The sequence below is a fragment of the Gossypium arboreum genome, chromosome 1 (genome assembly GCF_025698485.1).
Source record: "Gossypium arboreum isolate Shixiya-1 chromosome 1, ASM2569848v2, whole genome shotgun sequence".
NCBI classification, from domain to species: domain Eukaryota; kingdom Viridiplantae; phylum Streptophyta; class Magnoliopsida; order Malvales; family Malvaceae; genus Gossypium; species Gossypium arboreum.
The window spans coordinates 93,008,018-93,152,196 of record NC_069070.1 but is presented as its reverse complement, the minus strand read 5'-3'; the positions used below and the strand labels follow the sequence as shown (position 1 = coordinate 93,152,196).

General features: G+C 34.3%; 3 protein-coding genes and 1 long non-coding RNA gene across 7 annotated transcripts; 2 read left to right on the top strand and 2 right to left on the bottom strand.

Annotated features, from left to right (window-relative positions):
• The first annotated feature begins 54,927 nt into the window (after positions 1-54,927).
• Positions 54,928-57,028, top strand: LOC108481858 (uncharacterized). The gene is made up of 4 exons (XM_017784931.1): positions 54,928-55,236; positions 55,359-56,309; positions 56,683-56,736; positions 56,891-57,028. Exons 1-4 carry the CDS (start codon positions 54,928-54,930, stop codon positions 57,026-57,028), a joined length of 1,452 nt encoding a protein of 483 aa, XP_017640420.1.
• An 11,992-nt stretch (positions 57,029-69,020) lies between these two features.
• On the bottom strand, positions 69,021-78,264 carry LOC108482365 (villin-2-like). Its single transcript, XM_053020884.1, has 23 exons — positions 77,890-78,264; positions 77,005-77,135; positions 76,675-76,774; positions 76,511-76,579; positions 76,175-76,411; positions 75,850-76,027; positions 75,571-75,703; positions 75,281-75,440; positions 75,052-75,202; positions 74,871-74,968; positions 74,626-74,784; positions 74,026-74,094; positions 73,887-73,955; positions 73,634-73,771; positions 73,089-73,220; positions 72,638-72,788; positions 72,515-72,525; positions 72,292-72,432; positions 72,088-72,213; positions 71,321-71,380; positions 69,831-70,074; positions 69,503-69,687; positions 69,021-69,418 (listed from the first exon to the last, which is right to left on the bottom strand). Exons 2-23 carry the CDS (start codon positions 77,055-77,057, stop codon positions 69,305-69,307), a joined length of 2,778 nt encoding a protein of 925 aa, XP_052876844.1. The 5' UTR covers positions 77,058-77,135; positions 77,890-78,264; the 3' UTR covers positions 69,021-69,304.
• Positions 78,265-103,980: 25,716 nt separating this feature from the next.
• LOC108480372 (uncharacterized) lies at positions 103,981-106,132 on the top strand. 2 transcript variants are annotated; one of them, XR_008283960.1, is made up of 3 exons: positions 104,015-104,906; positions 105,021-105,350; positions 105,550-106,132. It is a non-coding gene; the product is annotated as an uncharacterized LOC108480372 (long non-coding RNA). The 2 variants fall into 2 exon arrangements; XR_008283961.1 differs by having other exon boundaries at positions 103,981-105,350.
• A 3,615-nt stretch (positions 106,133-109,747) lies between these two features.
• On the bottom strand, positions 109,748-130,330 carry LOC108481936 (insulin-degrading enzyme-like 1, peroxisomal). 3 transcript variants are annotated; one of them, XM_017785028.2, is made up of 26 exons: positions 129,944-130,330; positions 129,754-129,829; positions 129,238-129,305; positions 128,420-128,511; positions 128,248-128,321; positions 128,116-128,159; positions 127,101-127,152; positions 126,164-126,286; positions 125,943-126,055; positions 125,623-125,791; positions 124,807-124,899; positions 124,554-124,639; positions 123,222-123,308; positions 116,894-116,997; positions 116,303-116,405; positions 116,078-116,173; positions 115,803-115,992; positions 115,532-115,593; positions 114,597-114,701; positions 112,917-113,118; positions 112,596-112,804; positions 111,405-111,529; positions 111,273-111,324; positions 111,109-111,195; positions 110,489-110,611; positions 109,748-110,353 (listed from the first exon to the last, which is right to left on the bottom strand). In XM_017785028.2, exons 1-26 carry the CDS (start codon positions 130,064-130,066, stop codon positions 110,102-110,104), a joined length of 2,910 nt encoding a protein of 969 aa, XP_017640517.1. In that variant the 5' UTR covers positions 130,067-130,330; the 3' UTR covers positions 109,748-110,101. The 3 variants fall into 3 exon arrangements, with proteins under 3 accessions (XP_017640517.1, XP_017640518.1, XP_052885340.1); XM_017785029.2 differs by having other exon boundaries at positions 125,623-125,785; XM_053029380.1 differs by lacking the exons at positions 127,101-127,152; positions 129,238-129,305; positions 129,754-129,829; positions 129,944-130,330 and having other exon boundaries at positions 128,420-128,487.
• Positions 130,331-144,179: the final 13,849 nt, after the last annotated feature.

Here is a 144,179-nt window from a genome sequence, read left to right as displayed (position 1 = left end):
CTCGAATTATCTTCACCTTATATTCGGTTTCCCGAATCAAGTCAACTCTGTGTATCTTTTTCTCACTTAACTCTATCCAATGCAATGGAGTTTTACATTTACGACCATATAGAGCCTTATACGGTGCCATTCTAATACTGGATTGATAACTGTTATTGTAAGCAAATTCAATCAAAGGCAAGTATCTTTCCCAGTTACCTCCAAATTCAAGTATATAACATCGAAGCATGTCTTCTAAAATCTGTATCACACATTCAAATTGTCCATCTATTTAAGGATGGAATACAATACTAAAGTGTAAACGAGTGCCCAAAGTTTCTTGCAACTTACTCCAAAATCGGGATGTAAACTGAGGATTTTTATCTGAAATAATGGAGATTGGCACTCCGTGTAGTCATACAATCTCCGTGACATATAATTTAGCCAATCTATCAAATGAAAAATCCATACATACTGGGATAAAGTGCGCAGACTTCATTAAATGATCGACAATTACCTAGACGACATCTTTCTTTTTCGGTAGTAAAGGTAATCTCGTTACGAGGTCTATAGTAACTCTTCCCCATTTCCATTCGGGTATTGTAATTGTCTGCAATAATCCCGAAGGTACTTGGTGTTTAGCCTTCACTTGCTGACATATCAAACACTTTGATACAAATTAAAAAATATTATGTTTCATTCCCGGCCACCAGTACATTTTTTTCAAGTCACTATACATCTTATTACTACAATGATGTATAGACATATTACCATTATGAGCTTCATTCAAAATCTTCTGTACTAGTTTTGATCTTTTCAGTACACATAGTTTTGATCTTTTCAGTACACATACTCTACCTCTGAATAACAAATAAGCATCAGTCCCGATCTGAAATTCTGAGTCAGGAGTCGATTCACTTTGTATCCGTTTTGCTTGCAACTTACTATCATTTTTCTGAGCTTCAAAGATCTGTTGCAAAAATGCCAGTCTAAATTTTAACTCAGCTATGATTGAATCATCATCAGATAAAGACAATTGGGTGTTCAATACCCATAAGGCACATAAGGATTTTCGGCTCAAGGCATCCGCCACTACATTAGCTTTCCCTTGATGGTAATCAATATAATATCTCGAATTAGGGCCTAATCAGAATAGTGATTTCGTGACCACAAATCTGAGATAAAAATAATTATTTTATGATTATTTTGAGGTCTATGATATGATTGCATGATTGTGTGAAAATTTCGTGAAGAAATTCTATGCATAAAGTGCTTAATTTGAAGTTAGGGACTAAATTGAATAAGTTGCAAAACTTGCATTCTAGAAGTTTCTAGTATGAAATTGCTTTGAAATATTAATTAGGAGGTCTTAAATAGAAATTTGACCAATTTCTAAGTTTATGGACAAAAATTGGACATGGATGGAATTTTTGGAAAGTTTAGTAAAAAGGGCATTTTGGTCATTTATGAGTAAAATGAATTAAAATACAAAATTAAAAGCCAATTTTGTTCATCTTCTTCACCATGGACGTGTATACCAAGTTAGACTCCATGGATAGGGTTTCCAAGCTTCCAATCTCGATTGTAAGTCCGTTCTAGCCTCGTTTTAATGATTTTTATATTTTTGGAGTCTTGGTAACTTGATTTAGCTTATGCTAGCAATAATTCAACCTAGGGTTCTTAATTGGAAAAATACCCATAGGTGAAATTTTTGTATTTTGGTGTTTTATGATAGAATATGAGGTTTTTAAATTACGTTAGACAACTTGTGCTACTCGGTTTTAAGTGAAAACGAGTAAAAGGGCTTAATCGGAAAAAATACCTAATAGTCATATGTACATGTTAGAGTGAGAATTTGATGTTTCCATAGAAGGGAAAAATGATCGGCATGTCATAAAACATAAGAAAATAGGATGAAGTTTAATTTTCGAACCTTGGGGCAAAAGTGCAAATATGCAAAAGTTTAGGGGTCAAAATGAAAATTTGTAAAAATATGATTTTTGGACTCGTATGAATATTTTGACTAATTATTAGGCTAAATGTGATATTATAGATGAAGGAAATCGAGATTCGGGCTTAAATCGGGAAAATACAAGGTTATGGACTAAAATGGTAAATTGTTGTTTCTGGATCGAGGTAAGTTCGTATGATAATAATAATGCAATTTTATGTTTGAATTATATTTCTTACTATTATTGCATATATTGTATGATTTAATATATTGGAAAAGTTGATGGAATGGTGTTTATGATGTGGAAATATGACATGAAAGAATGTTACATGAAATGTAAGAAAATGATGATACATGACAAGTGATATATGAAATATGTGATATATGTTATGTAAATTCTTAAAAGCTTATTTGATATTTGAGTTGTGTCTTATTATACTATGAATGGACAATTGGTACTATGGATAGTGAGATCGACACTTCGAGTAAGTTCGTACATAAATAATCTATCAATTCTTTTTATGTTATTATATTTTGATATCATATGAAATGTGGCTGCCTATCAAATGGTTATTTGATGTAAGTTATGAATTTAAATTGATTACGAACAATTTAGTAAAATGTTGAAAAGTGAGGGTTCCCGGTTGAACCTTCAGAATAGAAACGATACAAATGAACTATTGTGAGGTCACGTGTATAGTACTAAGTGCAGGCTACTACGTGTACCGAATAATTGGCCGCATGTGTAGTACTAAGTGCAGGCTACTATGCGTTCAAAAGCTGTGATCACGTGTGTAGTACTAAGTGCGAGCTACTATGCGTGCAGATAGCCGGCTACAAGTGTGGAAATGGGAAAATGTGCAGCAATTGTGTATCATTATTATTCGATGAGTTCAACAGAAATCGATTAAATGAAAATACATGTGAAAGTGATTATGTGATGAACAAGTGCAAGTATATGTTTATTTGAATTTATGAGCAATATGCTCGATATTTGAGCGAACCTCGAAAAAATGGAATGGATTAAGTGAATTGTGTAAAAGTAAACTTTAGTAGTAAAACAGTGTTGAATAGCAGCAGTGCATGACTTTGAAAATTTACCAAAAATTGTGTAAGTTGAATTAAATTTCAAAAAAAATTATGGAATTAAAGATTAATGAGTCTATTTTCATATAAAAGAAACAAGGGGAGGAAAAGAGTTATATATTATGTGATATTATAATTTTTGTGAGACAGTGTCAGAATAAATTCTAGATCCCCTATTCTGACTTTAGAAATTCACCATAAATTGTAAAAAAATTATTAAGAGTCATAACTTACATTCATGGATTTCTTATTGAGTCTATTTTTAAGGGAAATAAACGTCATGGTCGTTGAAATTCTGTACGGGGAGAAATTTGGTTTGTAGTGCACAGGGATCAGAGTAGTCGTACCCTGAAACAGGGGAAACTTTAATGAATAAACTGTACTAATTAGATAAACCAAAAATTCTGAAAATTTTATGGGAGAAAGATATATAAATATGGTTTCAAGTAAAATTAACAAAACTAAATTTTGAGTTTTGTATCTTCAGATATTAATGATTTAGTAACTGTAACTCGATAACACAACTTAACCTGAACATGTATAATTGTACAATTATAGTGTTTTATCTTGAAAAGCGTGGTAGTAATTGCTTATTATTTTCATATGAACTTACTAAGCATAAAGCTTACCCATCCTCTCCATTTCTTTAGTATTGGTAGATTGGCTCAGGGTTGGATATCGTCAGAAGCAAAATCACACTATCAAACTATCATTTTGGGAGAATTAATTCAAATATTAGAAATATCAAGTGAGTGGCATATATAGGAAGTTGGTTTATGATATGTATTTTTATTATGATTTTGACCATACGTATCAGTCTGCATTGAGTTATCGTATATGATCATGAGATGTAGTCCTTATCCATTATGGTTTATAAGTTTAATTAATCGTGCCATGTCCTATGTTTTGATGTGATGATATAGTTAGCTTTGTTTGTTATGCATGTGTTCGAAAAGTTTTGAATTAAATGAAATTTTATGACCTGATTTTTGTCTATGTGTATTGTTAAGTCTGGTAATGCCTCGTACTCTGTTCCAGCCTTGGATACGGGTAAAGGGTGTTACAATCAATGATGAGATCATAATCTTTCAATAATTCCAACCACCTACCTTGTCTCAAATTCAGTTCTTTCTGTGTCATTAAATACTTTAGACTTTTGTGATCCGTAAAGATGTGACATTTTTCACCAAAGAGATAGTGCCGCCATATTTTCAATGCAAAAACAATAGCTGGTAATTCAAGATCATGTACCAAGTAATTTCTTTCATGCGGTTTTAGCTGCCTAGATGCATAAGCCACTACTTTACCATCTTGCATCAATACACATCCTAAACCATTTAATGAGGCATCGCTATAAACTATAAATTCCTTACCCGATTCAGGTTGGACTAATATAGGTGCTTTCGTCAATAAAGCTTTTAATCTATCAAAACTTTGCTGGCACTTGTCAGTCCACTCGAATTTCACTACTTTTTGCAATAATTGAGTCATCAGAGAAGTTATCATTGAGAACCCTTTAACAAATATCCTATAATATCCTGCTAGTCCCAGAAAACTTCTAACTTCTGAAACATTCTTCAGTGGCTTCCAACTTACAATAGCTGAAATTTTGTTCGGATCCACCCAAATACCCTCTGCAGATGCAACATGTCCAAGGAAACTAACTTCCCATAGCTAGAATTCACATTTACTGAATTTAACATACAATTATTTCTCATGCAGAGTTTGCAAAACAATTCTCAGGATGCTCATTCACATCCCGAAAGTAAACCAAAATATCATCAATAAAAACAACCATGAACCTGTCCAGGTATGGTCTGAAAATTCTATTCATTAAATCCATAATACTACTGGGGCATTTATTAGTCCGAATGGCATCACCAAAAACTCATAATGCCCATATTCGGTTCTGAAAGCTGTCTTCGGCACATCTGAATCTTTTACTCGTAGCTGATAGTAACCAGATCGTAGATCAATTTTCAAAAATATAATAGCACCTCTTAATTGATCAAACAAGTCATTTATACGAGGCAACGGGTACTTATACTTTACTGTGACTTTATTAAGCTGTCTATAATCGATGCATAATCTCAATGATCCATATTTTTTCTTTACAAACAATACCAGTGCACCCCATGGTGAAAAGCTGGGTCGGGAAAATCCTCTATCAATCAACTCTTGCAACTGTACCTTCAGCACTTTCAATTTAGCAAGAGCCATTCTATATGGTGTTATAGATATCAGCGTTGTCCCTGGCACAAGGTCTATGGAAAATTTCACCTCTCTAACTAGAGGTAAACCAGGTAGTTCTTCTGGAAATACCTCAGGAAACTCACAAACAATCGACACAGACTGGATTTTCAACTCTGATACCTTAGTATCCAGTACAATAGCGAGATAAGCCTCATACCCCTTTTTAATATATCTTTGTGCTGATATTGCTGAAATCACATTAGACAACCCATCCAATTTCTTAGATTCAACCTAGAGTAACTCACCATTCTGACACTTCAATACAATGTTTTTATGTTTACAATTTACCACTGTATCATGTTGGGTTAACCAATACATTCCTAATATTACATCAAATTCATCAAAGGGTAACAACATCAAATTAGCCGAAAAACAATAACCCCTTATCGTCAATGGGCAATTTTTACAAATTTTATCTACCATAACATGCTGACCCAAGGGGTTTGAAACTTTAACCACAAATTCAGTGAATTCAACGATCATATTTTTAATAGACACAAATTTTGTGCATATATATGTATATGTGGAACCAGGATCAATCAAAGCAATAATATCAGTTTCAAGTAGAGAGAATGTACCAGTGATAACATCTGAGACATCTTCTCTTGCACGTATTGCATCTGTTCTTGCTGGAGCCCTAACATCAGATTTAGATGTTGAATCCTTTGCAACACTACAACTACCACTGACATTTTCAGAATACCGTGGTGGTCTACCCCTCGAGACAAGATTACTTGACTTCGGGTTCTGTTCAATGTCTTACTCAACCCTTTTCGGGCAATCCTTAAGAAAATGGTCAAGAGAACCACACTTAAAGCAAGCCCCACTTCTCATCCGACACTCTCCGAAATGCAATTTATTGCAGACATTGCATCGTGGTTTGGGATTTCCAACACTTCCAACACTGGTTGTTAAGGGAGACGAAGACCTCGGGTTGGTGTGTTTAGAACTTCGTTCCTTTCCCAAATACTCACTTGATGTAGCAAAATGCTCGTGATAATTCTTTGATTTCTTTGAAGCAGATGATTGCGTCTTGTTCATAAATCTTTTGTCTGGAACCCGAGCTTCCCTTTCTGCTTGCCTCTTTTCTTTGCTTAATTCCTCGGCCTTGTGTGCTCATTCAGCCAACACCACGAATTCTCTTAATTCCAAAATTCCAATCAATAGCTTGATATCTTCGTTTAGCCCTTCTTCAAATCGTTTTCACATTTCAGCCTCAGTCTGAACCCATTCACTAGCATACTTGCTCAATCTAACAAATTCTCATTCATACTCAGGCACTATTATATTTCCCTGTTTGAGCTTTAAAAATTCCTTCTTTTTCTGGTCTAGGAATCTCTGACTAATATTCTTCTTTTTAAACTCTGTTTGGAAAAATTCCCATGTAATATTTTCCCTTGGTGCCACAGAAGATATGGTTTTTCACCAATGGTAGGCTGTGTCTTTCAACAAAGATACCGCATATTTCAGGCATTCGGCTGGTGTACATGATAACTTATCTAAAACTCGATAGTATTTTCCAGCCAAAACTCTACCCTCCCTAGATCGTCATCGACCGTAGCCCTAAATTCTTCAGCCCCATGCTTTCTGATTTTATCTACTAGTGCCTTACCAATTCTAACATGTCAGCATCCTGTGGCGTTTCATCATGTTGTGAAGCAGGAGGGGGAGGTCGTTGAACAGCAGGGTTTCATCATGCTTTTGCCACCTCACTTCGACCCTCAGATTCGAGCCTTCTACTGCCACTAGATGCAGCTCGTTGCAAGGAAGCTTGAACAATGCTCTTAGCTTCCTCAGTCTCGGCTCTAGCTTGATTGGAAGACATTACTATATGAAAATACATTTGAAAGTGGTCAGGAGGTATCACACTATCATAATTTATATAATGGCATGTATAGCTAGACTCGTACTTGCTACGTTAGTTCGAGACTCAGCTAAACCATGACTCTGATACCACTAAATGTAACACTCTTAACCCGCATCCGTCGTCAAAATAGGGTTTTAGAGCATTACCGAAACATTCAGAACACTATACAATGTATTTACATAAATTACTATTCAATTATCGAGATCATTTAAAACATCCCTTAATTGGACCCTCTGTAACACCTCTCACCCATATTTGACGCGGGAACAGGGTTACGAGGCGTTACTGGACTTACATCGCAAACAATCATACAGTTTCGAGTCATAAATTTCAATCAAATTAAAACCATTTGCTTTCAGTCATAAAGTCCCTAATACGAGCCTACGAGGCCCAAAATATTCATTGGAAGTGGACCGGGATTAAGCCAAGAACTTAGGAAATTTTTACAAAACATAGAATATTTTCATCATGTACAGGGGTCACACGCCCGTGTGGTTTGGGACATGCCCATGTGGTCACACACGTCTATCTCCCTATCCCGTGTAACTCTCTGTTTTGCAAGGTATGAACAAAGTGAAGTCACACGGCAAGGCCACATGCCCGTGTGCTAGGCTGTGTGATTAACTAATTTTCATAAAATAGGTGCAGACTTCACACGGCCAGGATACACGCCCATGTCCGGGACCGTGTCCCTCACACGACTGAGACACACGCCTGTGTCTCTGCCCGTGTGCTCAATTCTGAGCATTCTATTTCTCAAAATTAAGATACAGGGGACACATAGTCGAAACACATGTCGATGTGACACACGGCCTAGTCATACGCTCGTGTGTCTATCCGTGTGGGCAAAAATAAAGGCTATCGACCAAGCCAATTTTCCACCCTCATTTGCACATACATACACAACATAAAATGGCACAAATCATAGCATACTTAGACAACCAAAACATCCACAGTCAAGGCTAAAACATGTCATTTCAATACCTAAGATACTTACAACATCATATTTTACCACACCAAATCATACCACTCACATTCTACAAGCTTCAATAAGGCTACCATTAATATGCTTTGTATCATATAGATCTTCTAGCATACCAATGAACCAAACTCAATCATTTAACAATAAATCTATATAGCCATAAATAAACATATAGCGAACCCTTACAAAACACATAAACAAAAGGCATTGGCACGTATACTTACATAAATAGGCCTACAACCATTTTAGTCAAAATAAGCCAATTACATGGCTAAATACCAATTCACCTTAAAAAAATATAAGCCAACACATTTGGCCAAATTCATAATGACACATGTACCAAAATGGCCAAGTCCCTATACATGCCATATACTCAAAATGTTTAAAATCATCGATACCCAAAATGACAGTTTGATAGTGTGAGGTGATCTCCGACGATCTCCAATTCGAGCTAGCTTGGTAAAACTATAAAACATGGAAAAATAAAACGGATTAAGCTATATAGCTTAGTAAGCTCTTATGAAAGAGATAAGCAATTCCTACCAGACATTTAACATTCAAGTAATATAATATAAGATGATGTAATTCACCATAATCTCATGACCATAATTCCTTCCATCACAAACTTACCATAATTCATTCCATCACAAACTTACCTTGAAATCATCATTTCACGAATTTAGTAATCACAAGCATTATGTACATACCTGTACTATCTTGTAATAATTTCATACTTATTCTCATCTTTGACTTTCCCAATAAACCACACGGAATAATAATATCGAATAATCGAGAAATCTTGCACACAAGGTGCCACATATGTAGCCATTGCTACCTCTATCTCATAACACATATATGGTCACTCTCGAGCCATCAACGGGCCTGCTCACACAAGCTGTCAGTCAAGACGTAACTATATGGTGCTGCTCATACAAGCTGTCAAGTAACCGTAACATAAGCTATACTCTGCCACAGGTAGGACGTATAAGACCAGCACCCGGGTCACATAACATAATACACTTCTAACATGTCACTTGTGTCCTAATCTATTCCTAGGTTTGATTGGGATTTCTCGCTTGCTAGAACGTCATCGAATGTGTCCGTAGAGTCATTTACACAATTCATACAAAATTAAAGAATTTAAGATACAATAATAATAAAGCTTATTTACATACGAACTTACCTCAAATGCAAAAACGACAAAAGGAATCTATTCGTCAATTATTTTGTTTTTCCCCCGATCTAGATCCGAACTTTGTTTTTCTTGATCTATAATGTCAAATTTAAATTATTTAATCATCACATTATTCAATACAGTCCAAAAGCACATTATGACAAAAATAACATTTTTGCCCCTAACATTTTATTATTTTACAATTTAGCCCCTAGTCTCGTAAAATGAATTTCTGTCAATTTTTTCTCAACGCAAGCCTAGTCGAACCTTACCCTTACTCATAACAGCCCATATTTTTCATTTATTCATATTTTTCAAACATTATATAACCTTTTACAAATAAGTCCCTATTTGACGTTTTTACCGAAAATCACTTTACAAATGTTGTTTAACTAACAAATAACATGCATTTTATACCATCAAACATCAAAATACAAACATATTCATCATGGGTAAAATTTTAGACTTTAACTTTCTTTCAAATTAGTCCTTGGAATAGCTAGATCAAGTTACAACATTCATAAAAACATAGAAATCATTAAAAACGGGAAAAGAATGGACTTACAATCGAGTTTGAAAGTTGGCCAAACCCTAGCTATGGCTTCTTTTCAAAAGTTCTGCTAGGGGGACTAAATTGAAGAAGATGGACATCTTTTATTAGGTTAATTTGTCTTTATTAACCAAATTACTAATTTACCCTTCACTTAAACTTTATAAATTCACTTACTCCATGCCCATTTTTGTCCACCCTAAAGTATAAATGTATAATTTTCATTTAAGGACCTCTAATTAAAAATTCATAACAATTTACTACTTTTAGCTTATAGAACTCCAGTTTTGTACCTATTGCAATTTAGTCCTTCTACTCAAATCGAGCACTCAAACAATAAAATTTCTTAACTAAATTTTCACACAACAATTCTATCATGCTGTAGATATTAAAATAGTAATAAAATGAAAATAGTAATAAAATGAATATTTCTACTTTAGATTTGTGGTCCCAAAACCACTGTTTTGATTTGACCTAAAAACGGGTTGTTACACCCTCAAGGACCAAAACGAGCATTAGAATTAAGTTAGGACTTAATCGAAAACTCATAAATTTTTGCTACATTTCAAAACTTTTCCAAGGTTGCAGGGCTCACACGCCTGTGTGGTATAGGGACATGCCCGTGTGGTCAAGCCGTGTACTACACACGCTCATGTCCCTAACTCGTGTAACTCTCTGATTTTTAAGTCATGAAGAAATTGAAGTCACGCAGCCAAGTCACACGCCTGTGTGCTAGGCAGTGTGGCAAATTTTATTTTTGAATTTTAGGTGTAGTTTTCATACGGCCATGTAACACGCCGGTGTTCAAGGCCATGTCAACCACACGACTAAGACACACGCCCGTGTTTCTACCCATGTGCCCAATTCTGAGCATTCTGTTTCTTATTTTTAAGATGCAGAGAACACATGGCCGGACCACATGCCCATAGGACAAGTCGTGTGTCACACACGGCCAAGAAACACGCCCATGTGGACAAAATAAGGCCATTTTCTAACCTCATTTGTCACCCAAGACTTACCATTTTCCTGCACCAAAACTCATAAGCAATTATCCAGCAATCTAACATCATATTCACATAAAATTTTCCATCAATCATGTGGTATTATCTCATGCATCAAAGGATATAAACTTACTATTAACATAAACTTATATGCTAACATAATCCCAACAAACTAACACATAATAAGCACTTATTTGATTACCAAAATATTACTTCAAAAATAGCCAAACTTAGACCATCACTAACCACTCTAATGGCTCGATTACAAAACCAAAATTACAAGCCATCATTGGCCAAATAAGCTTATACATGCCATTATACCAAAATGAGATAGTGGATAGTATGATGACTGCGCCGACCGACTACCAACCTTCACGAGGTTTGAGCACTATAAAACAGCGAAATTTAAATGGAGTAAGCATTTTATGCTTAGTAAGTTCATATAACGGAAACTAAACTTACCAGTCATATTTACTAATGCAAGCATACATAAATTTACATTCCATCGATTTTGGATAAGATACCTAAATACATACACTTATTCAACAAGTTAGTCACATAATCTCATATAAATATCAAGTATACATAGATGAGCTCATCACATTACAAGCTTCCATTAGTTTCACCTTTCCACACTTCAAGGGTCTTTTCCGTTGAACTATTGAAATCTCGATGGATGTTCGGGTAATATACACATGTGCAAAAGTGCCCATTATGGTACATAATAAAAAGGCACACTCTTGAGCCGTACATTTTACAGTAAGATTACCAGTCCAGGCTAAATCCTATCCATAGCATATGCTCTAAAGAGCTTAATATGGATTACCCGTCCGGGTTAAATTCTATATGCAACATATGCACTATTATTCTTAACCCATCAAAATTCAACATTCGACCAGAACATGATAATTTGTCCATATTACACAACTTAAGACTATTTCATTATGTATATATCATCTCACACATATCAACACAATCATACAATTCAATTCAAGCATATTAACTTACATTTTTAAGTTACACGAACTTACCATTAAAATGGTTCGAATTTGAATTTCAACTAATCCAAAACCTTTTGCTTTCCTCAAGCTAGTTCCGTAGCTGGTCTTTTCGGATCTATATGGATAAATTTAACTATTAATCTATCACATTTCATTTACATTCGCATTCTATTACATAATAGGAAAAATTACCAACTCGCCCCTATTCTTTTCAAAATTTTCGATTTTGTCCCTAGGCCCGAAAAAGGAAATTCATGCAATTTACTCCCTATTCCAAACCTAACTGAAAGTTCAACTTAAAATTTACAGCACTTATTTTCTATAAATTTCATGATTTTTCATGGGTTTTAAGCACTTTTTCGTTTTAGTCCCTAAATCAAGTTTTCATAAAAAATTACTTTGTAAAAGTTGTTTATCTATGAATAACTTTTCATTTTCTACCATAATTTTCTAGTTTTCAGCATATTCATCCATGATCCAAATTTCATAGCTTGATAACTTTTCAAATAAATCCCCTGAATAGAAAGATTAGACTATCCTGATTCCAAAAATATAGAAATTACTAAAAACGGGACTTGATTTCATACCTTATTAAGCTTGAAAAGTTTTCTTCCTCTCTCCTAGGGTTTACATAGAAAAATTGGGGAAGATGATATTAAATTAGATGATTTTTTTTCTTTTTAATTAACTATCATCTAATAATTTTATTGATTTCCAATTTAGTCCCTACCCCTTTCTAAGTTTTCCATAGATGAGTCATTAAAATATCTACTAACTACTCTTCAAAGGTCTAATTAGCATATAAGGACCTTAAGTTTGAATTCCATAGCTATTTGATACCTATAATTACTAGAACGCAACTTTTGCATTTTATGCAATTTTGTCATTTCCTTAATTAAACACACAATCAGTAAAATTTTCGTACTAAAATTTTCATGTGACCTTCTTTTCATGATGCCAACCATAAAATAAAATAAAATAAATTTTTAATGTTAGGTCGGATTTGTGGTCCCGAAACCACTATTCCAATCTCACTGAAAAATAGGCTATTATAATCCAGGAAAGGCTAATGTGGTTATGGATGCACTTAGTTGAAAGTCATCATTGTTTACATTTCGAGCATTGAATGCTCATTTAGCTCTCAAAGAAGATGGTTTTATATTGGCAAAGTTGAGAACTAAACCCCTGTTTCTACAATAGATTCGAGAATTACAAAACAAAGATTCAAGATTGATGTTGAAACGACAGTGGGTTCAGAATAATATGAGCACTGAGTACAGTGTTGATGATAATGGTACATTGTGTTATCCTGATAGAATTTGCGTTCCGAATGATCTAGAATCGAAACGTGATATTTTGTCTGAAGCTCATAGTAGTACGTATTCTATTCATCATGGTCGCTTGAAAACTTGTTGTGATCTGAAACAAATGTATTGGTGGGTGGGTATAAAACGAGAATTTTTTAAATTTTTAGCTAAATGTTAAATATGTCTGTAGGTAAAAGTAGAGCATTTAAATTTTTAGCTAAATATTAAATATGTCTGTAGGTAAAAGTAGAGCATCAGGTATCGTCGGGTTTACTACAACCTATTATGATTTCTGAGTGGAAGTGGGAGCGAGTCACAATGGATTTTGTATCTGGTTTACCTGTAACTCCGAAAAAGAAAGATTTGATCTGGGTGATTGTTGACAGATTAACTAAATCAACATAATTTATTCCAATCAGAACAGATTTCTCACTTGAAAGATTAGCGGAATTGTATGTATCTAAGATTGTGAGATTACACGGATTTCTGAATCTACTATTTTTGACCGCGATTCGACTTACATTAAGATTTTGGAACAAACTTCACGAGGCTTTGGGCACTAAACTTAATTTTAGCACAGCATTTCATCCTCAGACATATGGCCAATCAAAATGAGTGATTTAGATTCTGGAAGACTTGCTGAGATGTTATATACTCGAGTTTAAAGGTACTTGGGAAAAGTATTTACCGTTAGGTGAAGTATCTTATAATAACAGTTATCGATCCAGTATAAAAATGGCACCGTTTGAAGCTCTTTACGAGAGAAAGTGTAAAACACCATTGTATTGGTCTAAATTGAGTGAATCCAAGGCAATTCAAGATCGTTTGAAAGCTGCATATGATCGTCAAAAATCGTATGCGGATCTGAAAAAAAAAGATATAGAATTTGCTGTTGGCAATCGAGTATTCCTAAAAGTCTATCCGTGGAAGAAAATGTTATGTTTTGACAAGAAAGGAAAGTTATGTCCGAGCTTTATCAGACCGTATGAAATTGTTGAAAGAATTGTCCATGCAGATTAGCTTTGCCCTCTGAACTCGAGAAAATCCATAATCTGTTCCACGTTTCGATGCTGAGGCAGTATAGATTTCATCCTTCGCATGTGATTCCTCCTAGTGAGATTGAGCTACAACCAGATTTAACGTATCCGGAGGAACCAGTGAGAATTTTAGCTTGGGAAGACAAAGAACTGCGGAATAAACAAGTCCCGTTAGTAAAAGTCTTGTGGTATTGTCATGGTTAAAAAGAATATACTTGGGAAACTGAGTAATCAATGAAACTACATTATCTGAATCTATTTTCAGGTAATAATTTTGAGGATGAAATTTCCTAAAAGGGAGACTTGTAATAACCTGATTTTTAGTGGTGATGGAATAATGGTTCGAAACCATAAAATTCCACCATGTCGACTCATAAATATTATTTTTAGAATATTTATAGATTCGTTAAAGCCGTATTAAAATTTGGTAAAGAAATATTAACGTTTAGATAGTTAATTAAGAGAAAATGACTAAATTGAAAAAGATGCAAAACTTGTTAATTAACGCCTTTAGGTGATTAAATGGTTTAATTAATAATTGAGGAAGGACTTAAGTGATAATTAAGCCCTAATTAATATAGTGGTACAGCAAATCAATGGAAAATGACAAAATAATATGTTTTAATGGCAATTTTGTAATTTTAATAAAATGAAAACAAAATTAATTAAAAGAAATAAGTTTTCTTCTTAATTTTACCTTCCATAGCCGAAAGTTTAAGGTTGTTTAAGTTAGAGAGTTGGCCAAGCTACTTGTTTTGCATGTGTGTGAATTTTTTCCTCTTTTCTTGTAATTTTTTATGTTTTTTAGATCGTTGCAACTAGGTCTAACTAGTCTGTACCTTCGTTTTTTATTCTGTTAAATTTTTTTGAAGTTTCCATTGATGAATTTTTAATTTTTATGATGAATACCATGTATTTGGAGCTTGGATTGTGTTGTTTGATGATTTTGTAAATTGATTTTTGTTAGATTTTGATTTTAGAATTAAATGGTGAAAGTATCAAAATTTTAGGGTTTGATAGTGAATTTAATGTTCATTAGAGATTTTTTAAGGGGCTAGTATATTTAAATGGAATATTTAATTTAGAAAAATGGTTAATTTGATGAATTTCGAGTTAAGGGACTAAATTGTAAAATTGTAAAAGTTTGGGAAAATTGTGTAAATTTAAAATATAAAAGGGTAATAATTGAAAAAAGGATTGGAATGTGAAATGTAAGCTGATAATTGAGAAATTTTATATTTTAGATCAGGATCCCATAAATACTCGTGGAAAAGGAAAAATTATGGAATAGTCCCTAAACTTCTACAACCACTGGAATTCAGTCCAGGTAAGTTTGTACGGTTTAAAATTTAACATCTATATGAATTTTTTAATAGTATAACATGGTACAATATATATTTAATTGTTGATAATGAATGATTATTTGAGATATGTTATTGAATTTTATGTTCGGATTGAATTGAACGCAGGATGTCTATACTTATTACTCGAGTAAATCAAGGTTCAGAATTTGTTGCAAACTCTCATGTTATACTCTCTGTTTGGTTTGTTTCGGTAGGAATAGCTCTTATGAGCATTGGTGTGATTGGATGGATTGGCTCGTGTGAGCATCTGGTGTGTTTTAGCTGAACTGGCGATGTACTCCTATCCGTAAGTCGTTCTTCGAATTGAAAATCTTGGTAAGGTAATTTGTTTAATGAATTTGATAGATTTGCTATATATTTGAGTATTGAATTGAACGTATGTAATTTACCGGTTGAGATTGTGGATGGCAGGGAAACTTTATAGTTGAATTGTTTTAGTTTGAATTGTTGTATTTATTTCATTAAGATTTTTGGTTTTATTTCAGTAAGATTTTTTGTTTTAATACGTCAAACTTACTAAGCTTCATTGAGCTTACTTGTGTTACTTAATGTTCTTGTAGATACTAGGAAGGTTGGGCGACTGGATCGGCACTCAAGTCACACTATCTAGCATAATTTAATAGTTTTCGGAACGTTTATTTCAAATTGCATGGCATGTAATAGGCTTGAATGTGGATATTAATGTTTTGGATATGTAAATAGTTAAGTATGATTTTGAATGTGTTTGTTGTTTTGGTTGATACTTCCTTTTTGGTACTTTTAGTGTCATATTAGTATGTGCCAATGTGGCTATGTTATAATGTTTGTTTGAATGGCCATAATGGTATGTGATGAATTGGTTTCAATATGACCAAGAAATGGTATGTTTTTGAAATAATATTGAACTACATGTGTATGATTGAAATGTGGTAACGTATACATGTTTACGTATGTTTGGATGTTTGCAATTGAGGTTCCTTGTATTGCATATTGGTTGAATGATCTTAGACTATTGAATTGATCATTTCATGTAGGTTTTGATCATGTTTTGATACCTGGATGATATGTATAAAAGGTCTTTAGGTGGTTGCATGATTTGGCATTGAGAATGGCTTGATTTTGGGCAAATTTATGTCCACACAGCCTGAGACACGGGTGTATGACTCAGTCGGGTGTGACACACGGCCTGGCAACATGACCGTGTGTCCCCTGTAAGTTCCATTGCATGCAAGTCAGGCTATTACACGGCCTAGCACATAGCTTAGCACACGGGCGTGTGAGGCTATTTCGAGAGTTACACGGCTTGGCACATAGGTGTGTGGCTTGTCCATGTGACCTAACACAGAGAGTTACACGGGCAAGGACACGGGCTGGGACACGGTCGTGTGTCATTATTTCGATTGTTACACGGCTTAAGACACGGGAGTTTGTTTCAGCCATGTGAGTCACACGGCCTGGCCACAAGCCACACAGCCGTGTGACCGCTGCAATCCAAATTTTCTAATTTTTCTTGAACTTTCTAAATATTTCTGATTTAGTCTTAGATTGTTTCTAAAGTATTTTAGGGCATTGAGGGCTCAATTAAGAGATGTTATGAATATAATTGAATATAATTAGATTATGTTTGCATTGATGTATGAATTGAATGATTTACTGTTCTGTTTGTATGGTAATGCTCCGTAACCCTATTTCGGCAACGAATACGGGTTAGGGTGATACAATGCTGCTGACATGAGCTGTGGAGAATCCGTAACAAATGCAAACCTTAACCACCGGTAGGACATTAAGACCAGCATCCAAAACATGAAATCCCTAATGACATGTCTTTTGCATCCTAAGAATTCTTATGGTTCAACCGAGACTCAATTTCCGTCAATTCATCATAGCATTGATACATTTGTATATTGATTCATTTACATCAAAACAACATAATAAATATTCAATTTAAACAACATTTAAGCATGTAACACCTTTTGCCCGTATTCGACGCCGGGACAAGGTGTGACAGCCCTAATTTGACCCTAGTCGGAATGTGGTTTCGGGACCACAAAACCGAGTCATAAAATTTAGTTAAAATTTTATTTGCATACCTTATATGTGTGGTAGTACTTGTATAAAAATTTGATGTTTTAATTTTTATCTTAGGAATGTGAATCTTGCTTGAAAGGATTTAGTTGAGAGACTTAGAAAATTTTGATAGGTAAATAAGTAAGGACCAAATAGTATTGAAATATGAAAATTTGGGTTTGCATGTCAAAATGCCCAAATTATGTTGAGTGGCCGGCCAAGCATGGCTACATTCTTCCAAGAATATGTTGTTTATTATTTAATATTGGTAAGTAATTAAAATAGAGGAGAAATAAAGATTAATAATAAGAAAATGAACAAAAAAAAGGGGTGTGTTCATCCTTGCTATCCTTTAGCCGAAAAAAACCAAGTAAAAGAAAGAGAGAAAAGCTTTGGAGAAGTCGGCCATACTTGTATCTAGGTTGAGGTATGTTGAAGTTATTCCTTTAAATTCATGTATATTTTTGGTTGTTAGTTTGAATTCTATCTATCCCATGGTTGGATTTGGGGTTGTTGGAGAGTTGGGATTTGACAAAGAAGCTTAAAAATTTTAGTTGACACCTTGATGCTATTAACATGTTAGTTATATGGATGTGTTAAGTTGCTTGTTATGTTAGCATGAAAGTTGAAGTTGTTAAGTCATTTTGTTGGAGGTGCCGAATTTAGGACTAAGAAGAGAATGAGTATTCGGCTAACATAGTTGAAAGGGGATGTTGCCGATTTTTAGATTTAGATTATGGGAGTGGCTATAATGGGCATTAAGATGTTGAACTTAAGAAATATAGTCACATGTGGATTTATATGATATTACGAATAGAGGTGAAGCTATGCTAGATTGGGGAAAAAGTCGATCAAGTGTGCATGAGAAGAATTTAGGTGTTTAGATGATGTTATAGATGACATTGTACATGTATATATATATTCGGCCATCAAAGTGAGTATGTAGGTGATGTTGAATCAAAGTTTTGGTGCACATTCGGTTATGTATATATATATATATATATACATAAGTATGCCCATTCGTGATGTTACCTTTAATTATGTGTATAATCGACTTAATGGGTAATTAGTAAGAGTGGTTGCCGAATATACAAACATACATATGCATGTGTAATTGAATTATAAATGTTTAGCAAGATGATTAAACTAGTTAATTTATTTATTAAGCCCGAGAAGTTAAAGAAGGGGAATCAAGCAAGGGCAAAGCCAAGGACATCGAGTAGCCGGGTCGGAACCGTCATACCCAACACAAGGTAAGTCCTTAAGCACTTTTTGTGAGAACTCCTTGGATAGATATTTTTTAGAGTGATTGTCCTACTTATTAATATGACCATATGTACAATTTGAGTTAAGTAAATTGCTTTACCATGATGAAACAACATAGGGCACTATGTGTGCAAAATTATGTGGCACTATGTGTGCCGATTGGGAGGTTGAAGCATGAGGGAATCTCAAATGCACTATGTGTGCGATTTACTATGGCACTATGTGTGCGATTTACTATGGCACTATGTGTGCGATTTACTATGGCACTATGTGTGCGAACATAATAAGCACTATGTGTGCAACATTCGGTTGTTGATATAAATTGTGCATGAACGAGGTAAGTGATTGAGCTACTAACTAAATATCGAAATTGAGGTTGTGCGGTGTATGCATAAATTTATCTAGTGCATCGTTGTTCCAAACTTGAGGAAATGGATCTAAATCGATTGGGCTGACTTGGCATTTGATTTGATTGAAGGACTTGGCATGAGATCGAACCAAAAATTTAAGAAATTGTAACATAGTTGTTATGGTTGAAAAAAATTGACTTTGTATTATTTGTTTTTCACTTATGATTATTATTTGGACGGTAGAGTAGTGCTTATGACTTACTGAGTTATATACTCACTCGGTGTTTGCTTGTCACCTACTTTAGGTTTCTTGGACTCGTCTTTTTTGCGTGCTCGGACTCATCATCAAGTCATCACACCGGCTAGCAACTTTTGGTATCTTCTTTTTAGTCGGTCTAGGAGAACATTTCGGCATGTATAGACTAATATGTTTTGTTGAAATTTGGTATGTAAACTTTTAGCCATGCGAAAATGGCATAAATGTTCGGTTGGATTTGGTTCTATAAGGTTAGGTCGCAAGTCTTGGTAATTCGATTTTTATGCCATATGTCATGGGTGATTATTTTTGGTGTTAAATTCATGATATGGCAATAGTGTAGTAGGGAGATGTTTGACAATGATTAGCCTTTGGCATGGCCAGTCATGATCATAATTTGTGATATGTATGATGAATTACTAGTTAGATCAAGGAGAAATCACGAAATAGGCATAGTTGCTTTAGTAACAGATGCTGGCAGCAGCAGTGACGTGAGATTGAAAAATCATTAAAAATAGTAGGAATGGAATTAAATAATGAATAAATTATGTAATCGAAGCTCGATGAGTCTATTTTCATATAGAAGAAACGAAACGACCACATGAGCAGTATGTTAGGAGATAATTAAACTCTTGTGAAACAGGGCCAGAGCGATTTCTGGATCCCCTGTCCCGACTTTAGAAATTCACCCTAAATTAATCAGAGACAATTAGAAGTCAAGATTTATATGTATAGATTCCCTTTTGAGTCTAATTTCATTAGAAACCAACGGCATAAGTATTGGAGCTCTGTAAAGGGAGATATCTAAGTCGTAATGCACAAGGGTCAGAGTAGTCGAACCCAGGAACAGGGACAACTTTAACCAATAAACTGTACTAATTGGCCCAGCCAAAAATTCTACAAAAATTCTACCATATAGATATATGAGTCTAGTTCAGGGGAAAATTTACGGAACTAGATTTCGAGTTTCATAACTCAAGATATAATTTTTAATGCGACTCGTATGCAGATTGGCAGCTTGTCTGGGAAATTTTTAATAAGTGGCTTGAAGTCTGTTAACACCTCGTGTTCGACTCCGGCGACGGTCTCGGGTTTAGGGTGTTACACAGGGTTCGAGGCGTTACTAGATTTAAACATAAACATTCACACAAAACCGAGCCATAAAATTTCATCCAATTTAAAACCATTCATACATATGCATATCGTCCCTATTATGGGCCTCCGAGGCCCAAAACATACATTGGGAGTGGTTCAGGACTAAACCGAGAACTTTTAGAAATTTTACAACACTTAGGAAACTTTCTTGTTTTGGAGGGTCACACGCCCGTGTGAGTAGGCCGTGTGGTCTCACACACCCGTGTAGATTGCGACACGCCTGTATCCTCAGCCCGTGTAACTATCTGTTTATGACGTCATCAACTTGACTGGGTCACACGGCCAAGTCACACGCTCGTGTGCTTAGGCCGTGTGGCAAATTAAATTTCAAAAATCAAGTGCAGACTTCACACGGTCTGACACGGATGAGACACACAACCGTGTCTCGTGCCCGTGTGTTTACTACTAACCATTCTGTTTCTCAAAACTAAGGTGTAAAGGACACACGACTGGATCATACGCCCATGGGGCAAACCGTGTGTCACACACGACCTAGACACATGCCCGTGTGTCTACCCGTGTGGACAAAAATAAGGCTATTTACCAAGCCTTTTTGCCACTCTCCTATGCACCAACCTACACCACAAAACATAGCACTAATCTAATCATATTTAATCAACCAAATCAGAAACAAACATGTCAACAACACAACATTCCCATGTCACCATTTATCACATACAAACATCACATACTTAGCATCTCAAACCAAGCAATTTCCACATCTATGAAAGACATCATCATATGTTTATAAACTTAAACCAAAGTTAGTCAATTTCAATGGCCATTTACAAAATGTATCATCAACCATACTTGACACATAAGAATTTGGACATATATTAACATCATACATGTACCAATTGAACATATTTAGCCATTCCAATGGCTAAGTCACAAAATATCACTTACAAGCCTTAATCTATGCCAAATAGCTTATACATACCATTATACCAAAATGAATCATTTAGCTATACCAAAAGGAGATTTGTGGATAGTGTGATCTTGCTTCGACCGAACCCTCCAACCTTCACGAGCCTTACGAGCACTATAAGACAAGGAAAAGTAAAACGGGGTAAGCATTTTCATGCTTAGTAAGTTCGTGTAATAGACAGAAAACTTACCAGTCATAATTATTCAAATAAGCAAATATACGCATTCATTCCGTCAATAGTTTTGACAAGTTACCTAAATACATTCACTCATTAAACAAGTTAGTTATACACATCATGAAGTTATCAAATCAACATAGATGAGCTCACCATAAAATAAACTTTCATATTATTTCACTTCTCCATTTTTTTTAGGATTTCTTTTCGTTGAACTATTGTAATTTCGATGGATACTCGAGTAAGATACTTGAGGTATACACGTCTATCGCTTGTCAATTCACATCCAGAGTGCTCCTTAGGCATATATTCATAGAGCACACTCTCGAGCCACATTCATATAATAGGATGACCAGTCCAGGCTAAATCCTGTCTTTAACATTCGCGCCTAAGAGCTTATTCCGGATTACCAGTCCAGGCTAAATCCTTTTACTAACATTAGCTCTGATGAGCCTACTATAAATTATCCGTCCGAGCTAAATCCATTTCATAATATTTGCTCAAGAGAGTGTAGCTCAGGATTACCTATTCGGGCTAAATCGTTTCTATATTATTTTTGTTCGGTTCAAGAAAATTATTATAATCCATTGAAACACAATATTCAACCGGGACAATGACATTTTAATCATGTTTTTCATCTTGTGATTATTTCATACTGTATATCATCGTGTATATCATCATCTATATCTATCTCATTCACACAATTCAATCAAAACATAATAACATACCAAATTGAATCACATGAACTTACCTTGAGAATGGTTTGGATTTGAAACTCATCTAATCCGAGACTTTTCATTTTCCTCGATCTAGTTTCGTAATCGGTTTTTTTGGGTCTAGATAAGCAATTTCAACCATCAATTCATCATTTTACACATACATTTTCACTAATTTGCATCCTAGGCAAAGTTACCATTTTGCCCCTAAAGTTTCACATTTTTTACAAATTGGTCCCTAGGCTCGTAAAATGAAATGCATTCAATTTATTTGTTACCCAAGCCTAACCGAACCATATACATGCTCATATCAGCCCACATTTTTCATCAAATCAGATTTTTACTACCCATTTTACAAATTTTTACAAAAAGGTCATTTTTAGGTGTTTTCATGGAAAATCACTTAGTAAAAGTTGTTTATTACACATCAAACTTTCATTTTCTACCATTAAACATCAAAACACATGCATGTCATACATGGGTAAATTTTTAAACATGAACCCTACTTCAAAATAGTGGTAGAAATGGAGAGATCAGGTGAATACGACTTAAAAAATGTAAGGAGCATTAAAACGGGGAAAGGATGCACTTACTATCAAGCTTGAAAGTTGAAGAAACCCTAGTTCTGGAGAGCTTTAGATTTTTGGCCCTAGCTTGAAGAAGATGAGCAAATTTTGCTTCATTTCCCCCTTTTTAATCTTTTAATTACTAAATGTCCAAAATGCTTTTAAAGCCTTTGTTTAAAATTTTATCTCTCCATATCCATTTTTGTCCACTAACTTAACAAATGGTATAATTATCATATAAGGACCTCTAATTTAAAATCTCATAAAAATTGGGCACTTCTAACATGTAGAACTCAACTTTTTCACTTTTTACAATTTAGTCCTTTTGACTAAATTGAGTGCCCAAACGTCAAAATTTTCGAACGAAATTTTCATGAAATCATTCCGTGAAACTGTAGACCATAAAAATATAATAAAAATAAATTTTACTACGTCAAATTTGTGGTATCAAAACCACTATTTTGACTAGCCCTAAAATCGAGCTGTTACAAAGTAATTATAGTTCATAGGAACCTACATCGATAGTTAAGGGCGTGGTAGTTTAATCGAACTAGACTGAAACTTTAGCTTTTCCTTTATCTAATTCTGAACGTGGTTTATTTAGATCTAAATAGATAATTTCATTCAATTAAGTATTCCTAGAATTTAATTTAATCCATAGTTCCTATTTATACAAAATGATCAATTTGCCTTAACACTTTAACTTTTTCACAATTTAGTCCCTAAGCTCATAATTACAAATTTAACCATTTTAATCATCCTCATAGGCTGACCGAATTTCTTAAGGACTCATATCAACCCACTATAACTATTATTTCATAAATTTAACATAAAATTTTACTATTTTCACAAATAAATCCCTAAATGCAATTTCATCAAAAATCACTTAACGAAACATATTTATTTTTCAAAAAAGATTCATAATTCATCAAATAACATCAAAACCTAACCAAAAACATTCATGGAAAGCCCTTAAACCTTTAACAAATTTGCAAATTAACCCTCGGACTAGCTAGATTAAGCTAAAACGGACTCAAACATAAAAAAATCATTAAAAACGGGGTTGAAATCACATACCATGCAAGCAACAAGCTTAATTGAATGTTCCAAACCTTCTGTAATGGTGTTTTAGGTTAGAAAAGATAAAAATGAGAAAGATGATAGTTTGTCATCTTTTAATTTCTTAACATTTTCATTTAATTATCAAATTACTTAATTAACCTTCAAAAACTATCAAAATTTCATTAAAACCTATCCATGCATTTCCAACAATTCACTAAATGGTTTATTTACCATTCAAGTCCTTAAGTTTAAGGTTTCATAGCCATTTGACTCCTTTAACTAATAGAACTCAACTTTTTCATCTTTTACAGTTTAGTCCTTTTCACTTAATTAACTATATAAACCTCAAAATTTTTTAACGAAACTTTTATACAAATTTATATAATCCTATAAACATTAAATAAATAATAAAATAATAACTCTCTCATCGAAATTGTGGCCCTGAAACCACTGTGTCCGACATCACTGAAAACAAACTGTTACAACTCTACTCCCTAAAATAATTTTTGTCCCCGAAAACCTTACTAGAAAATAGGTTATGGTATTGCAATTTCATAGCTTCTTCTGGTTCCCAGGTAGCTTATTCAATCTGTGACATTTCCAAAGAACTTTAACTAAAGCTATACATTTGTTTCGTAATTCTTTAACTTCTTGAGCTAAAATTCTGATAGGTTCTTCACTGTACGACATATCTAGCTGAATCTCAACATCAATAGGTGAAATCACATGTTAAGGGTCTAATCGGTATCATCATACCATCGACACATGAAACAAGTTATTAATTTTCTTTAACTCTGACAGTAATGCCAATTGACAAGCCACTGGTCCAATTCTCTAGATGATCTCATACGGCCCGGAATCGCAGATTAAGCTTCCCTTTTTGACCAAAACGGAGAACTTTTCTCTAAGGTGATACTTTTAGAAATACTTTGTTGCCAACTTGAAATTATATATCTTTTCTTTTCAAATTTGCATAGGATTTCTAACAACCAGAAGAAGCTTTCAAACTATCACGTATTACTTTGACTTTTCTTCAATTTCTCGAATCAAATCAACACTGAATAACTTTTTCTCGCTCAACTCAGTCTAGTATAATGGAGTTTAACATTTCTAACCATACAAATCTTTGCACGGAGCCATTTTAATACTCATTTGATAATTATTATTATAAGAAAATTCAACCAACGGAAGATATTTCTCCCAGTTACCTTCAAACTCTAAAACACAACATCGAAGCATATTCTCGAGTACCTGAATTACTCGCTCAAACTGACCATTGGTCTGTGGATGAAACGCTGTGCTGAAATACAATCGAGTACCCAGAGCTTCTTGTAATTGTGCTAAAATGAAATCGAGTACCCAGAGCTTCTTGTAATTGTGCTAAAATGAAATCGAGTACCCAGAGCTTCTTTTAATTTACTACAGTATCAAGAAGTAAACCGTGGATCCCTATCAGATATAATAGATACCGGGACACCATGTAGTCTAACAATATCAGAAACGTACAATTCAGCCAACTTTTCAAGTGAATAGCTCGTACATACTGGAATATAATGCGTGAATTTATTCAAACGATGCACAATAACCCATACAACATCTTTCTTTCTCAGTAATAGAGGCAATCACGATACAAAATCCATCATAACACATTCCCATTTCCATTCTGGAATCATCATAGTTGTTATAAACTAGAAGGTACCTGATGCTCAGCTTTAATTTGCTGACAGATCAAACATTTTGATATGAACTTTGAAATCTCTTATTTCATACCTAGCCACTAGTACATCTGTTTCAAATCACCGTACATTTTATTGCTACCAAGATGCATCAATAAGCTACTTCTGTGAGATTTCTGCAAAATCTTCTGAATAACATTAGAATTTCTTGGAACACAAATTTTGTTTCTGAAATACAAAATACCATCTGAACTAACATGAGAGTCTGAATAAGGTGTTGATTCAATCTATTCTCGTTTAGCAATTAACTCTGAGTCACTTTTTTATGCTTCGCAAATCTATTGTAGGAATGTCAGTCTAACTTTTAATTTAACTAATATAGAACCATCATCAGTCAACGTCAACCATGTGTTCAAAGATCATAAAGTAAGGAAAGATGTTCTACTTAGAGTATCAGCAACGACATTAGATTTTCATGGCTGATAGTCAATGATCAAATCGTAATCTTTTAGCAATTCAAGCATTGGCGCTGTCTCAAATTCATTTCTTTCTATGACTTTTTTCTCTGTACAAATGGTGTCACCAAATCTTTAAAGCAAACACAATAGCTACAAGCTCTAAATCGTGAGTCAGGTAAATCTTCTTGTGCTATTTCAATCGTCGGGACACATAAGCTACCACTTTGCCTTCTTGCATCAAAACACGGCCTAAACCATTCAAAGAAGAACCGATATAAATCACAAATTCTTTACTGGACTCTGGCTGAACTAACAAAAGAGCTTCTGTCAATAACGTTTTCAGTTGATCAAAATTTTGCTGACACTTTTCAAACCATTCGAACTTGACATCTTTCTAAAGCAGTTTCATCAATGGTGTAGCAATCATCAGAAATTCTTTTAACAAATCTCTAATAATATCCCGCTAAATCCAGAAAACTTTTGATTTCTGAACATTTCTCAGAGGTTTCTAGTTGACTATGGCTGATACTTTACTCTAGTCAACCCTAATATCGTCTGTCGATACCACGTATCCCAGAAATCCAACTTCTCAGAGCCATAACTCACATTTGCTAAACTTAGCAAACAACTGTTTTTAGCATAAAGTCTACAAAACTATTCTCAAATGTCGGGCATGTTCTATTTCATCTCGAGAATAACTCAGTATGTCATCAATGAACACAATCACAAATTTATCTAAATACGGGCTGAATATTCTGTCCATCAAATCCATAAACACAACAAGTGCATTGGTCAAACCAAAAGGCATAACAAGAAATTCATAATGTCTGTACCTGGTGCTGGAAATAGTATTCGGTGCATTTGAGTCTTTACCCCGTAACTAATAATATCCTGAATGGAGATCAATATTTGAAAATGTTATTGCACCTTTCAGCTGATCAAATGAATCATCAATACGCCGCATAGATCGTCCTATTTCTTGACAAACAATATAGGAGCACCCCAAGGAGAAAAAAATAGGCCTAACAAAACTTCTGGCAGTCAACTCTTGCAACTGTGTTTTCAACTCTTTTACTTTTGTAGGTGTCATTCTATACGTAGTTATCGATATCGAAAAAGTTCCCTGTACTAACTCAATAGCAAATTCAACCTCTCTGACCGGCAGTAACCCTAGTAAGTCTTCTAAAAACACATCTGTGAACTCACAAACAGTCAAAACTGACTCTAATTTCATTTCTAAAACTCTGGAATCAAATATGTAAGCTAGATATGCTTCACAATCCTTTCTAACATATTTTCGTGCCGTCATAGCTGAGATAACATTAGATGTACTATCCAATCTATCTGATTTAATTCGAATCCTTTCACTATTCTGATATTTTGACATAATATGTTTTGTCTACAGTTCACAACAGCATCATGCAGAGTTAACCAGTCCATGCATAGAATCACATTAAACTCGTCAAATGGAAACAACATCAAATTAGCCAAAAAGTTGCAATTTTGAATCACCAAAGGACAATTTTTACAGACTTTATCAACTAACACATACTGGCCTAAAGGATTTGTTACTTTAACTACAAATTCAGTATACTCAAAAGGTATTTTCTTATCTGACACTAAAGTTGTGCATACATATGAGTGTGTTGACCCTAAGTCAATCAAAGCATTAACATTAGTATTAAAGATAAAAAATATACCAGTGATCACATCAAGTGCTGAAGCTTCCTCTCGAGCATGAATCACTAAGACCTAACTGGTGCCCGTGCCTCAGATCTAATAGCAGAATCTTTTGTTCCACTCAATTGTTACCCGCATTACCACTATTTCTAGGTAGTCTCCCTCTCGCAGCCATTTCACTTAAACGAGTGATCTGGGGTTTCTCTTTATTTGATCTTTCAGGGAAATCTCTAAGAAAGTGATCATAAGAACCACATTTGAAGCATGATCCTTCTTTCAATCTACACTCTCTGAAGTGTCTTTAATTGCATTGATGGCATTCAGGTTTGTTGTTTCTAACATTACCTACACTCGCTACAGATGTAGCCTGATGTCTCGAACTCAAATGTTACTTCCCTTTATCTCTCCTTGAGAAATCTACTGAAGTTGATGAACAATTGTGGAATTCCTTTTATTTCTTCGATGAAGATGAGAATGATTTTCTCATAGGTCATTTACCTGTGTCATGAGTCTTATAATCTACTTTTCTTTTCGCTTTGCTGAGTTATTCAGCCTTGTGTGCTCTATCAACCAAAGCTACGAATTCTTTCAGCTCTAAATTCCCAACTAACAACTTGATATCTTCATTTAAACCATCTTCAAATTGGGTACACATAATAGCCTCTGATGAGATACACTATTGAGCATATCTACTAAGTCGCACAAATTCTCTTTCGTACTCGGCTATATTCATACAACCCTATTTTAATTCAAGAAACTCTTTCCATTTCTTGCCAAGATAACATTGGCTAATGTACTTCTTTCTGAATTCTATTTGGAAGAAAGCTCAGTTCATACGATCTTTCGGTACCACTGCAATTAATGTATTCCACTATTGATATGCTGAATCTTTCAACAAAGACACTAAACACTTTAAGCATTTAACCGGTGTATAAGATAATTTATCAAAAACTCTCACTATGTTTTTCAACAAGAACTCAACTTTTTTTAGATCATCTTCGGATGTGCCACGAAACTCTTCAGCTTCATATTTTTGAATTTTTTCAACTGGAGGTTTACTTGCACGTACATATTCTAAACCTTAAGGAACAACAGGGACAGGTTGGGGTACGGGAGTGGGTGGAGGTCATTGAGCCATCGAGCTCATTCTTACGAACTCTGAAAACCATTCTGACATCATATGGAAGAAGGCTTCTTTAACTTTACCTCTCTGGCTCTCAGCTACTAGCCCACTACTAGAATTAGCTGCTCTATGAAAGGAGGCTTGCACATTACTTTCTACCTCATCGGAATCAGCTCAGTTGGATGACATCTTATCTCTATAAAAACATAGTTCAATTTAGGCTAGCAGCTATCACATTATCACATGTTATATAATGACATGTATTATTAGACTCCATACATGCTACGTTGAATCCAAGAACTGACTAAATCATAGCTCTAATACCACTAAATGTAACACCCCTAACTAGTATCTGTAGCCAAATTAGGGTTACAAAGTATTACCGATCAACCAAAAATTATGCAACATAACATTTAATAACTTAAATATATCATAAATCACTCAATCACATAAATTTTGTCCCTAAATCGAGCCTTCGAGGCCTTAGAAATATATTGGAAGCAATTCGGGACTAAGTTGAAACAAAACAAAAAGTCTAAGAAAAATATACAAAAATTAAAAAAAAAAAGGGTCACACAACCGTGTGGCTAGGCTGTGTGGAATCACCCTAGGCTATGTAACACTTTAACAAGGGGCATATGGCCATGTCCCAGCCGTGTCCTCACCCGTGTAACTCACTGAGTAGGGTCACATGGCCGTGTTAGAAGCTCATCTACCAGGTCATGTAACTCTCTGAGTTGCCCTACATGCCAATGTGACAGCCTTGTAACTCACTAATTTATACACTAAGAAAATCTCAGATGACACACGGCCGTATCGCCAGGCTGTATTCCTCACATGGCTATGTCACAAGTTTGTGTCTCAAGCCGTATGAACCTAAAATTTACCTAAAATCAAACCATTTCATGCATAACTTCTCAAACCACTTAAGCACACATTCAATGGGTTCAAACACCATTCAATATTGCATAAACATACCATTTCTAGGATCCTAAATCACCTAACCAATGTGCCATTCAAAGGCACTACAAACATACCAAAACATCATATAACAGCTCATTTTTTTTAAAATCAGAACAGTGGTTTTGGGACCACAAATTTAAATTCAAAATTATTATTTTATTATTATTTTAATGTCTATAGCATGATAATATGTTTGTGTGAAAATTTCGTTAAGAAATTTTATCGTTTGATAAGTTAATTTGATAAAAGGACTAAATCGCGTAAAGAGCAAAAATGTTGTTCTATTAGCTAAATGTGTTCAATAGCTATAGAACCATAAAGTTAAGTTAAATTTATGGGCATTTAATGTATGATTTAAATGGTTTATCATTAAGGCTATATTTGTAAATTGGTAATAATCTTAAAATAAATAAAACAAAAATCAAATTTGGTGCCCATCTTCTTCATTGCCGTGAATTGAAGAGAAGAAAGGAAAAAAATTAGTGTTTCATTCGACATTTTTGTTTCTATCAATTAATAAGGTATGATTTTTCTCCCATTTTTCTAATGATTTCTATGTTTTTGATATCGTTGCAACTAGGTCTAACTAGCCTAGGGACTATTTTGCAAAACTATTAAAGATTTTGAATGTTGTCATTGATGAATACATGTGTATTTTGATGTTTAATGATGGATTATGAATGTTGGTTGTGAATTATACAAGTTTTGTTAAATGGTTTTTAGTGAAAATGCAAATTAGGGATTAAATTGTGAAATGTGGAAAATTTATGGTTATAATGTGAAATAAATGATAAAAATGAACTGCTATGGACTAATTTGTAATTTGGCTAGCATGGGTTAGTATTTAATTTCATGAATTTGTGATTTTATGAAATAAGGACTAAATTGCAATAGTTGTAAAATATTAGGGGCAATTGTGTAAAAATGCCTTAAATTGAATTTTGGACTAAATTTAATAGAGTGATGATTAAATAAGTTAATTTTGATTATATATATATATATATATATCAAGAAAATGAAACTCGGATCTAGATCGAGGGAAAAACAAAGTTCTCGACTAATCGACCAATTTAGTCATTTTTACATCCTAGGTAAGTTCATATGTAATAAGCTTTATTGTAATTGTATTTTAAATGCTTTGATATTGCATAAACTGTGAATATGAGACTACAGATAAGTTCGACAATGATGTGACGACAATTCAACATTAGAAATCTCGGTTGAACCTTAGGAATAGATTTGGATACTAGTGACATATCATTAGGGGATTATTGTGATTATATGATCCGGGTGCTCGTCCTGTACGTCCTACCAATGTTTGAGTACACCTGCATGTGTTGCGGATACTTGACAGCTTGTGTGAGTAGGCCTATTGATAGCTCTAGTGTGAGTAGTATATGTGATATGAGATGGAGATAGCTTGGGCAATATATGTGGCACTTCGGGTGCGAGTTTCCCATGTATCTGATATTATTCAGAATGGTTTAATGGGTAAATGAAAGACGTGCTTGTGTATGAGATTTATACGAAATGGTACAGGTATGTTCATGAACCGTATAAGCTTTAAATCGAAGAAACGGTGAAGAATACCTATAGTTTTGTGAATGAGTATTTGCAAAGTTTGTTAGTTAATATGAATTATATGTGTTTATATTCAATTGATGAATTATATGTTTATGGTTATATTAAGTTCATTTCATACAAGCTTACTATGCTATAAAGCTTACTTTGTTTATTTTCTCATGTTTTATAGTGAATTCAAAGCTAACTCAGACTCAGGGATCATTAGAGACATCGTCACACTATCCAACTATCAATTGGTACTTTTGAGCTTTTGTTTATATGGCATGTACAGGGACTTTGGTCATTTTGGTTATGTGTTGGTAATGAATTTAGCCTTTTGAAATGGCTTGTAAATGTATATTTTTTGTTTTGTTTATATAGTCATGAGTGATGGCTCATTTTGGGTTATTTTGGTATGTTTGAATCATGTATATATATGTGTCTATGTCTTGTGAAATGTGTTGAATGATAGTTGTGTGATGCTTAATGGTAATAGGCATTATGAGTATCAAATGGTTGATTTGTGGATATTGGTTTGCTTGTAAAATTAGATTAAATGGTGCATATTTGGAAGTGTATATTTAATTGAATTGTATATGTTATTTTGGTCTAAATGGTATGGTATATTTTGTGTTTTCCGTGTATTGATAAAGTTGGTATAGATTATGCTTGAATTAAGGATGAATTGGTTGGTTAAAATGTCATATTATGCTATATTTTGGTGCCAATTGGGTTGATGTAGGTGTGCATAAGATAGGGTGGAAAAATGGCTTGGTAAATAGCCTATTTTTGTCCACACGGGTAGAGATACGGGCATGTGTCTCAGCCGTGTGTGATACACGGTCATGTACACTGTCATGTATCCCTTGGTGTTGAGATTGAAATCAAGTCAATATGCTCCACACGGTTTCATACACGGGTGTGTGATATGGCCATGTGGCATAAGTCAGTATGCCTTATAGGTTTGGCACGGCCTAGGACACGGCCTGGCACACAGGTATGTATGACCATTTTTAGGGCACACGGCCTAGCCACACGAGCTTGTGTGTTAGCCGTGTGACCCAAGTCAGAGAGTTACACGAGGTCAGACATGGGCTGGGACACGGCCATGTGCTCCAATTTCGAATGTCCACACAGCCTGTGACACGGGAGTATCTGTTGGCTGTGTGATACACATGGTTGGGCCATACGGGCATGTGTCCCCTGTTTTGAGAAAAATTTTCTAAGTGTTCTATGAGTTTTCAAAGTTGTTAGTTTAGTCCCAAACCACTTCTAAAGCATGTTTTTGGCCTTGTACGCTTGTATTAGGGACATATTGATTGAGATTGAAAGATAATTGCATGAAATGTGAAAATGTATGCAAAGTGAATGTTTAATTTTTTTATAAGTCTAGTAATGCTCCGTAACTCTATTCCGGCATTGAATGCGGGTGAGGGTGTTACATATCAACTATCAAAACATGTCATTTTGTTCAAACATAATAACCTAATTCAAACACCTACCAAAACACATCACAATTACCACTTTCAAGCTGTACAAGCATAACAAAATGTCATACCTTTCGATTACTTTAAAGTAGTCAAAAAGACCTTACTCAACAAGCATTATATGTTCATCTACTAAATATATACTTCAAAGGCTTACACATACTAAATCAACTATTTTGTATGTCCATAACCATAAATACAAAAGACCTATACATGCCATTATAAACCTTGGACAAAATGCTAAAAAAACTACCAAAAAGATTGTTGGATAGTGTGATAGGTCTCCAACAAGCTTTCAACCAAATCGAGCTTCCGATGACTTATAAAATAAAGAATGTAACAGCCCATTTCTCTATAGTGTCGGAACAGTGGTTACGGTGCCACAAATCTAACATGTGAGCCGTAAATATTTACTATTTGATATTTATGAGTCAAATATGGTATTAAAATAAATTTTGAATTGGCAATTTATGCTATTAGAAAGAATAATTATGTTCAAGTGGTATGACCTTAAAGTCAAGTGGTTTTAGAAAATGAGGTATAGAGACCTAATTTCTATAAACTGAGCCGTAAATATTTTATTAAATATTTACAGAGTGTTATTAAGGTCATATTAAAATTTGGTTTAGAAATTTTATTGTTTAGATAGGTAATTAAGCAAAAAAGATTAAATCGTAATAGTTGAAAAAGTCAATCGCTATTAGTTTAAAGGTGTTAATTTATTAAAGAAACATGATTGGATGGCCTTAATTGGTAAATTAATCATTCTTAAGATAGTGGGATGGTTTGAGCTTTAATTACTTTTAATTTTATATGTTTTATATGTTATTTTTTATTATTAAAGTAAAATAATAACGTTAAAATATGAAACATGAAAGCCATCTTTTTATTTTCTTATTTCTTGGACCGAACCACCATTGTTAAAGAGCTTGGAGCTTTGGTCTTTTGCTTCCCTTGCATGTGTATGCTCTCAAGGTCTATTTTTAGTTATTTTTACGTTTTTTAAATCGTTACAGCTTAATCTAGCTAACCCGGGAATCAATTTGATAAATTTTTAAATGTTTATAATTTTATCATTGATGAATTTGAGATGTTCTTGAAAGTTTATGGTAGAATCTTAAGCTTGGTTGCTAGATAAATCTATTTTGTAAAGTAGTTTTTGGTAATTTTAATGTTTAAGGACTAAAATGTGAAATTAGTAAAAGTACAATGACTTGCTGTGAAATAACAACAAATATGGGGTGTAATAGGGTTCCAAAAAATTTGGCTAAACTTTAAATTTAATAAAAAATGGTTAACTTGCATGTTTTGGATTTAGGGACTAAATTGTATAATAGTAAAATGTTGGGAGCAATTTTGTAAAAATCTCAAAAAAGACTTAAATGAATTGATTTTTCTGTTAGAATTAGTGAATTGAATGGCATTATTATTTTAGATCAAGAACGAGTGAAAAAATCGAGGAGCAAAGGAAATTATCAAATAGCCCATTGTACTTAATTATTGCTACAATTTAGTCTGATAAGTTTGTATGAACTGTAATCACTTAAATGTTGTTTAAATTGAATGTTTATTATGTTATTTGATGTAAATGAATCGAAATATAAATGTATCAAAGCTATGATGAATTGAAGAATATTGAATCCCGGTTGAACCTTAGGAATTCTTAAGATACAAATGACATTTCATTAGGGATTTCATGTTTCGCGTGTTGGTCTTGAATGTCCTACTGATGGCTAAGGTCCTGTATTTGTTGTGGATTCAGCTCATGTGAGTATTATCGTGTAGCTTACATTCTGACCCACATTCGTGTGAGTAGGCCCATTTCACAGCTCATGTGGGCACTGATGTAAAGGAAAGGTTACAGTTATATATAAAGGCACACTTTGTGTGAGCTTTCCTGAGTATCCGATGTAATTCTAGATGGTTCATCGAGTAAGAAAAGGAATGGAACAGTAACTATCTCAATGGATAGGTTCATGACTTTATGAAAGGTTTGACATGTATGTAAGGTATCTTATAAAATCTATTCATGTTATAAATGAGTTTATATGATTTGTCAATGAATCTACTAATATGTAAGTTGAATGATGTTTGAATAGGCTTATAACAAACTCATGGCTTTGGAAATAGTAAGTAAACAAATGGAATGAATCATGATCGTATGATAACGTTGATGAATTAAAATGTTATGTTTATACATGGTTGATTTCTTATGCATCATGAACAAGTATACTAACTTGTGAGTTTGATGTGTTATATAGCCTTTTATTAAGCTTATGACATTGGTAAAGGTTTATACTTATTCTGTAAGTTTCATTACTGAAATGGTATGTTGTGTTTAAATATTATACAAGCTTACTAAGCACCCATTGCTTATGTTGTTATTTTCCTTTGTTTTATATATTTTTCGGAAGCTCTGTGATAGCCCTAAATTGACCCTAGTCGGAAAGTGGTTTCGAGACCACAAGACCGAGTCATAAAAATAATTAACCATTATATTTGATGCTTATTATATGTATATAGGCATGTGTGAAAATTTCATGTTTGAATTTTGTTAATTGTAAGTGAATTTTGCTAAATAGGACTTGTGTGAGAAAATTTAGAAATGTGCTAGGCAAATGTTAAAGTGGCCTATTGATGCATGCTAGAAAATGTTGTCCTTTGCATGTCAAAATACCCAAAACTTGGGATGGTGGCCGGCCATGCTATGGGTAAAAAGGTATTATAAACATGCTATGTTAGTGTTTCATGGGAGGAATGATAAAATAAGGAGCATGGTAATAAAATAATGAAAAGGAAAATGATGAAGAAAAAAAAAAAGAAAAAGTTCTCATGTTGTTCAACTTGGCCGAATAGAAGAAAGAAAAAGAAGGGAAAGAGCTTGGAGAAAATCGACTATGGTGGTTCACTAGACTAAGGTATGTTGATGTTGTTCCATGAGATTCATGCATATTTTTAGTTGTTAGCTTGAGTTCTACCTAGCCCATGGTTTAAATCTTTGCTATGAGATGGAGATGATATTCAGCCATGGGTGTTGTCTTCTTGGTTGGTGTTTGATGTTGTGGTGATGAGGCATGAAGATGAGTTAAGTTTTGCTAAGGTGGACTTGTGTTGATGTCATTTGCATGCTAAGTGTGAAGCTTTGTAATGATACATGTGATGGTGATTGATGACTCTTGGATTTTCTTTTTAGCATTTTGAGTTAGACATTAAGTTCTTTGTTTAACCCATGACCAAAATTGAAATGGTATGGTGTCTTAATGCATTCGGCCATGGTAGGAAGTAGATGAGAATTGGTAGTAAGGTGAAGTGCAAATGTTAGTATTTGATTACTAGTGTATATATGTGTATTAGCCGAGTTTTGAAGTTGAAACAAAATGGTATGTAGTCAATACAAGTAACCATATTTGTAGGAAGTATTAAGCATATAATCGGCCTCAACATAGACATGCATATTCGCCACATGAGGTAGATTGGTGTTGCATGTATTCGGTTAGAGGCAAGCATATTGATGCTTTTATCTTGGCTTAGATAATCGGCTAAAAGAGAGTGTGGGCTAATATGTTGAGTTGATTCATGATTTCATATATATGTGACTCTAATGTCTAATGTATATATGGGTTAAGTACCTTGAGTTTCTCTTTTTGATGTTCAAATGATTAAATCAATTTATTGTTAAATTCAGCTCAAGAGCAAAGGGGAACTAAATCTGATAAAGGGAAGGAAAAAGTGATCGAATAGCCATCGAAATCGTTCGACAACATCCGAGGTAAGTTTTCGAGTAATGAAACTTAGTTTACTATTTGATTAAGTCATGACGTATAATCATAACAAATATACGGTGATATAATGATTCTACTTGAATTATATGTTGAGTTAATTAGTCTATACGTATGATGGGTAGCCGTAGGTGCATAGAGATCATGTCATAAAGCAAACCAAATCATCTTTGTTTGTATGTGGCTATTGAGTAGAAAATGGGAATGCTTAATAATTGACTTGTGTTTGAATTCTAGTTATGAAAAAGAAATAAAGATGTGTCATGATTTACTGATATGTGCATGAATATTCGGATGCTAACGGGGCTAAGTCCCAAAGGCATTTGTGCTAGTGACTAATTCCGGGCTAAATCCCGAAGGCATTTGTGCTAGTGACTAATTCTGGGCTAAGTCCCGAAGGCATTTGTGCGAACTACTATATCCGGGCTAAGTTCCGAAGGCATTTGAGCGAGTAGCTACATCCGGTTAAATCCTGAAGGTACTTGGTTTGGGAATGAGCGATCTTGCTGTAATAATTTCAATTAATATGCTCATAAAATCCCAACGATGAGGTATGTTTCGTATATGCATTGGATTAGTTGATTCCTTTTAAATAGTATTCACTCAGTCAATTAATGAGCTTCCGGCTTTTGGTTAAGTTGATCTCTTATGTATGAGTATAAGGGTTGGTAATGTGAAGTAGGTATGATTTTGAGAATGTGTGTATATGAAATTATCCGTTTAGTCATATGAATGCTATACTTCAATTGTGCCTAATTTCATTGCTCAAAACTTACTAAGCATTAAATGCTTATTCCGTTTCTTTGATTCTCTGCTTTATAGAGTTTGGTTCGTCACCTATCGACTCGGGATTGTCAAAGTCAAGTCGTCCACACTATCAAAGCCCTTGTGGTACTCTTTTAGTTGAACTCGCTAATGGCATGTATGGACGCCCTTGTGTTGTTAGTCAAGTACTTTGGTGTTGTATATATTTGGATAGCCATGCGAAAATGGCTTATATATTTTGAGCATAGTGTTATAATCATTTTGTATGTATATGGTTATTGAGAGGTGTGGATATGCTTGGCAATGATTGGCCATTGGAATGGTTAATCATGATCATATTTTGTGCTATATATGCTAAAGGGCTAGTTGAATCATGGAAACTATGAAATAGGTAAAGTCTACCTTAAAGGCGATCTTGACAAGAAGTGATGTAAATTTGAAAAATCACTAAAAATAGTAGGAATGTAATTAAATAGTTAATAAATTATATAATCGAACCTTGATGAATCTACTTTCATATGGAAGAAACGAAACGATCATATGAGTCGTATTTTAAGATATGTTTAAGTTTTCGTGAAACAGGGCCAGAGCGATTTCTGGATCCCCTGATCTGATTTTGGAAATTCACTATAAATTAACCAGAGATAATTAGAAGCCATGCCCTATATGTACAGATTCCACTTCGAGTCTAGTTTCATTAGAATCAAACGGCATAAGTATTGAAGCCCTGTACAAGGAGATATCTAAGTCGTAATGCATGAAGGTCAGAGTAGTCGAACCCTGTAACAGGGGAGACTTTAACTAATAAACTGTACTAATTGGCCCAACCAAAAATTCTAGAAAAAAACTTGTAGATGGATATATCAGTTTTTGAGTTTTGTAACTCGAGATATGATTTTTATGGTAACAGTGACGCAGTTAGCCAGCTTGCCTGGAAATGGTAAAATGAACTGTATAAATAAGTGAATTAAGTCCGTTACCACCTCGTGTCCGACTTCGGGAATGGTCTCGGGTACGGGGTGTTACAAGCTCGGTCAGTTGGAAGCTCGTTGGAAACCTATCACACTATCTAGCAATCAGTTTGGTAGTTTTTGAGTGATTTGGCTAAGGTTTATAATAGCATGTATAGGGTGTTTGTAAAGGTATTATGGTATATGTGTTAATGGAGTTATGGCATGTTTAATCTTTCGATAACTATGTTGGTTTAGTACACTTTGATTCTTTATCAAGTTATGTTGTTTGGTTGCTTTAAAGTGCTTATTTATAAGGTTATCTTGGCATGTTGGTGATGGTTTGAAAATGGGTACTTTTGACATGTTTTAGTTCATATTTGAACTAGGTTATTATGGATAAAAATGGCATTATTAACATGTATGGGTGATGGAATTGTAATGCTTGTTAAGTCCATTTGATCACTTTTAGGTAATTGTTATGCATGGCCTTTTGCCATTTTGAAGTTGGCTTGAAAAGGGTCGTTTATGATGTGTTTTAGGCACATAGTGGAATTAGGCCCTTATTCATGGAATGGAGTAATGTTAACATGTTTTGGTAAATGGTTTTTAGATGTATTTTTGGTGCCTTTGAATGACATATTGGTTTATGATGCTTGAAATGGCATGTTTATGCAAATTTTGAATGGTGTTTGAGCCCTTAAATGTGTGGTTAAGTTGTTTGACAAGTTATGTATGAAATGGAATGGAAATGGCTTGATTTTAGGTTAATTTTGGGTTCACACAGTCTGAGACATGGGCGTGTGACTCAGCCGTGTGAGTCATACGGCCTGTCAACATAGTTGTGTATCATCTGAGAGTTCTGTAGTATGCAAATTTGTGAGTTACACGGACTGGTACATGGGTGTATGGGGCAACTTAGAGAGTTACACGACCTGACACACGGGCGTGTGACACGGTCGTGTGGCCCTGCTCAGTGAGTTACATACGTGGGGACACGGTCGTGTGTCCTTTATTCGAAAGTTACATTGCTGTGTGACACCTATGTTCTAATTTTTGCAACTTTTTCTAAAAACTTCTATTTTGTTTCAAATTAGTCATGAATTGTTTCTAAGCTATATATAGAGCCTCGAAAGCTTGATTTAGGGACAAAGTGTGTAACATCTCGAATTAGGGTCTAGTCAGAATAGTGGTTTTGGGACCACAAATCTGAAGTAAAAATAATTATTTTATAATTATTTGATGATCCATGATATGATTGCATGTTTGTGTGAAATTATCATGAAGAAATTATATGCCTAAAGTGTCCAATTTGACTTTTAGGGACTAAATTGAATAAGTTGTAAAACTTGTGTTCTAGAAGCTTCAAGCATGACATTGCATTAGATTATTATTTAGAGGTCCTTAAATAGCAATTTGACCAAGTTTTAAAATTTTGGACAAAAATGGGCATGAATAGAAAAATTTTGAAAGAATAAAAAGAATAAAAGAATAAAAGAATAGGAAAACTCTTTCAAACTTAAGGGTATTTTTGTCATTTGGTAAATAAAAGAATAAAAAGGCAAAAATGAAGCAAAATTTGCTCATCTTCTCCATGTGTGTGCTGAAATTCCAAGAGACACCATAATTAGGGTTTCTGCACTTTTCAAGCTCAAAAGTAAGTGCATCCTAGTCTCGTTTTTAAAGTTTTTTACATTTTTGAAGTTTTCATCAACCGATCTAGCTATTTCTACCATTATTTTGAGCTAGGGTTCATGTATGAAATTTGACCCATGTGTGACATGGTTGTACTTTGATGTTTAATGGAGGAATATGAATGTTTGATGTGTGATAAACATCTTTTGCTAAGTGATTTTTAGTAAAAACACCTTAAAAAGGACTTGTTTGTAAAATGTGTAAAAATGAGTAGTAGAAATGTGAAATAAAGGAAAATGTGGGCTGATATGAGTTAGAATATGAAACAGCTAGGCTTAAATAACCAAGAAATTTCATGCATTTTATTTTACGAGGCTGGGGACTAAAGTGTAAATAAGTGAAAAGCTAAGGGTAAAAAGGTAATTTTACCAAAGTATGTGTTATGGGTCGATATGAGTAATGTATGTATTGAACTAGTTGAATTTGGAATTATAGATCAAGAAAAACGTGATTCGGATCTTGATCGGCGGAAAAACAAAGTTTACGAAGATTAGGCTCGTTTCTATCATTCTATACCGAGACAAGTTCATTTGCAAATAATGCAACACATACCATACTCTAAATGCTTTAATATTGCATGTATGGTAAGTTCATATGTGATGTGATGTCTTATCTCTATTACTTTGAAATCAAGTGAATTTTAATGCTTTATTACTATTATGAGTATGCTTTGATTATTCCATGAGAATGTGATTGGTGCTATGGATATTGAAATCGATGTTACGACCCAGTTCGACCGAAATATGGTATCGAAGAATTCCGTTTGAACCTTAGGAATAGTTTAAGATACAAGTTACATGTCACTAGGAACTATGTGAGCTGAACTCATTGAGTTGTGGTCTGAGTTCATGATATATGTGGCATCTGAACTCATTGAGTTATGGTCTGAGTTCATGATGTATGTGACACAAGTTTTGGAATCCGGATACTGGTCTCTATATTCTATCGGTGGCTAGGTAGTTCGACATGTGTTGCATATACCACAGCCTGTATGAGCGAACTCATTAGTAGCTCAAAAACGAGCAACATATGATTTGTGATATGAGGTAGCGTTTGCTACATATAAGGCACTTAGGTGTGAGATTCCGATGTATCCGATAGTGTTTCAAATGTTCAACGGGTAGTTCTAAAGGAAGTTCAGTGAGTAATCTTGATGAACACTTAAGGACGAAATGACATGAGATATGATGAACCTGTGGCAAGAACATATATATATATGAAGAATGAGTTTAAGAGATTTGATAATATACAAGATTATGTTAATTATGTTAAATATATGATTAATACTTGTTTAAGTTGCATTTTATTTGCATGTGAACTTACTAAGCTTTAATGCTTACCCCCTTCCTTTCCTTTTCTTATAGTGTCGCCAAGCTAGCTCAGGGATTGGAAGACATCGGAGACTCAATCACGTTATCAATTGAATATTTGGGTATAGTTAGTCTCATCATTTTGAGTATGGCATGTATAGGGACTTGGTCTTTTTGTTATGTGTCATATTGATTAGCCAAATGAGTTGGCTCATGAAAGTATTATGATTATTTTGTATATGGTCATGAAAGGTGGCTCATATTGATTACTTGGGTTGTAACCTTAATTATTGGTGCATGTATGTAAATGTGCTTATGCTTTAATGTGGTTATGGTTGCTTATGGTTAATGAGTGTGATGGATGGCATGTATGTTTGGTGTATGAAATATGATTAATGTGTATGTCAATAAATGTGGTGCAAATGTGTAACTTGAAAGTAGGTTAGCAAAGATGATAGACAAATTTGAAATTGGTGTGGAATGCCATATGAAAGCATGATGTTTGAATAGGTGATATGTTGACATTACCAAGTCATAATTTTAAGTAGCCAAAGGTGTCATGTTGCATGCCATGAAGCAATTGTAGGTATGTAAGTGTTTAAGGTGGCAAATGGCTTGGAAAAAAGCCTAGAAATTGTCCACACGATTAGACACACGGGCATGTGTCTTGGTCATGTGTGACACACGGTCTGCCCCATCGGTGTGTGATCCGGCCATGTGTCCCCTGCACCCTAATATTGCAAAACAGATTGCCCAGTACTAAACACACGGGCAGAGACACAGGGTGTGTCTCAGCCGTGTAAAGGACAGGGCCTTAGGACATGGGCGTGTGCCTAGGCCGTGTGAAGTCTGCACTTAACTTTTGGAATTTAATTCGCCACACGGCTTAAGCACACGGCCGTGTGACTTGTTCGTGTGACCTTATTTAGTTGATGACGTCATAGTCAGAGAGTTACACGGGCTGAGGACACGGGCATGTCTCAAGCCATACGGGCATGTGACTCTTCAAACCAAGGAAAATTTTCTACATCTCCCTATTATTTCTAAAGTTCTCAATTTAGTCCCGAACCACCTTCGATGTATGTTTTGGGCCTCATAGGCCCATATAAGGTAAAATTTGCATATGTATGAATGAAATTGATTTGAACGAAAATTTTATGGCCCGATTTTGTATATGTGCTTATGTTAAAGTCCGGTAACGCCTCGAACCTTGTCTTGGCTTTGGATACGGGTAAAGGGTGTTGCAAAGTGCATGTGTATGGCTAGTTTATTATATGTTTCATTTATTTAAATATTATGATGAAAAATGTTTTCAATTGTATGGTAATGCTTCGTAACCCTAATCCGGCGATGGAGACGGGTTAAGGGTGTTATAAAGAAAAAAAAAACTACGTAAATAATGAAGGCTTAGTAAGCTTGTATAAAATTTAAACATAACTTACCATTTCAATGTTACAAAACATAAATTATACATAATTCAACACCAACGCCATAACCTTAACAAAGCCTAATCAACATCACCAACTCACAAGTTAGTATATTAATCCAAAACATAATTGAAATCAACCATAAGATATGTAAATTTCCATCTGTACAACATTATCTAGTTCATAAATCCTTTCACTAAGTCATGATTCAATCCATTTGCATACTTACCATTTCGTTCCATTTTCTTGCCTGTCGAACCATCTAGAATTACATTGGATACTTTTGAAAGCTCACAGAAAGTGTGCCTTTACATATAAATGTAACATTTCCTTTACATAAATACTCACACAAGTCGTGTATCAGGCTGTGTGGTTGGTCGTGTAACTCACTGTTCATCGATTTGGGGCCACATAGGCAAGGCACACGGGTGCGTGTCCAGGCCATGTGTGGCCATATTATGTGTAGGGTTCACACGGACAACAGACACGGGCGTGTGTCTAGACCGTGTAACTTACTGTTTATGACATAGGACTACAAGACCAGGGAAATGGGTGTGTGCCCAGGCCTTGTGAGTCACACGGGCAAGGACACAAGCGTGTGCCCAAGTCATGTAACTCACTATTTACATTTTGGAACCACACGGGTAGAGGAAATGAGTGTGTGTCCAGGCCATGTGAGCTATACGGGCAAGGACATGGGCGTGTGTCCAGGCTGTGTGGCATATAAATAGGGTTCGAATCTTGTTTTTGAGGCCGTGAGTGTCGTCCAACTCTAAAACGGACCTCTACAATGTATGAATGATCTGAATTTGATTGTGTGAGAACTATTTGATGCTCTATAACTGACATATGGATAACATAACTGTTTGTATATTTTAGTGACTATTTCCGACACTGAACTATGTTACATATGTTGTGGATACTTTTACTCTGCATGTAACAGCCCATTTTGCAGTGAAACCGGAACAATGGTTTTAGGACTACAAATCTAACCCAAGAATGTGATTTATTTTTATTTTATTATATGTATCGTAATACGGTAGATATGTCGTATAAAAATTTTGATACGAAAATTTTACCGATTTAGTGCTTAATTACGAGAAGGACTAAATCGCATAAAATGCGAAAGTTGAATTCTAGTAGCTATAGGGATCAAATAGCTATGGAATTCAAAACTAGAGGTCCTTATATGGTAATTAGACCATTAAGAATAGCATGTTGATTTTTCTTGGTGACTGATCCATGGAATTATAGAAAAAGGGCATTGACTAAATTAGAAATACCAAAATACTTAATTATTTAAAAAGATGATAAAAGAAATCATCTTATTTTATGTCATCTTCAATCTAAAACACATGGAAACCCTAGGAGAGAGAAAAAAACTTTCAAGGCCTAATTGGATCCGAACAACACTAATTCTAGGTTAGATCGAGAAAAAAAAAAGATTTCGGATTAGTAGACTTTTACGCGAACAAGTGTCGAGGTAAGTTCATGTAACTTAATCGGGCATGTAATTATGTTAATTGAATGTTGTGCTTGTATGTAATGTGGTCTATGCTGATGTGCCTTACTTGTATGCTATGATGGAAAATTGATACATGCTTGAAATGGTGATAAAGGGTTAAGTCCCAATTGAATGTAGATTTCAAGGATTATATGTGCTTTCTTGAAACTAATAAGGTCCTAAATTTGTTGCAGACAGGATTTAGTTCGAACGAGTAATCTTATTGACCTTGTTATAAAAAGGATTTAGCCCGGATTGGTAATCCCGACATAATTCCTCTTGAGCATACGTTATGATTAGGGTTTAGCCTAGACTGGTAATTCTAATTGAGCTCTTCTAAGCATATGTTATATAAAGGATTTAGCCTGGACTGGTAATCCTGTTATACGATAAGTGGCTTGAGAGAGTGTTTCTTGGTTAACTGCCTTAAGGGGTACCATTGAATAAGGAATTGACGGATTATTGAATCGTACACTTTGAATGTACTACTTAAGCATCTATCGGAATTCAATGATTCAACGGACAAAAAATTTTTGACATGGCATGAGAACTTTGAGATGAATTGATAACTTCTTGAAAGAGTATTGCATCATGAGCTCATATATGTTACTTGACTAATATGAAGATTTTGGTGACTAACATGTTTGATTGAATGAATGTGATTAGGCAATTTAGCTAAATGGATCGAAACATAACATTGTATGCCTAAATTTAATAAGCAAGATTGGTAAGTTTAGTTTCCATTATACAAACTTACTAAACATATAATGCTTACTCTGTTTTATTTTCCCTTGTTTTATAATGCTCGGAAGCTCGTGAAGGTTGGAAGATCATTAGAGCATCGTCACACTATAAACTAGCATTTTTGGTATATTTAGTGAAATCATTTTGGGTATAATGGCATGTATAGGACAACTTGGCCAATAGTGCCTTGAAATGTTATTTTGTAACCTAGCCATTGGAATGGCTAGTATTGATTCATTTTGGTATGACTAAGTAGATTATTATGATATACATATATACACATGTGTTATGTTAAAAATATGTGATCAGTGTTATGAATGCCTAAGTTAAACTAAGGTAAGGTTGTGATCATGCATGCTGGTAGTGATATGCCTTGTGCATGATAGAAATTGCCCAATTTGGATGCTTGAATTGGTTGGTATTGGATGAGTGTTTCAAGTGCAAGTCTTGGGTGAAATTTTGGGTTAGAAATGAAGCTAGAAATAGCTTCATTTTGTCCTTACGGGTAGACACACGGGCGTGCGTCTAAACCATGTATGACACACGGCCTAGTAACACGGGTATGTGGTTAGGCTGTGTGTCACCTGTACCTTAATTTTGAGAAACAGAATCCTCAAAATTGGGTAAAAGGATAGAGACACGGGCGTGTGTCTCAACCGTATGTGCCACACTACCTAGAACACGGGCGTGTGTGTCTTGGCCGTGTGAAACCTGTACCTAATTTCAAATTAGCCACAGGACCTAGCACACAGGCGTGTGGCATACCATGTGTGCAAGTCAGAGTGTTACACGGGGTCAAACACAGCCTCTGACACGGGCGTGTTCCTTGGACCACACGAGTGTGTGAGTCCTGTGCATTGGAAAAATTTTGTAATTCCGCAAAAAATTTTTAGAGATCCCCATTAAGTCCCAACTGGATTTTAATGCTCATATTGGACCTCGAAGGTCTAATCAAGGAACGTCATGAATGATCTCAGTAAATGAATAGTAATTCACTTAAGTTATTTGTAAATGTTTCTGAATGTTTTGGTAATGCTTTGAGACCCTATTCTGGCGACAGATACGGGTTAGGGGTGTTACATTTAGTGGTATTAGAGCTACGGTTTAGTCGAATCTGGGATTTGACGTAGCAAACACGAGTTTAGCTATACATGCCATTATATAAATTGTGATAGTGTGATAACTCCTGATCATTTTAAATGTGTTTTTCATATAGTAATGTCATTCAACTGAGTTAGAGCAGAATCTGAGGAAGTTGAGAGTAATGCTTCAGCTTCAGTACAAAGAGTTGCGCCTTCTCCTGGTAGTGAAAGGCCCGTGTCTGAGGGCCGAAGTAAGGAGGCAAAATAAGCCTTCTTTCAAATGATGAATGAATAGTTTATCCAGTACTTGAGAACAAACCTTGTTGTACAACGACCTCCCTCCCCAACCGATTCTTGAGGCACCACAAGGTATCAAACCTATTAGAATTGGTAAGTCTCGGATAGATAAAATCCACAAGCATGGGGTAGAAGAATTTAGAGCTACTGCAGATGATGATCCAGAAAGGGTTGAGTTTTGGTTGAAAAATACTATTCGGGTTTTTGATAAACTATCCTGCACACCTACAGAATGTTTGAAATTTACAGTATCCCTACTAAAAGATACAACTTATCATTTGTGGACTACCATAACTTTAGTTGTACCGAGAGAAATGTTACATGGGAATTCTTCCAGGCTGAATTCAGGAAGAAGTATGTTAGTCAGAGATTTATGGATCAGAAAAAGAAAGAATTTCTAGAGCTCAAAAAGGAAACATGACCGTATCCGAAAATGAACGAGAATTTTTTCGACTCAGTAAGTATGCCAGAGAATGGGTTTTAATCGAGGCTAAAATGTATAAAAGCTTTGAAGAGGGCCTAAATAAAGATATCAAGTTATTGATTGGGATTGTCGAAATAAGGAAATTTAAGGCGCTAGCCAGCTGAACACACAAAGATGAGGAACTAAGTAAAGAAAAGAAACAAACCGAAAGAGAGGCTCGGGTTTCTAGAAAAAGAACTATAAGTAAGTCACAATCATTTACTTCTAAGAAATTAAAGAAGTATTATGATCGTGTGACCACCTCTACGAGATACTCTGTAAGAAAACAGGGCTCTCAACATTCTAACCCGAGGTCTTCATCTTCATCTGTGACCAGTGTGGGTAGTGTTGGTAATCCCAAACCAAAATGTAAACATTGTAAGAAATTCCATCATGGCGAATTTTGGTGTAGAAGTGGAGCTTGTTTTGGATGTGGTTCACTTGACCATTTTTTCAGGGATTGTCCCGAAAAAGTTGAAAATGAGATAGAACCAGCTCTAAAGCCTAGTAATCCTATCTCGAGGGGCAGACCACCCCGCCATTCCGATAATGTTGGTGGCAGTTGAGGTACTACCAAGGATAGAATAGTTAGATCAGAGGCAAGAGCACCTATAAGGACATATACTATTCATTTTAGAAAAGAAGCCTCTGCATTAGACATCAGTACAGGTACATTTTCTCTAATTGATACTGATATTACTGCTTTGATTGATCTTGGTTCCACACATTCATACATATGCATAAACTTTGTAACTGTTAAAAATTTACCTGTTGAATTTACTGAATTTGTGGTTAAAGTTTCAAGCCCCCTGGGCCAGTGTGTTATGGTGGATAAAGTTTGTAAGAACTATCCATTGATGGTAAAAGGTTATTGCTTTTCAGCTGACTTGATGTTATTTCCATTTGATGAATTTGATGTGATCTTGGGAATGGATTGGTTAACCTGATATAATGCAGTGGTAAACTAAAAATAGAAATATATTGTATCAAAATGCGAGAATGGTGAATTACTTCATGTTGAATTTGATAAACTGGATGGATTACCTAATGTGATTTCTGCAATATCAGCACAGAAATATGTTAGAAAGGGGTATGATGCCTATCTTGCATATGTAATGGATACCAAAGTATCTGATTCAAAGATTCAGTCAGTGCCGGTTGCATGTGAATTTCCTGATGTATTCTCAGAGGAATTACCTGGTTTACCACCGGATAGAGAAGTGGAATTCTCTATAGATCTTGTTCCGGGTACAACACTTATATCTACAGCACCTTACAAAATGACTCCTACTGAATTGAAAGAGCTGAAAGTACAGTTGCAAGAGTTGATTAACAGAGGTTTTGCTCGACCTAGTTTCTCACCCTGGGGTGCGCTGATTCTATTTGTAAAGAAGAAGGATGGATCGTTGAGGCTGTGCATTGATTACAGACAGCTCAACAAAGTTACAATAAAAACAAGTATCCATTACCACAGATCGATGACTTGTTTGACCAATTAAAGTGTGCTACTGTATTTTCGAAGATTGATCTCTGTTCTGGTTACTATCAACTACAGGTAAAAGAATTGGATGTACCAAAGACAGTTTTTAGAACTAAGTATGAACACTATGAGTTTCTTGTAATGCCATTCGGCTTGACAAATGCACCTGTAGTGTTTATAGATTTGATGAACATAATTTTCTGCCCGTATTTAGAAAGGTTTTTAGTGGTATTTATAGATGATATTTTGGTTTACTCTCGAGATGAAAATGAACATGCTGAACATTTGAGAATAGTGTTGCAAACCCTGCGAGAGAAACAATTGTACGCCAAATTCAGTAAATGTGTATTTTCGCTACAGGAAGTTAGTTTCCTTAGGCATATTGAGTCTGCTGAAGGTGTTGGGGTAAACCGAATAAAATTTTAGCCATTGTTAATTGGAAGTCGCTGAAGAATGTGTCTGAAGTCCGAAGTTTTCTAGGACTAGCTAGTTATTATCAGAGATTTGTAAAAAAAAAATTCAATGACAGCTTCTTTGATGACTCGTTTGTTACAGAAAGATATGAAATTTGAATGGACTGATAAAGACCAGTAGAGTTTTGATAGATTAAAAGCTTTATTGACAGAAGCTCCAGTGTCAGTCCACCCTGAATCGCGTAAGGAATTTGTAGTTTACAATGATGCGCCATTGAATGGTTTAGGTTGTGTTTTGATTTCGGATGGTAAGGTAGTAGCCTATGCTTTACAACAGCTAAAGCCACATAAAAAGAACTACCCGACACACGATCTTGAATTGGCGGCCATAATGTTTACATTGAAAATCTGGCGGCATTACTTATTTGGTAAAACATGTCACATATTCACTGATCATAGAAGTCTAAAATATTTGATGTCACAAAAAGATTTGAATTTTAGATAGCGTAGATGGCTTGAGTTATTGAAAGATTATGATCTTGTTATTGACTACCATCTAGGGAAATCTAATGTAGTGGCAGATGCTTTGAGCAGAAAATCCTTGTATACTCTGCGAGCAATGAATACCCGATTATTGTTGTCTGATGATGGTTCAATCATAGCCGAGTTAAAAGCTAGATCAATGTTTTTGCAACAGATCTCTGAAGCTTAGAAAAATGATAGTAAGTTGCAAGCAAGATGGGTACAAAGTGAACCGACTCTTGACTCAAAATTTCAGATCAGGGCTAATGGTTGTTTGTTATTCAGAGGAAGAGCATGTGTACCGAAAGATTCAGAACTAGTGCAAAAGATCTTAAACGAAGCTCACAATGGTAACATGTCTGTACATCCCGGTAGTAATAAAATGTATAATGATTTGAAAAAGATGTACTAGTGGCTGGGAATGAAACGAGATATTTCTGAGTTCATATCTAAGTGTTTGATATGTTAGCAAGTAAAAGCTGAACATCAATTGCCTTCTAGACTATTGCATCCAGTTACGATACCTGAATGGAAATGGAAAGAATTACTATGGACTTTGTAACGAGGTTACCCCTTTCTCCAAAGAAGAAATATGCCATTTGGGTAATTGTTGATCGGTTGACAAAGTCTACACACTTTATTCCGATACGTATGGATTATTCCTTGGATAGATTGGCTAAATTATATGTTTCTGAGATTGTCAGATTGCATGGAGTGCCTGTCTCCATTACTTCAGATAGAGATCCTCGGTTTACATCTTGATTCTAGAGCAAATTGCAAAAAGCTCTGGGAACTCAGTTACACTTTAGTACTGCATTTCACCCCCAGACAGATGGTCAATCTGAACAGGTAATACAAATCTTGGAAGATATGCTTCGGTGTTGTGTACTTGAGTTTGAAGCTAACTGGGAAAGGTACTTGCCTTTGGTTGAATTTGCTTATAATAACAGTTATCAGTCTAGTATTAAAATGGTACCGTATGAAGCCTTCTATTGACACAAATGTAGAACTCCATTATATTGTACAAAACTCAGTAAGAAAAAGTTACACGGATTTGACTTGATCTGAGAGACCGAGGAAAAAGTGAAAGTAATTCGGGACAGTTTGAAAGCAGCCTCTGTTCAACAAATTCCTCCTCTGATTTGAAACGAAAAGAAATAGAATTTCAAGTTGGTGACAAAATATTCTTGAAAGTGTCACCTTAGAAGAAAGTTCTCTGGTTTGGGCGCAAAGGAAAACTGAGTCCACGATTTATTGGACCATATGAGATTATAGAAAGAATTGGACCGGTTGCATATTGGTTAGCTTTACCACTAGAGCTTGATCGGATTCATAATGTTTTTCATGTGTCTATGCTACGACGATATCGATCCGATCCTTCACATGTTATCTCTCTGATAGAGGTAGAAATCTAGCCTGATATGACATATGGTGAAGAACCAATCAAAATCTTAGCTCGGGAAACAAAAGAGTTAAGAAATAAAAAAGTAGCTTTAGTAAAAGTTCTTTGGAAATGACACTGTATAGAAGAGGCTACCTGGGAGCCAGAAGATAATATGAGGAAGCAATATCGGAATCTTTTTACTAGTAAAATTTTCGAGGATGAAAATCCTTAAAGGCGGAGAGTTGTAACAGACCATTTTTCAGTGAAATAGAAACAGTGGTTTCAGGACCACAAATTTGACCCAAAAATATGATTTATTTTTATTTTATATGGACCGTAATATGGTAGATATGTCGAGTGAAAATTTTGATACAAAAATTTTATCGATTTAGTGCTTAATTACGAGGACTAAATCGCATAAAATGCGAAAATTAAATTCTAGTAGCTATAAGGATAAAATAGAAATGGAATTCAAAACTAGAGGTCCTTATATGGTAATTAGACCATTAAGAATAGTATGTAGATTTTTCTTGGTGACTCATCCATAAAATTATAGAAAAAGGGTAAAGACTAAATTGAAAATACTAAAATATTTAATTAATTAAAAAGATGATAAAAGAAATCATCTTATTTTATGTCATCTTTAACCTAAAACACATGGAAACCCTAGGAGAGAGAAAATAAACTTTCAAGACCTAACTGGATCCGAACAACACTAATTCGAGGTTAGGTCGAGGAAAAAAAAATTCAGATTAGTAGACTTTTACGTGAACAAGTGTCGAGGTAAGTTCGTGTAACTTAATCGGGCATGTAACTATGTTAATTGAATATTATAGTTGTATGTAATATGGTTTATGTTGATGTGCCTTACTTGTACGCTATGATGGAAAATTGATACATGCTTGAAATGGTGATAAAGGGTTAAGTCCCAATTGAATGTGGATTTTGATGATTATATGCGCTTTCCTGAAACTAAAAAGATCCTAAATTTGTTGCGGACGGGATTTAGCTCAGACGAGTAATCCCATTGACCTTGTTATAGAAAGGATTTAGCTCGGTTGGGTAATCCCGACATAAAACCTCTCGAGCATACTTTATGATTAGGGTTTAGCTTGGACTGGTAATCCTAATCAAGCTCCTCTGAGCATATGTTATATAAAGGATTTAGCTTGGACTGGTAAGCCTGTTATATGATAAGTGGCTCGAGAGAGTGTTTCTTGGTTAAGTGCCCTAAGGGTACCCTTGAATAAGGAATTGACAGATTATTGAATCGTACACTTCGAGTGTACTACTTAAGCATCCATTGGAATTCAATGATTCAACGGATATAAAACTCTTGACATGGCATGAGAACTTTGAGATGAATTGATAATGTCTTGAAAGAGTATTGCATCATGAACTCAACTATGTTACTTGACTAATATGAAGATTTTGGTGACTAACATGTTTGATTGAATGAATGTGATTAGGCAATTTACCTAAATGGATCGAAACATAACATTGTATGCCTAAATTTAAAAAGCAAGATTGGTAAGTTTATTTTCCATTATACGAACTTACTAAGCATGCAATGCTTACTCCTTTTTATTTTCCCTCGTTTTATAGTGCTTAGAAGCTTGTGAAGGTTGGAAGATCATTGGAGCATTGTCACATTATCAACTAGCATTTTGGGTATATTTAGTGAAATCATTTTGGGTATAATGACATGTATCGGACAACTTTGCCAATAGTGCCTTGAAATGTTATTTTGTAACCTAGCCATTGGAATGGCTAGTATTAATTCATTTTGGTATGACTAAGTAAATTATTATGATATACATATATACACATGTGTTATGTTAAAAATATGTGATCAATGTTGTGAATGCCTAAGTTAAACTAAGGTAAGGTTGTGATCATGTATGCTTGAATTGGTTGGTATTGGATGTACGTTTCAAGTGCAGGTCTTGGGTGAAATTTTGGGTGAGAAATGAAGCTAGAAATGGCTTTATTTTGTCCACAAGGGTGACACACAAGCGTGTGTCTAGACCGTGGGTAACACACGGCCTAGTAACATGGGCATGTGGTTAGGTCGTGTGTCACCTGTACCTTAATTTTGAGAAACAGAATGCTCATAATTGGTCACACGGGCAGAGACATGGGTATGTGGTTAGGCCATGTGTCCCCTGCACCTTAAATTTGAGAAACAGAATGCTCAGAATTGGGTACATGAGCAGAGACACAGGCATATGTCTCGACCGTGTGTGCTACACAGCCTAGAACACGGGCGTGTGTCTTGGCCATCTGAAACTTGCACCTAATTTCGAATTGATTTAATTAATCACAGGATCTAGCACACGGGCGTGTGGCATGGCCATAGGTGTAAGTCAGAGTGTTACATAGGGTAGAACACGGCCTCCAACACGAGCGTGTCCCTTGGACCACAGGGGCATGTGAGCCCTGCACATTAGAAAAATTTTGAAATTTCGTAAAAAATTCTTAGAGATCCCGATTATGTCTCGACTCAATTTTAATACTCGTATTAGACCTCAAGGGTCCAATCAAGGGACGTTATGAATGATATTGGTAAATGAATAGTAATACACATAAGTTATTTGTAAATGTTTCTGAATGTCCCGGTAATGCTCCAAAACCCTATTTTGGTGACGGATACGGGTTAGGGGCATTACACTACATCTGCATGGGTTGGGATTTTGTGAAGAAGGAAGTAATCTCTTCTGAATTGGTGGCTAAGCCATGATGTGTATAAATGTGAATCTGACGTATTGCCGCTTTTTTGATCTAGCAGCTAAGCTGCTTCTCTGTAAACATGTCAAATAGAGACTCTATAGTGTGTAGGGTTGGTTGGGCATTTAATGCCCTTAACGGTGTGTTGGGATGGCCGAAGATGGTGTGTAGAGGTTGGGGGCAGGAATAACTACATATGAATTTGAAACTGCTTTTGTTTATGTAACTGATATGTTCTGTATCTGAACTGAAATGGCTTCTGTTACTTAATCAAATCTTGGGATTCAAGAATTATCTTTCAAATGTATTTCAATTGAATGAACGTCTTTTATGCACTAAGTTCACAACTCATTTATTTACTGATTGGATTTTAGGTGGTTCTCAAACTTGAACTGGTCGGCGCCACGGGAGCTCAATCAAGTTTTTATCTTTCTTTTAGAAATTACTATTAGGAAATTCAGTATTTTATGATGTTATGATGTTTGGAAAGATTACATATTTATTTAATTGTTTTTTAGATATTAAGTGATGAATGGTTCATTTTGACTGCGTTGTAAATGTGGTGTTTTTTGTATCGTTGATGTAATTCTCTTGACTTGGTTTGAACGTCTAGACCGTATTTAAGGTGTTATATTTAGTGGTATCAGAGTCAAGTTAGTCAAAACTCAGGCTTTGTTTGGGCTCAAAATGTGTGATAAAAAGTTGTTAAATGAGAATATGATGTCTGAGTCAATCTGAAAACTGAAATAGTAGTAAATGACCGAGCTTTCAACGTCGAACCTGTAAGTATTCTTTTCTGTTGTAATGTTTAACTGGAACACCGTATTACATAAATTGTTATGTGGTTAAATACTCTGATGTGAGCTAGTGGATTGTTCTGATGAAAGTCTGAACTGATTTATGCACTCTGACATTGTAGATAGATTGCTATTATGAGTTCCCGCGGTAGTCGTGGACAGGAAGCTTGTAGGTGCCGTGGATGCCAAGGAAGAGCTCGAGCAGCGTCATCCTTTATGGGTAGTATGCCCAACCTGGAGACCAGTAAGACAATTGGTACTCCTATTGCAGAGATGAAGTCCTATAATTCGACGGCCTGAGACGACGCACTGTCTTAGGCTATGATTCGAGCACTGGAGAGGGTCATAGGGCCCCATTCTGAATCGGGAGGCTGAGGGTCAGTTACTAAACAACATCGGTCGAATGGGGCTGAATTGTCAGAGGCGTCATAGGAGTCACTCCTACTGTTGATAAATATTGGCTCAAGGCTACCGAATGTATCATGACTGATCTCGATTACACTTCCACTCAGAAATTAAGGGGTGCGGTGTCCCTACTTTGGGACGAAGCTTATCAGTGATGGCTGATGGTTGAATATGGTGCTCGGCTCGAACATATTACCTGGAATTATTTTAAGAACACATTCCAGAGAAAGTATATTGAGACGAGTTATGTTGAGGCTCGCCGACGTGAGTTTGTGAGCCTAGTTCTGGGCAACCAATCTGTGGTTGAATATGAAGCCAAGTTTCTGCGACTGAGCAGGTTTGCACCGGCATTGGTAGCGTCTGACTACAATAAGTGCATGAGGTTTAAGGAAGGATTGATATGCTCTATGGGTTCTAATAACTCCTCAAAGAGAGTGGGTTTTTACGGTTCCAGAAAAATAGTGGAAGAGGTGAAGCGCACTTAGCACAAGCGGCGTGACCATGAGAAGGATCAGAGTAAGATAAAACAAATTTGGGTCCTTTTGGTTCTGGATAGTGCCCTAATAAATGGACAAGATTTGATAAGCTCTAGAGGCCTGAAGCACCAGCTATAGTGACTGAGATTCAGTTGTGCAGTGATTGTGGGAAACGTCATCCAAACAAGTGCTGGAGGAAATTAGGAGCGTGCCTCCCTTGCAGGTCGATGGAGCATCAAGTTAGGGATTGCCCCCGTGGATCTAATCAGGTACCAACTACGACACAGACTCTAGTCCCAAGTTTTTTTCAGCCTCTGAGAGTGGTTCAGCAATCACTTAGAGGTCATCGTATTGGTAGAAAGGGTAATGGTTCGGGGAGAGGACAGAGAGCACCGGGTAGTGGTGCAAGTCTAACTGAGGCTCGTCAACTAGCACTAGTTTATGCGGCGAGGCACTATGAGGATAGGGATGATGTTGATGTCATTGTAGGTATATTCTTTATTCATTCTATTCCATACTATGCTCTCATTGATATTGGATCTACTCACTTGTATATAGCTAGTGTTGTTTCTACAAATCTGGGTTTAACTACTAAAAATATTGCTAGAGAGTTTTCTGTGATTAGTTCTTTAGGTCAGTCAATTTGGGTTGATAGAGTATACAGATGGGTGCCCCTAGAGATCCAGGGTATGGTATTTCCAGCTGACCTCATGGAGTTACCCTTTAATGAGTTTGATTTGATTTTGGGAATAGATTGGCTTATAGAATGTCGAGTCGGTCTAGATTGTGCAACTAAGAGAGTTACCTTGAGAACGGAGGAGAATGAAGAAGTGGTCATGTTTGGTGAGCGTCGAGATTACCTCTCTAATGTAATCTCTGCTCTTGTAGTAGACAAGTTAGTTCAAAAGGGGTACGAGGCATACCTTGCCTACGTATCTGATTCTGTTCCTGTAAGAGATATCTGCACTATGAGAGAGTTTTCGGATGTCTTTCCTGAGGAATTTCCTAGAGTACGTTCGGATAGAGAGATGGAATTTGGAATTGATTTGTTACCAGGTACTACTCCGGTATCCATTGCACCATACCGCATGGCATCAAAGGAGCTAACTGAGCTGAAAGCGTAGCTTCAAGAACTTTATGATAGGGGGTTCATCCAACCAAGCGTGTCTCTGTGGGGGCATCGGTGTTGTTTGTTAAGAAGAAAAACGGATCGATGAGGATGTATATAGATTATCGACAGTTGAATAAGTTGACAATCAAGAATAAGTACCCGTTACCGAGAATTGACAACTTGTTCGACCAATTTCAACGGACATTAGTTTTCTCCAAAATTGATATGCATTTTGGTTACCATCAGCTTAAGGTCAAAGAGATTGACGTGTATAAAACCACCTTCAAGACTCTTTATAGTCATTATGAGTTCTTGGTAATGCCTTTTAGGTTGACAAACGCCCCGGCGGGGTTTATGGATTTAATGAATCAGGTGTTCCAATCGTACTTTGACCAATTTGTAGTGATTTTTATCGATGACATCCTGATCTATTCTAAAACTGAATCTAAGCATGATAATCACATTCGTATTGTACTTCAGATACTCCAAGAAAAATAGTTGTATGCTAAGTTCAATAAGTACGAGTTTTGGTTACAGGAAGTCACTTTTCTGGGTTATATGGTAACTGCGGATGGGATCCGAGTCGATCCTAAGAAAATAGAAGCTATATTTGAGTGGAAGCAACCAAAAAATGTATCTGAGCTTTGTAGTTTCCTAGGTCTAGCTGGTTACTAACAAAGGTTCGTCGAGGAATTTTCTCTGATTGCATCACCTCTGACAAAGTTGCTAGGCAAGAATGTTCCATTTGTGTGGTTTGAGGTACAGCAGTCTAGTTTCGATGAGCTCAAGTTTGTTCTGACACAAGCTCCTATTTTAGTTCAACTGACATCAAGTCGGGAATTTGTAGTATATAGTGATGTTTTGTACGTTAGGTTGGGATATGTTCTGATGCAAAACGGTAAAGTGGTTGCTTATGCGTTGCGACAGCTTAAGACACATGAGGGTAATTACCCTACACACGATCTTGAGCTAGCTGCAGTTACACCGATCATAAGAGCCTCAAATATTTGTTAACTTAAAAGGAGTTAAACCTTTGTCAACGTAGGTAGGTCGAGTTACTTAAGGATTATGACTGCACTATAAAGTATCATCTGGGGAAGGCTAATGTGGTAGCTGATGCCCTTAGCCATAGAGCGATGACTGATCTGAGAGAAATATTAGCTCGTCTGAGTTAGGTTGAGAATGGTGGTCTATTAGCCGAATTACAAGTTAAACCGACTTGGCTTGAGCAAATTTGAGCTAAACAGTTGAGCGATGAGTCCTTAGTTCAGCGATTGCAACAAGTTGGTTCGGACGAAACTTCTTATTTCAGCATGAAAAACGATAAGGTTCTATGTTTTAGAGGTTAGATTTGTATGCCTAATGACAAAGAGTTGAGACAGTCGATCCTCTACTGGTAGCCTAGATTGAAACGAGAGGTAGTTACTTTTGTGTCCCACTGTTTGACGTGCCAAAAGGTTAAGGCTGAACATTAATTGCCTTTCGGTCTGCTTCAGCCAGTTAAGATTCCTTAGTGGAAGTGGGAGCCTGTAACGATGAATTTTGTTAGTGTGTTGCCTTTAACCCCCACTGAAAAAGATTCAGTTTGGTTCATCGTTGATCGGCTGACCAAATCCACTCACTTCATACCTATCCGAATAGATTATTCCCTACAGAAGTTATCTAAATTGTATATTTTCGAAATTGTGAGAATACACGGGATTCCAATCTCAATTAGCTTTGATAAAGATCCGTGATTCACATCTCGGTTCTAGAAGAAAATTCATGAGGCTTTAGGCACCTGGCTTAATTTCAGTACTGCGTATCATCTTCATACTGACAGACAGTCTGAGTGAGTTATTTAGATTCTAGAGGATATGCTTCAGGGTTGTGTAATAGACTTCCAGGATAGTTGGGAGGATTATCTATCATTGGCTGAGTTTGCATACAATAACAGTTTCCAGTCTAGTATTCAGATGGCACCCTACGAGGCCTTGTATGGTCGTAGATGCCGTACTCCTCTATGTTGGACAGAATTAAGTGAATGCTGGGTTTTGGGTCTGAGCTAGTTTCTAAAACTGAGAACACTATGAAATTGATTTGAGATCGACTGAAAGCCACCTCTAATCAGCAGAAGTCTTATACTGATTTAAAAAGAAAAGATATTGAATTTTTTGTATATAATCAGGTGTTTCTAAAGGTGTCACCGTGGAAAAAGGTTCTCTAATTTGGACGCAAAGGTAAGTTGAACCTGAGGTTTATTGGACCTTATTTCATTTTGAAACGTGTCAAACCTGTTACTTACAGTTAGCATTATCTCCAGAGTTAGAGCGAATTCATGATGTGTTTCATGTCTCGATGTTGAAACAATATCAGTCTGATCTGTAACACCCCTAACCCGCACCCATTGTCAAAATAGGGTTTAGGAGTATTACCAAAACATTCAAGACATTTTATAGATAATTCTTATAAATTTACTATTCATTTATCGAGATCATTCAAAACGTCCCTTAACTGGGCCCTTGAAGCCCAATTCGAGCATTAGAGTCTAGTCGGGACTTAATCAAAAACTCATAAAATTTTTTGCAACATTTCAAAAATTTTCCGAAGTTACAGGGCTCACACACCCATGTCGTCTAGGGACACACCCATGTGGTCAGGCTATGTACTACACACGCTCGTGTCTCTAACCTATGTAACTCTCTGACTTTTAAGGCATGAAGAAATTGAAGTCACACGGCCAAGTCACACGCCCGTGTGCTAGGCCGTGTGGCAAATTTAATTTTCAAAATTTAGGTGCAGTTTTCACACTGCCATGTAACACGCCCGTGTCCAAGGCCGTGTCAACCACACGGTTGAGACACACGCCCGTGTCTCTACCCATGTGCCCAATTCTGAGCACTTTGTTTCTCAAAATTTAGGTGCAGGGGACACACGGCCTAACCACATGCCCATGTTTCCAGGCCGTGTGTCATACACGGTCTAGACACACGCCCATGTGCCTGCCCGTGTAGACAAAATAAAGTCATCCCTAGCTTTATTTCTCACCCAAAATTTCACCCAAGACCTGCACTTGAAACACACAACCAATACCAGCCATTCCAAGCATTCAAATTAAACAAACTTCATCATTCAACAAGGCATATCATTACATGCATAGGTGGTTATAAACATACCTTGGATTAACTTAGGCAATAACAACCTTTGATAACATAAACTCAACTTAACACATATGTATATATATATCAAAATAACGTACTTAATCATATCGAAATAAGCCATTACTAGCCGTTACAATGGCTAGGTTACAAAACATCATTTTCAAGCCACTATTGACCAAGTTGTCCTATACATGTCATTATATCAAAATGATTTTACTAAGTATACCCAAAATGACTAGTTGATAGTGTGACGATACTCCAGTGATCTCTAACCCTCCCGAGCTTCCGAGCATTATAAAACAGGGGAAAAATAAAACGGAGTAAGCATTATATGCTTAGTAAGCTTGTATAACAGAAACTAAACTTACCAATCCCATTTATTAAATCTAAGCATACTATAACAAGTTTTCCATCCATTTGGCTAAACTACTTAAACACATGCATCCAATCAAGCATGTTAGTCACAAAGTTTATGTAACACCCCTTACCCGTATCCAAGGCCGGAACAAAGTACGAGGCATTACCAGACTTAACCATACACATAGATGAAAACCGAGGCCATAAAATTTCATTTAATTCAAAACTTTTCGAACACATGCATAGACTTATATTTAAAGACATATAACGTGGCATAAATGAGCACATACACATCCATAATCATGCAATAACATGTCTTTCACTTTAAACATATTTGCTTACCGTCCTGTATATAATATACATTCTTACATTAACTAGAACTAGACATGCTAAATCTTATTCTCATTTTAAACCATCATAATGTAGTTACTAATTTGTCCATTAAACATCCATATTCAAGGCAACATTACTCATTTCCATTTAATTCATGATCCACTGGCTTGCATTTAACTTACCTGATGTATTACCAATCATGCATAACAAGCAAAGCTAACTATATCATCACATCAAAACATAGGACATGGCATGATTAATTAAACTTATAAACCATAATGGATAAGGACCACATCTCATGGTCATATACGATAACTCAATGCAGACTGATACGTATGGTCAAAATCATAATAATAATACATATCAAAAACCAACTTCCTATACATGCCACTCACTTGATATTTCTAATATTTGAATTAATTCTCTCAAAAATGATAGTTTGATTGTGTGATTTTGCCTCCGACGATCTCCAAACCCGAGCCGACCTGGCAATACTAAAGAAATGGAGAGGATGGGTAAGCTTTACGCTTAGTAAGTCCATATGAAATTAATAATCAATTACTAACATGCTTTTCAAGATAAAACACTATAATTGTACAATTACACATGTTCAGGTTAAGCTGTTTTATCGAGTTATAGTTACTAAATCATTCATATCTGAAGCTAAAAAACTCCAAATTTAGTTTATTTAATTTTACTTGAAACTAGATTCATATACCTTTCTTCATAAAATTTTCAGAATTTTTGGTTTAGTCAATTAGTACAGTTTATTCATTAAATTTTCCCCTATTTTGCTGTCCAACAGTTCTGCCTCTCTTTGCTAAAAATTATTTATCTCATATTTCGGGACTCGGACGACGTTCCCATCCATTACTCCTGAAAGTATACTCATTGAATATTCTATTCATATAAATTATAACTCATAATTATTTTTTTACAATTTTTAACAATTTTTCCAAGTCAGAATAGGGGATCTCGAATTCATTCTGACACTGTCTCACAAAATTATAATATCACATAATATAGAACTCTTTTGCTCCCCCTGTTTCTTTTATATGAAAATATACTCATTAATTTTTTTGAAATTTAATTCAACTTACACAATTTTTGGTGAATTTTCAAAGTCACGCAACTGCTGCTATCCAACACTATTTTACTACTAAAATTCACTCTTACATAATTTCATTTAATCCATTTTGTCTTATCGAAGTTCACTCAGATATCGAGCACATTGCTCATAAATTTCATAAACATATACCTGCACTTATTCATCATATAATCATGTTCACATGTATTTTTACTTAATCGATTTTCCCTATGAACTCTCCGGAATAATAACTGATACTCAGTTGCCTGCACATATTTTCACACTTGTAAACAAGGCTATCTAGTATGCATAGTAGCCTGCACTTAGTACTACACATGTGACCAATTATCCAGTACACGTAGTAGCCTACACTTAGTACTACACACGTGACCTAACCATCTGATACACGTAGTAGCCTGCACTTAGTACTACACATGTGATCGAAGTTATCGGGTACGCATAGTAGCCTGCACTTAGTACTACACATGCGACCAATTATCCGGTACACGTAGTAGCCTGCACTTAGTACTACACACGTGACCTCACAATAGATCACTCGTATCGTTTCTATTCCGAAAGCTCAACCGGGAAATTCCTCACTTTCCAACATGTTACAAATTTATTCATAGTCTTTTTTCAATTTGCAATCTACAACAAATAGTCATTCTATAGGTAGCCACATTTCATATAATAACAAAATATAATAAAATAAAAAGAATCGATAAATTATTTACGTACAAACTTGTCGAAATCTCATCAAGTACAACTGTGTAGCAATTCATACAACCCAAGTAATAGTAATTTAACACTTAATTGATGTAATAATAATTTGTCATTCAATTTCACATATATCAATACAGAATTACAATTCATGCATGGTATTGCATTATTATTAACACACGAACTTACCTTGATCCAGAAACGACAATTTACCATTTTAGTCCATAACCTTGTATTTTCTAAATTTAAGCCCGAATCTCGATTTCCTTCATCTATAATATCACATTTAGCCTAATAATTAGTCACATTATTCATATGGGTCCAAAAATCATATTTTTACAAATTTTCATTTTGATCCCTAAACTTTTGCATATTTGCACTTTTGCCTCAATGTTTAGAAATTAAACTTCATCCTATTTTCTTATGTTTTATGACATGCTGATCATTTTTCCCTTCTATGGCAACATCAAATTCTCACTCTAACATGTACTTATGAACATTAGGTATTTTTACCGATTATGCCGTTTTACTCGTTTTCACGTAAAATCACTTAGCAAAAGTTGTTTAACACAATTTCAAGCTTCATATTCTACCATTAAACATCAAAATACATGTATATCATTCATGGTTAAATTTTTAAACACAAACCCTAGCTCAAAATAATGGTAGAAATAGCTAGAATATGTTACCGAGATTTCAAAAATGTAAAGAACATTAAAAACAGGGCTCGGGATCACTTACAAATAAGCTTGGAAAGCTTGAAAACCCTATCCATGGTGTTTTTCATGAAAAAACTCGGCCATGAGGAAGAAGATGAGCAAATTTGGCTTATTTTGGCATTTTTAATTCATTTAATTACCAATTTACTAAAATGCCCTTAATGAAAAACTTTTAAAAACCTATCATACCATGTCCATTTTTTTCCACAAACTTAAAAATGGTCTAATTACCATTTAAGGACCTTTAATTTAAAAACTCATAACAATTAGACACTTTTAACATGTAGAACTCAACTTTTGCACTTTTTACAATTTAGTCCTTTTGACCAAATTGAGTGTCCAAACGTCGAAATTTTCGAACGAAATTTTCAAAAAATCATTCTGTGAAATCGTAGACCATAAAAATATAATAAAAATTAATTTTCCTCATCAGATTTGTGGTCCTAAAATCGCTGTTCCGACTAGGCCCAAAATCAGGATGTTACAGTTTACATATATATCAAGTAAGAATAGATGAGCTCATCATGCATTACTCATTCAAAACATTACCATTTCATCTCATAATTGTCATGCCATGTCAAAAGTCTTATGTCCATTGAATCATTGAAATTCTGATGGATACTCAAGTGGTACACTCGGGGAGTACGATTCAATAATCTGTCAATTCTTATTCAAGAGTACCTCTTAGGGCACTTGACCAAGGAACACACTCTCGAGTCACATGTCGTATAACAGGATTACCAATCCAGGCTAAATCCTTATATAACATATGTTCAAATAGCCCAATTAGGATTACCAGTCCAGGTTAAACCCTAATCGTAATGTATACTCGAGAGGTATTATAAGAGGATTACCCATCTAGGCTAAATCCTTTCATTAACAAGGTCAATGGGATTACTAGTCCAAGCTAAATCTCGTCCGCAACAAATGCAGGACCTCATTCGTTTCAGGAAAGTGCATATATTCATAGGAATTCAATATTCAATCGGGATTTAAACCTTTTTATCATCATTTCAAGCATGTATTCAAACATTAATTATAACAATAAAATAAAGCATATCAATATAAGTCAAATTACATACAACACAACATTCAATTAAACATATTTACAAGTTCGGTTAAGTTAAATGAACTTACCTCGACACTTGTTCGTGTATAAAGTCTACTAATCTGAAACCTTTTCTTTTCCTCGATCTAACCTCAAATTAGTGTTGTTCGGATCTATGTAAATGAATTTAACCATCAATTCCACACATTTCATATTTAAATGGACTCAATTTACGTCTTAGGCAAAATTACCATTTTGCCCCTAACTTTTCCATAAATTCTAATTTCGTCCCTAGGCTCGGAAAATGAAACTTGTGCAAATTACTCCCTATTCCAAGCCTACCCAAAGCCCCATTACAAATTTTATAGCACATGTATTCGTAAAATTTCAAATTTTTTCATCAAATTTTTCAACTTTTCATTTTTGTTCATAAATCATGTTTTCATCAAAAAATTCAATTTGTAAAAGTTGTTTATCTATTAATAATCTTTCATCTTCTACCATAAATTTCTAATTTCCAACATATACATCCATGACCCATTTTTCATACCTTGATAACTTTTCAAATTAATCCCTCAAATAGATAAATTAGATTATCCCTGTTTCAAAAATATCAAATTTACTAAAAACGAGACAAGAAAAGTTACTCAATTAGGCCTTGAAAGTTTCTTCTCTCTCTCCTAGGATTTCCATGTGTTTTTAGGTTGAAAATGATGAAAATAAGATGATATATTTTCTTTTCATCTTTTAATTAATTAAGTATTTTGCTATTTCCAATTTAGTCCTTGCCCTTTTTCTATATTTCCATGGATGAGTCACCAAGAAAAATCTACATAATTTTCTTAATAGTCTAATTACCATATAAGGACCTCTATTTTTGAATTCCATAACTATTTGATCCTTATAGCTACTAGAATTTAACTTTCGTATTTTATGAGATTTAGTCCTTCTCGTAATTAAACACTTAATCGATAAAATTTTCGTATCAACACTTTCACACGACATTTCTATTATAATCTTGACCATCTCATAAAATAAGAATAAATTTTATTTTTGGGTTGGATTTGTGGTCCCGAAACTACTGTTCCGATTTCACTAAAAAATGGGTTGTTACATGATCCTTCGCATATTGTTCCTATCGACAAGATCGAGTTGCGACGGGGTTTAGCATTCGAGAAAGAACATGTTCAAATCATAGAAACTAATGTTAAAGTACTGCGGAAGAAAAATGTTTTTTTGGTGACAGTTCTGTGGTAGAACCATGGCACCGAGGAAGCCACATGGGAACTTGAAGAATCGATCTGACGACAGTACCTGTATCTATTTGAATCAGGTAATTTCGAGGCCAAAATTCCTTTTAGGGGGAGAGAGTTGTAATGCCCCAAAATTTTGATAATTGAATGGTAAGTATATACAGTAATTAGAGTTTTGTACTTCTGGTCATGTTCTCTACTTTTGTGTTTAAGGTCTGGAGTTTAAGTTGCATCGTTAAAAGTTTTATTATTTTTAAAACAACCCTTATTCATGCGTTACATAGTTAAGTGCGATTCAGTGTAAATTTGTGTCAAGAATGAGCCTGTCGGTTCACTGGTTAAGCAATTTTCTGTATTCTGTCTGGCCCTGAGTTTGAATCTCATCGTATGCGTTAGGAAAATTTTTGCTTGTTGCCCAAAGTATGCTGGTGGTTAAAACAAAGGATTATTACTTTTTAAATGTTCTTTTATTCTCCCTTCTTCTTTCCCTTTTCTTTCTTTTTTTTATTGTTCTTTTCTTTCTTGTTACTCCTTTGATTTCATTTTTTTCAATTGCGTTCGACAAGTGAATATCGGAATTATTGAAACCCCTAAATTTGTAAGTTCTGCCAGAAAATCTTAAGCCTCTGCGAAGTTTCGTTAGTTTCCGTTTACGTTCCTAAATTGAGAATTCTTTGATTGTTTGTGTAAACGTTCTGATAATTAGTTGTTTTTGTTTCTTTAGGCGTGAATACGGAGGGAGGTGGTCATTCACGTATTGTGCCGATTTAGTGCTATTGAATTATCGGTAAGCATTCGTCGTTGAAAGCTTAGCGTCGAGGTTTTGACGTCCTTAGTTGAGTGTTAATGTATGCAATGATTGGTCGTTTTAGTCATTTGATTGGTTGTCTAATGGTTAAATTAGTTCTAGGACTTCTCCGTGTTGATTCTACTTTAAAACGAGATCAGGTGCGTGCTAAAAACCTCGATTTTTGTGAATTTGGGTCTCAAGAAAACGTGATGGTTGACGCCACACAGCTAGGCACATGGGCATATGCCCAGGCCGTGTGAGCCCACACAGCCTTATGGTTGGCCATGTAACTCATTGTTCATTGATTTGGGGCCACACGGGAAAGGCACACGGGCGTGTGTCCAAGCCGTGTGTGGCCATGTTAAGTGCAGGATTCACACGGGGAATAGACACGGGTGTGTGCCTAAGCTATGTAACTCACTATTTGTGACTTAGGACCACATGACCATGGACATGGGCGTGTGCCTAGACCGTGTGAGTCACACGGGCAAGGACACGAGTGTGTGTCCAAGCCTTGTAACTCACTGTTTATGTTTTGGAACCAGATGGGCGAAGGACACAGGCGTGTGTCTAGGCTGTGTGGCATATAGATAGGGTCTGAATCTCGTTTTTGATGCTGTGAGTGTCGTCCAACACTAACATGGACCTCTATAATGTATGAATGATCTGAATTTGATTGTATGAGAACTCTCTGATCTCTGTAACTGACATATGGATAACATAACTGTTTGTATACTATAGTGACTATTTCTAACACTGAACTGTATTACATATGTTGTGGATACTTTTCCTCTGCATTTGCGTGGGTTGTGATTTTGTGAAGAAGGAAGTAATTTGTTTTGAATTGGTGGCTAAGCCACGATGTGTATAAATGTGAATCTGGCGCATTGCCACATTTCGATCTAGCAGTTAAGCTGAGTTTCTATAAATGTGTCAAATAAACACTCTATGGTGTATAGGGTTGGTTGGGCATTTAACGCCCTTAACGGTGTGTTGGGATGGCCAAAGATGGTGTGTAGAGGTTGGGGGTAGGAACAACTGCATATGAATCTGGCGGTTACATTTATGTAAGCGATGCATTACGTATCTAAACTGAAATGGCTTCTATTGCTTAATCGAATCTTGGGATTTAAGAGTTATCTTTCAAATGTATTTCAATTGAATGAACGTCTTTTATGCACTGAGTTCACAACTCATTTATTTACTGATTGGATTTCAAGTGGTTTTCAAACTTGAACGAGTTGGCGCCACAGGAGCTCGGTCAAACTTTTATCTTTCTTTTAAATACTACTATTAGGAAATTCAATATTCTATGATATTATGATGTTTGGAAAGATTGTATACTTAGTTAATTACTATGTGGATATTAAGTGATGAATGGTTCATTTTGTCTGCGTTATAAATATGGTGTTTTTAGTATCGTTGGTGTAATTTTCTAGACTTTATCTAGACGTCTAGGTTGGGTTTTGGATGTTACATAAAATGTTACAAAATTTATGAAAAGTTTTAAGAAAGAATTAAATGCAATTTAATTAACATATACAATCAACTAATATGTCACACGGGTAAAGAAAACTATATATATATATATATATATATATATATATATATATATATATATATTTAATTTTGTACACGGAATTAATCAAGTTGACAACTTTTTTTATCTATTATATATATATATAAACACAAGTTTAAAGAAAGTTATGAATTGATGAATGTAGTTTTGTTATTCATTATATTATTGAATTTTTCATATTTATAAATTTTATCACATTTTTATATAAGAATTTTAATTTTTATTAAAATGTTTTGTTAAATAATTTTTTTTGAACAATTTCATTATAGGTTCGATCATATCTGCTTTTTTTATATGATACTTAGAACTACCCATAACCTCTCCCAACCCATAAATAGAAAGATAGTGCGCTTCAGCATACTCAAACCCACATCCTCCTACATTGACAGTAATGCCCATGCCAATCAAACTAATACTCAATCAAATTTTGTTAAATAAATTTACTTGATAAATTTTTTACCATACTTATAAGAAAGATTTTTATTCTATTAGAACACTTTTATTAATTGAATTTAAAGAAAAAAATATTACTTTTATTTTAAATAACACATTTTAATTATTTATATAATAAGTAACTTTATATTTAATACATAAATTTTATAAATAGTAAATTTATAAGTTTATTCTAAAATATTATAATTATATTAATTATATATTATGAAAAATTTATTATGGTCGGTTTATTGATTATTAGAAAAATTAAATAATGAATAGTTTAATTTACAGTGTATCAACTTTTTATAGTTTAATATTATATTTGAATGGTGAAAATAATTAATTCACGTTAATCAGTTATTATTTTAAACTATTCATTATTTAATTTTAAATAACATTGTTTTCTATTAATTATATGAAGTGAAATTTATTGTCCATAAGATATGGTAAAAATATTTTAATTATGGTCTGAAATTTTCTATTAATATAATATTTTATTTTTAAATAAATTAATATATTTTAATTATGTTTAATAATTTAAATAATGAATATTATTTTACACTAATCACAATAATTAAAAATAATTTTTAAGAAATTAAATGTGTAAAATTTAAGTAGTTATTTTAGGAAATATTTGTAGATATAAGTATTTTTATTTTTATTTGATCGGCGAAGGTTAAAATTATTATGGATTCTGTTTTGAGAAAAAAGTGCAACAGCTCTACAATTTCATCCCATTAAGTTAAAATTACATAATTTAGTTATGAAAAGAAAGATTGTATAAAATAATATTTTGTTATTTAAATTGTATTACATAATTGTGAATGAAGTTGGGATAAGTTTTGATTTCATCTGATAAGTGGTAGTTCGATTTTCTTCAAAAATTAGATTCATTGAAAACACCAGATCAAAGGTCAACAAGTGGTATGGTTCAATGTTGTTGAAATTTTTTAAAATATCAATTAATAAAATTTCATAAATATAAAAAGTCAGAAATTTTTTAAAAACAATATTTATAAAACAAGAACCAAAATTAACCTGAAAAAGAAACTTTTTTTTATTTATTGGTTGTCCAATTAGTTCCTACCAATTCGTAACCATAAAAAGCTCAACTTTACACTAATTAATTAAATGGCTATTTTATCCTCTCCGATTGAAGAGCCAAACATATAGAAAAACATAATATTCTTAAAATGATGAATTGAATTAACCAAAAGATCAAATGAGATATTATATGCAACCAAATCAAAGAATGTTGACCTGCGAAACATTCCAATATGAGTTCATGGTAATCCATGCAACATCGGAATCCATCCGAATACTAATTACACGTACGTTTATCAAGAAGGAAAAAGGGACAAAAATGGTAATCCAGGCATCGTGTAGACGAAACCATGATTTTTGGGCGGAATTGAAGATCAAATATACGAGGGATTGCTAGGTAGAATGCAACGGAAACACTTAAATCACTTGTTCAAGTGCATGAAGCTCTAGAATAGATCAACTTCCTTCTTTTGAAGATCTTGCTTCCACTTTGGCAACTTGTAAAATGCTTCTTTCGGCATCCCGAATACCGTCTCGAACTCCTCATCGGACAAATAAGTCTGAGAAATCAAAGCCAGAGTAAGAACTAATATAATTCAGAAAAAGGATAAGAGTGAACTTGTAAACATCAATGATGGGACAACCTCTCTGCGTTTGAAGTCAATTCCAGTTACTGGATTTTCAGATTTGGACTTCAGCTGGTCGTAGCTGTATGTACATGACCGAGTTATCGGTTCCGAATTGTCCCCATTGGTTTCACCTGTCTCGCCTTCAGCTGTCTCATGAGAATCGTGTGCTTCGGAAGGGTCTGCTTCACTCTTTGCTTCATCTGTACAATAGAATTACATGTAAAGACAAGAGATGAGTTTAACTTATTGGACATTGCACCAAGATCCGGTGTATTGATCTTCAGCAATGGTTCTTTCTTTTTTAGAGAAGAACTTTGTTCAAAGATACAAAAAGGGTACTTACAAGTAGGGCTGGTTACTGCGGGAGTGCTGCTGGCAGATTTTCTAGGGGATCCATCAGGTGATTTCTTCATTTCCGCAGTAAGAACTTGGGAGAGAGCAGCTACAGCAGCAGCTCGTTGTGATCCCTGACCGGTGCAAACTGGCTTTGGAGCTGAGGTTTTGCCTTCTGATGATGGATTAAATGCAGATGTTAAGGCAGCTAAAGCTTCGGCTCTTTGCCTGGGTCCTTGTCCATCAGATCGATCCTGAGCTTGAAATAATGGTGCATATCAAATTCTTAAACTAAAAAGCAATGTAGAATGCTTTGAATTCTCGAAATACACAGCATTTAACATAATAATGCATCATGACATAAAACTTGAGGGAATGCCTGCAAAAGCAGAAGGAATCAATAATTGGGCACATCTGGAAACATACCATGACAAAAAGGTCAAATGAGGGATGAAACAAGGCCGAACCAATAATTGAACAAATTGAAAAGAGGGGAAAGAAATGCAGTATCAAGTTGAAGCTAAATGAAAAAAGAGATGGTGGGAAACAGAAACTTCTTTCATTTACATCATTTTCTTTTCTGTCTGACTTTCAGTATCTTGCTATAGCAGCTAACACAGATGACAAATATTAAATTCAATAAGCCAGAATGCAAAAGCATTTGGCAGACAAACCATAACATGAAGTTGCTTGTTATCATCACTGATAACCTACGGTTGGAAGTCTGATTAACTTGGACGTTTCAACACCTAGTGCATGTGAGGAAAAAGGTAATAGGAAAAATGTCGAAGTGCTTGAATGGACCATAGCCTTTGGCCCATAGGGTAAGGAAGTTGATTACGGATGGATGTAAATAAATGTATGCAGAAAAAGCATTAATTGAAATGAAATTGCAGTTCAGAAGGCATCGTTTCTATTGCAACAATTAGGAGGAAGTGGGTTTGAGCATGCAGCTTTTCCTCCAATTAAAAGGGTGGGGAGGGGTTACGGATAGAAGTAGGCTTTGTATAAAAAAAAAAGAAGAGAGAGAAATAGCACTGGAACTAGGATGAGAGATGACCTGAAAGAGATTGTTTCTGTGCAGTAAAAAACTAATAGAGGAGGCGGAAATACGGATTAGGGATGGCTAAGGAGTAGGGACAACATTATTTTGATAACTTGCCTTAAGATTATCTTTTCAGCAGTAAGTGAAATCTTTGAGTAAATAAATCCCACAAGTATTATTACAAGGCATTGATCTCCAGTTCTATAAACCTCCGTCCAAAGTTTTCAGGTACTTCAATAAGGGGATTGGGGGGGGGGGGGCGGGCGGGGGGGCGCAATGAAAAGAAGATAATTTTCCAGAAGATGGACTGAATGCAGAAGACAAGGCAGCTAAAGAAACCAAAACCATTTTGGTTCCCATTGGACTTTCATTTTATGATCCAAATTTCTGTATACTAGACAGAAATTTCATATGCTGAAAATTTTCAATGCATGTGAACTAAAAATGGAAATTACCTCTGCATGGCTAGCTCCAAAGAGCAATGCCACCTTCTTCTGGAACGAGTTTCCTGGCACCTATGATCCACAAAAAACATCAAAGCATAAATATTAAACAGATGCAGTGCGTGCAATACACATGAAAGGAAGGATGAATCATGTCATGCAAAAAGCAGTTAACTCTTAGAGAAAACAACAGAGCATTTCGTAAAGTTTTCAGTGTGTGCATACAATTCACAGTAACTGATTCTTTTTTGGCACATGGTGACAACAATAGGGTAATTGTTGTCTCATCCAAGATATAAGAAGCTCTCAATGATACGGTCCTCTAATTTTAATCTTTTGAAGGATTACATTGTACTTTCATTAAACAAGTGCACTATCTTAATCAATTCTATGGACCATATAGCATTAATAAATCACAAAAAAGTTTACTATCCTACTTTTCCATCATTGGGAATGTCTCATTTGATTCACCTGTTCAGAAGTTTTTATCTTTTTTTTTTTTTCCTCATTCTTAATTGCTTTTGGTGCTGAGAAAGAAATCCATGAAACCGAGGTTACTTATTATGGTTACAGGTATTGCAAATCTCATAGAGGCTCTCTACACATACATTCAAACATTTCCTTATCTAGAAAAATATTGCATTGATTAAAAGCATTTTATGTGGACAAGCTGAGAATATAACTTCACATAATTTGTTGCTGATGAAGACAAACAATTTAACATTAATTCAAGTGACAGGAAGGATAAAGTAGAAAACTCTAATGAAGGAAACACATACAGTAGCTCGGTGAGAATCCCATGAAAAGAATGTAGTGAAGAAGCAGGGTTCGTTCCCTTCAGTAACTTTGTATAGTGTAATCTTTGGCGACATACCCTCTAGAGATACAGCCCTGTCTATGTATTTCTGCATGGAATTTTCTAAAATGAATGATGAGCGTGTGAAAAGGATCATACAAAGAAGAACCCAATGTTTATTTATTACCTGGCCAAATTCAAAAGCCTGTTGTTTTTCTTTGGCGTCTACACACTGACCAACCCAAACAAACACTTCAGCACGAGTGTCGAGTATCAGAATATCTTCAGTCAAGAGATCGTCCTGATCGAAATTGTAAACTTCCTCAACCTGAACAATGGAATGGAAACTTACATATAGAATGCACCGGATATAGCAGTAACAAGTTTCAATAACATTAAGAGAAACTCACTTTAAACTTTCCTGAGGTATCCCCGTAGAAGAATATAAAATCATAGAAAAAAAAGTTAGAATGGTATAAACTTCGTTAATAACCGAGGGCAAAGCAAATCACATATTTGGTTAAGAAATACACCTTTATTAAGATAGAAAGTGTACAAGTGGGGATCCCTGACAATCTCATGAGATTCTTTTTCAGTTGAGGTATAATCTTGTTTCCCACCAAGTGCAGACCAGAAGGCAGAGGTCTCAGTTCCTTCTTTACAATGTTTCCGAGTGACTCCAGGCTGAATGTGAAAGATTATTAGATGATTGGTTGACATGGGGAAAGGAAATCTTGGAAGAACTAAACAATGGTAGTGTTATCCTTATCTATGAGGAGCAAATCACAAGCTTTAAGCCAGAAACAGATTTAATATCGTCCCACTACCAATGCTTAATTGGTCAACTCAACCTGTTGGAACTTGGAGTATAGACTATAAGAATGTAACTATATCAAGTCTTACCAGTCTTCCCAATAAATCCGTGTTCTTTTTTCTTGTGTCACAAGAAAAACCCCAATGTAAACAACTTTCTATAGTGTATACCTTCAAAAATTCAGCAACTTTGGGAGCCAATTGCTGCTGTTCGTGAGTGCTTTGAGTTCCATACCAAGTGAAAATTGCCGAAGATCCAGATTGCAGAAGGAAACACTCAGTCGAGTTCAACGATGTTGCCACCTAAACAATGGTTACAGAAACAAGGACACAGTCATCATTGAGCACTATACATGTTGTTAGAATACAAAAGTAAATGGTAGTCATACGGCACACGTCATAACAAAAAACTGCAGGATTGCATTCATCATCACGCATTTGATAAATAAAATAGCTCATTTCTCACTATTATTAAAATAATGGAGAGATTATGAAAATTGCAAATTGGAAAAAGGTGTTATATCAAACATGATTGTACAGTCAATGTTAGCAACAAGAAATGTTAGGGTCTAAAATACTGGCATGTAAAACAAGATTAAACCATTGTTTGCATTTAGGTTTTAAGAAAAAAAATACATTTTTATTCATTGGAAAATCAAACCAACCAATGAAAGTTTAAAAGGCAAAACATGACAAAATAACCAACTAATACATACTGCATCAACTTGTTGTGCTTTAATATTGTGCATGGAGTTTCCTGATATCTGAAATAGAGCAACAGAATCCGCTGTGTAGGTTTCATCAGTCAGGCCTTTCTCTTCTATACTCTTTCTGTAACCAGCGCTTATGCCACCCTAAATAGGAATCAGTCATTGGAAAATTGATACCTTTGTAATTCAAACCAAAATCTCTACAAGCAAAGGTAAATTGCTAATGAGACTCTAAAAGTTTGAGGTCAAATTGAATTACCTTAAGGACCACCATAGGTTGAAAAAGTGCAACGAATTGAGGTGGCTCTTTACCTTCATATACACGACCCTGTAAGAAGCATCTATTAGAAACACAAGCGTTAGAATAACCATAGTCAGCCAAGGGTAATATATGATACCTGAACAGGCCTCCCCTTATGTGAGTTAAACACTGTATTAGCCAACTCAGCAGCTGTCTTTTGGTCCTCCTGAATTAAGATATATGTACTTTTAGAAAATGAATCTTTTAAGTAGTGATGACCATCATCACAGTGAAAGCCATCAAGTTAACATGTGACTACAGAAGCACCTCTTTCTTCTATGAAAGAACATGATGGGTGGAAGCTACAAATGGGAAAATAATGAAAGATGGGATTTAGATTCAATGCAAAGAACAAGTCGAATGAAGTAGATATTGTTACCACTAAATGATCTAGAAAGCAATTCTTAAAAGAAATGGCAATAAAAGTGCAACTTATTGCAGACAAAATCAATGATGGCAGTCCAAATAGACGTGCATGAAATCCAGAAGGCAACTTCTAAATTCCATCAGTAGGAGACACTCATATTGGGGCCCCATCGGTCGTTCTTTCAGTAATGACAAGGAACTCATCTTGGCAGCATGCTAGTCCACATTATTTAAATCAAATCCACTGTTTCACATTGCTATTTTGAAGGCAGTTCTATATATCATTAACAAAAACTTGAGGACGAATGACCACAAGGGCAATGTAAATTACCTCATTGCTATCCTTTCCAATCCAGCAGCACAGAAAGTAATCTTCTTTCCTTTCACCTGAGTGGTATGTATAAAGCACAATGTAGCAGTCTCCACTACAGAATTTACCAATATCCTCTTTTGGCAACGGCGTTTTGGCACTGTCATCAATGCACCATACCTGAAAAGCAAGACCATACTCATATAAACATTTTTGTTTTTATGTCAAATATCAATAAGAAAATAAAAGAAAAATATGAACATGACCTCCATCTTTCCACCGCCTTCAAGCAACGGAACTTCTTCTTGTACAGGAGCAGTTTTGGTCAAACCTTTGACTGCAACTTTTTGTTGCTTCAGCAAAGCTAGCAGTAGAAAAGAATAGTATTCAATAATGTTAAACACAAAATATAATACTGTTAACTTTAGCTTCTTAAGTGATCCATACCAGCTACTTTTCCTCTTCCATCGTCACCACCAGGAGTTGCAGATGCAGCCGGCCAAGAATCGAAGTTGGACTTGAATGAACTGGTTTCATACCCTTGGATGAGACGGGTTATGCGTGTTGCTTTTGGTCTATTGTGACTAGCAACAAAGTCCTGGAGATAAAAGTTTGGGAATGAGAATTCATATTTTTTACATACATAAAGAAATCAAAACTACGTCTCGAGCTCTACCTCAGCGGATTGAGTGGCAACTTTTCTCTCCTCTACTTGTGTTGCCCGTCCAATCCAAACAAAAATCTCAGCACCACAGTCTAGTAGATAGCATTTGCTGTTTTCCAGTATGCTTTTCAATAGTTCACCTTCTATGGGCTTTACCTCACCTTCAGTTATGCTACAGGAACCAGTGACTCCAAATTAGCAGTTAGTGAAAATGCACACCTTTTGACACAGGATGTGTCTACTCACTTAAATTTGCTCCAATAGAAATTTAAATCTAGCAAAATTTTAGAAGATATAGTTACCTATAAAGTTTAGCCGGAGTGGACTCGGGAATAACATCATCTTCACTGCTAGCTTTCTTGCCTAAGGGAGCAAAACCACCAAAGAGGACCCAGAACTCACCGGAATCTGACTCAGTGTCCAATTTCCCATCATCTGGCAGGGTGATTACCATTAAAAAACTGATAGCTTTAGATAGAGTAAGATGAATATACCTTGCGCAAAATTCAGTTAATACTTGCAGGCAAGTTAAAAAAGCTGGAAAAACAACATCATCAATACTGAAAATGGATCATCCTTACCAACAATTGCAACATTGCACACTCCACCATGGTACTTTTCCTTTAAAAACTGGATAATTTCTAATGCCTTTGCCCTTTCCTGAATATTAGAGTTTGCACCATTGAACTGATAAATCTTGTTCTCAGTGTCCAGGATAAATACATCATCGTGATTCAGTGAAGACCGGGCAAAAGGAATCTGCAAGAGCATAATACAAAATGGTATTTCCGTCATCCAGAAAAGCCTTACTAATTAATTTATAATTAGGTCATGAAACTTTTCTTTTCTTTTTTCTTTGTATCCATACTCATCAAACCTATGTAAAGATCATCACTCATCAGATACCTGCTTCAATTTGACAACTCGTTTTCCTTTGCATATATACAACCGAGTTTCAAACACTTCTTCTTCTGGTGTTTTAAATCCAGAAGCAACACCACCCTCCAAGGGTACAATGCAAGGTTTAAAGTATGACAAAAATTTGTCAGATTCATGGCCTTGAAGTTCCCTGTGCTGCACGGCACGACCTCCTAGCGCTGCATCTAACTCAACAGTTTTGATAGCAGCTGCTCCAGCTTCGTCCTGCAGGTGGAAACATTATCTCAGATGATGTTTTAGTTCATTTGAAGGAACATTTAAATCCTCAACAAAATAAGATAAGAAGATTCAGCAAAAGCACACCTGACTGGTATCTTTCCCAATCCAGAAGTGTATGTCATACATATGCGAACCAGCTTTGCTATGTATCGTCTGCAAAAATACATGAAAAAATCGAAATAAGACAGTGGCTCACATAGAAATTTATGTTACGTGGGTGGCAAGTGAGAGAGAAAAATATTCTTCACATGTAAGACAATGTAAGAATCCCCCATGTAGAATTTTCCATAGTCTGACTTTTGCAACGGAACCGGCTGAAAATTCTCAATACGCCAGATTTCAGTCCCTCTACAAGATGTCAAGTGCGACAGCCTTAACGCAAACAAAATTCATGATACATATGCAACATAACCACAGACCTCAACAAGAAGAAAAAAGAATTTATCATTATATTTTCTCTTCTCTATTTCCTGCTGACAACTGGACAATAGTTAGTGACTGATTCCATTCTCTCTTTTCAAAAGATCAAAAGAAAATGTACTTAAAAAATAAAAATAAACCCTTTGTTTTAAGGATACGGTTTTTGACCAACTCCTTGAAATGCAGGATCCAGAACTTTTGATGAGCTCATTTCTAGGAATTCTTCTTTATCACCGTTCTAAGCAAAAAAATAAGTATCACACAGCTTGAGAATCCAACCTTCAGCAGTCTAGAAGTTGCAAAAAATTAGAAATAGATGATGCAAGTGAAAATTAAATTTAAGTTGCGTTAAAAAATAGAATAATACTAATAAAAAAATCTAGGACAATTTAAGTAATACTAAACAGGAGTCCTATTTCACAATTGCACCATATATATAACCACAAAACAGATAAATAAGAGTCTAATTATCATGGAAAATACAAAATATCAATTTTGCTTTCTATAATCGCGGGACTTTTCACAATCTTCAGCGATAAGCCAATGTAGGCAACAGTTGCATGCTGTATAGGTCTACCAATCACGTGATAAAAAAGGAAGAAAAATTTGAATCGGATGAACCAAACAATCGTTCAAAACTTGGTTCAAAGCTAATGTATCCATTAATCTCTAATGCTCAGTCACATGTTACAAGGCAACAACAAATTAAAAATCATATCCATAAGCGATGATACAAAACTGAATTCTAAAATCTTCATAGCAAGCAGAAAACATATTAAAAAAAAGACAATTATGATCCAAAAATAGGAGAGCAATCCGAAAATTTGATATCAGTGTCACACATGCAGATGAAAAACAAAACAATTATGGAGAAAAAGAAACACAACCCATTAAAACTAGGACAATATCAAGAGTATCCAGATAAAAGAAAACCTCAAATGAAATACGAAAACAAAATGTATATCCAAATGGTTTATAAGCCCAAAAAATAAATGATCAAAGCAATGGCGTTTTCCCTTGATCGTTGCAGAGAAAAAGGGTACCTTGAGATTTAGAGAGAGATATCTCTGAGTTTTAAGGAAAAAGAGCTACGAGGAGCTCGCAAATCAATGAAGGGATGACTGGAGAGGAAAGAAAAGAAAAGAAGAAAGAGTTATGTGTTTTTTTTTTTTTTGGAAGAGAAGGGAAGGAAATGGGAAATGATAATAGAGAGAGATTGGGGCAGAGAAAGTAGTCGTTAATCGTTATAGTAAAAGGATCCGGTAACGATGGCAACGGCCTTGTTGATATTGCCATTTCTTTCTCTTTAGCTTCCATTTTCTTTTTTCTTTTTTCTTTTTTCTTTTTTCTTTTTATTACTAATTTTCTTTGCGCTCTACATTTTTTTCGTAAAATAATAAAAAAATCGCGACTTTTATTATTTTATTTAGATCAATATTCATACTTTTATTTTATTTAAAGATTTCTTTTCTTAATTCACGTTAAATAAATAAATAAATTATATTACACTTATATTAAAAAGGTATAATAACTTATTTGACTCCTCAACTTTACAAAAAATTTATTTTAATCTTTTATTTATTTTTACCTATTTTAACCTTTCAATTTGTGCTATTTATCAAATTACCAAAAAAAATGTTAACATATGTTAACTTTTCAGCATATATATAGATTGACATGTTAGCAATTAATTAATTTTTTAAAATTTAAACAATTCAAAAACCTATAAAATTATTAAAATTAAAAATTATTAAATTATTAAAAAGTATAATTTTTTTAATTTTTAAAATTAATTAATTACTAACATGGCATATCGTGAACTATCACATAGATTTTATGTCAAAAACGTTGGCAAACGTTAACATCATCTATTTTGATTTGATTTGATTTGTCAATAATGCAAGTTCAATGATTAAAAGATGTGAAAAATTAAATAAAATGATAAAATAATTTTTTATAAAATTAGAGAATCAAATAAATCATTATATCTATTAAAAGATCACCAAATTTTAAATAAAATTATGAACGTGTATAAAATTTTTATTTAAAATAAAGTATTATTTAAATATAAATAAATTAAAAAGGAGTTTGAATTAGATGCATTAAAAACATAAAAATTATAATCACATCTCTTTTTTTTTCTTTTGAATACAACCTAAAAACGCGTTAGTTTGTTAATTAGTTAAACACTTTCATTTTACAAAATAATTTTTTTTACAGTATTATTTTTACATATATTTTAGTATATGAATTAATAATAAACTGACTTAATTAGTAACATTTATCTATTTCTATAACTTATTTCTAACAAAGAGAAGGAAAAATTTTCATTTATTTTGAAGAGTATATGTCTTATCTTTTAATTTCAAGTTTAAATTTGTACTAATTATTCTTTATTTTATATCTAACAATTATAATACATATGTAATAAATAAACTATTTTTCTTATATTATTACATTAATAATAAATGCAACATTAATATTTTAACTTTTTATTATATATATTTTTATATTTATTAGTTTTCGAATTGTTGTGTTTACTTTTTATTATTTATTAAAATATTCTTATTTCATATAATTAATGTAAGTAAGTATTATTAAATAGAATTAAACACATATAATATTATAAAATAAAAATTCAAATCATAACTTAAATAATGATATAAATAAAGTAAGTAAATATCTTAAGATTAATTCTAAAAAAAGTATTTTGTTAATTAAAATTAGAATTGATTTAATTGTTATGAACATCAATAAAAGATACAATTAATTATGATTTAGATGTATTAAAAGTTTTTAAATAATATGAACCATGAAAAATTATTGAATGGTTAATAAAAATAAACTTATTTTACGTTGGTACATAATATTTGTGAGGTTAAAATATGTAAAGAAGATGTTCATTGGATAAATTTGATCATTTTAAAACTTTCCACTTTAGGTAATTATTATTTTGGCAAAAAAATTGATCTTGAAAAGCTTTTGTTATTGTACATTTTTTTTATTTCCAGTAATTTTTGAGTTAAAAGTTTCATATTTTGGTAATCATAGATTTTGAAAATTTTCTTGGTCTTTAGAAGTTGTTGGGATAAATTTGTGTAAGCAATAAATAAGAAAAATGACGAAGAAATTGAAAAGATTAACACGAAAATTTTATGTGAAAAAATCTCTTTTCAAAGAGGATAAAAAACCATGAGTAAATATAATTTTACTAAATTGACATAAACAAAGAATACTAAAATTAAGATAAAATTAAACCCCGAAACCTGAAAATAAGAACCCTTAAAATTTAAACACAAAATTCTCTGAAAGCTTATAAAAGCTACTACTTAAATGTGTTAGGGGTTAATCTTTCTAGGGTAGAAAGGGGCCTATATATAGGCTAAATTCGTAGGTCAAGTGGTCTTAAAATAATCTATACTAGAGTTCAACTAGAACAAATAATCAAAATTTGACTGGAAGAAGAAAACCGAGAAAATTGCATGACACGTTGCCATGTCGTGACGTCCACTATATTATCTTCATGACATTATTTTTGCTTCTCCCCTATTTTGTCGTCGTGTCATCGTGACGTCACATGGCTCCTCGTTGCGACATTGCTCTCTGTTTGTGTCTTAATTTGACCGAAATGTAAGACATACTCCACAAATCTCCACCTTGACTCATATTTCTACAATGCCTTTTTTGCTGAGCCAGCCATTGGCCTATCTTGAACTTTGTAGGATATTAGCTGAGTCCAACCTGTGCTTGAACTTTGATATCGAAAAACTTCAAGTCTTCGCTTGTGCACTGTCAAATCAAAACTGACTTGAGTTTGCTTTTCACGAACGCAGTGCTCTATCTTTCGAAATCCTGCACCTAAAAGAGAACTTCTCTTATTCAAAACGGTCATACCTATTTCCCTCCTATGACCAAATTGCCTCTACTTCAAATGAGTCGACTCCCTCCTTAACAGACAAGGGACTTGTTGTTTTACCAATCACTATTAAACCTTACAGAACATAAAGACTGTCAGTCTTTCGACCTTTCATCAGAACGAGAGCCCTATAAGGCACTTTAATGATGCTTGACTCGATGTTAATTCTACAACCCTTTGAGCCTAACATACTCAAGTAGATGAGATTCTTCATTAAGTCTAGTACATTGACAATGTCCTAATTGTCCCGTCGTGCATCCTAATCTAAACGGTACCTATACCGATTATCTTACTGGATGAACTATTCCCCATACACACAACTCTACATTCAATTGAATTGTATGTGGAGAACCAGTCCCTATTGGGGTACATGTGGTAAGAACACTCCAAATCCATGATCCATTTGGATGTAAACTTAGACCTTTCAGTCGTAGAAATCAACAACCAATCATCACCCTTGTCGTCGGCCAAATTAGCATAAACTAATTCTTTCTCATTAGTCTCAGTAGCCCTCTTATTTCATAGTTTGTAACAATTTGCCTTAACGTAACCTAACTTTTTGCAGTAACAACATCTCTTGCCTCGATTCCTTAATGCTACCAAAATTGAGGCTTGCCTATCTGACTTGCTATTCGAACCAAACTCATTGTCGAGTTTGTCTTTACTCAATAAGTGACCTTTCACATCCTCGAACAAGAGTTTATCTCTGCCATAAATCAGGGTCTCCCTGAAAAATTTATATGAATGGGGTAAAGAGCATAATAATAGCACAGTTTGATCTTCATCATCAATCTAAACCTCAACGCTCTTTAAATCATTTAAAAGAGTAATAAATTAACTGATGTGACCTCTAAGGTACTCACTTTCATCCATACAAAACATGTATAGTCGATGTTTCAACACCAAGTAGTTAACTAGAGACTTTGTTGCGTAAAGGGTTTCTAACCTTTTTCATAAGACGAATGTCATTTTCTCCATCAACACCTCTTGCAATACACTATTCGTGAGGCACAACTGAATTGTAGACAAGGCTTTTTCATCAATTTCTTCCTATTCTAACTAATCCATATCTGCGGGCTTCTTCCATGTAACGACCTTTTTCAGACCGTTATGAACTAGTATTTTTGTCATTCAAGCTTGCCACAAATTGAAATTTGCAATTCTATCAAACTTCTCAATTTCAAGGACGAAATTTTCTAAGGAGGGAGAGTTTTTACAACCCATTTTCAGTGGTGTCGAAAAAAGTGATTTCGATACCCCAATTTTGATAAGTGAGCCTGTAAATATTATTAATTAATGTTTATGAGTTAAATATAGTAAAATAGTGAATTTTGATATGGTAATTTTTTCTAATTGATCGATTAATTAAAGTACAAGTGGTTTGATCTAAAGTTAGTAGTTTTGGAAAATGAGGTATCAAGACCTCATTTTTATAAATCTAATTTGTAAATATTTTTATTGAATATTTACAAAGCTATTGTATAGGTGAATTGATGTTTGGTTCAGAAAATTTGATGTTTTGTTTGTTAATTAAGAAAAAAAAGGACTAAATCATAAAAATCATAAAACTTGAATTCTATTGAATTATATTCACTAAAAATTTAGATGATAATTATTGCAAGTATTTGAGTGGCAATTATCCAGTTTTGAAGATTAATAGACGGTTGTGGCATGGCAAAATTATAATTTATGTTAAAAAAAATTATAAAGTAAAAATCATAATTTAATAAACAAATGGTGGAAAGAAACAGAAGATATTCACTCGTCTTTTCCACCAAAAATTATTCTCCATTGAAGAGGAGAGAAAGCTTCAAAATTCACTAAGATTCGGCTATTGCTTGTAAGCCATTTAAAATTGTTTGTCGTAATTTTTATGTTTTTGAGATCATTATAGCTTAATCTAGCTATCTTGGGTATTAAATTGTAAAACTGTTAAAGTTTGTAAAAATTACCATTGATGGTTTTTGGATGTTTTGATGTTAATGATAGATTTGTAAGCTTAGATATGAAATAGGACTAATTTGTAAAGTGATTTTTGTTAATTTTGAGTTAAAGGACTAAAATGAAAATAATTCAAAACTAGCATGAAATTTCAAAAAATTTGGATCCTGGAGGGTAAAAGGATGGAATTGAAAATTGATTGAAAAACAAAGCTTAAATGTGAAAGTTATAATAGTTTCGGTTTTAGGGACTAAATTGAATAAAATGAAAAACTTTAAGGAACTTCCAAAAAGTGAAATTGAACTGAATTATACTTGTAATAGGATTTTTGAAGGCTATTGGAATTGATAAATTGTAATGAATTATTATAGATTGGGAATTGAATCAACCGATAAATAATCGAGAAAAAGAAGAAATTGTATATTAGTCCTCAGTACCTTGTTTGTTGTCATTTCTCTAGATGAGTTCATATAAGACTTACTTTATAAATTCATGTTATGTTTGAATTAAATTGTTTTACTCTTTAGTCAATTGTTTTATAAATAATGTCATTTAGCATCCAAAGGACTAAACCGTAAACTTGGAACAAAGGACTAATATGAATAGATACATGATATTGATTAAATTTGGAACTGACAAGTGACTATATCGTATGTATACGATATTGCTACAAAATATAAAACTTTATAAATTGCTAACCGAAATATAAAAAGTGTGTGCACGACTACAAGGTTGAAACAATATAAAATGGGTGTGATGTATTGGATGAATGCAGGTATACTTGAATGAATTATATGTATTGATAGTGTTGTATGAAAAACAAGAATAGATATATGGAATTGTATGAATGTGAAATTTGATGTGATTGATTGATACATATATGTTGATTTTATAAGTTTGAAATGGTACGGAAATAGTAATAGTAATCATGAAAGATTGGTAAATGTTTTCAAGAGTAAAAGAGAATTGGGCGTTGATTAGGGAATTTCTTTATTGATGGTTGATAATCCAACATGATTTGAGGATTCTCGATAGCTTGAGTGGGTAGCATCAAATAAAGCTTATATAAGCAACCTTGATCTACAGCTTATGTGAGCAAACCTAATGATACAGACCGAGTACTAGTCAAAGATTAAGTTATCGATGATTGAGATCTAGCATCTGCAACTTGAGCGAGCATCATTGAATAATGATTATATGAATAATCTTGATCTACAGCTTGTGTGAATAGACCCGTATTATACAGACTTTGTGAACAAATCAGTCTAGTGTATTCAAAGCTAATTACTATAGTTCTCCGAGCGAAAGTGGTAATATATTGGAAAGAAAATGGTTAAAAGGATTGATACTAAAACAAATTGAAGTGCCTATAAAATGTGCATGCTTGATTTAAATGAAACTCATTGTACATGATTGTAAATACATGATTTGAATGGGTACTCCATTGATATGTTTACATATCGAACAAGGTTGAATGGTATGATACAAAGAAGTTGTAACACTCAAACTTGGCCTAGAAGTTTAAGCCAAATTTGGATGAGTTACACCAACTTATTGAAAACTGATTTCTTTTTAGAGTTTTAACTTTGAAAACTAAAAATTCATTTTAGTCGATTCAGGTGGTTTTGTGGTTTTGTGTTAGAAATTAATAGATACCGATGAGATTATCAAAAGAAAAGCAAGGCAAATCCAAAAACAATTTGCAAACCCAAAAGATCAAATCATAGTTGTATCAATACAAGACAATCCGAGCTCCCGTACGCCGCTTGGTCCTAAGTCAGATGTCTACCTGAGCAGATAAAGGTAAGACAAAAGGGTCAGCTGCTAAGCACTGTGTATAACCAAACTCAGATACAATAAACATATCTTAATATTTAAACCAAAGTAACACGAAGAACTTAATAACAGCTTTATAACCAATACGAAACATATCTAAAGTATCACGAAGATTTCCACAACAATAGTACAACAGAACTGAACAAAATAGAACGAAGCAGAACATTACAAATCAAGCAGAACAGATCCGAACAGAGCAGAACATAATAGAACTGAGTAAAACAGAACAGAACATAGTAGAGAATGTACGTTATGCAAATGTTGTATCTTTCAAACAGATCAGAATGCAAATTTATCAAAAAACAGCCTACCTAAACTCTGTTACACACTAAAATACAGTTCCCCTAGAACTCATCCAGCCAAATCACACCAGCAGATAATGGTGGACGGTGCCACCAGAGTTTTGCAGTTAACACTACCAGACCGGATACATGTGGTCAAGCCACTATAGTACAGCCAAGTTGCTGGAACAGAATTGTGGATAAACCACCGGATAATGTAGATCTTTAAACTGCCAGAAACTTTCTCCTTTCACATCAACCCGTCTCATGCAATGTGTCATGGCATGTATATGCAGAATCAGAGTAATGAGCATGTAACCATGCTGTCTTTCAATAACAAAATCAATAAACATGAGAGTCTAAGTTTTGTAAAACAAGCTTATCAAGCCTTAACAGATCATTTCAGATTTGCCATGATGTTATATACACTGTTATAAATCAGAATTAGTAACAATCAGTCTAACATAATCAGATATCACATATTCTTAATCAATAAAGTAACACAAAGGTATACCAACAAACTTAATAGAATACATATTGTACCTGGATAATTCGTACACATTAGACAATAACACATTACGTTCTGACAGATCCTATTTATTTAAGTTCTAACATAGCAGACATATGTGTAGATCACAAGTAGTAGTTCATCATCAGATCATTAGATATCAAGTTATATAGCCTAATTTAGATCGTACGGGCCTACAGTAGGCCTGCGTTTGTCTCAAACGACGCTCGTGGCCCAAGGGAAAAGTTCTAGATATTGCTTCACACACCCGTGTGGTTTCACATAGCTTGTAGAACTAGCCTATGTGACTCCACACAGTCTGGCACACGCCTGTGTGCTTGCCCGTGTAGGACGTGTGCCAGCCCATGCGTCCCACACAACTTGACACACACCCATGTCACTTACCCGTGTGCTCCTAATTCAAAAATAGTGAGTTACACGGCCTAGACACACACCCATGTCACTGGCCCATGTGAACCTTACATAATTCATAACTACACACGGTCTGGGCACACGTCTGTGTGCCTAACCTATGTCTCTCCAATTTTTGTGAACAACAAGTTACATGGCCTGCCATACAACTTGACAGACGACCGTGTGGTGTCGACAGTCCCATTTTTCAATGAATAAAATTCGAAGAATAAGGGGTTTCTGATACCTATTTGATACGGATTCGATGCAGGAGCAACAAGGATGAAATCCCGTCCCTAAACGACAAGAAGTTGCCCAACAAGTGATTAATTCACAATCAAATTGTTAAAAACTAACATTCCAAAATCGCGGTTACATTGAAGAACTTTCGACACCAAAACTTTAAATCGAACTTACCAGCCAATAAGTTCAACTAGAATGAGAAGTTAGACCCTGTACAGAATCAGTGTAATGTAACATAACAAAAAGGAAGGTCACTTGAAAAGAAGAAACCAAAATGAAGAAACTAAAGAACATAAAAGAATGACAGAAAAACTCATAGAAAAAGAAAGAACAAAATGAGAAATAAAACACACCGAAGGTTTTTGGAAGGTTTTAAATAACCAACTGAAACTAACTACCATACAACAAAATTCAAAAATAAAACATTCTCCTATTGCTCTCGTCGGGATTTGAACACAAGATCAAGGATTATACAGAGGCTTGACATCAATTGACTGAATTTAACTTATAATCCAAACGTTCAAAGGTAATGGTTTAAGAAAAATAAAAATATTTCCAAAAACAAGATTCGAACCCAGAACCTCATACACATACCTAGAACACTTGACCACTGAACCATACCAATTTACTTGTTAAAACTCTCTAAGATCTAAACTCATAATCGAGAGACGACCACTCTTAGTTTGAAAACCAAATTTCTTCTAACTCGATTTTTGGAATGTTATAGAAGTTTTGTTATACATGTATATAAATTTAAATACTATGATCTTGCAATGTGAATTAATAACTTATTGGTGGTCTTGTGGAACTATATACAAACATATGAAAGGATGCCAAGAATAGGTTATGTCATGCGTTGTGTTTCAAACACTTGAACTGTTAAATCATTAAGTTGAGTTAAGTTTCTTATGAACTTATTAAGTTTACCTAAAGCTTACTCTATTTCATTTTTTTGTTTTCTGTAGTTAAAATTTTTGCAGAACTTAGCGATTGGATCACTCCAGGGCTCACGCTATCCAGCATCAATCTTAGTAGACTTTTGAATCGTTCCTAAACGGTTTTGTGACATGTATATAGGTTTCGATATGAATAAGTGCCTATATTGAATAATGATGGAAATGGCCTTATGCACTGGTTTTTTTGAATGTATATATGTTATGTTTATAAACAAATAGATGTTAAGGAAGTAAGTTATACTTGAAGTACTTGAATGGTTGATAATTTTGAAGGTAGATTGAATGAATCAATGTGGATTAGGTTTAGTTATATTTGGCATGATTTCTAAAGACTTAACATGAAGATAAGAGAGGTTGAATTATATTTTATTTGTAGGTAATATGGTTGAACAATTGGCGTTTTGAATGTCAATTGGTTAATATGTAAATCGTGGTTTGATTGATGGATGAAATAGGTACTTTTGTATGATTTGAATGATATTTTATGTAGGTTTATTTGTGTTTCAATTGTCTATTGAAGGGAAACTTGAATTGAACATGTAAAATTTTTCCAAACTTGTGATTTTTTATTATTTGGGTAAAAGTATAGATACCAAGGACCAAGGTATCGATTCTTTACCAAATCAACAGTATTTTCCAAATTTGGCAGAATGCCAAAATGGTATCGATATAGATTTTGGTATCGATACATGTCATAAAATAATTGATACTCGGTCCGAAGTTTTGAAATTTTTTAGATTGATCCTTATTCATACTCGAATCAGATAAACTATGATTGTTTGATCGATTTAATCTTAGAGGTGTATAAAATTATTATTATGTGTACAATTGGTATAAATTGTTATGATTAAATGACCTAATTTACATAATTATTTTGGTATTGGTGGTAATAACTTGTAACTCAGGTTCGACGACCAGACCAGCGAGGGGCGTTATAAGGACAATGACCTACCCAATTTGAAAACATTTCCTGTGTATACTGTGGAGATGGAAACATGTTCGAAAATTGCCCATCAAACCCAGAGTCCATTTAATAAATGGGTAATCAGAATCAGAACAGAAGTAGGCCAAGACCGCAGTCCAACTTTTATAATCTTTCATGGCGAAACCACCCAAATTTCTCATGGAGTAACCAATGAGCCTGTCCTAGCAATAGTTACATGCAATCAAGACTGAATCAACCACTAGGATTGACCCAACAAGTTCAAAAACCACTTGAAAGCATACATGGTGAAGAATGATGCAATGATCCAAGGCCAAGTAGTAACGTTGAAAAACTTAGAGAATCAAGTGGGTCATTTAGCCAATAAACTTCGAAATAGACCCTAAGGAGCTTTGCCCAATGACTCCAAAAACCTGAGATGTTTGAGCAAAGAGTATTACAAAGCGGTCACTCTACGAAATGAAAAGACATTGGAGCCCAAAAGTGTCAAGATTAAAGATGAGCCTATTGATGCTCAAGACAAAGAGGAAGTTCAACCAAGTGTTGAAACTCCCATTTCACAGAAGTTGAATTCTGAAAAATCTGATGAGGGAAACCTTAAACCAGTCAATTCTGATAATCTAACACCTTTTTCAAATGAAAAAAAGTGTCGTAGAAGAATTGTACAGCAAAAGTTAAAACTTTACCACCCATTTATCCTTAAAGGCTCCAATAACAAAAGTAGGAGGTCTAGTTCAGAAAGTTTTTAGACGTACTTAAGAAACTTCATATCAATATTTCATTGGTAGAAGCTCTTGAGCAGATGCAAAACTACATAAAATTTCTTAAAGACACCCTTTCCAAAAAAGAAGACTTAGAGAATTTGAGACAATAGTTTTGATAAAAGAGTATGGATTATTCTTGCAGAACAAGCTACCCCTAAAAATGAAAGATCCAGGATATTTTACCATACCCTGCAATATTAGAGAATCCTTCTGTGGTAAAACATTGAGTGATATAGGAGCGAGCATCAACTTGATGCTCATGTCTATACTCAAAAAATTGGGAATTGGTGAAGTTAGTCCAGGAATGGTTACGCTTCAACTGGAAGATAGGTCTTTAGCACATGTAACACTTATAATTATTGTCATCGTTGGAATAGGGTTACAGAGTATTATCGTACAATTCAGAACATTCTATAACAATAACATTCAATTCATCAAATTAATTAATAATATTCATATATGATTCAAAATGAAGCAAGACATTCATTCACGGGTCTTAAATCAAACTTATGAGGCATTAAAAATAGTTTAAAAGAAATTAGGGACCAATTCGGAACAAAACAAGAAATTTGGGATAAAAATGAAAAATTTTCCAAAATAAGGGTCACACGACCATGTGTCCAGGTCGTGTGACAGAGCCCAGACTGTGTGGCTCTGGATTGAGCTATGTGGTTATCTCACAGGCCTATATGCATGGGCTATGTAACTCTCTAACTCGGGTTATACGGCCGAGTCACAGGCTGTGTGCCAGCCCATGTAAACCTTGCACCTAACACACTAGGGGCAAACGCTATTGTGTGACACACGGTTATGTTACAGACTGTGCCCCAGGCCACATGTGTAACACCGAAAACCCGGCCTAGATGTTATGGCCGAATTCGAAAGTGTCACATGAAATGGTTGAAAAACCATTATCGTTAAGTTAAAACTTCTCAGTTCATTAGCCTTTAAAGTTATTATTAATTTCAAAGCTCTCTTTCTTTTAATCATTTAGAGATAAAACCGTATTTGTAATGGAAGCTCGTAAAATCTTTGTGTTTAGAAAAATTCATTCAATATTTTTAGAAAACTCTTGTTTTTGGTAAACCGTCACAATTAATAAGTAAAAACCCAAAAACCTAATACCAACGTCAAAATTTTAAAAGAGTCCACAGTCCTAGAAAATACAACTTCAATGCCAAAACTAATAACCCAAAAACAAAATAAAACAATAAATTAGGTGGATATTGTCGAGTCCTCCGCTGCACCGATCTACCTAATACTATGGGTTACCTATACAGACAAACAGAAAAGGGGTGAGTTTGCGTAAACTCAGTATGTAACCCAGCAGAGTTAAGCATGTATACATACAAAATATCACTAGTCAGACAGATTCATAATAGGGCCTGGGCCCATGTCAGATACAGATACAGATTCGGGCCTGAACCCATTTCAGATACAGATATAGTTACAGATATGTAAATTAGATAACAGAATCCTACCATCATCCTCTACACACCATGTGGGGTTTAAAACACCCACCCATTTCTACACACCATTAATGCATCGATGCAAAGATATATCGATATAATACGATGTATTGCCAAGATAGGCATAATTTGCATTTCAGAAATTTCTTCCAATATATATATCATCCCACCCCAATCACAGTAACAAAACATGCATACAGAATTAACAGATAAATCATGCTTAACAGGTTTTCATTAACAGATAACAGATATATAAGCATAGGCATGCTCATAATAGTACATTAGTCTACAGAACACATAGTTTTAGGGTTTAGTAAGCCCTTACCGACCCCACGGTAGGCCCACAGTCGATTAGGACGACCCATGTGACCCTAAAAAAATTTCAGTACAATGGGCCCACACGTCTATGTGGATCCACACGTCCAGATTAGCCTAGCCCGTGTAGATCACACGGTCAGGCCCAGTTATCACACGCCTGTGTGGCATGCCCATATGGGCCCACACGTTTAATTCGGCATAGCCCATGTAACCTACACGGCCACACTCCAGCCATTACACGGCTGTGTCTTGTGCACGGCCTGGCCTTTGTCGATCACACTACCGTGTCATTACACACGGCCTACCACACAACCTTGTGGTGAAGATAGTGGGTTTTTTAGCTTTAGTCGAACATCATTTTTTTGCGTTTCAAGTACACACTTGGTACCGATTTTAGGCAAAAACTATCACGAGCCTTCCGAAACCTAAAATCAAGATACCGAACACCTTTTAATCAATGAATTGCGTCACTAAAATGCTAAATTGAACAAACTGCGCACATAATTACCGTTAATTAAAACGACTGCATGCCCAATTCAATCCGTTGAAATGCACATCCTCTTCTCCAACGTAACCTTACAAAAATTAAAACCCCTTTAGCAACCTTCACGCCAACAGACAAGAGATCTAACAGAGACCACTTACCAAAACTTACATATCCCCTAGGACTCCAAAAGTCAATATATCGTGATTGAAAACTAAATTGACCGAAAAAGAAAGTAAAAGAGAGAAATCGCCAAAAGATAGAAAATGCAGGGAAAAAGAAAACCAATGTCGGATTTTTACTTTAGATAGAGAAATCAAATTAAAAAAAAAAACAAAATATAAAGAAAATAATTTTGATAACTCCCCAATATCCCAACTCTCCACTATTCTCTCATCCTCAACCACCTACTTCAGAATTTTATCTCAACCCAAACACTCTCAGACAATCAAAACAAAAAATATCATACATGCTCGCACAAGGATTCGAACACAGGACCTTCAACACTCCAACACCCTTACCACTCGAACCAACAAGCTCATTCTAACATGGAGTTATAGGCAATTAAATATAAGCCCACTGAATAGAGATAAGGCTTACTTCCAAAAAATAACAAAATTTGCCAACTTGAGACCTCTTACACACACTCAGAACACTTAACCACTGAACCAAATACACACTTGTGTCACATTTTCACAAAAGTAGAAATAAAAATTTTGGGGTGTTACAACTCTACCCCCTAAAATAACCAATTTTGGCTGAGGAGAGAGGAAACACATATTAGCTTAATTTTAGTCTTAGTTTTTCTAGGTTTTCTCTTAGTTTTTCTATAACTTCTTCTACGGTTTTTATTTTTCTCTTCTCCTTTCTTAGTTTTAGAGTTTATTTTACTGCTCTTTTTTGTTGTCTTTAGTGTTCTTTTAGTTACTTAAGTTAGTTATCATTATAGCCTAGGTTTATTTGCACTTTCAGCCTCTGTACTTTGGTTTTAATGACATTTCTAGCTTTAGTTTGATGTATTTTAGTTTCTTTTACTTTAAATCTTTTAAAGTTTGTTCCTTTTATGTTTATTGCTTTAATTTTTCTTATTGAATGCTTTTCGTTTCATGTTCTTTAAGCTATCTTAGATAAAAATATTAACTTTTATATTTTTCTTAACCTTTACTTTTATGGCTTCTTTACTTTTCATTTCCATGGTTATTAGTTGTATTTTCAGCATGAGTAGCTGAACTTTTAAAGGGTTGGTTGATGGAGATGTAGTGAGCTGAGTTTTGGATAAAGAACCAAATTTAATAAATTGGATTAATTTGAATGAACATAAAAACTTAGGATTGACACCTTTCAGGGAACATTTAAACGATGACACCAAGAGGTAATCTTGTTGTGCACTAATTGTAATAATCCGTTTTTAGGTCAAATTAGAATAGTGGTTTTGGGACCACAAATCTGAATTCAAAATATTTATTTTATTATTTTAATAAGGTCTACAGCATGATAGATTAATTATGTGAAAGTTTCGTAAGGAAATTTTACCGTTTAAATGTTTAATTCGGTAAAAATGACTAAATCGTGTTAAGTGCAAAACTTGTGTTTTATCAGCTAAAAGTGTCAAATAGCTATAGAACATTAAAGTAAAGGTCCTTAAGTGTTAAATAATTCATTTATGGTTAGTGGAGGATGACAGCATGGCAATTGTTGTAATTTTGAATTAATTTTAAGGTTAAAATGGTAAATGGTTAGTAATTGTTATAATAATTAAAAAAATTCATTTTATGTTATCATCATCTTCCTTAGCCGATTCTTGCAAGGAGAAAAGCCAAAAATTTTAGGTTTTCATTCGGCCAAGCTTCCTTTGTCAATTAAGATCAAGATAAACAAATACTGGAACTAGATCAGGGAAAAAGAAAGGTTGGCGAATAGACGATAGTTTTCATCCGAGCAACACAAGGTAAGTTTGTATAATTAGAATCAAAATTTTCTATACTTGTAATTATTGAAATGAATATGTATAATTGAAATACTTGAAGTATGAATGCTTTATTGATAAAATGTATATGTTACCGAGCCCTATTTGAATTGTATAGATTCATTGGATACGAGTGACATGTTATTGGGATTACTATTTTGGTCGAGCTCTGAAATTTGTTGCAGACTCACCATAGCTCGTATGAGCTTACCGATATATTAGCTCATAAGAGCTTACTGTTTTCAGCTCATTGGAGCTTACCGTTTCAGCTCAATAGAGCTTACCATTTTTGCTCAATAGAGCTTACTGTTCATCAGCTTAGGAGGAGCTTACCGATCATGGCTCGAAAGAGCATATATGATAATGAATTGACGGATTACTGACATTGTTCACTCGAGTGTCCTTTGAATTTCTAATAGGTTCAACTGGCATAAATAATGTTATGCGAATGAGTTATAGTTTATAAATTTTACTAATGTTATACATGATATATGAATTTGGAATGATAATAAGCATTGTATTAATGGATGGTTTCATGTATTTTTACAATGACTAGCATGTGATACATACTTGTGATTAGGTGTTGATTAATTGAATTGGTTATATTTTTAATATTGCTTTGATTATGTATAAATGGTAAGTTAAATTCTGAATTATACAGGCTTACTAAGCTATAAAGCTTACTCTGTTTCTTTTTCTATGTTTTATAGAGGTTCATTAGCTCGCTCATTCTGAAAAAGTCAGAGTTGCACATCATACTATCTAATTTTTGATTGGTGCTTTTGAACTTGTGCATTTGTAAATATGGCATATATAGGCTAGTTTGAAAGATGATAGTTATGTTACTTGTTATCATGACTTTCGTATATTTTTGTGTATAAGTAAGCCATGTGATTTGGCTTATTTTGATATTGTGTTTTGGTTGAATTGAAATGTTCAATTATAGTGTGTTTTGGCAAGGAATGATGGAATGAAATTATGCAAGTGAAGTCTTGATATGTGGTTGTTAAATGAATGGATTATGCATGATGATGGATAGGTATTTAGGTATGAATTTGTTATGTTTTGATATGGCAAATATTATGCATTGAAATGGTTATTTTGGTTACCAATTCAGTTGCAAATAGCCTATTTTTTTCCACATAGGTAGGGACAAGGGCATGTGTCTCAACAGTGTGTGACACATGGTTATGTTGCACAGCCGTATGTCCCCTGGTGTGAAAATGAAATTGAAGTCAGCATGCTCAACACGGTCTCACACACGGGAGTGTGACCATCCGTGTGGTACAAGTCAGTATACTTCTTAAATGGCACACGGCCTAGCACACGGGCGTGTGTGGCCATTTCGAATGGTACACGGGCTAGACATGTAACATCCCAAAATAGGGCCTAGTCAGAATAGTGGTTTCGAGACCACAAATCTGATATCAAAATATTTATTTTATGATTATTACGAGGCTTAGAATATGAGAATATGCATGTGTTAAAGTTTCATGAAGGAATTCTTTGAGTAAGTGCCCAATTGGAAAATTAGGGACTAAATTGAATAAATTGCAAAACTTGGATTCTAGAAGAAATTTGCATGAAATTGTTCTAGATTATAAAATAGAAGGTCTTGGGGAGAAATTTTCCCAATTTCTAAGTTTTTTGACAAAAATAGGCTTGCATGGATGAAATTTCAAAGAAAGGGCTTAAGGGCATTTTGGTCATTTGGCATATTAATGAAATAAAATGGGAAAAAGAAGGAAAAAATCAGCCATTCTTCTCCCTTGTCCATCCGACATTCCTAAGCCACCATAGCTAGGGTTTCCAAGCTTTTCAAGCTCATTAGTAAGTGCTCCCAACCCTCGTTTTTAATGTTCTTTGTAATTTTGAGATCCTAGTAGCTTACTCTCTCCATTTCTACCCATATTTCATGCTAGGGTTCATGTTTAAAAATTTACCCATGCATGAGTTACTGGTATTTTGATGTTTTATGGAGGACTGTGAAAGTTTGAGGTGTGTTAAACAACTTTTCCTAGGTGATTTTCATGAGAAACCCCTAAAGGGACCTTTTTGCAAAAGTTGTAAAAATCTGTTGTAAAAATGTGAAAATAATGGAAAATTTGGGCTACCATAAGTGGGAAAAGTGTTCAGCTAGGCTTAAGTAAGGTAGAAATTGCATACGTTTCATTATACGAGCCAATGGACTAAATCGTAAAAATGTGAAAAGTTGGGGAAAAACGGTCATTTGGATCGGGGGTGGAATTTAGACTTGAAATGTATAATGTGGAGTTTTAATGATCTATTTTTATTGTTATAGACCCCGAGGAACAAATTCTGGAGGTCGATCGAGGAAAACGAAAGATTTCAAAATAACCAAAACACGACACCGAAACGAATACCAAGTAAGTTCGGATAACTTAAAGTAAACACTCAATGTTCCTAATTATATGATTTATGAATGCATGATGATTGCATTTATTAAAAACATGAAATTATATGAAATGCATGTTTAAGTATGAATTGTGATAAATGTCTTGGTTGAGGTTAAAAAGGGAATTTGATGAATAAACCATGATTGACATGTGTAATGAGGTCCTGCATGTGTTGCAGTAAGAATTTAGCCCGGACGTATAATCTATTGATCTTATTTATAAAAGGATCTAGCCCGGACAGGTGTTCTTTTGAATAGTCGAGCCTCTTGAAGAATATGTGTGCACTATGGATTTAGCCCGGACGGGTAATCTGATTAGAATCTGAATTTAGCCTGGACTGGTAATTCAAATCCGAGCTCAATAAAGGTGTTTGTCGTTATAAGGGATTTAGCCTGGAATGGTAATCCCGACATTACCTTATGAGTTCATAAAATGGGGGATTTAGCCTGGACTGGTAATTCCACCATAAGATGTGAGGTTCGCGGGAGTGCATATCTGAAACGATCATTGTACTAATTGACGGTAAATGGATATTCCATCGAGATTTCTTAGAAACTCAACGAGATTAATGTGATATATATGTACAAATGAGATGTTGAATGATGAGCTTATCTAAGATAACTTTTAAAGTGCATTGTTATGTGACTAACTCATCGATTGAGTGTAAGTGATAGGGAAGCCATCCTATGCTCATTGAATTTATTGTCCAATTTGATTGCATGCTAATTACTTGATAAGTTTATTTTCTGGTTATTCGAGCTTACTAAGCATGAAAATTCTTACCCCTCTCTTTTCCCTGTCTCTCACAGATCTCGAGGACTCATAAATATTGGAAGACAGTTGGAGAGTCAGCATACTATAAAATAGACCAGCTTTGGTATAAAGACATTTCTAAATTGTTCAATGGCATGCATAGGTCTTTTGAGTATTTTGTTATATGTGTCATTTGATTTTCCAAATGAAGGCTTGTAAAGATAAATCTATCATTTTGTTTATGGCCATAGAGATCGACTTGTTTTGAAGTAGGCTATGACCTACAAAATTTCCATGCAAGTTTGTAATCATGTGCGATGGTTGAATTCCAATTGGCAATGAGTCATAAGAACGAGCCAATCTTGAATGTATTAAAGTGGTATGACAACACATAAATACAAGATGGGAAATAACCTAGCATGTATGAAACCAATGATATGAGGTTTTCATGCAATGAGTTTTTGCAAAGATCATTTATGAGAGCATAATTATTTTTTACTTTGTTTTTAATATTCATTAAGTATAAGTGTTAAAAAGGGGGTAACCATAGGCTTGAAAAATAGCCTAATAGGGTCTACACGGTTGGGTACACAGGAGTGTGCCTAGACCATGTGTGACACACGGGCCACACCCGTGGGCGTGTGGCATGGTCGTGTGTCCCCTGCATCTAAAATGGTAAATTTGTTAAATGAACACGGGCTAGACACACGGGCGTGTGTCTTAACCATATGAATTTAACAAAATGCTCAAGTCTTGGACACGGGGTGATTGCACGGGCTTGTCCCAAGTCACACGAGCATATGACACTTCAAGTTAAAAGAAATTTTCCAAGGTGCCCAAAGTTTTTCAAACGTTCTCGGTTTTGTCTCGTACAGCCTTTAGGCATGTTTTAGGTCTCGAAGGCCTGTTTAAGGGAAATGATATACATATTTGAAAAGTTTTAAATTAGAGTGCAACTTAGTGACTTGATTTAATATGTTTATAAACATGAAATCTCGATAACGCCTTGAGCCTTATCCCGACGTCGGATACGGATGAGGGGTGTTACAAGACACACAGGCATGTGGTTGGTCGTGTGATCCAAGTCAGTATCCTCTCCAGTTTTCACACGGCCTGACACACGAGCGTGTCCTCGACCGTGTGATACAAGTCAGTATGTATGCCCTGTTTTCACAAGGGCGTGTGGCATTTGAAAAGTGGAAATTTTTCTAAGCTTCTGAAATTTTCAATATGTTATGATTTAGTCCCGATTGCATGATTAAAGCTTTGTATGCTTGTTTTAAGTACATAATGAATGTGAATAAATGATATTGACTGAGAATAGATGTTATCAGATAAATAATTGTTCTGAACTGAGTTTCAAGTCCGGTAATGCCTCTTAACCTATTCTGGCGACGGTTATAGGTTAGGGGTGTTACACTAATTCATTAGTCTCGAATTACTCGGTGAGATTGAAAGATAAACTAGAATAATTTTTCTAATTTGGTAAAATTGAGATTAAGAGATAAAATTGAACCACTTTAGTAATTTAAGCAATTTAAGTCCCTCATTCCAAGATCGAAGAACCATATCGAAGCCAATCGACCATTGTTAGTCATTTATTGATTAATTTCAGTCTTTTACTCCTTACAATTTGGTCCCTAGAGTAGTGTATTTAATTTCCTTCCAACATTTTCTTGTTATGATTTGTCGTACGATAAAATCATATCAATAGCCGCTTAGACTCTAAAGTGCAAGCTATTTATTACTCAATCGCCATCTCCTTTGGGTTTGATCCTTAGAATACTCTAGTGTTTTATTGTAACACTAGTGTTTTATTGTAACACTAAAAATATTATAAATGACATGTACGCTTGTAGTTCAAACTGCTATTCGAAAAAATAGTTTTCCAAAATCATTTTTTAATGCACATGAATAGTCATCAAGTAACGTTTTACATATTTAAATCTATAAGGTTTCCTGATGCAATTGAGGAGTGTTCCACAATGTCTAAGTTAGAAGCTTTAGCTACAGAATGGGAACTCAATCCTGTAGAGGACCTATTGGAGCGAGTCTTAGTGTTTGACTCGCCAAGTGATAAACAAATGGAAGAATACTTAGCTTTGTTAGAGGCTCATTCAAAGGGATTTGTTCGACAATCCCGATTTGAATCTTTAGAGTTGGCATCCCATGATCATGTTCAACCAAAGGCATCGACTAAATAACCACCTAAATTGGATCTTAAGGTACTTTTTTTTCATTTAAAACACGTTTATTTAGGTAACTCTTCTACTCTACCTGTAATAGTTTCTGATGAGCTAATCGAAGATCAAGAGAAGAAACTGATTAACGTGCTGAAGAAATTTTAAAAGGCAATCGGATGGACTATATCTAACATCCAAGGAATTAGCCCAACTTTGGGTTTACACAAGATCATATTAGAAGATGGCGAGAGAGGAAAAATTAAAGGACAAAGAAGGTTGAACCTAATTATGAAGGAGGTGGTCAAAAAGGAAATTATAAAATGGTTAGATACAGGTGTCATTTACCCCATCTCAGACAGTTTATGCGTAATTCTGGTCCAGTGTATATCCAAATAAGGAGACATTACGGTCATGGAGAATGAGAACAATGAATTGATACTGACTAGAACGGTAACAGGACGGAGATTTTCTATAGACTATTCAAAGTTGAGCAATGAAACTTGGAAAGACCATTTTCCGTTGTCGTTCTTATACCAAATGTTAGATAGACTTGCAGGGCAAGACAATTATTGTTTCCTAGATAGATATTCGGGTTACAACCAAATCACAGTAGCCCTGAAAGATCAACACAAAACAACATTCACCTGCATATACGATATGTTTACTTTTGGGCTTATGCCTTTTGGTTTGTGTAATGCACTTGCTACTTTTCTATGATGTATGATGGCTATTTTTATTGACATGGTTGAAAAGTTTTTGGAAGTTTTTATGGACAATTTTTCTATGTTCAAAGATACCTATGATGATTGCTTAGAAAACCTGGCCAAAGTACTAAGGCAGTGCGAAGAAACGAACCTTGTCCTTAATTAGGAAAAATGTCATTTCATGGTAAAAGAAGGTATTATTTTAGGGCATTTAATAACGAGATGAAGGATCGAAGTAGACAAGGAAAAAGTAGATATCATTGAGAATCTCCCACCTGCAATGTCTATTAAACGCGTGAGGAGTTTCCTTAGACATGTTGGGTTTTATCAGAGGTTCATCAAGGACTTCTCCAAGATTTCCAAACCCCTATGCAAACTATTGGAGAAAGACACAAAATTCAACTTTAAGAAGAATACTTAAAGGCTTTCGTTGAGTTGAAGAGTCAATTAGTCTCAGCACCAATTATCATCACACCAGGTTGGGAGTCCCCTTTTGAGTTAATGTGCAACGCAAGTAACTTTATGGTAGGAGCCATAATGGGACGACGGAGGAACAAGATTTTCCATCTCATCTACTATACGAGATGGACCTTAACAAGAGCATAACTGAATTATACGGTAATAGAAAAAGAATTACTTTCCATTTTTTTTTACAAGTTTCGTTTTATCTTGTAGCTACTAAGGTGATGGTTTATACGGATCATTAGAAAATCAAGTATTTTATTTCCAAGAAATATGCTAAACTAAGGCTGATCGGTGGGTGCTTTCACTTGAAGAATTCAATCTTGAGATAAAGATCAAAAAGGGGTAGAAAACCAAGTAGTAAACCACCTTTCCAGATTGGAACATCAAGGACAAACTAACTCTCTTGCTCTCATTAACGAGAATTTTTAAGACGAGTACCTTTTTAGGATAAGTCTTCATAATAATATTTGGTTTACTAATTATGGTAACTTTTTGGTTTGTGGTTTGATGCTGCCTAAGATGTCTACCAACAAAGAAGGAAGTTCCTTTATGATGTAAGGTACTACTTTTGGGAGGAGCCATACCTATTCAAAAAATGTGCAGACCAAATAATCCAAAGATGCATGGCAAAAAATGAGGTAACTAATATTTTGTATCATTTTAATTCATCCCCAAGTGGGGGACATATTGGAGGTTCACATGCTGCAACCAAGGTATTGCAAGCCAAATTCTTTTGGTCAACCTTATTTAAAGATGTATACGCCAACGTGAACAACAGTGATCGTTGGCAGCGGGTTGGAAACATATCAAGAAGGAATGAGATACCACTAATAAACATACTTAAGGTAAAATTATTTGACGTTTGGGGTATTAAATTTCTTGGTCCTTTTCCTCCTTATGGTAACCGGTATATATTAATGTTGGTTAACTACGTGTCTAAATGGGCGAAGGCCAAGGCATATTTGACAAATGATGCCAAGGTGGTAATACTATTCTTACAGAAACATATATTCATGAGGTTTAGGATTCCTAAGGTCATCATCAGTGATGAGGGGTCTCACTTTGTGAATAAATGGTTAAAGTGGTTACTCGACAAGTATGGCGTGAGGCATGGGATTGCCACAACTTACCATCCCTAAGCGAATGAGCAAGCTGAGTTGGAAAATAAAGAGATAAAAGGTGCACTTGAGAAGTTGGTCTATCCAAACCGGCGAGATTGGTCTATGAGGTCTGATGATGAGCTATGGGCCTACTGAAAAACTTTTCAAAACTATTTTAGGGATGTCTTCCTATCAGTTAGTGTTTGGTAAAGCCTGTCATCTACCTCTAGAGTTGGAGCATAAAGCTTATTGAGCTCTCAAGCAACTCAACTTAGATCTAGAGCTTGCTAGAGAGAAACAGATGCTGTAGCTCATTGAGTTAGAAGAATTTCGAATGTTTTCCTATAAGAATGCCAAGTTGTTTAAGGAGTTATGAGAATGCCAAGTTGTTTAAGGAGAAAAAAAAAAGATGGAACGACAACCACATCCGACTCCGTGTGTAACACCCCCTAACCCCAAACCGTCGCCAGAACAGGGTTACGGAGCTTTACCAAACCTATCAGACAATTTACAATTAATATACACATAATTACCAAACATAACATAAAATACCTATGTTCAACCAATCTAAACACATTTAAATATGCTCAAAACTTGCCAAATTTAGACATTTTATATATTATCCAGTACTCAATTCTATTCACTTATCATATATTATCAAATAAATCAAATTCATACTAAATTAGTCAAGTCCTATTATATATCATTACCAAGCTTAATTCTACTTAATTCATTAATACATTAACAATCCAAATGACACACACATAAAACATCCTAGGTACATGCCATTACCAACTGTCAACACGCTTTACCTTATTGAATTCGGGATTGGCCTGGGATGCTGATTCAACCTTCTAGCTTTAGCTTAACCTGCGTACGGAAACAAACCGTACGCTGAGTATGAACTCAGTCGTATTTCTATAATCCGAACACTTAATAAAATAAAAATATAACAAACACTTAAAATCATATAACAATCATAACTATTCAATTATTTAATTCATAGATAAATTTATTGTAACTTATTTCATTCTTTTAACTTACTAACCTATATAGCTTTCCACGATTTATTCACAAGTCATTAAACAATTATAATATTTGCTTTTATCCAATCCAGAGCTACATAATTCATTTGTCTCAATCATACTTTAGTTCACGGTTTAATATCAATAAACTATATTCAACTATTCACTTTTCAATCAGTGTTCTATACATATCCATTTCAATAACAGCCATTACCATTCATATCAAATCAACTTGCTATCCCAGATAGCTTTCACTGTATAATACAATTCGTGTGTTTCAGTCCACATTTCAATTCTTCATTCAGTATCAATCTGATCACTGTTATATTTAATAACCCCTATTAACATGACTCGGACTTAAACGGATACACGGATCCAACCAAACACACCAGAATGGCACCCAGTGCCTCATCGGATAGTTCGAAGCAATATAGTGACACCTAGTGTCTCATCGGCCTAGCCAAAGTAAAGTGGTACCCAGTACCTCATCGAATCTATCCGAAGAAATATAGTAACACCCAGTGTCTCATTGACTCAAGGTCAAAGAATCCCTGAACTCTTTCAATCATATGGCATGCCAACTATATCCGACTTAGCCCGATACTGTTAATAGGGTATTTAATTCGCGTATGACCTCAATTCAATCATAATTTCTTACATTTTCAATTCAATCATTCTTCTACCTTTCAATCAATATTCAATCCATATATTGACACATTTCTACAATTACACACTTTTTCCTTCAATTCAATATACATCTCAATCCAATATCAGAAGATTATCACTTACCTTTAATTTCTTACCAATACATTTATTCAAAATTCAATTATCATAATTACACAATATCACATTCACACACACACACACACACACATATATACATATAATCCGATTCAATTCAATCAATATAAATTCAATAAAATTCATCACATACCAAATCAATCCATTTCCATTATAAAACATAATAATTCTCACTTCAATATTTACTAAATGCATTAAATAAAAATATAATAATTAATAACTAGGTTCAGATTATAGAAATACAAACCGTAATTTTTTGAGCTAACCCTCGTCAACTTTGCCTTGTCCTTACTTAGCCAGATTTTTTGAAATAACGTTAACTATTAAAATTTAAAGCTTCAAAACTTCAATTCCTCCTTCTTCTTTTTTTTTCTCTTTCTCTTTTTCCTTCTTTCTTTCCCTCTCTGTTTTCGTTTTTCATTCTGTTTTTTTTATTTCTTTTACTTTCGTTTTATATATATATATATATATATATATATATAATATAACTATAATAACTATAATAAAATATCTATTTAATATCCAATATCTATTTTACATTTGTATACATATATATTATTACACTTGTCTTCTTTTCTTTCTTTTTCTATTTATTATATAAATATCTTTTACTTAATAATAATACATATAATTTAATAATATACTTATTTAATAAGTAAATATATATGTATTTTACAAATGTATGTATATTAGTATCACATATGTCACCATATGCACCATGTATTTGTCTTACTTTTATTTATTTATCATATAAATATCTTATAATATAATTATTTAATTAATAAATATCTTTAATAAATAATAAATATCTATTTAATATCAAATACATGTATTCCAAATATATGTATTTTTATTAACACACTTGTATCAAATCATTACCATACACATATCTTTATTTAATTTATTTCATAATATAATATCAATTCAATTAATAATAATAACATTAATAAATATCAATTATAAAATCATAATAATAATTTATTATACATATTTATGCATAAAATCAAAGATTTTTATGAATTTGTCGCCTCACTTAGGACAAATGGTATAATTCTATTTTGGTCCTTTTCATTTTCTTTTAATCTACAATTAAACTTTCACACTTTATTCAATTTAATTCTTTTATCTAATTATCCTTAATTTAAGCTAATTCACTTCATTAAACTCTAATTAGCCACTCACTTGACTTTATAAATATTTTAATAAATATTTACGAGTTTATTTTTTAAAAATAGTAACCTAAAAATACACTTTTTTCGATAACTGTAAAGTTCGAGTCATTACACCGTGAGTTCAAGGCAAGTCAACAAGTATTGCTGTTCAACTCCAAACTAAGTTTGTTTCCCAAAAAGTTAAAGTATCAATTGGTCTGGGTCATTCACTATTCACCAAGTCTTTCTTTATAAAGTGGTCAAATTTCAGGACGATAAGGGAAGTAAGTTCAAGGTAAATGGTCAACACCTTCAACATTATTTGGCTAGTGTAGTCAAACGGAATAAAACTTCCCTCACTTTAATGGACCCATAAGTTATTTATTTATTTAATTTCTTTTAATAAATGGCTGAATTTTTTTTAAATATTTTGAGCAGCCAATAAAAAAATATATATATATTTATTTTAGAGTAAATAATAGTTTTTTGTTTTAACCTAACTTCCTTTGTATTAAGCTGTGTTTCCTTAGGTTAAAATTTAACCTAGTTTTATCCTTATAAATTCACTACCTTTACGCCCTAACATATCATATACCATCAACCTTTTGCAACCTTATCCTTTCAAAAAACATTTTTTTCGTTGCCTCCCCCTTAAATAACCATCACTACTGGCCGAACATCCCTCCGCAACCAAAGCCGCACATCACCACACCACCCTACCTGTACCCTTCGTTGTTGCAACCCTTCACCGCTAGTCACCTCTCACTGTCACATACCCTGGTTGTTGCACCACCAAATTCCATCCTTTGCAACCCCAAAGAACCACACTCCCAATCACCCTAACCAACGCCATCAGACCACCACTTCGTCGGCACTACCACCATTACTGAACACCTCATTGACTCGAATCCCATCAATTTTCCACAACTCTCGAGCCTGCACACCAATTATTCGTATAATGTCTCGAAAAAAGAAAAAAGTTACACATCCTAATCCGATGATCTCCAAAGTTGATTCCATATCGAAGAAGCAAGGGAGAGGTTTAAATTTATCTTCAAAAATCAACCGATGCTTCTGGACAAAGGATTTAGCTTGACAAATGGTGCCTGCACAACAATGCTACCAATCTTCAAAAGACAATATATGCATTGAGGTGGAATTTATTTTATGATGTCAGACCACCTCTGAAAGAAGAATTAGTTTAGGAATTCTATGTGAACCTGACTTTATCCACTGCAAAAGAGGTATATGTTCGAGGAAAGAAGGTAACCCTAACCTCGACTTATATTAATGATCTGCTTGAACAACCTAACATCGATAATGACGATTATATTGCTATGTTGAAAAATGTTGATTGGGAGATGCTTAGGGAAGTTCTGCAAGAAGTTACGGTTCCTGGAACCAAATGGATAACTTCAAATTTTGGTAATATTATTTGCTGAAGGGAGTTCCTAAAACCAATAGAAAATGTTTGGTTCTATTTCCTTTTAACTTAGTTTTATGCCTGTCTCACATAGTTCTACTATCTCTATGGAACAGATGCTCTTGTTGTATGCTATTATGACAGAAAGGTTCATTGATGTTGGAAGAATCATCCTTAAGGAAATTCAGAAGTGTACTGCAAAGCAAGCTAGTTATGTCTGTTTCCCATCATTAATCACTTTACTCTATCTACAATCTCACATCCCTCCGAAGATCTGATATAGCCAGAATAGTAGGTGATGATGCTAGGTAGAAGCAAGCAGAACCATTTGATGAACCAACTAGAGTAGAAACGCCCAATTATCCAGATATGTCGGAATCAGTTCTTGAACTAGAACCAACTACCTATCTTGACTTTGCAACACCAACTGAACCTGTTAATCCCGGGTGAACTGCTCCGACACCTACCTTTCCATCATCTATCACTGTTGCATAGTTGGATCAATCCACAATCATGGACATGCTACAACACATGCACCCACAACAAAAAGCATATTGGAGATATGCGAAAATACGGGACGACTCAATAAAGGGTGCATTTAGAATACTCTCACGTAACTCGTTTGACTTTGTGCCTGATTTCCAGATTTTGCCTTTGATCCTTGGACTCTAACTCCGGATACTAGGCATGATGATTTCACCACTCCGGAAAGACGAACTAGGCGCAAAGACGGTTGTGAAGAAATGGAAACAATATTGAAAAGTGAGGATGCTACTAAATAAATAAATGGGGTTTCTTTTTCTTTATTATTTTAGGATATTTTAGGTTTAGTTACTTTTTAGATATTTTTGCTTTCATTTTTCCCTTTTTTGCATAATAAAATTAAGTTAAATTCATAAATAATAAAGAGTTGATTATAGTATGGTTATCATAAAAGAAGAAGTGTGGCAATGTGAATGTGCATGCTTAAGATTGACTCTGTCAAGGAAAGACTAGATATTTAAGAAGACAAATAAGACTCACTTCCCTTTCCTAGGACATTACCTGATGCACAATTCTCATTCACTTCTTTATTTTTTGTCCTTTTGATTGATGCTTTCAAACAATGAGGACATTGTTTCTCTTTAGTGAGAGGGGGGAGGAATATTGTAATATGAGTTAATTAATTTTTTTCATGAAAGTATGTTTTAAGTGAAATTTGCTTAAATTTTAAAATTTTGCTCAATAATACTAGCTTTAGCGTATGCATAAATACTTATTATTTCAAGTATTTTTATGCTAATTAAAATTATGATATGTATGTTGGTCTTAGTGATTGTGTATAAGAGCTTCCATGAAAAATTTTAATTGTCTTTAGAATTGATTTAGTAATTTTCTTAAGGCGAAATCCTAGGAGACATGGTAATTTAAAAATGATTAGGTAAATTTTGTTTAGACCGTTTGAGCCTTTCAAGCCAACCTTAGTAAATATTTATCCCTTGAAACCCTACTTTGAGCTATATAACTTGATTTTTCTTCTAAACCTTACATTAATAAGTCATCCATTCTTTAATATTTATCTCTATTTATCCTAAACCTTAGACTTAGTTCATTTAGAATATTTTTGTGATTAAGTTAAAGTGAGTTAGAGAGAAGTACTGGATGCTCAAGATCAAAATGTTAAGTTGTATGCTCAGAAAAGAATCTGCTTATGTTAAAAAAATCTAGTTGTTGAATAAAGATGCGCAAAGAGCATGTGTAATCGAATTGAAAATAAGTTGGTGCTTTTGGGGATAATTGCATTTAGAAGGTCTGAGGTAAGCTGAGTTTAAGGTTCTAGCCTAAACATCATCTATCTTTTTCCTACCTTGACCTAAGCCACATTACAACCATAATAAAAACCTATTGATTTAGATTTTTATGCCTACTACATTAGTGGATAGGACTTATTGAACTTAACATATGAAGACATAATTTAAAATTTAGGATTGTTGTTTAACATTACCTGAGGGAAACAAAAATTGATTGGAAAGAACTTAGTGCACATTCACAAGATGAAGGCATTCTACTCATAAATTTTATAGCACTCTAGTACTTGAGAAAATTTGGAAAATGTACATACTTGAGTTACATATTTGTAAAATTTAATTCGAGTACGATTTCATTGATGCATGACCAAATGAAGAATTAATTATGCTTAGTGTGTTATAATTATTTGTTTTTTCCTTTATAAAGTGTCATTACTCTGTTCGAGCAATGAATTAAGTTTGAAGGTGTGATAACTTTAAAATATAGAGTTATCTTCAACACTTTTAAACTAGTAATTTAAGCAAAATTTAAATGTTTGATAACAAATTTTGGAGTTTTTGTTATAATTGTCTTATTGGTTGATACTAAGATGTGAATTCTAATTTCATCATTTTATACACTAAAACACATTATTTTTGTAGTTTTTTAGTTAGTCGATACACTAGAAGAAAATGCAGTCTTGAAGCTCACCTTTTGATGCTTAATGCTGTAGCATTTTTAGAGCATAATCCATAAAGAAGAGGGTTGATTTATGATTAACTTTGGACGCCCTATTAAAGAATTATTGGACCTTGAAAATTTACTTGACAAGAATTGGGTCAGCAAAATAAACAGTCTACTAATGAGATAGAAGCCCAACTGTCCATGGAGGTGCCCACATCAGCCACCCAGTAAAATATTTAAAATCAGCCACAAAAATCCCACATGTGACTGTCCAACTCTCCTCCTCTTTTCAAGCTTTCTCTCATGTTAATAAAGTATTAATCAAGCTAAAATAGCAAAGTTATCCACCCACGTTCCTTAAAGCAAGGGCCAGCCATGTAAAGAGAGGTTTTCAAGGCTCTCATTTGCTAAAAGTAGCTAACCTTCACAAGTATGAATAGCCCCTAGCCATTCACTCATTTCACTCATCCCTCACTTACTATCTCTTCTCACATTCTCTCTGCTTTCACTTCCCATTTGAGAGAGCAACATAAGAGTTGTAAGGAACATTTCAGAAGTTCTCGTGAGTAGCAAAAATTTGACATCTTGAAGGCAATTATGTGAAGGAGCAAAGCGGAAGGAAGGAGGAAAAACAATACATGTGCAATGGAGAAACACTGAATTTATCTTCTAGTTTCTTTCCCTCAATTGTTTTTATTTTGTTCTAAATTTATGAACATGATTGTTAAATATATTTCTGCTTTAGATTTAATTATAATGACTCAACTCTATTTATGTTAAATTGATTGCATTCTTTTAACTTAGATTATTAAAATTATGTTAATGATGTTATGTGTCTTGGTTGCTTATTCATTGAGATAAAATCATGAACATATTATTTATGCAATATAAATGTAGGGATGCAATTGATTTAATTATTAAATTAGAACCATATTGTAATTAATTGAATTAAAAACTATCTATCTTTTTTCTACCTTGTCCTAATCCACATTACAACCATAATAAAGATCTATTGATTTAGAATTTTGTGCCTGCTACACTAGTGGAGAGGATTTATTGAGCTCAACATATGATGAACATATAATTTAAACTTTAGGATTGTTACTTAGCATTACTCGAAAAAAACAAAAATTGATTGGAAAAAAACTTAGTGCCCATTGAATCAATTAATTTAATAGCACTCTAGTACTTAAAATTTTTTGGATAATGTACAACTTGAGTTACATATTTGTCAAATTTAATTTGAGTATGATTTCCTTGATGGATGATCAAATGAAGAATTAATTATGCTTAGTGTGTTACAATTATGTGTTTGTGCCTATATAAAGTGTCATCGGGACGAGCAATGAATGAATTTTGGGGTGTGATAACTCTAAAATATAGAGTTATCTTTAGTACTTTTAAACTAGTAATTCATGCAAATTTTGAATGTTTGATAATAAATTTTAGAGTTTTTGTTACAATTTTGTCCTATTAGCTGATACTAAGATGAATTTGCTAAATTGATCATTTTATACACTAAAACAGTCTTGAAGCCCACCTTTTGATGCTCAATACTGCAACATTCTCACAACATAAGCTATGCAAAAGAGAGGTGATTTATAATAAACTTTGGACGCTCAAATAAATAAATATCGGACCTTGAAAATTTTCTTTACCCAACTCAAGAATCGGGTCAATAAAAAGAAAAGTTTGTTAAGGAGATAGAAGCCCAAACCGTCCACTGAGGAGGAGAAGACTTAACCATCTGTCAAGATGCCCAAATCAGTCACCCAAGACTTGGTAAAATATTTAAAATCAACCGCAAAAACCCCACGTGTGACTGTCCAACTCTCCTCTTTTCAAGTTTTCTCTCCCATGAATCAAGCTAAAAATAGAAAAGTTATCCACTCATATTCCTTAAAGCAAAGGCCAGTCATATGAAGAGAGATTTTCAAGACCCTCATTTACTAAAAATAGCCAGCTTCTCCAAGTATAAATAGCCCCTAGTAATCCACTCACCGGGAATAGAAAAGACAACTAATCCAACTCTTTCATGTCAGTAATTAAAACTTGTGAATTGTTACTCATTACTCTTTGTTCACACTATCATTCATTTTTTAGCATACTTGATTTTTATTTAAGTTAATTAGTTAGTTCAAACTTCTCTTTGTTTACACTGTGATAAATCTCAATAATTATCTATACAATCCCGATACTTTTACTTACTACTTTATTGTGTACATTTACACGTCATTCAAAATTTTCGTGACAACTATACCGAAATAAGGTGATTTTCCGATCCAAACACTACCTCGGTAAGTCTTTATCATAGTCTATGCCATGCAAGGCGTTGCACTGCATCCATTTGTAATTTAGGCTAATGATACCTAATCCAATTTAGACAAACTAATTCGCAAAAGTACAAAATGTATATTAACTTTTATTTTTATAAGAATAATTCGAATAAACCTTGCATCAGACGCATGTCCCTATGAGACACATTTTGTGAATCTGAAGCAACATAGAATTGCACGTTCAATTATATCAGTGGATTCGAACCAGAGCTTAAATTTGTTCAATATTCGGGCGACATGAATTCTGTTTCTGAACCAAGGGAATTATTTTTCTTAACTAAGTGAGATACAACAATAAATTAAGAGACAAGAGGGGTTCTCTGTTTTTCTCCAATGTAGAACTTTTCTATGAAAACTTACCGCAAAAATAAATGTTTCTCCAATTTTCCAACAAGGGATGGGCCTTTATGCTACAGCTTCACATGACCAATGCCTCCTCTAAATGAACCATAAAGAGGTTGAGATCTTCTAAAGCTGAAGATATCATCAATTTGGATGGTATTTGGTTTAACTGCTTCGCTTTTCTGCGAGTGGTATTCGGCCAAATGTTGGTTCCCATGCACTTGCACGCTAAGTGTTTTCTTTCGAGTTGCACCGACTTTCACATTTTCATTGAAGAATTCTATCAGTTCTTGTTGTGTAAGTTTCTTTAATGCTGCAACCTGTTAGAAACAGATGGTAAAACATTCATCATAGATTAATATTAAACTAAAATGTAGATGTGTTCTCATTGAATAGAGTAAAATGTAGATGAATTTTCTTTCAGTGATAAGAAAATATTGGAAGGATAGACATACCTCAGCTTCTCTCCGATCAAACTTGAGCGTCCCGTCAGTGATCTCTCGCCAGTAAAACCGAGATTCTTCCCTTAAATTCTTGTGCTTCTCGAGCTTCATATCAATCAATGCATTTACATTGCTCTGTGTAACAGATTGGAAATTTACTGTTAAGGACAAACTCTCACTCAAATCCAACCACAGATGAACACAATCGAATCTTGAAAAGAAGAAAAAAAAAAAGAAAACCCCAAAGTCATAAACGTACGAGCTAGCATCAAATGTTACAATGGAATTATAGGAAATAGTCTGAAATCCCTTCATCTAGTAAATGCAAAAATATTATGAAATGATGTTCATCAGAAAGGGTTTCTGAATTGTCAAAAGAAGGGAGATCATGGATCACTCTATCACAAATTCTCCGGTAACTCAAAACATTATCTAGCAATAAAAAGAAAAAACGAGGAAAAAACAATACTAACCATCTTTCTCTGACTAGGATACCAAAAATGGTAGAATTATGAAAAGATCAATATTATACTATCAAACACTACTACAAAACCCTACAATCTCAACTAAAAACAAAATACATAAAAACCAGAAAAAGAGATTACTTCCAGCAGCAGAACTCTCCATCTTACCTTAAATTCATCATTTGTCATTTCATATAGTTTACTCTCAAACATTTTAAGGAATGCCTCAACTCTCGAATCAATATGTGCAGGACCCTGTTAAGAGAGATTGCCTTCTTAAGTTACAGGTACAAGGCAGGAGGTATATACAAAAGAAAGAACCTGCTATTCACCTTTACTGTAGATTGGATAATGAACTGCACCCCGCAGATGCCAGAATCATTCCTAATGAGAAAAAAAATTAAAAACCCTTAGAGTTGGCAGACCAATTGAAGAATAAATTAGGGAGAATTTTCCATTCATACCTCTGCATGAGGACAGTAATGTATCCTAGTTGCTCTACGGATCTAAGCTCATGGAAGGCAGGTTGCTTTGCAACAAGAGCAAAAAGCTGAAGTTTCACATTCAGTATAAAATCATCCTGATGAACCTGACCATTCAAACGTGATATTATCAGAACCAAATAAAGCCTAGATAATCAAGATGCAGCCATAATCTCATCCACCACAAGAAACAAGAGAAACAACCACTAAAATAGAAAGAAAAGATATAAGAAGAAGGCTCATTCTCTTATGTGGGGCAGGGAAGGGAATAACTACATTGTAGCAAAAATCTGGAGTTCCACCTTCCAAGTGCAGAAACCACTTTAAGCCCTAGACATCCTTTCATTTACAAACAGAAAACACCCAACCATTTTACTTACTCAGAGATGCGTAAATCCGGCCAGAACATTCAACAGGTGCTTGAACAAACAGAGCCTTACGTGACAGGCCACGGATGACACTTTACATGTTCTAGAAAGTTGTAAAATTTTTAAAAATAAAAATCATGTTAGTGTCTTACTTTCAAAAGAACAAAAAAAATCATGTTAGTGTGATGAATGGAAGGACCATGTGTTTGTTCCTAACATGTTTCACTGGCTGCATATCACAGAATCAGCAGTAGAGGCCAACAGTATTTTCCATAAGAAGAGCCGTAAAAGCATATCATCCTCCACATAATCATACAATCCTTCGAGGAATATCAATGTTGTTTCCAAAATATCAACATATATTTGTTTTCTATTCAACACAAATATGTTTCCTTTTAGCGCCTATGTTCATGAAGTTTGACACCACCATAGGAGCCAATAGAGAAACATACAAGATTTTTATTTCTTGTGTCCAGCACTTGGTCTCAGGAAAAGTTAAAAGTCATAACAGGTTGAGTTCAATAAATGAGCAATATAACATTGACTATTGGTCAAGAAAAAAAATCTTCATAAACAAGAAAAAGCTAAACATCAACACCATGTCATTTCAGAACAAGGTAATAGTTAACTGAACTAAAGCACCAATTATTTAGCAGCAAATATTTTCTTAAATCAAAATGGCATCAATTGGTTAATTCCGAACATGTGGCATTGGTTTCCGAATTTAAGGAAGATCATTATGGAAGATAAAGTGATTCCTGAATGAAAATGCACTAAAGATGGGGTCACCAACAAGCACAATTACCTGAATATAGTGGACTAAGGCAGAATTCTCATCACTTGGATTAAGTCCTTCCTTACTGTAGCAGTAATTCATGCCTCTTTCAAGTTTGACCACTCTATTTGTTAGAAACTGTGATGGAAACAGCGGTCGGCATATAGGGTTTGGACCCTTAAAGAACACATCTTCAACATGCTGAACCATTGTTTCTGCCTCCTCCCGTTCAATGTTCCCTGGGGGAGAAATAAATAAAAGAAAAGAACTGCAATTTTTAGAACCAAGCAAGTATGGCTAGATGCAACAAAAATGCAACTGAGGTAGGGAGGGAAGAAAGATATGACAAACCTGCTATGTAACACTCTAGGAAGGCCTGTGAGAGCATCATTGGAGCAAATTTTGTAAGGTCTTCCACATTAAGATGAGGCAAAACATCAAGTCGTTCCACCCAAGACCTTGTCTGGTCCTTTAGTATTAATGAGCAATAGTACATAGCCTGTTGATAGGGTTGCTGAAACTTGAAATTTTGATAGTCTTTAATTACCATTTCCTGATAAAAAACAAACAGAATGCAAAGGCAGAACATATGGTTATTAGCAGATGTATTAATTAACAGGAGAAATATAATAGGGGAAAAAAAAAAGGTATCTCTAAGCCACATATGCTCAATTTGATGAAGCAATAAATTCAACTCCAAATAAAAAGGTTTAACTAAAAACATTTAGCAGTCCTATCTAGCAACTTGACAATTAACTACATGTCAGGAGCCTACTCATTCACATTTTTTATTTCAATAGAGAAGCCAGGCGCTAAATAAAATTTCTTCTCTTTTTTCTCGTCTTTTTTTCCCCAAAACTGACAGAAAATGATTAAATATGGATGAACAATGTTCCATAACATGGATTATACCTTCAGCTGCTCTTCATTTTGGAACGTGAGATAAACTGATCAATTAAGTTCTATTTTAAAACAGAGGTCATAGGTACTAAAGAAACGTAAAAAGCCGCAAAAGGACCTTAGGAAACCCTCATCTTCCCTTCAAAGGCATGCTTATAAAGCACCACATTTGACAGACAGGTAGTTGCCTAAGCTGTGGCTACATTTATGCCACTAGTAGCTGTGAAAATTACACAAGTGATACATCATTAAATTGTCCTTATCTATTCGTCAGGGAAAAAATCTTCTACCCTCCTAACACAAATAAAATTTATTGACAGTCAATGGTGAAGATTACAAAGCCCCTTGCCATGCTACTCACACTGCCTTCTCACTGGTGGCATAAGAATCCCACACGTCTTGAATATATCAAGCCTATGTCTATAAGAGGCTAACTGGAGACTTTCCCATCGCCTATCGCTTTCAAAATGGAACCACAATCCAATGTTACAAAATTTTGGCACCTTCGAAGCAAAATTTTCTTCGATGGAAATTATTCCAAGAAATAAGCCTACACTGTAGCGAACAGAAATGTACTTTGAAACTCTACAGGTGAGTCCAGGTCAAGGGGCATCAATGATGCCTTACTTTTTAACATGGCTATATATATAGTAAACTTAACCAAACAGTATGTAACACATTCTTCTCTGGCCTATCAAATTTAGACATGACAATGTGATGAATGGACAATGGATGAAACAAATTGTAAATGGCCACAGGACATCTACACTAGATATAAACATCAGAATTATTGTGAGCTCGAAAGGACAAAGTCAAGAAAATCCAAACACATACATAGCTAACTTGACAAGAGAGGAACAACAAAAGCATTCATTTGGACCTAAATTAAATTTGATTGTTAGTGACAATTTAGAGGAGAAATAAAAGGTTGCAATATATAAATATCTTATGTAATTAATCTTCAGGCATATTCATTACTTTTTTTTTTATTCTTATTTAAATCAATAAGTAACAAATGATTAAGGCATACAGGAAGGAGAAGAGCATGGAAAAGACAACAGCACACCGACAGTAAATGGCAGTTCTTATTTCTGAAGTGAAAATAGCAAATTATATTCTCTTAGTCATTACCTTGATTACTGAAAACCTGTCAGGTTTCACTTCGAATTTAACAATTTTGTCGATTATAGTTTCCAGCAAGATCTTCAGTTTATGATTATAACCAACCAACGTCACCTAAAAGTGAAAACAAAATAAAATGATACCATTTAATTGAGAAATAAAAGAAATGATAAATAAAATACACCACTATGAAGTGTGCACACATGCATATTAGAGAAAATGGTTACCACGAAAGAAATTTTTTTTCCTAGGATCTTTCCAAATTATGTATTAGAGCATCCATATCATGCCAATTCCATCTTTAACCTAACTTTAGACGAGGCAAACTAGAGAAAGGCAGAATTTAGGGTGTGGCACTGTAAATTAATGGTTTATTATGCATGTCAGCACACTTCTCAAGATTAATAGCATAGAAACATCTTTCACCAAACAAAGAGATAACAGAGTAGAGCAAAATTTGGATTTTCTTGCATTGGTAGTCCAATGATCTCAATTACCTACTAGCGTTCAAAAATTATTTTGCTTTTTTGCCAAAAGAAGAAACATATAAATTTATCTGGAAGCTAGAAGGTAACTGGTATCCTTTTGTCCAAGACAATTTATAAACTGACCCACCAAACCAATTCAATGTGGACAAGTTAGGATTCTGTCAGGCACAGGTTAAAATGACCCCAGCAACCCTCCTTAGAAAATCGGCCAAACTCGAGAAACATGGAGCTTTAACATAAAACCCCACCATTCAACTTCTTGCGATAGAAATCTAAATTCTGTCTCTGTTAAAATTCTTCGCAAAGATATAATCTTTTTCAATAAGTAATACATTTAAGACATGTATGTGTCATAAAAATTCATCACCTTATCCATAGATAATTACCATTTAATTCAAAGAAAAAAAATTATCAGCTAGAATCACATCAATGCCACAAAAAGAAAAGAAAAAGTACCTCAAAACCACTATCTGTGTGGCTTATGCCATAAAGAAGACCAGCAACCCGAGCATAATAAGCTGAAGAATGCCACAAAAAAAAAAAAAGGCATTAATAAAGAATATAATCCTATTCAAAGGATAAGAACAATCTACTGTCACTATAGAAGGCTTTGCATATCAAATGCTCAACAAAGAGAAAAACAAAAGATGGGTCAGGAGGAAAGTGTAGAATCATACAGGCAAATCACATTAAACCACTATGGCAAAAGCATTGGCATTTATCATACCATATTCATTCAAGTAATCCACCAATAACTGTGCAAAAAGATCTGCAAGAACCTCAGTTTCGGGAGAGTTTCCAGCATGGGGACAGTTGAAGTCTATCTTAACATATGCCTTTGGAGTAGAGAACACTGTATCTGGCTTGTACCATAATTTGGAATAGGATGACTTTCTCAATAAAACAGGAAACTTGACCTGTTTTGAAGGATAATCATATGAGAAGTCAGAATGTCTGTAAAAAGAAGGTGATTATACTAAAATCAAATAAGACTCATCAAACCTCCTCTTGTGCATTCTTAATAGATAAGTCTTTTGGTATGAAGACATTAGGTGCAGGTAGATGCAAGTTCTCATTAGGAGCTGAGGAGATCCATGCCTGCAGTCAAAAAAGGGTGATGAAGCACCTTTTTTTTTTCAGTAGAACCAAATGACTAGTTCATCCATAGACAACAAACTTATTTTAAAAATATAATTAACGTATCATCAGCAAGATCCGACTACAGACCTGAATTGTTGAGGAGCTAACTTTCTCAATGGAATATGCAGTACCATACCATGGCTCAACCTTGTCAGTCAGTCCCTCAAATTTCTTTGACTCCCAGAAGATTCTGTCAAAAAAAAAAAGTAGGCTTATCAGAAATAAACTGTATCAGAGCAAAACAGTAACTTCTCTAAACTGATAAGATACAAAAACATTCCTACTATTAAGAGGGGAAAAAAAGACCACTGGGAAAGTTTCCAGGTAGCTCCCAGAAACAGTTTGTAACGAGATAAATAAGATTAATAGTAATTGTGTTTAAGGGGAGCTCAGATGACTTAAGGCAAATTCATTTGATAACTTGATAACCCATTTATTTAGTGACATGTATAATATAATTCACACAAGCACAGAAGAAATTTTGGATGCCAAATTTAAGGAAAAGCCTCAAACTAATTAGAGAGAATGATCGTGTTTGAAAATTTATAAGAGTTACAAATGGAGGGCCAAACAAGTCAAGTAGATTTACTTGCATTAAAATAAAGGTAAATAGTGCTGTCTCTAATGGGATAATTGAATGCTTCAAATCTTCCAGTTTAACCTTACTCACACATATACCTGACATTCTCAGGAGAAAGCTCATTTACTATCTTCTGTATGATGGCTGGATTGAAATCCAAAGGCAATAATGACCCAACCAACCAATCTTTTGGAGGATATATCTGAAAATCACTTTTCAAAATATCAGAGTCAAAGCTTCAACAAGGGATCATCAATATTGAAGGAAATGCACAACAGAGTGGACAACTTATAGATGAGGGCAATTGAGACATAGAATGACAGTTTAAAGGAAGTCCTAAAGGCCAAAGCTAAACACATGCTAGTTAAATGATCAGCGATTTTCCTTAGAAAGCTCTAAAAGAAACTTGACAAGGAACTAAACAAGCATTTAAGAGAGCTACCAAATGAGCTTGAGAAAGATATTGCTTCTGAAACAATCCTTCAGTATCAGCTTTCACAGATGCACCAAATGAAAAAAATAGTACTCACACATACAGAACCTCAGGAGTGTCCATCAAGTAATTTGAATTGGTGACCTTTCTATTTCCATAATTGCTTCTAGGTCAATCACAAGTTGCATTACACTTCTTCTAAAGGAAGACTAACATCATCTAGCATAAGGAAAAGCTGTTCCAAATAAGCATAACCATATAATAACCTTCAATATCCAGTATGAACAAGTTTAGGAAGAAGAATTATTCTTATTTTTTCTAATCTGACTATAGCCTTTTAAAGAATAGCAGGAAAAATAAAAAGGAAATAATCTCTAGAAATTAGCCTATCCCTAAAAATTAGTAATTTGATTATGGCTAATAGTACAAGGAAATTCCTAGAACTAAGGTAGAAAATCTGCTTAATTTAAGGAATTCCAACACTCCCCCTCAAGCTGGAGTGTAGATGTTAATCAAACCCAGCTTGCCCATAATTTCTTCGAACATTTTTCTGCTCAAGCTTTTGGTTAACACGTTTGCTACTTGTCTTGTAGGTAGATATGAAACACAAACTTCCCCTTTGTTAATTTTCTCCGTAATAAAGTGGCGATCAATTTCCACATGCTTGGTACGGTCATGGTGTACAGGGTTATGAGCTATGCTAACTGCTGCCTGGTTGTCACAGTATAATGTTATAGGTGTTGTATAGGATAATTTTAGTTCTCCCATTAGCCGTTGTAACCACATTCCTTCACATATACCGTGGGACAAAGCTCGATATTCAGATTCAGCACTGCTGCGTGCCACAACAGATTGCTTTTTACTCCTCCATGTCACGAGATTACCCCAAACATAGCTGCAGTAACCACTTGTGGAGCGCCCGTCATTAACTGCCCCTGCCTGATCTGCATCGGTGTAGACTTCTATGCTTCGATTTACATCTTTCTTGAAATGCAACCCTTACCAGAGTCCCTTTAAGTATCTCAATATCCTGTAGGCAGCTTCCAAATGTTTCTCCCTAGGAGCATGCATAAATTGACTTATAACACTTACTCCAAAAGCTATGTCCGGACGAGTGTGAGAAAGATAAGTTTTCCCACTAACTGTTGATATCTCCCCCTATCTACCTCTTCTCCATCCTTATCAGTTCCTAATTTAAGGTTGGGTTCCATAGGAGTCTCGGCTGGTTTGCAACCCAACAGTCCGACTTTAGAAAGTAGATCAAGAACATACTTTCTTTGAGAGATTGAAATACCTGCCTTTGACCTTGCTATCTCCATTCCTAGAAAATATCAAAGATTCCCCAAGTCTTTAAGTTGAAACTCAAGACTTAAGAACTCTTTTAGTCTTTCAATTTCAATAGAATCATCCCCTGTCAATATTATGTCATCTACATAGACAATGAGAATACAACACTTCCCATTATCCGAGTGTTTGTAGAATAAGGTGTGATCACTTGACCTTGAGTATAATGTCTACTAGTCATGGCTTTGGAAAACGATTAAACCAAGCCCTAGGGATTGCTTTAGTCCATACAAGGACTTCTTCAACTTGCATACTTGGCCCTTGCTTCCTTCGAATCCAAAGGAAAATCCATGTAGACTTCTTCGCTTAATTCTCCATTGAGAAAAGCGTTCTTTACATCCAATTGGATCAAAGGCCATTCTAAGTTGACAGCAATTGAGAGAAGCACTCGAATAGTATTCAATTTGGCCACCGTGCAAATGTTTCCTCATAGTCCAACCCATATGTTTGAGTGAAACCCCGCCACAAGTCTAGCCTTGTATCGATCAATGCTCCCATCTGGTTTAAATTTTGTGGTGAAAATCCACTTACAACCCACGGTCTTCTTCCCAAGAGGTAGTTTAAATATTTCCCAAGTTCCATTGTCTTCAAGAGCCTTTATTTCTTCCAACACGACTTGCCTCCATTTGGTTGACTTAAGAGCCTCTTCTATGTTTTTGGAGTTTCTATAGAGTCAACATTAGAAACAAAGGCATTGTAGGATTTAGACAAGTTTCCATAGGATACAAACCGAGAAATGGGATGTTGAGTGCGACTCCTAGTGCCCTTTCTTACTACAATTGGAAGATAGATGGAAGATGGAGGTGAAACTTCTTCCTCAAGACAGTCCTCGGTAAAGATGGCATTGGCATTGCTGTTTTTGTTTCAGCAAATTGATGTCTCCGAGAGTATACACGAAGCCCCTGAGGTTTTTCTTGTTTTTCAGAATGAGTAGGCTGTTTTTCTTCATTCGTATGGTTAATCACCCTTGTTTCTTGTTGCTGAACAGTGGAGATAGGAAAAACAGGAAAAACAGTGGCTGTAGGATTTTCAGCAAGTTTTGTAGTGGTGGTAAGGTTGATAGAGTCTTGAGGTATAATGAGAAGATTGCTCAAGGCCTCATCTTCACTAGGTATCTCCCCCTGAAGATGAGAGGCTGAAAAATATGGCTCGTTTTCGAAGAAAGTAACATCAAGGGACACAAACATCCGGTGTAAGGTTGGAGAGTAACACTTGTACCCTTTTTGTGTAGGTGAGTAACCAATAAAGACACAAGTGTGGGCTCTAGGATTAAGTTTAGATCGGTTAGGTTGATGGTTGTGGACAAATGCTTTGCAACCAAATGTTTTGGTTGGGAGATTAGGAACACGAAACAAGGGAAAATTTTTTTGAAGAGTATGTAAAGGTGTTTGAAAGTTTAATACCTTAGATGGGAGTCAGTTTATAAGATAACAAGCAGTGAGGATAGCTTCTCCCCATAAATACTTTGGTACACCCATAGTAAACATAAGAGCACGAGCCACGGCTACAAGGTGTCTATTTTTCCTCTCGGAAACCCCGTTTTGTTGAAGGGTGTCAGGACAAGAACTTTGATGTATGATTCCTTGCTCAGAAAGATAAGGACTTAGGATAGAATTAAAGTACTCTCTCCCATTATCGTTCTAAGGGTGTGAATATTTGAGTTGAACTGGTTCGAATCATTGAATGAAAATTTTGAAGGCTCTAGAGACTTGGATTTTCTTTAAGGAGATAGATCCAACAAACTCTAGTGTGGTCATCAATGAAAGTTATGAACCACCTAGCCCTGTGATGTTTTTTACTCGATTGGCTCCCCATAGATCACTGTGGATTAAAGAGAAAGGTTGAGATTGAACATAAGGTTTCAAAGGATAAGGGACACGAGTGTGTTTAGAAAGTTGTCAAACTTCACAATTCAATGAACTTATTTTCTTATTTAGAAATAGTAGAGGAAACAATTTCTTCAAGTACATGAAATTTGGGTGTCCTAGTCTACGGTGCCATAGCATGATAGAATCTTCTTTTGATGTAGATAAGGCCATCCTTCTTGTGAACTGCTTTTTGTTCCAAACATATAAGCCATCATCAACTTTAGCAAGTGCCAATCATCTTCCCGATTCTCGTTCTGAACCACACAACCTAAAGCGTAAAATTCAACAAGTACTTTTTCATCCTTGGTAAGCTTGCTAATTGAGAGTAAATTATAAGAAAGATTTGAAACATGTAAAACTTTATCAAGGGAAAAATTTTCAAGAAGTCTAACTGTCCCAATTCCACCACTAGCGAGTAAGATCCATCACTATGCGAATCCGAGAGTGATCATGACAAGGTAAATAGGTGTGAAACAAACTTAGATTACTGTCATGTGGTCTGACACACCGAGTCTAGTATCCGGGAAGTTGTGATAGGTTCGTGTGTAGTATTTAAAGCAATACCTTGAATAGCTAGTGACCCACTGGCTGTAGGAGTCCTGAGTAGTTTATGAAGAGTCTCAGAGGAATTTTCGGTGTCACCCATGGTAGTAGGGTTTCTAACAGAGAAAAGCAGAACAAGAAAAGAGAAGAAAGAGTAGGATCAATCAATTCTCGATGCTCGATACCATGAACAAGTTTAGGAAGAAGAATTATTCTTATTTTTCTAATCGACTAAGCCTTTTAAAGAATAGCAGGAAAAATAAAAAAGAAATAATCTCTAGAAATTAGCCCATCCCTAAAAATTAATAATTTGATTATGGCTAATAGTACAAGGAAATTCCTAGAACTAAGGTAGAAATCTGCTTAATTTAAGGAATTCCAACACAGTATATTTTGCCTAAATATACAACATAAAAACACTCAATGGAAAAATAGCCAACTCCTTTTAGCCAGAAGAGACAAGCATATATCTCTCCTAGAGCATGGTAAAACCTAATTATACATATTATGCAACTTCAGGACCAGAGGGATAAATCACCATGGTCAAACACACGTTTAAGAAATCTCTCAGTAGTCAAACAGCTCTTTTTCATAGAAAACCCTCTCAAAACACCATACAAATTAGGACATTCATGAATAGTTGCTTAGTTTTGCTCAGTAGGAATGACGCGAAGAGGAAAGATGGAATGATGGATTAATTTTTTTCTTTTGGATTGGAAAACTTTAAAGCTAAGTTCAAAATGCCATAACTAGAGGAGTTCTACAGCATAGATCTGATTGAAAAAAACTTTCCCTTCCATCTCCCACCAAGTGAAGCCTAGAAGGGATATTTCTAGTTAATTGCCACGATCCAAGAAAACTCTAAACAACTCAGCTTCATCCAGGTTTTCTCTATTTGGACAGGAGCTAGATTAAGTCTAATGTAGCATCCTTGACCCTACACGCAGTACTTAGGCCACCAGCTATGGTTGAGTTACCTGATATTACACCATGCTAACCTTTAAAAGAAGAAATGTATTTGGAGAAGAAAAAAGTGTAAAACTGTTTGATAAAAATTCAGAAATTTACTCCAAAATCTAAAGAACCCAAGTGAGAGAAAACTATAACATCATATGGCCAATGTGTTTTGGTGAATTTAAGGCAATTCAATAGGCCATACAAGATTTGGACAAATAACTGGAACTTTCAAAACAGAAATGATACAAAATAGTACCTTTATAATCCTAAACAGCTCCAAATGTTTAGTAAAACCACAAGGCAAAACTTTTTTGGACCAATTTATACATCTGTTTTTACCAGAAAAAGATGACTACACAACACTTTGAATTTTCATAAGCTGAATTCTTCAAGTTTTGTGGAGTTTTGCCAATCTATTAATCTGTTTTTACCAGAAAAAGATGACTAAACATCATTTTGAATTTTCATAAGCTGAATTTTTCAAGTTTTGTGGGTACATTATCAGCCTATCTGTCTTATCTCTTCCATTTGATTCTTTCCCACAGCCATATTCTTCTTTTGAAGGATAATAATGGTTTAATTCATAGACCAACATTTAAATAGTGCACTCTCTTCAGTCCTATGAAACTTTTAATAAAATCTCAATATCTTGTAGTGTCTGTTTTCATTGTGTTCTTCCTAATTCCTCTACTTCCACGCTAAACACCTATTCTCGCATGTACCTCAAATGTGTATGTTATGGATTAAATATAGTCCTCATGAATAGATTTGGATTTAACATGTGACCACTTCAAGTTGCAATAGACTCTTCAATTCCATTTTGCAAGTGGTACATAAAATAGAAAGCTGTGATTATTATTAGATGATGGTCATTCCAAGTTCCGTTAACATCAAGTGGTAAAAGCCATTCAAATAATCAAAGTAAATTTACCATTCAAAGAAATTGAATTGCCCATGTTACTTCTATTACACACCAAATATATAACAAAACATGTAAAAACATGTTTCATTTCATGTCATCAAATATACAAAAAAATCCTTTCTTTCCATTCATTGTAATTAAAGTAGCAAAATCAAGAGTAGCTTTACTGGCTTATCCCTCGTGGAAAAGTTCTAATTTAGATAGGTCTTTTCATAAAACTATGGCATGAAACAAAAGAATACAGAACTATAAGTGAAAATGACATCAAAACACTAACGGAACGGAAAAACCCTTAAAGAAAATTTTTCAAGCAATATATGGGGGTTAAAAAGAGATAAAAAGGGATGTAATTGAATTACCTGCATGTTTGATGAAATATTTACAACATAATCGATAGGAGAGATTTTGTCCTGATAGTGAAATCCTGTCTCGCAAACGGCTGATAGCTTCATTCACAAATTAAAGTATCTTAGAATCATTAATATAAAGAGATACCGCCCACCACTAAATCAAACCATTGGTGCACATACATAAATTGACACATTGAGCAAACTCTCCACATGAATTCTGAAATCACCATGCCCAATGTGCCTATGGATATGAAAGCTAATCAAGTCTTCTTACACTTGTTCATATGTTTTTAAAAAAGCGCCCCGGGGGGGGGGAAGACCCCACGAAGAGATACAAAATGATAAACATGAAAGTTTTCACTTCTATTACCCAAAAATTAACCAAATTAATCATAGGGTAATCAACTGATTTTTGGCTGCAAAAGTACTGCAATAGAATAAATTTCCCCCTAAAAGAGTACCAATCTGATCTTGTATTATTATTTTACAAATTTAGGTTGCTTTCATGTCAAAGGCAAAACTGTAGTTCCTTAATTTTAGTGCACTAGGTTTAAGCTGTTGAGAGTAGATAATTTGAGTTACATTTACTTTCTTGGAGACCAAGCTGGTTACATGGTTCTTTTATCAGAAATGGTTTAAATTAGTTCAGAAATCATTGAAACACCAGTTATTTAGATTTCACTGTGCTTTCAATTAGTAAAGTTATGATTCCTAGCTAAAGCCCAAATACTTTCCCAATCTCAATCTTCATGGTCACAAACACATTTCCCCCATATTCTGATATTAACTCCCTCCCTTTCTCCTGACTTCTCTCCATTTCTAGCTTACCCATATATTTAAATCAAATCCCATAGAAAAAAAAAAAACCCACTCTCTCACTACAATCTTCTTGGGATACTGTTACTGCTCATAGCATAAAATCTCTGCCTCTAAACTGTAATTAACTCTCTTCTTAGTAGCCTTAGTCACATTCCTTTCTATTACCCATCAACCCTTATCCTTACCATAGTTTAACATAATTCCCATAAGCCAAAAACTCAATGACAAAATAAATCCAAATCTTCTTTTTTCCCCCCTGTCAAACAAGTTAAATCTAAGAGAGCCACATTTCCTCTAAAGAGGTTATAGACAAGCCAATAATCACAAATCAATACATTTGTTTTCACAAGATCTACTAAACAGCAGTATATTATCAATCAAAATGCAGTCTTTGTGGGTAAGTTAAAATAGACATATGATCACACACACAAGCAACAAAGACATATTCAAATGATGATAAACAGTAACAATGAATGGTCAACAACTCCTAAAAGAATTAATTTAAGTATAATATATGCATACCTCATCGAATATCCATTTACAAACGCCAGATTGCTGCAACAGCTGAATATATTTAAATAGTAACCCAACTATGTCTTGCATGCGATCTGAAATTTACTCAATGGAAAACAATATTAGTCAAGTTCAAAGACATCATTGTTTTCCGACACAAACTTTACAAGCCTTTGTAATATTTACCATTAAATAAGGCTCCAATGATCATATCAAACACCATATGATATAAGAGAGGATGTTTATGAAAATAAAAACTAACCCTGGCCAGCATCAGTAAGATCAATTACAACGTTGAAGAAAGAAAACTCTGAAGTCCATTCACCTTCACCAGCAAACAATCCAGTAGCCCATCCTAAAAGGTTCCATACATATGCATGTACAAAATTCACTAAATATACACATGATAAAGACATATGATGTCCTTAGACATATATAAATAAATATGCATATGCAAATATACATTATGTATTCCTTCCTCAATCATCGAGATGAAATGAACCTTTAAAGAGAAGTGAAGCATATGGAATAAACTAAATATTCAAGTAAAGAAGCACATTACTTTTAGGAACAAATAAAAGATAAACAAATACTCCGATAAAATTTGTCGTAATGATATAAGATCAAAAGGCCAGTCTAAGACTAATAACAAGGCCCATGATTGAGTTCGGTGCAACAAATGCAGTGACGCCAATGAATTGAAAACACAATCATAAAATGAAAAAAGAAATTGTACTAATAAAACCATATATTATTTACTTTTCCTATGAAGTAGGGTCAGAGTCCATAAACCCATTTACATGACAACTTCTGACTAGGTTCTTTTACACACATGTACTCCATCAGACCGACTTCTCTCTTTCATATTTTAAGATGCCTCAAATTCTTTAATATTTCATGTTGTTTAATATTATCTACTTTACCCATATAATGGATAGGCATGGACTAGGATTTTTGTATATGAGAACCAAATGCAATACATGTCTGCATTTAACCTGGATTTAAAGAGGACACATCCTAAATATTAGGGAGGCATAAATTTTGAGATTTCTAAAGCATATAATGACGTGCAACCTACCCAATTTTTTCAAGACATAAAATAAAGATCCTTCTCCTTCATGGCCAATAAGATGACCAAGATACCTGCATGGCCCTTCTTTGTAATGAAGAATGCTGGGAGTTATTGGCCATACAATTCTTAATTTATGGCCTTGTTTTATTGGAACAGCTCTGACAAGAATCTGCAACTTGAAGAGAAAAAAAACAAACAGAAAAGAAACCAGCCAAAAAAAAAAGTCTCTTAGAACATTGAACCTTGCGGAAGAGTACTCTCTCTTTGCTTAAAACTGTGACAAACATAAGATGATGATGCATAGGCAACATCACAGCACTGTATACCTGAAGGTGTTCTGATGTGCAAGGCTGACCAGGAAACTGGAAACGGCTTCTATCAGAGTTTCGAATTTCCTGGAACTTGTCCTCCACCAGACACTGAATTTTATCAAGGCTTTCTGAAATTAAAGAACAAAGAAATTATAATTTTGATGATTATAGCAACAGCTTCTTTTCTTCTTACCAAAGCCAGAGCCCTTAAGTTACTGGAAAATTTAGTTACCAACCTTTTGAATAAACAACCAGATGCATGAGGTTGGCTGAATATTTGTCTTCATAGAATTTAAGGAGTTCTTGCCTTATGTCTACTCCCTTCGCTTTTGGTCTAACATCCAAAGTATCCCAATTCCCTATACAGGAACAAGTTACTGATAAGCATAAGAAGATAGAGTTATAGAGTAGTATCAATTCTGTCTTTACAAGTTCAAAACACAAAGGAAGATGCCAAAAGGAGGAGAGGCAAACTGTGATAGAGATAAGGGAAATAAAATTCATACACCCCCAGTAGAATAAAAGAAGAAAAAAGAGAAAGCCAAAGAAATTATTTGAGAAAGAAACAGATGCATATGTATCTCAAAATTAAGATCCAGTACAAGAACCGATCCTTGCATATTTAAGGAATACTGAAAACAGGAGCATACGCAAAAAGGAAGTAAAGTAATTAAACTGAGCACTTAAATCTAATCCATTCAAGTCCAGATAAGAGTAGGAAGATATTAGCATCTGTCAGGGGAATAAGTATCTCAGAATCAAAGACATCCAGACAGAATTGTTGGCAAAATAAAAAATGTAGAAATGCTAAATTACACATCATCAGCTTCAGAATTTGGTTTTTATTGCAGAACTTTTCATTCAATTTTTTGATAATTAATATCCAATATCACCAGCCAACAAAGCCCCAGTTCTAGTGGCAAGGTTGTTGTTTTAATTGGTACCAATGGCCAGGGTTTAAAACTCCGCAACCCATCTCCCTCCCACAAAATTTGAAATGATCCAAAAGGAAATATATATCCGATATCCAATATCACTAGGTTAATTGATTGACTATAAAGCAGAAAGTATGCCCTATAACCTGCTTAGGCAAGAATTCAACTTAACAGAAGAGGGGAGAGAGAAAAGGTAAAGGGAAGAAGGAAGGAAGATCAACTAGGAAAGGTTTTTAACCTGTGCTGAATTTATGATATGGATGACTTTCCAGGCTTAGATGTTTCTGAAGCTGCATAGAAGGAAAAAATAAAACAAGATAGGAATACATCTAAAAGGTTCACCATTGAAGAATATTAACATGAACTTAAATGAGATGGATCAAGTAGTAAGTGCAAACTAGTACAAAATAAAAGTTCTGAATCAATTTGATCACCACCAATACCCATAATCCGTCAAAATTTTCTTCTACTCAACTAAATGCAAGAAACACATTCTCATTTATTTTCAAGAAAGACAAAGATTGGGAAGTTTCTAAATGTTTGCTAATTTTTCCAACAATCATCAGTTCTTAATTAATTTTAATAGCATAAATCAACCACTTGAGATGATTAGATTGCATTCAAACTCACAAACAATTGCTCAAATACGAACTGCAACCAAGTGTACTTAATAATCACAAATCTCTCTCTCTCTCTAAATAGCAATGAAACCACAATAACCATGACACCATAAACCCTCAACAGGACCAGAGGAAACAATTGATGAATAGCCCTTAATGACATGGTATATCCAATCATCTTCATCTGTCAATATCAAAGGATGAAAGAACACTTCCAAACATAAGCTCAGTTCACCACTTTGAGGAATCAACATGTTAGTAAGTGACTTTTGTCTCTGTGAATTCCAGCCAAACACCAAGTTAGTAGTAAATGAGAATCGAAACTTGACAAGCACATACACATATGGAATTTTCAACAGTAATTTATGGAAAACATTACAAGATGTTCCTAAGACAATAGTTTTTGGGCTTTGGTTTTGATCATTAAAGCAAAAGCGATAAGAATTAACACCATAAAAAGCATTGGCGGGAGAGGAATCACAAAAAATATTAAAGTTGCAATTGAGGAATCGGGGATCAATTCCAGGTTCCATTTCTTCCAGAAAAAAATGATTAACATTTTTAAATAGTCAAAGCTGAGATCTTGCAAGCTTCCAGAAGACAAAGGGTGATTCAAAAAAAAGAAAATAATACCTGGTTCATTCTCCATGCATCGGACAGTAAATTTTTCTGGTTCTCTAGAAAGAAAGAGAATAGTGTTGATTAATTATTGATTAAAATAGAGGAAATCCATTTGTAAAGTAAACCAAGAACCAAAAAGCTAACCAGAATCGACAGCTTTAATTTCCCTCATGGTAGCATCAGCTGACATCAATGGTTTGATGAAGAACTGTGCGAACCTAGAGAGCAAGTGACAGGAAAACACCCAATCTCACATACATTAAATGAACATTGATGAAAATAAGAGCTAAAGAAAGACTGCACAAACAACATCTACCGGTCCAAAGCCTCTTCAAAGCAATCACTGTTGACATCAAAATAATAGTTGGTCATCTCAGAAGCTGTGAAGGCGTTTGTGCTGCCTCCATGCTGTAGATCAGGAAAAAAGAACTACGTAAATTTTAAATCAAAGGAATACTATCTGAAAACAAGTCATACAAATAATTTTACTTCACTATAAGCCTCTTGTTTTATGGCATCTCTTCAAAAATTTTGAAGTTAATTTTATTCAAAGTTAGCTAACAATAATCAGTTATTAGATCACATACATCTTACAGGAATCCTTTCAAATTTGATGTTCAATTGGTTTAAGATTAAGATTTCTTATCTATTATGTGTATTTCTGTGATTATAATATTATTGAAATATTTTGGCAAAAAAGATACCAAGAATTTGTAATCACCCTTTTATTTATGCTTCAAAAATAATATTGATGCTTTTATAGTTTAAAAGGTTTGTATCAATAAAACATCTTTTGATCTGCTTATCTATTATACAGTTTTATACATCAATAACGCCCAATAACTGATCCAAATACCTGACCTAATAAAGGCACAGTAATTGTAATGGCATGACTATTTAGGTGTGATGCAAGTGACTATGCACTTAGTAAGCAATACTAGAGATACTAAGAACCTTAACCCCGCTCAAACTTGGGATTTTTCTTTCCTTTCCTTTCTTTACAATTTCAATCTACATACTTATATAGCAAGTTAGTAATAAAAACATGAAGAACTTTAACTTTATTAAAAGTAATCATTAAGACTGCATGCACGCATCAATACATGACCATACTGCATTTAAGAAGAGCAATACCTCTATTATATACTTTGAGTAGCTATCTTCCAAGGGATACTTCTCACTAGCATAAAACAGCATGTGCTCTGCAAGGGAGGACGACATGTTAAACATAAAAAAACTAAGTAAAAATCATAACTATCGCACTACCATGCAATTCTTGTTCATTTGCTGGACCAGAGTTATTTCAACAATTAAATCAATGCACAGAAACAATAATACCACCAAAAATAATCATAAATTCGATAAGATCATTTTGAATTATTTACGATAAGGGAAGTTGAACCCAGAAATAATAAGCTTACTTTTACTGACCAAAAGAATTTTTGTAATCAGCATTAATGGCATATACTAGTGAGCGATACAGATTACAAAATTTTAGCCCCTTCAAATTATTTAATAACACTATGAGGAACAGAATTACTAAAGTCACATACTGTTAAAATTTAAAGTATAAAAGGAACAAAAAATTTCCAGACAGTTCACAAATACAAATGGAAGATAAAATAAACGGATGAAAAAGATAAGCAATACCAAGAAAATGGGCAAGGCCTTCGAGGCCGTCAGGGTCACAAAAGGAACCGACACCCACATTCATAGAAGCAGCACACTGTAACATCAAAAAAACAAAGAAATTAGAAAGAAAGAAAAAAAGAAAGGTTCATAATAGTAATGGAATTGCTAATGAAATGAAAGTGAAGAAGGAATTGAAAAATTAATTTGCCTTGTCGGTATCGAGATCGCTAATAAGAAGAACTTGAAGGGAATTTCTAAGGACGATCCTCCGATACTCTCGTTTGTCAATTCTGGGCTTTAAAATCTCCACATCTTCTCTCCCGACCGCCATTTCTCAGTTCTCTGCTTTTCTATGTTTGGATTTTCTTGTTTTGGTTATGGAAAGTGGAAGAGAAGATAGACTTATTGTTTTGCTATTTCCAGGCTTGATAAAGACGTTTTTAAGGACAGAAAGAGGAAGATTCCTAGTTCCTTTGTATATATTTTTTCCGAGAAAATTAAAATATATCCAGTTCTTTTTCGGCCATCAATATATTATCCTCTTAAATTTGAGATGCCTTGAGTGATTGGGCCAAATTGAGTTTATGGATTAGGTTTTTAGATTTGGTCCGGGTATATCAAACAATCAATTCGTTATTTTAATTATATTCGAATTTCAAAAAGAGTTGGAAGTGGATACACTTGTTTTTGGTTACTAACTATTACGGCCACAATACTAGAATGTAGTAGCATTCCTAGCATCAATTTCTAAACGCACCGTTTTTATTACAATTACACTTTGAGAATAACATTCCATATTGAGAAAGTTATGAAGCTAATTTGGGGAACAATATTCCATGTTTTAAAGGTTGAGGAGTTAACTTTGGAAACGACATTCCATGTTAGAAAGGTTGTAAAGTTCACATTAGGAACTGCATTTCATATTGAGAATGTTGTGGTGCTAACCTTAGGAAGATTGATAGGATCTTTACGTTTGTTCCACCATTAGGATGTTGAAAAGCATAGTTTGGAGGACTCAAATATGAAGATTGTTAAGAAGCATGTTTCTTAACCTTTCAATGAAACATATGGGCTCCTCTCCCCTCTCATTATTGAACAAATAGTGCTCTTGCACTTAAGAGTGCAAGTAGCACTGTCCTTGTAACACTCCTTACCCAGCTCGATCGCCTAGTCCAAACTACAGGATTCTAAAGTTGTTGTCAGAGTAACTACAATCATTTAACATTCAATCCAAAGTATAATACATGCAAACATAAGCATTTCAAGAAATAGATATGATATACAACCTTTCTCAAGTCTTATACAAGCCTATGTGTGCTCTTAAAGTTAGCCCGAGATCGAACGAGGACCAATTTGTAAAAGTTACAAAACTTCAGGTCAACATCGCGACATGACATACTGACTTGGCCTCGTCGGGACAATGGTGTTCCTCGTCACGTCATAACCTGAAGCCCAAAGCTCGTCACGACAACCATCACCTACGTCTGAACGTGGACTCTGATTTTGGTAAGATTTAAGCCATTTGGTACATATTTCATAACTACCACACAATCTATAAATTTTGTGCACAAAACACTTAAATTTAAATGCACCAAAACATTCCAATTACATACCAAAACAATTCATTTAATCATTTACAAGTTTCGCACGTTGGCAATCTACAAGGGAAGGGGAGATAACAGAGTAAGCATATTGAATGCTTAGTAAATCTATAGAAATTTTCTTAACTTACCTTGATTTTTGAATGATGTGCAAATGTACACAGTCGTCAACAAGTAATAAAGTAAGTAAAAGTATCGTCTCAACAAAGGCTGTGTAGACAATTATGGTGAAATTTATCACTTAACAACTTGGGGATTAAAATTAATTAAGAGAATTTTGAACTAACTAATTAACTTAACTAAAAATCAACTATGTATGCTAAAAATTTAATGACTAGTGTGAACACAGAGTAATAAGCAATAATCCACAAGTTTTAATTACTATGGCATAAAAGAATTGCCTTCTTTAACTTAGAATTACTTAAACAATGCTAATGATGTTACAAAAGAATTCCATGGCAACTTGGCTATTTATTAACCCATAAAGTCACACTTAATTAATTATTAAGTTTTTTTAGCATATGTTTATGTTCAATCAACTTAGTAATTTTCATAAGTAGACATCAAATTATGTGAGGTAACAATAATATTTCTATATCAAACAGTTTAATCACACTAATACTAAGGTTATACAAGGTGATAAATTTCTTTCGATATTATGACTAATTTGACCTAATTTTATCATAAAAAGATCAAACATGCACCATTCAAATATTGTATAATTAATTACAATCTGGTTCTTATTTAATAATGAATTCAATTGCATCCCTACATTTATAATTCATGAATAATATGTTCATGATTTTATCTGAATGAATAAACAACCAAGCCACATAACATCATTAACAAAATTTTAATAATTTAAGCTAAAAGAATGAAATCAATCTAATATAAACAGAGTTAAGCAATTATAATCAAATCTAAAGTAGAAATATATTTAGCAATCATGTTCATAAATTTAGAACAAAATAAAAAGAATTGAGGGAAAGAAACTAGAAGACAAATCCAGTGTTTCTCCGTTGCACAGCTTGTATTACTTTTCCTCCGTTCTTCTGCTTTGCTTTTTTGCACAACTACCTTCAAGATACCGAATTTTTGCTGCTTACAAGAACTTCTAAAATACTCCTTACAACTCTTGTGTTGCTCTCTCAAATGAGAAATGAAAAAAGAGAGAATGAGAGAAGAGATGGTGAATGAGGGATGAGTTAAATGAGGGAATAACTAGGGGCTATTTATACTTGTAGAGGCTGGCTATTTTTAGCAAATGAGAGCCTTGAAAATCTCTTTTTAAATGATGACCCTTGCTTTAAGGAAAGTGGGTGGATGACTTTTCTATTTTTAGCTTGATTCATTGGAAAGAAAATTTGAAAAGAGGAGGAGAGTTGGATGGTCACATGTGGGATTTCTGTGGCTGATTTTAGATATTCTACCAAATCTTGGTTGGCTGATTTGGGCACCTCTATGGACAGTCGGGCCTTCTCCTTCTTAGTGGACAATTTGGGCTTCTATCTCCTTAGTAGACTTTTCATTTTGCAAACCCAATTCTTGAGCTTTGTCAAGAAAATTTCCAAGGTCCAATATTTCTTTAATTGGGCATCCAAATTTGATCATAAATCAACCCTTTTCTACATGGCTTATGCTGTGAAAATGATGCAGCGTTAAGCATCAAAAGGTGAGCTTCAAGACTGACTTTTCTTCTAATGTATCAACTGACTCAAAAATTGCAAAAATAATGTGTTTTAGTGTATGAAATGATCAAATTAGCAAATCCATCTTAGTATTAGATAATAAGACAAAATTATAACAAAAACTCCAAAATTTGTTATCAAACACTGAAATTTTGCATGAATTACTAGTTTAATAGTGCTAAAGATAACTCTAAATAGAGTTATCACACCCCTAAACTTAATTCATTGCTCAACCCGGGTAATGACACTTTATAGAGGCAAAAACTCATAATTGTAACACACTAAGCATAATTAATTCTTCATTTGGTCATGCATAAGTGAAATCATACTCAAATTAAATTTCGCAAAGATACAACTCAAGTATGTACATTTTCCAAATTTTCTTAAGTACTAAGGTGTTATAAAATTTATGGATTGAATTCCTTCTCCTCATGAATGTGCATTAAGTTCTTTCCAATCAATTTTTGTTTCCTTCGAGTAATGCTAAGCAACAATGCTAAAGTTTAAATTATGTCTTCATATGTTGAGCTCAGTAAGTCCTCTCCACTAATGTAGTAGGCACAAAAATCTAAATCAATAGGTCTTTATTATAGTTGTAATGTAGCTTAGGTCAAGGTAGGAAAAAGATATATAATTTTTAGGCTAAAACCTTAGACTTAGCTTACGTCAGACCTTCCAAATGTAATTATCCCCAAGAACACCAACTTCTTTTCAATTTGTGTACACATTCTCTTTGTACATCTTTTTTCAACAACTGAATTTTTTAAACATATATATATATTTGCTCAGTCGATATAAAAATGACAACCTCTTTTAAAGACAAAAACATTACAAACACTCTCAAAGCAATCTTTCGCTTTGAAAAACATTTGACCTGAGGCAATCAACATCAACTCAAAGCAAAACTAATATGTAGCCCACAATAATCATCTCCCAACTTTCAAAAATGAAGGACTCCTTTTACTTGCTATTGTTAGAGCATCAGCCATAATATTTCATTGCCATTGAACAACTACGAGATAAACTCAGCACAATTGATCAATACCATAGTCAATACCAATAACTAGATTCTACAACATCCACATCTATAATTTCTTTCCAACTACCACTCCATTGCCCACGCAAACTAGATTACATACTAATGGGACTTTCCCATGCTAACCATACCAATAATCAGTGCCAATGCAATCAGTACAAATAACAGAACAAAGCTACTTCATATGTCTCCTAGTGCCCTTCTAAAAAATAATTGCATTATGAAAAGAAAAAGGTAGAGTTGGATTCATCTTCTTGTAATCAGGACAGTTATGTATTTTGATGCCTTACCAATTCACAGAACGTGATAAGTTCCCACAACACCATATTCAACTGACCAAGCTCTGTGTGTTTTTTAACATAAATAGATGCTTTCTTGAGCATACAGCTCAGCATTTTGTTCTTAAGCATCCAGTACTTCTCTTTAACTCCCCCAAACTTAATCACAAAAATATTCTAGATGAATTGAGTTTAAGATTTGGGACAAATAGCGATAAATATTAAAGAAGTGGTGGCTCATTAATGTAAGGTTTAGAAGAAAAATCAGGTTATATAGCTCAAAGTACGGTTTTAAAGGATGCATATTCACTAAGGTTGGCATGAAAGGCTTAAACAGATCAAACAAAATTCACCTAAATCATTTTTAAACTACCATGCCTCTTAGGGTTTTGCAAAAAAATTACTAAGTCAATTCTAAAGACTTAAACTTTCATGCATGTTTAGTTTTTCTAAGGAATTACAAATTTTCATGGCAGCCCTTATACACAATCACTAAGATCAACGTGCATATCACAACTTTAATTAGCATAAAAATACTTGAAATAATAAGGATTTATGCTTACACTAAAGCTAATATTATTGTGCAAAAATTTAAAACTTGAGCAAATTTCACTTAAAACATACCTTCATGAAAAAAATTGATTAACTCATATTACAATATGGTCTCCCCACTTAGTATGTGACACCCCAAACCCGACCGGGATGGCCATCCCAAATTTGAAACTTTACATTAGTCACAGAAGCAACTCTCCAACTAACGACCACCCAACGCACACCCCCACCATATAACACCTCATTTATGACTAATTAACTATCATTTATTAATGTAGAAGCAATTTGTAAACCATTTTAAACTTTTTATAAGTATTTAAACCTAAGGGTATTTTGGTTATTTTACCACCTAAGGTTAAACTATACCGATTTTATTTCTAAATAGTTACCGACCTTCTTTTAGTCAAATTATGCAAACCTTAAAAATTTTAGCTTAACTTGAGTTCATTTACTATGTCTAATTTAAGTTTTAGTATTAAGGACTAAATCGTAAGTTTTACAAACTTTTAGTACATTTTCCAAATTAAAAAAAAATTGAAAGTGTTTCTACTAATATCAACAGTTGCAAGTTTAATCCTAAAATATTACCAAGTTTTCCTATCATTAAAGGCTTCAATTAATCTAATCAAGTTTTATAACTAAATTATAAATTAAGCAAATTAGAATACTAGATTACAAAAACCAAAAATCAAACCCCCAAAAACCCACACGCCCATGTGAAAGGACACACACCTATGTGCAAACTACTATACCTATTTTGTCAAAAATTCATTCTAATTACCCGATTTTACATATTTTACTTACCCATAAACTTGAAATAGCTACAATTAATTACCATAAACATCCATACATCTCCAGTTTAATTTATTTATAACAAATATGTAACAATTAATCAAAATTTAGCACCTAATTACACACTTAGCGAACACCAATTAATTCACACAAGCTACATATCTTAGTCACAAGCAATCCACTCCATGGTAAGCATCAATTAAACATTGTTAGTATAAAATACATGCTTCATACACCGTATTATCAACCACCGTACGAACACTCATCAACGTACCATAAATCAAACATCAATTAAACATAAAATCATATATTAAAGCAATTATAAAATCACCAAAATTAAAGTCCAAAGTTTAATGTTCAAAGTCCATTACAAGTAAAATAACACTAGTCTCAAAAGCATTACAATGCCCCTATATAGTCTTTAAAGTAAATTTCTTAAGCCACTACTGAGCCTTATTCTTGGATCACCCTTGCAGTCGCTTCTTGACTCCTTATGCCCCGAAATTCTTTGCATGAATGATAGTAAAAATATCAAGTAATTTGCACCCAATCATGCATAAATCAAAGCAATTAAACATTAAAATTTCAGTCACAACATGCTAGCATTTCACTATAACATCACATGCTATTTCAAGAATTAATAATCAATTTTTCCATGGAATGTAAAATCATCTTTTAACACATAAACATTCAATTATATTGGTACAATCAATCAATTATATTGGCATAATACATCCATGGCAATAAGTAAACATGTGATCATACATTAGATAAACGGATCTCTGAACTCCCACAAATCAAATACAGTCCTACGAATTGAGCGGGCAAAAGTGACACAGTCCCTTATAACGCCTCAAATAACCTGATGAGTGGAGACTCAAGCTCAACACTCCCTTATCTACTCCAAAAAAATCAATCTGCCAAGAGCCATATGCTTACCGTATCACAAATAATGGTGAGTACTCACAAATCCTATGGCATGCCAACTATATCCAATGGACCCACCATGCAACTTTGCCAATATAATCATACATACAATGCATGGAATTTGCTGTTTAATCACTTAATTTAGGATGTTAAAATGCAAGTAAAAACATGTTTCTAAGCAATTGTAGCATCCATAAAATTAAGCATCGCAAATATCATTTTCCCAATATTCATATACCAATTAAAACACCTTTATCAAATGTTCAATAAATCAACGATTCATGCTCCAAATATCAATTTATTTCATACAATTTTTGTAACACCCCTTACTCGTAACTGAGACCAGAACAGGGCACGAGGCATTACCGGACTTACATCGAATCATTCAATCACATTTCATAACAAAACTTGCATACAATTTAAAACTTTTATACATTCATCGATATTGTCCCTTATAAGGTTTTACGATACCTTAAAACATGCTTAAAAGAGGTTCGAGACTAAACCGATAACTCGAGAAAACTTTACAAAACTTAGAAAATTTTCCTCACTGCATGGGTCACACGCCCGTGTGAACAGGCCGTATGCCTCACACAGTCTCAGACACACCAGTGTGACTAAACCATGGCCAAACAAGGCATACATACTGACTTGATCACACAGCCAAACCACACGCCCGTGTGTCCAGCCCATGTTCCCTTCACACGCCCGTGTTCAGGCTGTGTGCTAGAACGTGTTAAAATTGGAGGGTGTACTGACTTTAATTCGAATGGGTACCCCAGGGGACACACGGCCATGTTCCAAGGCCGTGTGTCACACATGGTTGAGCCATACGCCCGTGTGCTCAGCCGTGTGGAGTGAAAATAAGCTTGGATAAAGCCACATTTCTCACCCTCCACAAGCATACCTAAACACCACACTTCATGCCATTTCAATACACACATAAGCAATCACAACATGCCAAATTCATATACAAATCAAGCCATTATATCACAATCCAAACCACTACTCAAAACTCAACCTTAAACATATCCAAAGCAACATATCATTATCAATAATTTTACCTATCTTTATGCATTTTTCTCAATCTTTCATCACCTAAATCATGCTTCTCAAACATATCAATTCATCATCTATACTTCATACTAAACTATGCCAACACAAAAGCATTATATACATCACGTATGTCATTTATCAAACACATACTTTAGGCCAACTTAAATGACCAATATACACCAACATTTACAAGCCAAATCACATGGCCAAAATCATAATTCAAGACATATCTTCTTAACACTAGCCTATACATGCCATAAACCAAGCTCCAAAGTGTAAAAATACCGTAAATTAATAACCGGATAGTTTGATACGATCTCTGTTGACTTTCAACCCGAGCAAATCTCCAAAAATCTATAAACATAGGAAAAAGAAAACACAGAGTAAGCTTTTAAGCTTAGTAAGCTCGTATCTTAATAAACTTAACATAACAAATACTTTCATTTTAATGCCGTAAACATAATATGCTATCTCACACAACCTTTCTAAATTTCATAACATGTTTTCATATCAAATTATCATTTAATATTATACTTACTCACTTAACCAACTTTAACTTTCACAAACTTATTCAATTAACTTTTCATACATCAACCCTTTCACACTTCCATATAGCCAAATGAACACATTATGAGAAATAACACATTTAATCATATATCTTTCTCATATGAATCTCGTATGATCATTTATAATCAATTCACTTTTTATTCATATAGCATCTGACAAATTTTACATATGCAACTTTACAAATCACATCTTATTCATTCATTTATGTTTCATTGGCACATAATCATATTTCATTTCTGCATAAGTCACAATACATTCTTTGCACACATACTTACCTTATTTTCAAATAGGTAATCAATTATCACGTACCTAATCATTTTAGCTCGTTTAACGTATTCAACTACCATATCAGCAATAAATCTTTTAGGCATAAACTTATAATAATTCATCGGCATAAAGCCTGCTAGGCCTAAGCCTATATCTCACACCGGCACAAGTCCTGCTAGACTCAAAGTCTGATTTTATACACCGGCAATAAGCCTGCTAGGCATAAGCCCAATTTAATTCTTCAGCGCAAGGCTTGCTAGGCTCAAAGCCCGAATATCACCATTATAAAGTCGTCTCATAAACAATTTACATAATATAGCATGTATACCTGTTCACTTTGCTCGATTTAATTATTCAATCACAATTTATAATTGCCTTTTGAATCATTCGATATTTCGCACACTAAGTGTTATTCTCAATATCTCGCACAGTAAGTGTCATTCTCAATATTTCGTACATTGAGTGCCATATTTGATTGCCCGCACACTAAGTGCCACATTTAGTCAATATGTCGTCAGACATTAAAATATTCACGTATATACAATTTATACAATATTAAAGCATTAGAAACATAAATTTAACAATTCTTATTGCATACGAACTTACCTGGCTAAATTGTAGAGATACCAAAATTCAGGGGTGTTTTGGTAATTTTTCCATTTTCTTTAATTTTCCACCCGATCTTGATCTAAATTAATAATTTCATTCAATATATTAATTTAGACGGTAAAACACTTTATTTCATACAATTTGGTCATTTTTGACATTTTTACAAAATTGCCCCTAGAGTTTTACTTTTATTCAATTTAGTCCCTAAGCTCAAAACAGCAATTGAACCATTTTTAACTAGAATTAAGCTTAGCTGAATGTTTATAGTATCAAAACAACCCACAATTCATTTTATGGAAAAATTATATTTTTGCCCCTAATATTTCAACTTCTTTATAATTTAATCCAAAATTGACATTTTTACCAAAATTCACTTAACAAAACTCATTAATCTCACATCAAAAATTTATTTTCTATCATTAAACATCAAGATACTCAAACATTCAATAATGGCATCATCCAAACACTTTAACAATTTTAAAATCGGAGGTACGGACTAGCTAGATTACGAAGCAACGATCTCAAAAACGTAAAAATCACTAAAAACTGAGTCAAAATGGACTTGCCAATTTAACATGCAATGGACGAATACTTTGAAGCTTCAATGGCTTCTTTTTATTTTAACTTTCGGCAATAGATGATGAGAATGAAGCCAAATTTTTATTTTGTTTTATTTATTAAAACACTTATTAGCTATTTTACAATACTAACCTTCAAAAACATTTAAAACTACTCTAACAACCCTTCCACTATTATCCATTAACTCAAAAATGGTCTAATATCCTTATAAGGACTTTCACTTTAATAAACCATAGCTATTAGACACCTTAAGTAATAGCACACAAGTTTTAAACTATACACGATTTAGTCCTTTTTGCTTAATTTACTATCGAAACGATAAAATTTTTCAATGAAACTTTAATACCATCTTATTGTCACTCCGTAAATATTTATAAAAATATTTACGACTTGGTTTATAGAAACGAGGTTCCGATACCTCATTTTCTAAATCCACTTGACCTTAGGGTCATACCACTTGAATTTAATAAATCGCTTATAAAACAAAAATCACAATATCAAAAACATTTTTAAAATCACAATTAACTCGTAAATAGTAAATATAATATTTACAAACCTACTCGTCGGATTTGGTGACCCCAAAACCACTATTCCGATTAACCCTAAAAATGGGCTGTTACAAGTTAATCATACTAAAAGCATAATACACAACTTACCAAACCACTTGCCATTTTGCTCTTTTATAAAATAAAACATATTTTTACAAATCCAACCATCCAATATATAATTAAGTCATTAATAACAAAAATTAAACCTTTAATTTAACACATAATCAGACTAATTTACCAAATTACCCTTAATATCAGTCACCTCCACACTTAGCTTTTTAAGCAAAAATGTATTCAAACAAGCAAGTTTGAGCTTCAATTTTGATTTGCACCTTCCTCATGTGGAGCTTTAACAAAGAAAAATTATGTATTACAAACTAATAATAGCAACAAGAAACATGAAATTTGATAAAGCATTAGAATCTAAATCATTGTTCTAAACTACCTTACCAATGTTGCAAACTAAGCCGAAATATGGAATTCCTCAACTAAACTCCCTTTTCAGCACCTCAAAACACTTCTAGTCTTCATTCTTAGTCCAATAACATGAATTCTAAGTTTTAGTTACATCATTTAATCCATTTCATAATTTTCTAGAAAAATCATCCATGTTCTTGATCAAATTCGAATTTCTCAAGATTGATCCATAAAACGTGTTTGATCTTTTGGTTTAAGATTAAAAACCTCTTATTAGACCTATTTTGAGCTTAGACATCCATTAATATTTGGATTCCAACTCAAAATTAAAGATCCGCCATTGTTGATCCTCAAGTTCAAGAAAGAAGAAATTAAAGTTGAAAGTCCATTATAATCACTTTAATTAAAAATTATGATTGAAATAAACTTAAAAATAAGTTTAGAGATGAGGATTACCTTCAATTGAACTCAAATAATTGATTTATAACTTTGAATCAAAATGCTTGAAGAAATTCGGATGACTTTTTGCCCAACTTTGAAAATTATTTCGATAGATTGATTTAGAAGTTTGAATCAAAATGCTTGAAGAAATTCAGATGACTTTTTTCCCAACTTTAAAAATTATTTCGAGAGATTTTAAAGGGAAACAAGCAAAGAGAGAGAGAGAGAGAGAGAGAGAGAGAGAGAGAGAGAGAGAGAGAGAGAGAGAGAGAGAGAGAGAGAGACAGAGAGAGCTCTCAATTCGGGTGAAGAATGAGTAAAACATGAGGTAGTTGCAAAGTTTTTAAAACTGAAAACCCTCACCTGATTTTCAAAATTTGGAGAATTTTCCATCAGACCACTCCCCCTTTTCCCTTGTTTTACAATTTGCTCATTTTCCTCCAAAATTCTGAAAATATGGTTTATTTTATATAAAACCTTTTACACATTTCCCTTGTTTTCCAAATTAGCCCCATGTAATTAATATTTTAAATCACCCAATTAAACCCCATTTTAAATTATTTTTAAATTTTAATTTAACCGAAAATATTTATTTTTACCCAAAATTATTTAAAATCATAAAATTAATTTTATAAAAATATTTTTATTTTCTAGAATATTATTTACCAATTTTTAGATGAAATTAAGCTAACTAATTAAGAATATAAATTGCTAATTAACCCGATTAGTTCCCAATTTCACTTGAAACCCGATAAACTTACTCGAAACTATTAGACCTATTTTCGGGGCCTTACAAAAGAGAAACAATATCCTTATTGTTTAAAACCATTAATCAGAAGGGCAAAAAATAGAGAAGTTAATAAGAACTGTACACCATGTAGGGTCCTAGGAAAGGGAGGTGAGTCTTATTTGACTGCTTAAATACCAAGCTTTTCATTGATAGAACCAATCCTATACATGTACATTCACATTCACATTCACATTCACATTGCCACACTTTTTATTTTATGATGAACATACTATAATCCAAAAATTCATTATTTATGAATTAAACATAATTTTATTATGCTAAAAAAGGAAAAATAAAAATAAAATATTTAAAAAGTAATTAAATCTAAAATATCCTAAAATATTAAAGAAAAAGAAACCCCCTTATTTATTTAGTAGCATCATCGCTATCCGATATTGTCTCCACTTCTTCATGACCATATTTACACCTAGTTCCTCTTTTTGGAGTGGTGAAATCACTGTGCCTAGTATCCGAAGTTAGAGTCCAAGGATTGAAGATAAAATCTAGAAATTTAGGTACAAAGTCAAATGAGTTACGTAAGAGTTTTCTAAACGCACCTCTTATTAAGTCATCTCGTATTTTCGTATATCTTCAATAAGCTTGCTGCTGTCAATGCATGTGTTGTAGCATGTCCATGAGTGCCGATTGATCTAATTGTACAACAATGCTAGATGATGAAAAGGTAGGTGTCAGTTCGATCCACCCGGGGTTAATAGGCCAATTGGTGTTTCAAAGTCAGTATAGGTAGTTGGTTCTGGTTTAGGAATCGGTTCCAACATATCTAGATAATCGAGTAGTTCTGCTCTAGTTGGTTCATCAACTGGTTTTGTTTGCCTTTGTATAGCAACATCACCCACTATTCTGGCTATATCAACATCTATTATACATCCTTGGTTGTATCTTGTTCTGATGTCTATCTTCAGAGGGATGTGAGATTGTAAACAAAGTAAAGTAATTAATGATAGGAAATAGGTAAAACCAGCTTACTTTGCAACACACTCCCGAATTTCCTTAAGGATGATTCTTCTGACATCAATGGACCTTTCTGTCATAATAGCATACAATAAGAGCTGGTTTTACCTATTTATTAAAAGAAATAAAATAAATAAACAATTCATGGGTCCAGTAAAGTGAGCAAAGTTTTCTTCCTCTTGACTTTACTACCACAATAATGTTTAAGGCGTTGACCATTTACCTTGAACTTACCTCCCTTACCATCCTAAAGTTCAACTACTCCATATGGAAAGACTTGGTGATAGTGAATGGCTCGGACCATCGAGACTTTAAATTTTCGGGAAACAACTTTAGTCTAGAGTTAAATAGTAAGACTTATTAACCTACCTCGAACTTACGGAGTCGGATGTACTTATCATGCCATCTTTTTGTTTTCTCCTTAAACAACTTGGCATTCTTATAGGAAAACATTCAAAATTCCTCTAACTCATTGAGCTGCAACATCTGTTTCTCTCCAGCAATTTCTAGGTCCAAGTTGAGCTGTTTGAGTGCCCAATAAGCTTTATGCTCTGACTTTAACAGTAAATGGCAGGCTTTACCAACACTAACTGATAATGAGACATCTCTAAAGGAGTTTTGAAAGTTTTCTGGTAGGCCCATAGTGCATCATCAAGCCTCTTGGACCAATCTCACTAATTCGAACGAACCACCTTATCGAGTACCCCTTTTATCTTTTTATCTGCCAACTTAGCTTGCCTATTTGTTTGTGGATGGTAAGTTGTGGCAACCTTATGCCTCACGTCATGCTTGTCGAGTAACCACATTAACCATTTATTCACAAAATGCAACCCCTCATCACTGATGATAGCCATTGAAGTATTAAAGCTTGTGAATATATGCTTCTATAAGAATCGCATAACTACCTTGGCATCATTTGTTGGATATACCTTGACTTCCACCCATTTAGACACATACTCAACTGCCACTAATGTGTACATATTACCATAAGAAGGGGAAAATGATAAAGAAATTCAATACCCCAAAATTTAAATAATTCTACCTCAAGTATGTTTATCAGTGACATCTCGTTCCTTCTTGATATGTTTCCAACCCGCTGGAAATTGTCACAATGTCTCACGTAGGCGTACACGTCTTTAAATAAGGTTGGCCAAAATAATTCGACTTGCAATACCTTGGTTGCGGTACGTGAACCTCCAAAATGTCCCCACTTGGAGATGAATGACAATGATACAAAATATTAGCTACCTCATTTTCTGCCACACATCTCTTGATTATTTGGTCTGTGCATTGTTTGAATAGGTATGGCTCATTCCAAAAGTAG

Bases quoted from the DNA above. Each gene is read 5' to 3' on its own strand.
- LOC108481858 (XM_017784931.1), top strand. From the start codon at position 54,928: ATGGTTGAATATGGTGCTCGGCTCGAACATATTACCTGGAATTATTTT. The intron at 55,237-55,358 runs GTGAAGCGCACT...GATAAGCTCTAG, and splicing joins CCAGAAAAATAGTGGAAGAG to AGGCCTGAAGCACCAGCTAT. The intron at 56,737-56,890 runs GTACTTTGACCA...TTTTGGTTACAG, and splicing joins ATGAATCAGGTGTTCCAATC to GAAGTCACTTTTCTGGGTTA.
- LOC108482365 (XM_053020884.1), bottom strand. From the start codon at position 77,057: ATGAGCTCATCAAAAGTTCTGGATCCTGCATTTCAAGGAGTTGGTCAA. The intron at 74,785-74,870 runs GTCATGTTCATA...CTTGCTTTTCAG, and splicing joins AAGGCGGTGGAAAGATGGAG to GTATGGTGCATTGATGACAG. The intron at 73,772-73,886 runs GTAATTCAATTT...ATTCCTATTTAG, and splicing joins AACCTATGGTGGTCCTTAAG to GGTGGCATAAGCGCTGGTTA.
- LOC108481936 (XM_017785028.2), bottom strand. From the start codon at position 130,066: ATGGCGGTCGGGAGAGAAGATGTGGAGATTTTAAAGCCCAGAATTGAC. The intron at 115,594-115,802 runs GTATGATAAATG...GGCATTCTTCAG, and splicing joins GGATTACTTGAATGAATATG to CTTATTATGCTCGGGTTGCT. The intron at 111,530-112,595 runs GTAATTGTGCTT...TTGAATGGTCAG, and splicing joins CCTTAGTCCACTATATTCAG to GTTCATCAGGATGATTTTAT.